We start from the raw sequence: 144,179 nt of genomic DNA on the forward strand, positions 1-144,179 counted from the left end.
GAATGTAGATATGGGAACGGACCGCTGGGTAAAAATTGAGTGAGGTAATCTGTATTTGTTATAAGTTGAAAAATACAATGATGCTAACAATCAACAATTAGGTTAAAGACTTTGTTTTACATATTGATTAGTCTAGCTGTAGGAGACTCGCTCAGTATCCTGTACTGAGTCCAGTGCAACCCTTAGTGATACTGTAAGAGGTTCTAGATAATCAGAGCTCTCAAAGGGTAGATGTGGAGAGCAGCTAAGGCTTATACATGAGGGTGCAAAGCAGTTGCAGATATCACACAGGTCAGTTAGGTATGTACATACAGGAAAGAAGCACACCAGGGTTAGAGAAAAATGCATTATTTATTATAAGACACACACTAAACTAACTTTGGTATATCTCCTGACCAGAGATATGAACATTCAAAAATATACTCAGAAACAGGTAAGTAAAAGCATAAAATAAAAAGTACCCCTATGGGGGGCCAAACCATATACTTAAAAAATGAAATGTACAAGTCACTACTAACCAAGACTACCACCCAATGATCCTTAGGACAGGGGAAGCACTAAAACCCCAAAGGTAATTAACCCCACAAGTGCCCGTGTGTAGAGTAGTAACCCTGGGTCAGTGTCCATCGGCTAACATGGGGAGGTTGCGGTTACAATTTTTGTGTTCTATGACCCTTCCCAGAGGTCTCTGAGAAAAGCTGTTGGGACAAGGCGGTGAAGGCCGGGGCCCTTTCCCCTGTGACATGTGCCATCTGAGGGACCAGAGTCAGGACGCAGCAGCACACGCAGTGGAATTCTTCCATTGTCATAGTGTAGGAGTCAAGTGTCAAGGGCCTGTCAAAATGGCTGTAGATACTGTGGCGGTGTGCACCGTCACCGCCGGCGGGGATCATGATTGGCCCAGGTTCCCCATAGACAATCATGTTATCCAATGATCAGGTGCACAGTGGTGAACGCCGCCTACCGCCATGACGAGTTACGCCAGCGGAATGAAGTCACTTCCACACTACACTACCAAATGGCAGGAGGTTGCCATTTTGCATCCACCACGCCTCCATAGCCTGGCCGGGGGACTCATCCATGGCCCCATTCCCTCTCCCCTTAGTTGAGTACTGGTCCCCCACATGTAATCATGGTGGGAAGTGTTTCTAAACTGTGATGCCATTATGACTGAGACACCTCACCACACATTAGCCTGACAGGATTTCCTCATTCTTTGTGTTTGTGTGCGTTACATATGTGTTGCATTGAAAACTTGAATTGTGTCACCATGTGATGCAAGTGTATGTCCAAACTCAAGATGTGTTCCTTACTCACCCATAGGTACAGACCCATGTGGCGAGGGAGAGACCCATCTGTTTACAGACCCCTGGTAGATCTGATGGAGGAATGTCACATCATCATAACTTACCAACTCAATCGAGCTACAATCCTTGACCTTTGTGCAGAAATGGATCCTGTTCTGAAGCCGGCTAATAGTAATCACCATGCCATACCTACAACTGTGCAGGTACTGTCTGTGCTCCATGTTTTGGCCACAGGCTCATTCCAAGTGACAGTGGGCATGGTTGCAGGGGTATCTCAACCAATGTTCAGCCACATCCTGTTCAATTTCCTGAATGCATTTGTTCAACTCTTGCAAAGCTATGTCCAGTTTCCCCAAAGGGCTGATCTCACTGCCATCAAATCAGGATTCTATGCCTTTGCAAATATCCCCCATGTGATGGTTGCCATTGATGGTATAACCCTCATACCCCTAAGAGTATGTCTATTTTATCACGTAGCTATTTTTCACTGGATTTTAATGCCTGAATCGCCATGTGGTTGAGGTCAATCTCTTCATTCAGACTCTCAATGTAATTGAAGTCTTTTACCCAGTGCACTACCCAATTACCCCTTCACTTGTCAAGTACATACTCGTTAGCTGTCATTAAAAGAACCAAATATAGTGAGCTCTCATATTTCTTGCTATTATGATCCTGTGACACTTCAAAATTAAGAGCCATTGTATGTATATTTAGTGTTTATATAGTACCTTTAATTGCTTCCTTCTGCAACTGTGATATACTCTAAAGAATGCCTTATATACTATCTGCACATCTAACAATTGGAACATTTTTCTTTTTTGGCGCTATGTCATATTATAATTATTTTTTATGTTCACATTCTATTATATACAAACTCTACTGTTCAATTACAGCATTTATGTTTTCCTGTATATTTTATGTTTTTCTTTTGTATTTTTTTTATTTTCTCTGTGTATTTGTACATTTTATAAAATAACCCATTCAAAATCCATCTCCTCCATATTACCTTGTTACATTCTTTCTTTGAATTATGGTTGTTTCATGCAAAATTCCAATAAAACACATTGAAATCAAAAAAGTATTAATACATAAAAGAGTACAGTTACCTGGATTTAAACGCTTATGTACAGTGCACAATTTATTTATTCAAAAGGCTTCTCTTGCTCTCACTCGTCATTCTGTGTCCTTCCCTCTTCAACATTGTGCAATGTGTTCTGTTTCAAATTTGTATTGAAACTGCATTTATACAGCACTTAGGGCAGAGGTCTTCAAACTGGGGGGCGGGCCCCCCTAGGGGGGCCTCAAGTGATCCCAGGGGGGGTGCCAGACTCTGGCCAAAAGCAGCATTATAAAGATAACAGGCCTTTGCTTTAAGCAGAAGCATGTTATTGCATTTTTAAAAAGGTAACATTACTTACCTGCAATGTTTAAATAGGTCTAGACATATTTAAACATTGCCATCTTTATAAAGTAATTGTGAAAAATTCTGAGGTGGGGCCCAATGATTTTTATTTTTCAACAGGGGGGGCGCGGCATTAAAAAGTTTGGAGACCTCTGACTTAGGGCCTTATTTATACTTTTTGGTGCAAAACTGCACTAACGCAGTTTTGCACCAATAGGTTTTGCACTGGCTTGCACCATGTTTTAGCACCAGCTGGGCAACATATTTATGGAATGGTGCAAGCCGGTGCAAAGGGTAGACTAGCAAAAGAAAATGACGTTAGGCAGGTTAGAGTTAAAATAAATGACTCCAACCAGATTAGCGTCATTTTTTGACGCTAAGGGGCATATTTATACTCTGCACTGAATTAGCATCCTTTTTTTACTCTAATTCGGTGCAAAACACATCCATATTTATACTTTGGTTAAAGTCATTTTTTGGAAGTGGAAACCTACCTTGCCTTAATGAGATGCAAGGTAGGCGTTCCCGTGCAAAAAATGACTCTATTGCCTTAACGCAATATTTATACTCCCATGCAAAAATGGTGCAAGGGAGTGAAGAGGGGTCAAAAAATTGTGCAAATCTTGCTTTGCCCAACTTTTTAAAGCCTGGGCCATGGCAGGTGTTAGGGGACCTGTGGGCCTATTTCCATGGTGGACCACCATGGATTAAGGCCAGAGGTGCCCTCCCCAGGCCCCAGGGGCACCCCACCCACACCAGAGGGAGTGCGGAGGATAGGGGACCCCATCCCAGGTAAGTACAGGTAAGATTGCATTTTATTTTTGAAAGTGCCGTAGGGGGCCCTGAAATGGGCCCCCATACATGGCACAGGGTGCAATAGCCATGCCCAGGGGACCCTTGTCCTCTGTGCTGGCCATTGGGGTGTTGGGCATGACTCCTGCCTTAGAAAAGCATGGTGGCATGGTAGGTTTAGCACCATAAAATGACGCTAATCTGGCTAATCTTAGAGATTTCTTTGTGTCATTTTAATTGCCTTTTTTAACACCTGGGAGGCTCCCATTGTTTTCAATAGGCGTCTGGATGCTTTGCAGGATTAGCGCCAACATTTTTTACTCTAATTCTGCAAAGCGCGGGACTAGCATAAAAAATTATGACGCTAGTACCCCTGACTACCACCATGGTGCGCCATATTTTAAATACAGCGCACACATGGTGGGGTCAGGGGGGCACTAAGGAGCGCAAGAAAAGTGATGCTGCACTAGATGCAGCGCCACTTTTAATAAAGCTGCCCCCATGTGCTTTAATACAGCTAGGCCTCGATGCTGAGATGGAGGTAGGATGTCAGAGACTTGAGACTTATGCCTAGAAATTCCCAGTCAATATGACATATTTGTTAGTGTAACTAGTCCCAAAGCACTTAGGGCCATATTTATACTTTTCGACGCACAACTGCGCCAACGCAGTTGTGCGTCAAAAATTTTTACGCCGGCTAACGCCATTCTGAAGCGCCATTCGGGCGCCGTATTTATTCAATGACGTTAGCCGGCGTTAGCCGGCGGAGCTGCCTGGTGTGCGTAAAAAAAAATGACTTACACCAGGCAGCGCCGGCGTAGGGGAAAATGGAGCTTGGGCGTCAAAAAATGGGGCGTCAGGCTGAGGCAAATTTTTCGCCTCAACCCGATTTGCGCCATTTATTTTTACTCCCAACCCCCATTGAAATGACTCCTGTCTTAGCAAAGACAGGAGTCATGCCCCCTTGCCCAATGGCCATGCCCAGGGGACTTTGGTCCCCTGGGCATGGTCATTGGGCATAGTGGCATGTAGGGGGGCACAAATCAGGCCCCCCTATGCCAATTTTTTTTTTTTTTAAATACTTACCTGAACTTACCTTAATGTCCCAGGGGTGGGTTCCTCCATCCTTGGGCGTCCTCCTGGGGTGGGCAAGGGTGGCAGGGGGTGTCCCTGGGGGCATGGGAGGGCACCTCTGGGCTCCTTCCGAGCCCACAGGTCCCTTAACGCCTGCCCTGACCAGGCGTTAAAAAATGACACAAAAGCGGCTGGACGTCATTTTTTGTGACCCGCCCACTCCCGGGCGTCATTTTTGCCCGGGAGTATAAATACGGCGCACATGCCTCGGAGTCATTTTTTAGACGGGAACGCCTACCTTGCATATCATTAACGCAAGGAAGGTGTCCACGCTAAAAAATGACGCAAACTCCATGAACTTTGGCGCTAGATGCGTCTAACGCCAAAGTATAAAGATGGAGTTCGTTTTGCGTCGAATTTGCGTAAAAAAAACCGACGCAAATCCGGCGCAAACAGAGTATAAATATGGCCCTTAGAGCTTGAGATTGTACAGTCGGCAAACATACCCATTGCTGTTTAACTCACATCCCCTCGTGGAGCACGACTACCCTGCAATGGAAGGCTGCTAGAGGCTATTAGTGCCTCATCTACCCTCCTCGTCCCCTTACTTCCTTATGCATTTAAACTCTGCCTTAAGTATAGTGTACCCCTTTCAAAGCAATAATTCTTCTGTTTTAGTTAACAGGAGTCAACCACCCTTACTAGAAAATTTATCTTTTTGTGTTTTTTCTTTGTGCGCATCCGTGATTCTTTTTCTAAGGATAACATCCTTCCTTACATTGTTATTTTATTTAAAGATACAAAAAAGCAGCAGTCGCTTTGGCCCACTTACAATACTGTGCTTGGGCCCATGTTAGTATTTGGTTGAGTACGGTGCTTGGGTAATGGTTATAGTGTTTTTTTTTTTTTTTTATATAGCGCTTCAGTCAATAGTTTTCTTTTTGTTGGAAAACATTTAAGAGATCACAGTATCCCCCCCCCATTGGTTTGGGCAGGATTGTAACGCAGGCCCATTCAGCCCCTGTGGTGCGGGGTAGGCGGCAACCCTTGGGGGGCCCATAAGAGTGCCCAGACCAATGAATATCTGTGAGATATGGGAGACTCAGGGGCCCCTTATCACCTTCTGACGAGGGTGAGGGGAGGCATCATTGTGCATCATGCCACTGGGATTGGGCTAAGTACAATTGGTGGTGCCTGGGCCTCCTTTAGAGGATCTTCTTAGGGGTATTTAGAGCTTTGGCAATGTGCTGCTACATGGATGATGCATGGTCTGCGTTGGGTAGGACACCGCAATTCCGGTCACAGTGTTGAACCCATGAGGAGTTCACTGGTTACAGTGTTGAACAAATGAGGAGTTCACTGTGAAGCATGTTCCCTGGGGAGCAATGTCAGCAACATGTACAGTTCTAACTGAGTATTAAGCATATGTATGTGATATAGGATTAACTCTGAAATTCTTACCTTACAAGCAACATTTATCTGGCAAGGAGAGGCAATGAAGAAAATATAAATTCTTTATTAAACAAAGGGAATGAATCATGGGCAATTACTTTTAAAATATCTTTATTATGTCAGTATGTGTTTGATAACCATTCATAATCCTTAAATGAGTTTATATTAATTGGATATATGGTGTGTAGGTAAGAGACCAAAGTAATATTTCGGGAACACTTTGATTCCTGATGGCAGCTACATAACAGAGTGGCTTCTGATGCTTATCATTGTGTTGGAGCGAAGCCATGGGGAAACATTCAAAAACGTATACTGCTTTCCACCCCTTGCCACCTCAGGAGAAGGTACATAGGAGTAAAAGGCCAGTAGGGTTGATAACAGACCTAAAGTACTTTCATTGTTTTAGGAAACCATCTATTTCAAGATGGACACATCACATCCAATTCATCCAGTTAGCCCTGGAGGGGAGTTTTGTCAAATCCATAGATCTGCAGGATGCTTACCTGCATATCCCCCATAGCGGAGAACATTGGAAGTAGCTCACATTCACAGTGGGATGAATATATTGCCAATTCCATGTGTTACTGTGTGAACTAAAAATGTCTCACAGAGTGTTCACAAACGTCATGGCTCTAGTGATGGTCAGCCTTCATGAGAAGAAAATTCTGATTCATACACATTTTCATGACTTTCTGATAATAGCATAATCAAGTTGCCAGGAGGTGACACAAACAGCCTTTAAAAAAACACAGGCATATGGTTTCCTGGGAACTTCTCATACATCCCACCTTCGGCCATACCACATTTTTGAATACATGGTAAAATGGTTGCAGATGGACAAGACTTTAGTGTTTCTTCTACAACAAAGAATAACCCAGGTGTTTTGAAAGGATTTTGCATCAGCGAGATGGTGATTGCAGATAATTGGGGCATATGGTGAGTAATCTTGCAAATTTTCTTGGGATATACTATGCATTTCAACAAAATATATCCCTCATGTGATATTTGTATTTTTAGGTGGCTTGCCTCTTTGTGGTTGATGGACATACCTTCACTTGGGTGCACTAGTCCATCTCATTCTACACCACTGGCTTCCATGTTTGCAGATGCCCGAGTCTCTCATTCAAGTGACTGTGGGAATAAGCCAGCAGATGACATTGTGGCTTCACTCATCTAATCTAGTGGTGGAAGTTTCTCTGATAGTCCCAATAAGGAAAACTCTGATAACAGATGCCAGCGAGAAGGGTTGAGGAGATGCTTTGGATTCCCAGACAACCCAAGGTCAGTGGTCCCTAGAAGGGAAGAGGTGATCCTCGAACTAGAGGGAGCTGATGGTGGTGTAGTGTAGTCATTTTTAATGTGGCTTTCTGCGCGTTTGCTTAACGTATTTGGCCTCTGTGCACTTTGCCCTCGATGCATTTTATTTAGCCTCGCACTGTTATTTTGCAATAACCAGTTTCACGGTCTTGTTTTTATTTTACTCTATCACACTGTTTAGCTTACTTTAGCACTGTGTTCTCAAATACATTCTTGCTCGCTCTGTGCTTCAGTCAAGGATACAGTCTGGGACATTGCCGATAGACGTGGTAGAAGTTTAGTCTTTATGATTCATAGAAAGTACACATCCTTACGTAGGGACGTTTCTTAGAACACTGGCGTGTTAGTTATAAAAACACTTTCTAGTCCTGGTACACGTAAGAGGGAGATTCCGACCAGGAACCCACAACTAGATGCTGACTGCCCTGTTGCAGATGCTGATCCAGATCACAGGCTTTTGCTCAGGTATGAGGATTGATGTGCTCCCGGGGGAACCTGAAAGGCAGGCTTAGAGCTTCACATGCTGTACTCGAAATATAACTTAGAGAGAACAGAATTCCGTTGCAATATGATAGCCTTATTCTTATGTTTCACTCTCCTCGTTACTATTTCAATCCTACTGTGTTGTATAGTTCTGATATTGCAGCTCACGCTTTGTTATCTAAAATGCAGTCGTTTTATTAAATCAATCTTTAAAACTCAAACTGCCTTTGTCATTTATATATGAGACCGCACTGTGTACGAGAGAACTGGTTATGACCTGAGTGACCATGACTTCCCTGGGAAGCACTAAGATTCATGCGCTCGGCTGCCCAATTGTCTCTTCCCTTTTGGAGAGATGAGGCACTGCAAGTTAGCCGGAGCAAAAACCGGATTTGGGGCAACAAGGGTCCTTCACCGTGGGTCAGACTTAGTCCCCCACACCGTGAGCGATCTTGCTGCCCAAAAATCCAGTAGTCTCATTAGGATAATGAGAGTCTACGCGACAGTGGCATGGGGAGTTCTACAAGTATTCAAGAAAGACAATGTCAATAGATGAGTTTTAACCAAACCAGACAATATAGTAATAATGTTGTTGACAAAAGATCAGTTTCACTTAATGCCATTTTAGGAAAAGGAAAAATTAGAAAACAAATTGTTACAAGCAGTCATTACAATCAGCCAACACAGTTCATAATCAGGGGAAGACAATGTAATGGCAGATACACTCTGCAGAATATTTCCTTCCTAAGGGTTTTGGGGCAGGTTTTTCAGAATATTTGCACCAGGTTTGAGTGTCCACCAGTGGACTTGTTGGGAGAATGTAATACATCTACAGTTTTCCAGGTTGAAAGATCCAAAGCCAATGGAGATGAATGCTCTAGTGTGCTATGGCCCAAGTCACTACTACATGCTTTTCTCTAAGTAAAAAATCTGAGGCAGAGGGCTGACGTAATTTTGGTATGTCCCTTTTGTCCACAAAGACACTGGTTTGAGATTCAAAGCGACACGTTGTCTTGGAGGTATGAATAGTGCCTCAGAGTCCTTGCCCCGTTCTTCCAATTCGTCCATGTCTCTTCCTTCAAAGTCTAAGACTCTAGGGCCCATATTTATACTTTTTGATGCACAACTGCGCCAACGCAGTTGTGCGTCAAAAATGTTACTGCCAGCTAACGCCATTCCAACGCGCCATGCGGGCGCCTTATTAATGGAATGACGTTAGCCAGCGCTGCGGACTGATGTGCGTTAAAAAAAATGACTCACACCAGGCAGCGCAGGCGTATGGGAAAATGGGGGTTGTGCGTCAAAATATGGTGCAAGTCAGGTCTGAGGCAAAATTCAGGCCTCAAACCGGATTTGCGCCATTTCTTTTTACGCCCAACCTCCATTGACATGACTCCTGTCTTAGCAAAGACAGGAGTCATGCCCCCTTGCCCAATGGCCATGCCCAGGGGACTTATGTCCCCTGGGCATGGTAATTGGGCATAGTGGCATGTAGGAGGGCCCAAATCAGGCCCCCCAATGCCACAAAAAAAATCAGAAAAAAATACTTACCCGAACTTACCTTTACTTCCCTGGGATGGGTCCCTCCATCCTTGGGTGTCCTCCTGGGGTGGGCAAGGGTGGCAGGGGGTGTCCCTGGGGGGAGGGGAGGGCACCTCTAGGCTCCTTCTGAGCCCACAGGTCCCTTAACGCCTGCCCTGACCCAGGCGTTAAAAAACGGCGCACCTCAGGCTATGCGACGTTTTTTAAGGCCCACCCCCTCCTGTGCGTCAAAATGACGCCAGAGTATAAATAAGGGGCACAGACCTTAAAGTCATTTTTTGGAAGGGAACGCCTACCTTGCATATAATTAACGCAAGGCTGGTTCCCCCTTCCAAAAAATGACGCACATGGTGGAATTTTGACGCCCGCGGGGTCGGGCGTCAAAGTATAAATATGGGGCAGGGTTTGCGCCGATTGTGCGTCAAAATTTTTGACGCACATTCGGCGCAAACAGAGTATAAATATGCCCCTAGGTTTGAAAGTTGAGAGGAAAGACCTGACATGCTTAGGGCTATCAGGCCCTGTTTCAACATCTATTCAGGATTCTATAAGGGAACCAGAAGAGCGTATTATCAGCACTGGTTGTCATTTCATATTTGGGGGCATATTTATACTCTGTTTGCGCCGGATTTGCGTCGTTTTTTTTTACGCAAATCCGACGCAAAACTAACTCCATATTTATACTTTGGCATTAGACCCGTCTAGCGCCAAAGATCTTGGAGTTTGCGTCATTTTTTAGCGTGGACACCTTCCTTGCGTTAATGATATGCAAGGTAGGCGTTCCCTTCTAAAAAATGACTCCGAGGCATGTGCGCCATATTTATACTCCCGGGCAAAAATGACGCCCGGGAGTGGGCGGGTCAAAAAAAATTACGTCCAGCCGATTTTGCGTCATTTCTTAACGCCTGGTCAGGGCAGGCGTTAAGGGACCTGTGGGCTCGGATGGAGTCCAGAGGTGCCCTCCCATGCCCCCAGGGACACCCCCTGCCATCATTGCCCACCCCAGGAGGACGCCCAAGGATGGAGGGACCCATCCCAGGGAACTTAAGGTAAGTTCAGGTAAGTATTTTTTTTTTTTTTGTGGCATAGGGGGGCCTGATTTGTGCCCCCCTACATGCCACTATGCCCAATGACCATGCCTAGGGGACAGAAGTCCCCTGGGCATGGCCATTGGGCAAGGGGGCATGACTCCTGTCTTTGCTAAGACAGGAGTCATGTCAATGGAGGGTGGGAGTCAAAAAAAATGGCGCTAATCGGCTTGAGGCAGATTTTTTGCCTCAGACTGACTTGCCCCATTCTTTGATGCCCAAGCTCCATTTTCCCCTACGCCGGCGCTGCCTGGTGTGGGTCATTTTTTTTGACGCACACCAGTCAGCTCCGCCGGCTAACGTCATTCCATAAATAAGGCGCCCGCATGGCGCTTTGGAATGGCGTTAGCCGGCGTTAAATATTTTGACGCACAACTGCGTTGCCGCAGTTGTGCGCCTAAAAGTATAAATACGGCCCTTGGTGTCTTGTGCACAATTGTTACTCCACTGAAGGTCATCCAGGTAAGATATTGCAGTTTTACAAGAAGGTTTTGAATTGGGTCTATCTAGAGCAACACAGGTTGCAGTGGGCATCCATTAACCTTTGGGCCTCCTTGTGAAGCATGAACTGAGGAGAAAGCTGGGTCGCTAATTGTTTAATTGTTTCCTTCATGGGGCTTATATTTAGTTCAAACAGCCTTCTAGTGTGCCTCATTTGAACCGTTGCAGGCAGTTTTGGAAATGGTTTTGTCCATGAATGTTTTGTATTGGTGTCCATTACAACAGCTAAACGTTTTGAGGGATTGAGTGAATTGATGTGCGTTCTACCAAATCTGAACATTTTGAAGATAGGATAGTACTCAGATTAAATCCTAACTTTATTCTCAGGAATAAACACAGCAGTTCATATCAACCAGGGAATTGTTTTGCCTGTATTGCATTCTGATTCGGGATCAGAAAACAATGAATTACCAAAACTGGATGTTGTCAGAGTAGTGAAAATATATCTTCAAAGAGCACAGTTAGGAAGTATGATTTCCTGTTTGTGAACTTTGAGGTTGCTAACAAAGGTTACACACCCTCTTCGTCAACCCTTACCAGACGGATTAAAGATGTGATCATTTCAGCCCATTCTTTGGCAGGCATAACATTGCCTGAAGGCATTTATGGCTTCTTATTCTGCAGCAACTTGAGCTAATGCGTTAAAATGTATTAAGCGTTACAGCCCGAATTTGGCAAAGGGTAGTGAATTAGTATGTGGAAAAAACGGACTGAAAGACAGTTGGTGAAAAGTAAGGTTCTGTGATTATCAACAGGAATATGCCTTCTTTTGCAATACATTTTGTGTAACATGCTATCCTGTAGAATCTGTGTTTTTTTTATTTAAAGGCAGAAGAGTTATCAAAGCTTTGGAGTATCTGCAAATGTAAGTAATGAGGTGGGCAGATAAGGCGTTAATGTCTATATACTTATCAGAAATGGGAAATGGGAGCTTACAACTCACCGGAAGATGGCAGAGCTAGTCCCTTTTCATAGTGAAGGGGTGGCTCCTATTATTTCAAACAGGCGAAAGATTGCTTGGAAATGCGTGCACTGTAATTAAGGCAAAACCAAAATGCAAATGTAAGTAATGGAAGGAAGACTGCAGAATTGGAGTAATGGAGATTAACCGTAAGTAAGCTAGACATTACAGCCAGAGGCTGACATTAACCCCACTCCTAACCCTTATTTGAACAAGTCTTGCATCATCCCCAAATATCCTGGGCATGCATGCCAGGATATTTTCCCAGTGTGCTCCCCGCGAGGCACCTTTTGATAGGCAGTAGCAGCAAATCATCAGAAAAGAGAAAGGATGCTGCATCATGGCGGCTCATAGGCCAGAGCGTCCCTGGTGACATTTCTGCCCTGTTTTAGGTCAGTCACCACCGAAGTTGCCTGCAGCCCTCTCCAGAAGAGTTTGGTGCTAAGGAATAGAAACACCGTATATAATTACATACCTGCAATTGGCTGGTAGTGTTTTGTGAACGGAAGTGGCCTGTTTCTGGATGGAGAAGGCGAAAAACAGAATAGTATGGGCCATGGGTCCGTTTGAATGATGCGAAGCATAAAAGAGAAGTAGGAAAATTAGTTTAATAAAGTTCGAATTGAAGAATATTTATTTTCTTTTGGGGAACAGGGTTGCTTGTCTCGAACAGCCACCCTCATTAAGCATGGAGTGTGACAGGGAAAACCCATGTGGAAGTAATGAAAGATTAGCGAAGATGCTAGGGTTGGCTTTCAGAGTTTTTCGGAAACTAGGCCCCATTCCAGTTCATTTTCCAGAGACTGACCTATGTCCCTGAGGGTGTCCTTGATTACGAAACAACGTGTCAGGCTTTTACACTCCTATCATTTGACACGGTGGATGCCCTGCATTTCTGCAGAGGCATGTACGCGGTTTACCATTTGCAGGTGACCTGAGACTAGGATCAGGCTGGGAAAGGTCACTGCACTGTTTTAAAGCAACTTGGTCGTCCTTCCTTAGCACCACAAGCATATACAAAAAAGCTTGCTTTGCGAATTAGGAACAGGATTGCAGCAGTAACTACATTAAAAACACACGCCAAGACATTGCATTTCTACAAAATGTGAAACAAAAATGAAATTCTACTCCCACCGTTAACTCTTCTTAATTGAGGTTACACTGTTGGCAAAATCTTCTGAAATTGCACTATTTTAATATAACCACTCTTTAGAGGGCAGAGTCCGTAGGAAACCTACGATTCGTCAGTGTAACTAGGTGTCCCAGAGCTACCTGACAAAAATAAGGCATAGGTATTAACTACCTCCACATAGGAAAAATTATAGAATAGCGCCTGCCCAGCAAATTTATTTCACAGACTACAACAATTCCAAGCAAAAACGTAGCATCATTTCATATCCGTACCTTCTTCGCATTTTAAGGTTACAGTGAGCATTTTGTAAATTTGCCTCGCCTGTGACATTGTACGTGATCACAGCACAGACCTACCCTCCCTGAGAGCTTTACGGACACCAACCAGTTTGTAAAAAAAAAAAAAATTAACCAATAGAGCCACCTACTGGGCATGTTTCATAATCGTATGTGTTCATTAAGAAAAGTTAAAAAGACCCTGAAGCAGAGCAGACTGTTAAGTTAATCACAAATGGCTAAGGTATGCAGCGACGTGAGTCAACCAACATAACCGTTATGTTAAAAAATACGACAGAACAATGATTCTTGATTCACGACTGTAAAGTTACCTGTATAAGACTCAGTGCTGGAAATGGAAGAAGTTTAATTTGGGTTTTGGGGATTAAGGTGCAGCAGCAAAAAGAGGTGTAGTCATGAGGAACTGAGGGCCTGATTTATACTTTTTTAGCGACGCATTAGCGTAATTTTTTGACGCAAAAGCGGCGCTAACTTACAAAATATAATTGAATTTTGTAAGTTTGCACAATTTTTGCATCGAAAAATCACGCAAATGTGGCACTACAAAAGTATAAATCAGGCCCTGAGTCTGATAGTCAATATATACATTTAGGGACATAGGGCCTGGCTTAGGTCTCGGCGGAGGGGAATACTCAGCCACAAACGTAACTGATTTCCCGTACACCTTATTACGATTCCATGATATCATATGAAGATCGTAATAAGGCAGACGGGATATCCGTCACATTTGTAACAGCCTATTCCCTCCACCAAGATCTAAATCAGGCCTATCCTTACGAGAGCGTTGTGTCACAAATGCAAAACGCAGTGTGGTACATGCGTGACAAAAGGCTGTATGTCAGATTTATAAAGCCACTCAAAGCCAATTTGTGTGGCTTTAAGTAGCCTCATAAATCTGGAGTAGCGCAATGCAGCGCACTTCTCTGTGTTGTGCTATTTTGCCCTGGGCAGGCATTCCATGGACACTACAGTTTGCAGATGTTCCCACGCAACACCCATGGATTTTGACGCATCCCCAGATTTACAAGACCATGGGACCCTGGGGATGCGCCAAAATCTTACACCTCCCCAGAGTTGGCACAACAAGGAGAAATATCTTTATTTTTCTTCATTTTTTTCTCTTTCAATCTGTGCAGCATTTTGGAGCGCACATAGAAACTGGAACATGCCTCCCAGGATTGTTTTTTTTTGCAGGAAGGTACCCAGTAATGTGCAATATTGCTTAAACACAGTGCATTCCTGCCCTTTCCTTTTGTTACAGGGCAGTGCAGCAAGATGAGTTGCTGCGCTGCTCTGTGCCAAACTCTACTAAATATGGGCCTTATTACTTTTTTTTTTAAACTAGCAACAAGGAAAAATATGATAGAAAATCGTTCTGGCTTATTTAATTGGTCACAAATAGACTGCATTTTAATATTTATATAGGGTTAAGGCACTTGCTGCAGGAATCTTCGTGTACCCAGCAATTCCCAGTGCATAATGATAGTAATGTAACTCGGGAGGGTACTGTGTTCACTTTAGTCATAGGTTTTATTCCTCATGAAATAGTAAAGGAACAAAAAAATGTAAAATTCCTACAATGTGTCTTTTTGTAAAGAAATACCGTAATCGATGAGAAAGGTAGATTATAATTATGCACGTAGTGCTTGTGAATGATTGAAAGAATGGATAGACTGTTGGTTTGATCCAAGTGCATAGAACATTCTCAGCAAATAGTTTCTAAGGTTACAAACCCCATGCTGATGGTACAGCTCAAATTGTCACAAATGTCCTTGATGTCATATCAATGTAATTTTCCAGAAGGTAGGTTCTACCTAAGAAAACATGGATGAAAACTGTCAAACTGTGATAGGTTATTGCAATCAGTCGGTCTATAATGCATTTCTGATTTCAGGGTATCCTTCTGTTAAACCTCTTTCTGATGTACAATTATGCATGTCAAAATATGTGTGTGAATCTCTACTTTTGAGGTTATAAATAGTTGTAACTGGTGATATTGCACTTTAACATACAAAGAAAAATTAATTCAGAAGTCACATTGTCACATTTTCAAGTGAGACACAATTTTTTATGAGAAATGGAAGCTGTTTTCTGGTGTCTTGTTTACCCTGTTCCTGCTCATTCTCAATCATATTCAGAGGTCTGCTGAAAAGTTTCTCTTCTCGCAGGTTGTGCAAACCTCAGTAGGTGTGACGTCAGTGGTGTTACTATTTAGAAAGCATGTATTGTGAATGAAACTTTATTCGTATTCCCTTTGAATATTTTTGAAGGACTTTCTCTGGAAGTTCCGATATGGACTGGCAAAAGACTTTACATTCTAATAGAACCTGTCAAGAAAATATTTCACATTGTATTTCCACATCTCTGGACTACTCTTGCTGAGGGAACGAGGGGAAGATTTACCTTACCTTAAGAAATGGGTTAGTTTTAAAGTTATTTTATGACTGTTAGACCTGTTAGCCTTGGGTGGTCTGCTCCCAAACTTTTTTCCTGGTTGCCTCACATTTTTGCTATATCATTTTATTGGCTTTAGGACTCTGAGCACTTTACCACTACCAGTGCTAAAGTGCATGTGCTTCTCCCCTAAACATGGAGCATCCGTTTATCCACCACTGTCATATTTAAATTACTTGTAAGTCTTATATAAAGTGATGTACCATATACCCAGGGCCTGTAAATTAAATGCTACTAGTGGGCCTGCAGCACTGATTGTGCCACCCCCATAAGTAGCCCTTTAAACACTTCTCGGGCCTGCCACTGCAGAGCCTGTGTGTGCAGTTTCACTGCCACTTTGACTTGGCATTTAAAACCCTTTGCCAAGTGATAGGCTTCCCTTTTATTATATATAAGACACCCCTAAGGTAGGCCCAAGGTAGCCATTGGGCAGGGTGCTATATAACTAAAAGGCAGGATATGTACTTTTAGGTTTTACATGCCCTGTTAGCAAAATACTTCCAAAGCCATTTTACACTACTGTGAGGCCTATTCTTCTTACAGGCCAGCATTGGGAATTCCTTTATATACTTTTAATTCCTGATCAGAAAGGATTAGCTGCATGATAAATCCTCTTTATTGGTAACATTGGATTTAACATTACTATTTTAGAAAGGCCACTTTTAGGAAGTGGGAATTTCTCTGTTCTTACAGCTCTCTGTGCCTGCAGCCTGTCTCCAGTACACACCTGGGGCGGGTGACAGCTACACTTTATGCATTCCGCTAAACAGCCACAAACACAGGAAGGATAGGAGTGTCTGAGCATTCATTTGAATTCATCTGCAATCTGATAGTTCTTCCTCAGCAGGAAGGGTAGAGGACAGCTGACATTTACATCTGAATAGGGAGTGCCTGTTCCCACACAAAAGGTAGATTACCCCCACTGATAGTCTGGAGCCAGGGCTCAGGAAGAAAGTATCTATGTGCATTTTAAAGTCCCTTCTTTGAAGTCAACCCCCCACTTCAAAGGCACATTTAGGTATAAGAACTGGGTCCCTGACCCAACCAAATCAGTACACTACTGGACCTGTCAAGAGCTCTGTCAGGAGTAAGGGCTGCTGTGCTACAAGCAGTGCTACTCTGCTGGCCAGCTTTCCAAGTAGGACTGCTCTCTGCTTTGATGAGCCACCCTACTGCCCGCTGATCTCTGCCCTGCTGAGGAAGAACTGAGCCCCTCTAATCTGAACCCAGAGTGAGTCCATGGGCTTGTTGGCTTGCCCCCTGTTTTCCTGCCTTCTCAGGGACATCAAAAAGTGCCTTCAACCTGCAACCAGTACCTGGACTCTGTCTGCCATGAGTCCTTCTCTGCCAAGAGAGTATCTGTGCTGCAACCTAAGAAAATCCATGCATTGGTGATGTTGTGCCAATCAGAACTGGTGTATTTCCTCTCAATGCTGTTGCATTGCTGCTCCTGCCCGATTTGTGGAGACGGCATTGCTGCCTGAGTGATGCATAGTCCCCAGATTCTGATGCATCTACGACCCTGCGTGGCTTGGCATCAACGCATCACTTCAACCTAGCGGTTGGATGATGATGCACCACCTCAATGCCTAACTACCTGCTCTTCAATGCAGCCTTGACACTGGGTAGCTCGGAGCCAATGCCTCGCTTACATTTTCTTGATCAACAGCAACACATTTCTTCCTCTGCTCCATGCATCGAATCCTCAACGTCGACACTTCTCTTCCTTCCAAGGTACTTTTTCAGCAGACCCTGCATGGGTTCTGTAGCTGGCCTGCCCTCCATCGTGGTTGGTCTGAACTTTAGATTTACCCCAGTTTAGCTTAACCCCAAGTAATCTTTTAGCACTCTTGACTTCTAAGCACTATTTTTGGCTTATTCTTTAAAAATTCATATCTCGACTTCTACTGACTGGATTTTTGTTGTTTTGGTCTTGTTATATTAACAAATGTACAATCTATTTTTCTAAAACTATGTGGGGTAATTTTTATGGTGTTTTCATTGTGTTACTGTGTGTGTGTTGCACAAATACTTTACACATTGCCTCTTTAGATAAACCTGACTGCTCTATGCCAATGCTACCAGGGCTAAGCACAGGTTATCTTTAAGTGTGTATTAGGGATGGGCGGAGCTCTACCTCGCAGAATTCTGCAGAGTTGGTAAACAACTCAGTGGAATTCTGCGCAGTTCCGCGTGCAGGACAGTGCCGCCTGCCCTGGCCTGAATGTGCCAGATCTCAATAGCTCTAAGCAGGGTTGGCCCTGCTTAGCGTTTCGAGATCGGGCGCATTCAGGCCAGGGCATGCAGCACTGTCCTTAATGCAGAACAGTGCCGTCAGTGCCCATGGGGCAGGCCAGTGCACAAGAGGCCTGAAACAGCAGCTTTTGCTGCCTACGGCCCTTGCCTTAGTTCAGGCCAGGGCCGTAGGCAGCAAAAGCTGCCAAATCAGGCCTCATGTGCACCAGTGTGCACGTTAACAATGAAAAAAAAAACAAGGACTTACCTGGGTTTTTCCAGGGGTTCCTTGTTGTCAGTGGCCTGGCTATCTGCTTTGGCGGTCACCGTAGGAGAGAGGCCTGGAAGCAGCTCTGCCGACATCGGGTGAGCGAGTGCGTACAGCAGCCCAGTTATGAGCCACACAATGGAAGCGCAGACTGTCTGCACTTGTGCTGTGTGGCCCAGTGTGAAAACGGTGAGCTCAGCTCCACTCCGCTGTTGGGGCTAGTGGAGTTTTTGGTCAGACTCTGCACTCCAAGCAGATCGCGGAGTGCCAAAAACTCCATTAGCTCTGCCAGCAAAGCAGAGCTCGCCGCCCACCCCTAGTATGTATCAGACAGCGCGTTTTGACTGGGGAGACAGCGGCAGCCAGAATCTCAAGGGCAGGAGCCCTTTAAATTGAACTATCGCGCTCCCGCCCAGCGGGAAGCGCGTTTTGACCGGGGAGACAGCGGCAGCCAGAATCTCAAGGGCAGGAGCCCTTTAAATCGAACTATCGCGCTCCCGCCCAGCGGGATGCGCGTTTTGACCGGGGAGACAGCGGCAGCCAGAATCTCAAGGGCAGAAGCCCTTTAAATTGAACTATCGCGCTCCCGCTCGCGGGACGCGCCCGGGCCAAGGGCGGGCCCGTCCTACGCCCGTCTTCGTCCGGATGAGGCTGGGCTGGGCCTACTCTCTTTCACCTGCTGTCTAAATACACCAAGTAAGCCTTAATTTATATAATTTACTGGTATTCCATAACTTTACAGACTCCATGGGGAAAAGGAAAGCTGCCGATTCTCTAGACCCCCTGTCAGACCGTAAAAAGCAGAGGAAGCGCACTGCTAAATTGGTCACTAAGCCCAAAAAACCCTTCGAGGAGATAGACCTGTTGTTTGAAGAGGTTGAGGCGATATTAAACTGTTCACCCAATCACAATGGTGCCTCCCTCGGAAAAAATGCCCTAGTCCAACCTTGGAAGATACAAGACTACTTTAAGAAAAGGACAAAGGACCAAGGTCTGGATCCAGTTTCGACCAACAATGGTGCAATTTTATTAACAACGCACATGCTACCTACCCCCCCCTCAAATGATCTAATAAACATGACAAACGTATTGGTGCACAGGTGCGGATCTCCCCATGCGGAAACAGAGGGTAATATTTGTAATCCTGTCATACCACGAGTCCTGCGATCAAACTGATCTCGAACATACCATGTAGAAACCGGTTTGAGGCCCTAGCTTTGGATGATGAAACTCCCAGAGTCCTTGATACAGCTACAGATGATATCAACAAAGAGGCTATCCCTTGCACCCCCAAACCAGTTCCCGTCTCCCTCTCAATGCACCCCGCCACTGAGCCTAGCAATGCCCTTATACTTCAGAGAATAGAAGAAGTTAGGTCCATGGTCTTACAACTGGCCAAATGCTTCCGGGAGAGTTTAGAATGCGGATGCAAGTGCAATTTTAGGGATGAAGGGGCGAAAGTAGGTCATACAATGCCTGACCCAACACTATCAATCCGGCTTGTACAGGGGGGCCAGGCTACTGATCACCAAAAGGGGAAGATACATCGGGCTGGCTCAGATGGGAACGCAATACGTCCTGAAACCAACACTACACAGGCGAGCCAACATAGTAAAAGATCATTAGATGAGGCGGATACTATGGAAAACCATAGTGCTAGTAACAAATTTCCCCCAGGGTCTTCAAACTACCTGTCATCAAAGAGCCGTAAACAGATTTACAATCTCCCACTCAGGAGGTCCTATGCCATATCTAATGCCAGCGACCTATTCGCTCCCAAACTCTCCCTCGGTTGCTTTAGTGCCCCTTCTTATCAGAGGACTCCTCACGATCCAGTCCTATTGTCAAACCCCCAATGCCCCAAGCTTGGAACAAATATTCTCTTTTTAAAACAAGTCCCGAAATTGCTACCAGGACTCAGCGAGGATCATGAGTCTAGGGTCAACAAAGTAATCCACTGGCTACAACACCAAAGACATTGTCTATCGGTCATACGTTCAGATATCCGTAACACTAAGCGGTGGTGTCCTTTAGGGTCAACCCATGACGTAATTTCAATCGAGTTTCATAATAGATCCCTGATAGAAAACCTTATTCTGTTCAATGACCAAACTTTCCACCTTATGGAACAAAGAAGGGGACACATCACCTTAGAGACAGCACTGGAGATGGAAGGCCAACCACAAATTTCTGGTTACTCATGTAACAATGTAACTAGTAACCAGTCCAGGTATGCCGACTCTATCCGGCCTAACCCAGTATGACTGGCAACAGCTCTGGGAACAACTCTTGGGACTAGTTTAGCGAAACCCAGTCCGATGATTTCTGATGGACCTACCGACACAGAGTTGATTCCTGAGAGGCCCAACCCACAGCCACTAAGCTCGGTCTTTGAGGAAAAAGGCATATCAATTATGACATGGAATTTAGCTGGCCTTGGGAGGAAATTAGACGATACTGACTGGTGTTCGTACATCAACACCCAAGACATATGTCTTTTTCAAGAAACATGGGCTGAAGAGCTGATTACCCTAGATGGGTTTCTTTCTTTTAATGTGGCTGCTCAACCCTCCACAAAACTGACGGGTCGAGCCAAATGAGGACTTCTGATGTTAATAAACAAAACTGTTCAGTGCACATACAAGACTCTAAAGTTTGATAGCCCAGACCTGATGGGGCTACAAATCACGTTCCAACAGGATTTTACCATAATTTTTGTCAATGTTTATGCCCGTTCGGTTTCACGAGGGGTTGAGTCCCAAGTTATAAAACAGCTTCTTGATTTTCTAGACACCTTACAATCAACCTCCTACGTAATAATAGCCGGGGATGTAAATTGCACCTTTGAACCCTCTGTGATACTAACTGGCCTCACAGAGGATGAAGATCAAACATGGGGAATTGCACAGCTGATTAGTGATAAAAACTGCTCTAATTCCTGTGTAGCTATCCAATTGGCATCCCTTTGTTTGAAACATGGTCTCAGGGCATGTAATGACCGCATGCCCTCTGACCTGGATACTGCACCCACTTTCAAACGTGGTTCAATTACAAGCGTAATCGATTATTTTCTAGTGGATGTGAGATTGTGGCCCTTTTTGAATGATATGAAGGTGGATGTTAGAACCGAAAGCGACCATTATCCTTTGCTACTCTCTATGTCAGGCGATGTTTTTGGTAGGACCTTGAACAAACAAACTACTTTGGTCCCTATTCCTACCATGAACATCACATCTACGAAGGTCAAGTGGCCAAAGGTCCAGTCAAACCCTTATCTGCTACGCGAGATTTATCAGGCTTTCATAGACATCTTTGCTCCATACAGTGACTATGATTCCAATGATACCCCCTTCTTATCCATACATGAAAATATGATCATAAGATTACATCGTATATTCTATAGGAAGGTTGGGGCAAGACACCAAGGAGCTACTTCTAGCTCATGGTTTGACGAGTCCTGCCATACGGCCAAGAAAGGATTAAAAGGTGCCCTCATGGAAGGAACCCATGGGGAAATACTACTAGCTAGACATACTTACAAAGAATCCATCACCCGAGCAAAAAAAACTTGGGAAGACACAACCTGGCAGGAGTTGTTGGATGCTACTCAATCCAACAACAATAAATTGTTTTGGGAATTGTTAGGTAAGCGAGAGAAAGAGGGCAGGATTGGTGTGAGAAGCCATATACAGCCAGAAAGATGGGTCGAGCATTTTTCGGGCCTATATGGAAAAATTGAGACCCCCTCAATCTCAGTTACAGGGGAAGCAAGCCAAGATTTTCTCTCTACTCCTGATGAGCATCACAGGCCAGCTCCCCTTGTAGGGGGCCCACAGGATTCTAAGAGCCATATCTGCTTTACTACCAAAGAAACAGCCAATGCTATTAGTTCTTTAAAACTTGGGAAAGCTCCGGGTCCAGACAAAATTCCAGGGGATCTTTATTCGTCAGAACCAATAGTCTGGACCTGGTACATCAACACACTCTCCAATAAAATTGCCGAAGGGGGGCAGATTCCCACGACATGGAAGGGTACAGAAATTATCCCCATCCATAAAAAGGGTAACGTAAACCTCCCGACAAACTATAGACCAATCAGTTTAATTGATAACATTCAAAAAATATTTGCCAAGCAACTCCTAGGTAGATTAACCCATTGGGCCAAAGATCAGCACATTCTTTCCCCTCTTCAAGCTGGATTTCGACTAAGGATCAGTACAGTAGACCAGGCCTTTCGACTGGCCATTCTGTACTGGAAATATACAGCCCTGGCAAATCAACCATTATACATCGCTTTTGTTGATTTGAGATCAGCATTTGATCTAGTCCCGAGGGAAAAGTTGTGGGAGGTGCTACAAAAAATAGGGACTCCGGCCAACTTAATCCAACTTTTGAAGCAGTTGCATGAGGATACATATGCGCAGGTGAGATGGGGAAACCTAGGCGAACTAACGGACAAAATCCCCATAAATAGGGGTGTTCACCAGGGTTGTGTGCTGGCACCATTTTTATTCTCTATTTTTATCAATGAGGTTGTACACGTTTTAATGACGTGCCAGAATGATGCCCCCACCTTATGCGCCCAAAAAATTCCAATCCTTCTTTTCGCTGACGAATCTCTTCTTATTTCTAAATCTCCCATGGGCCTCCAAACTCTTATCAATAGATTTAACTCCTTTTGTCAAGATTACGGCCTAGAGCTGAACCATAAAAAAACCAAGTTAATGGAGTTCCGTTCAGGAGTGCGAAAGAAATGTACTATCCATTTAGAAGGGAACCTCCTGGATAAGGTTTCTTCCATCAATTATTTGGGTGTAAGGTTCACTGATAATCTGAACTGGGCAGAACAGATCAATAAAAGTGTGGGTCGCCTGCAGCACGGTGCGGCATCAATCCTGCGTTTTTATAGGGGTACAACAGCAAAAACTGTCTCCCCGGCAATTAAGATCTACATTGCCAGAGCACAGGGTGCCGCCGCATACGGAGCAGAGGTCTGGGGTTTTTCTGACTGTAACAGGCTCACTATCAGTGAGAATAGTTTTGCGAGGTCCTTGTGTGCCTGTCCTCCTAGTACTCCATTGATACCACTGTTCTTAGATCTGGGCCTGAGACGCATAGCCGATCTAATTACTTTAAGACCATTATTATACTGGATAAGACTATGGACTGTCCCTGAATTAGATGTTTATAAGACCTCACTCCACGACCTGCTAATGTGTTCCAACTCAACCTCTATTCCTTGGGTTAAACATGTATCCAGTTGGTTTAATAAACTTGGCCTCAGCCACTTTTGGGAGGAACCCCATAAACTAGAAAAGGCTCACTCCATTGTACTGAAACGCATACATTGGTCATATGTATGCAACGATTATATCACCCACAGAACCTATGGCACCTTAACAAATCACTTTACAGATTTTAAGTGGTATCTGCAATTTGAACCATATTTAGACAATATTCCTGACATTCTCGGTAAAAGCTTATATGCCAGATTCCGTTTTGGGTCGTTGCCGTTGAAGTCATTGATGTGTAAATGGGGTACAAAAACAGATATAAGTACATGCCCAGTTTGTGGTGCAAAATCGGAAACGGTTGAACATTTTATGTTTTTTTGCCCTGCTTACTACCTTCCTAGGTCTAAGTGGATCCGTCACATTTGTCGCGAAATGGGGATAAGAGACTGTGCCTCTGCTTTGAGGATCTTAAAAAGTCACCACTCTACGGTTTTAATACTTGCTGTCAGTAAATACTTATTAGTAGCATGGCGAATACGCAATTCCATTGCTAGGACTGTGTTTTAATTCAGAGCCCTACTTTTTACTCTTATAAGAACTGCAGGAGGTGGGTTGAAACTGTATTATGTGTATTATGTGTACTGAGAATTTTAATTGAATCATGCTCTTAGGCACCCATGTTTTATGTTTTTATCTATGTATTATTATTATTGGTTTTATCCTTATTCTTATTATTATTGTATATTCGCTTTGATGATCGACTGATCGAATAAAGCATGTGTTAAACAAGGATCAGACTTACCCTCGCTAGAGTGGTGGTTCCTGCTTGTACCTGGTGCATACTCTGACACCCAGAAACACCAGTTCTAACATTGATGATCAGCGGTTAGGATAGGAATTGTGCTTGTGCAATACTATATGGTAGCTCAGTGTTCACTACAACACTACACTAAGACTATTTCAATTGTTTTCAATTCTTCATGATTGGCTTTTTGATTTTTCTGCTAAATTATGTTTCACTCCGGGGAAGCAGCAATGGCACCTGCAGGAACTGAGTTTGAGCTAGCCAGGTTTGAGTCTTACACTGTGCCTCAGCTGTAAGATTTCTGTAAGGGTTTTCAAGTTTCTACAAAAGCCTTTACTAGGAAGGTGTAGCTTCAGAAAGCCTTGAGAGCCTGGGTAGAGACCCAGGTTACAGAGGATGACATCAAAGAGGAGGAGCAGGAAATTCCTGAGGAGGAGGATGACCTGATTCTGGATTCAAATGTGGATTTGGAAATACCTGTGGAGAGGGCCAACAGCTTGCCAGGAGCAGTGGTGGATCCCAGACCAGGGAGCAGTGTTTCCTCCAAGAACCTGCCCACAGGAGAGCTGGCAGACAACAGGTAGGGAAGGAAGCTTAAATCAGAGCTTACAAAGTTGAAACTGGCCCTTGAGGAGAATAAATTAGCCCATGAGCTCAGTTTAAAGGAGCTAGACATAAGAGACCTGGAAGTAGAGTCCAGCAGTGGTAATGGTGGCAGCATATCTGAAGTGTCAGTGGTGAGTCCAGAGTCCGGATACCAAAAGATTTGGTGCCCAGTTATGTGGTGGAGGATGACGTAGACAATTGATTTGCAGTCCATGAAATGGCTCTAAGAGTGCACAAGGTCCCAAAGGAGTTCTGTGGTAGTTGCTTATGAAAGTATATGCCCATGGTGGGGGTAAAGAAAGGACACATTCCTTACACTAGAGGTAGAAGACCAGACATGCTTCACTGCAATGAAGGAGATCATAGTCAGCAAGTTTGGACTGACCCCTGAGAGGTATAGGCTCAGATTCAGGGGCAGTCACAAGATCTCATCACAAACATGGGTGGGTTTCCTGGATAATGCCAGCAAGGCACTGAAGAGGTGAGTGAGGAGCAGCAATGTTGATGATTATTCAGGGCTGTACAACTTGATTGTAAAGGAGAGCATGCTTGATATTTGTTTTCCAGAGCTGCACCAACACCTGGTTGATAGCAAGCTTACTGACCCCAGGAAGCTTACTGAGGAGGTGGACATCTGGGCCAGCCCCAAGTGTCCAAGAAGGCATCTGGGGGGGACTCCCAAAAGGGTAGTCAGGGTTCCCAGCAGAAGAAGGAGGGGGAAATAAAAATACAGAGTTTTTTAAAGGCCCCAAAAACATCTCAAAGGGGAAAGGGTCTGGATCTCATTCCCAATCTGGCCACCAGAAGAAAAACTATCCTGACAAAAGTCAGCAGCCCAAAACTCACAAGAACTATGAGTGCTCCAAGTATGAACACTATAAGGGGGATTCCAAGTGCCCAAAAAGAGCACCACCTCCCACTGGAGAGTAAAACCCAGTGGTGGCTTGTGTAGCGATGGGGGAGGGGTTTGTCCCAGTTACTGGGGAGGGGGGTAGTGGGGTTACCCTAGTGTCCCTGGGTGACAGTGAGATTATTCCTAAGATCCATCTGCCATCAAATACTACAAATTATATGCAATAGATCACCATCAATGGGCATAGTATTGAGGCTCTGAGGGATACGGGTGCCAGTATGACTATGGTAGGGAGTCAGCTGGTGTCACAAGAGCAGGTCTTTCCCTGTGCTTTCTACCAAGTTGTGGTGCCTGACAACAGAGAGGGTCAACATTCCATGGCCCCTGTTCCATTTGCGTGTGGGGTGGGGGAGTTAGGACTTCTCAAGGTTGCTGTGAGCCCTTCCAATGTCTTTGGACTGTTTACTTGGTAATGACCTGGATCACACTACCTGGAAGGAAGTGGAGCTCAAGGCGCATGTGGAGATGTTGCGGTTACCTGTTTGGATCTGTGTTACGATAAGGTCCATGGCTGCCCGGAAAAGGAGACAGAAAGGGATGACCCCTGGAGCAATGACCTATCCAGCAACTAATAAAAGGGAAGTGCAGAGAGCGTGCTAAACCAGCCCCTGCGTGTACCCATAGTAACATGGATGGGGCACCTGTGGTGGCCTCCTCAGAGTTCACTGAGGAGGACATTGCTTCCCTTGGTGACCTGCCTACACTTGCATGCAGAAGGAGGCCCCACCGAGGAGGAGTTCTGTAAGGCACAAATGGAGTGTCCAACCCCTGAAGGCATGAGTTGCCAGGTTGTAGACCAAGCAGCAGGTGATGTCTCTGGGAGCAATCACATTTATTTGGAGGACAAACTCCTTTACAGTGAGCCCAAGGCTCCTGTGCATGCAACAATAAGAGCCTTGGTGATTCCCAAGTGCTTTAGGGCCTTCCAGCTGGAGCTAGCTCATGCTGGGGAATCACTGGGGAATTCTCCTGGCATGGCATTTGGACTAACACAAGACCTTTGCTAGGCTTGCCCTCAACTTTATTGGCCCAAAATCATAACTTCCTGAGATACATTCTATAGGTCGTGTGTTACCTGACAGGCCAGTGGAAAGACAGGGCAGAGGCTGAAAGCCCCCCTGTCATTGGCATACCCTTTCAGTGGGTGGGTGTCATGAACTCACCTGGTTCCTACCAGGGAGATGACACTGAAGCTGATGGTTAGCCTCCTATCCCTCTCAGGACTGTGCCAGATCCAGGGACCAAACTCCTAGATCACACACTCCCAATGTTACACTTGGAACATAGGTTGGAGTTTCTGGCACTCCCAAGGTTGCACTTGGAACATAGGCTGGAGTTACGGACACTCCCAAGGTTACACTCTGTCAACATCAGGGCAGTGCGCGCTCTACGGGCGACTAGAATGCACAAACCTAACAATTTCAAGCTAACATAATTTATGCATTGTGCTGATATGATGTTGTTTAACATTTTGCATTGCAGAGTTTAATCTTGAAGACTTATGTTCAACATGCATATAAATACTGTTCACATGTAATGTACTGCTGCAGGCTTTCAGACTGTGTCAGGGTGTGGTCCCCTTCCAGGGCCTTCTAGAAGCTTTCCCTGCAGCATGCCTGGGTGTGGTTTGTGGTCTGGGCCAAGACTCTATATAAAGGAGCCAGCCCAGCTCCACGTGCTCACTATTCAGAGGTCCCGGTGCAGAGCAGCAGCAACTTCCTGAGCTCCTGTTCCGGTGGCCACCTTTGATCCTCCAGGCCTTGCCCTTTTCACTTAGTTGGTGATCCTTGATCAGGGAGGTAAGACGGAGGTCGGGATGGGCCCCCGATCCCGTTATCGAAGACTTTCGAGTTCTTGGGCCTAATTTTGCATGATAAACAACTTTACTCTTGTGCGTGTGAATGTGCGCTTAATGCCATTTACATGCTGATACTCGAATCGGCAAGACGCGCGATTCTTTGCTTGTGTGTAACTCTTGATATTCATTGTGTGCTACAATTTTCTGTCATTTACAAGGTAGCATTCAAATCGGCAAGACGTGTGATTCTTTTTCTCGTGCTTAATTCATGTTATTCATTGTGCGCTACCATTTCTTGGCAGTTACATGGTGGCATTCGAATCGGCAAGACGTGCAATTCGTTTTCTTGTGCTTTAACCCTTGATATTCATTGTGCGCTACCATTTCTTGGCATTTACATGGTGGCATTCGAATCAGCAAGACGTGCGATTCGTTTCTCGTGCTTTAACCCTTGATATTCATTGTGTGCTACCATTCCTTGGCAGTTACATGGTGGCATTCGAATCGGCAAGACGCGCGATTCTTTTCTCGTGCTTTAACCCTTGATATTCATTGTGCGCTACCATTTCTTGGCAGTTACATGGTGGCATTCGAATCGGCAAGACGCGCTATTCATTTCCTGTGTGTAATTCATGTTATTCATTGTACGCTACCATTTCTTGACATTCATATGGTGACATTCGAATCGGCAAGCCGCGCGATTCATTTTCTGTGTTTAAAATCACGGTGTTCATTATGCGCTACCATTTTAAGGCATTTACTTGGTGGCTTTCGAGTTGGCAAGACGCGTGATTTTTTTCTCAAGTCTAATTTGTGTTATTCATGGTGCACAATCATTTTATGATATTTACAACCCATGTAAAGATCTACAATGTGCGCAATTCATGTTCCGGCAATTTGAGAGAACAATATAGCTAGAGTTCTAGATGTAATGTTGTGTTGTACATAATATGTTTCTCAAACACGATTCATGTGATGGTTTACAGATCATTTGGATTGTTTCCTATTTCTCATGCAAAGGATAATACTTGAATTTGAAAGTTGCATTTAACCTTTCTTGATTCCCTCACAGGTATCCAGTCATCTTGAAGCCTAGTCATTTTAAGTCTATGCTTGAGTTGTCCATGTTTTCAGAATGACAATGCTTAGAGTCATAGCCTAGTATTGATTCATATGATATATTCTTGATATTGTGTGTTTTAACCTTTTTGCTTCCTACAGGTCTCCTTCCCAGCTGTTCCCTTCCTAATCCCCTTTTCCCCGCTTGGACTCTCTTACACTCTGTGACAATTCTAATCAGAGTATTGGAGCTGTCTTGTGGTGGAAGTGTTGGGAACGTGCACAGACCCCGAGGATCTGGTGACTCTGACACACTCAGAATATAGGATAGAGTTCCTGACACTCCCAAGGTTACACTTGCAACATAGATTGGGGTTTCTGGCACTCCCAAGGTTATACTCGGAACATATGTTGGAGTTACTGATACTCCTAAGGTTACACTTGGATCACCTGTTGGAGTTAGTGAAACTCCCAAGGTATACTGGGAACTCAGCTTTCATTACAAGGTTCATACAAATATCTATTGCTCTAAAGAGCATACTTCTTGGTGCTACTGTTCATCAAAGAAAGACAGAGCTAAGCCTCTAGCCTTTGTGTAATAACAGTTCAAGAGCCAAGGTTGTAGAGGGGGGGAGTCCAGAGACCGAACAGGCACAGAGAGCTGGAGTAAAGTCATGAAGAAGGAACTGGATACAAGTCTATAGTCTTGAAGATGCTGATACTCCGGCTGGCTTACTACTATAAGAGGATTAGTGCGCATTAACCTGATATCAAGTACTTATCCTAGTTCTTGAACTTGTCCAAACTGCGAAGAAGGTCTCAAGGATTTGACTCAGGGAGTCACAGGTGAACAAGAGTAGCTGTGCAGGAGATGGAGACGAAGGATGAGTTGAGGGAGCTGGAGCCAAGGGAATCATTATCGGAGGACCTTGAACTGTAAAAGACTAGAGCACTGGAAGTTCCCAGCAGCTCAGGAGGTGAGTGCAGGGACGATGCTTCCACAGGACTGGAACAAGGCCAAGCACCGATGCAGGTTCTGAGGAGGTATGCTGGAAGAAAAGATTGTTTCGAAAGGCACTTGTCCCACTTGCAAGTGCAGAATATTCTAATGAACCAGGGTAAAATCATGTGTTACATACAACTGATATAAGGCCTTGCAGGTGCAAACAGTAATTGGAAACAATTAACAAGTATGACGTAACCCCAAGTGCATGATGGTACAGTTCAGTGGGTCACAGTGGATAGCATAACTTGTCCTAAAGACACGTGATAATCTGCGGGTGCAAATCAGACTAAGCTTGCTTAGCAACAGAACAGGAGGTTTAATGGTTCAAGCTTCCTGGAAGGGGGGGTCATTAAGTACTCAAGATAGGAAGGCGCCACAATGGAAGGATGACATGGAGTGCTCTGGACAGAGAGGTGCCACAAGGGAAGGATGACATAAGCCCGGCGAGTAAAACCCACAGCACATAGGGCACAAAATTAAGTAATGGCAGTCGGCATTGACATTGTTGGGCCTATAGATCCCCAGACTGCATCAGGCTACAGGTTTATCCTGGTTCTGGTGGATCATGCCACTGGGTACCAGAAGCCATCCCTCTAAGGACCACGACTGCACATGCAGTGACAAAGGCCCTGATAGGGATTTTTACCCGAGTGGGTTTCCTGACGGAAGTTGTATCTGACAGGGGAACAAGCTTCACATCTGTATACATTCAGTCAATAGGGAAGGAGTGTGAGGTGACATACAAATTCTCCACTCCTTACCACACACAAACAAATGGGCTTGTTGGGAGGTTCAAGAAGACCTTCAATGACATAATCAGAGGATTCCCTAAGGCCTTGAGGAAAAAGTGGGATATCCCCTTGCCATGCCTGGTGTTTGCCTACAGGGAGGTACCCCAGGAGGGAGTGGGCTTTAGCCCCTTCGAGCTTCTATATAGGCACCCTGTCAGATGACCTCTGAGGTTGATCAAGGAAAGATGGAAGCAACCTCCCAGGAAGTTTTCCCAGGATGTAGAAAGCTATATGCTTGCCTTCAGGAGCCAAATGGCTACGTTGGGCAAGCAAGCTTCCAACAACTTAGAAGCCAGACAAGCTGTGAAGAAAGAGTGGTATGACCAGAATTCGACCACTGTGGAATTCTAGAGTGAGCAGAAAGTATGGGTTATAGAACCTGTGGATCCTGGAGCCCTCCAGGACTGTTGTCATGGGCCCTATGAGGTGATTAAGAGGAAGGGTAAGAACACCTACCTGGTGGACCTTAAGACCCCGAGGCAACCCCACCATGTGCTCCAGATCAATCCCCTCAAACCTCATTTTGAGAGGTCTGAGCTCACAATACTGATGGTGACAAATGGAGAAGAGGAAGAAGAGAGTGACCCTCTCCCTGACCGTTTTGACTCGAAGGAGAAGGATTGGTCTGTGGATGGAGTAATCCTTTCAGCAAGTCTAACTCCTGAAAAAACAGCAAGACTGCTACCAAATGTTGGGACAGTTTGCCTCTCTGTTCTCCCTTAATCCTGGGATTACCCACCTGTATACCCATGAAGTAGACACAGGGGACAACCTCCCTGTCAAGATTAAGGCCCTCATTACAACCCTGGCGGTCGGTGTTAAAGCGGCGGTACTACCGTAAACATGCCGGCAAAAAAAAAAATGGGATTACGACCGTGGAGGAAACCGCCAACATAGACAGCCACTTTAACACTCTGACCTCCACGGCAGTAGAAACAAACAGCGCGGCGGACACCGCCAACAGACAGGCGGAAGACAAAGTACCGCCCACTGTATTGCAAGAGGCCTATCCGCCACCTTTTCCGGGGCAGAACCAACGCTATCAAAAGCATGGCGGAAACAGTACACAGAAGGGAAAACACTCACCTCTCGACACCCAATGAGGAACCAGGATGCCATGGAGCCCGAACTTCAGGTGTTACCCATGTTGGTTTACCTCCTCTTCTACCAGGAGTACAAACGGCGGCGGCGACCACGGTGAGTATTGCACCTACAACACAGGTGAGGGGGAGGAAAGAGAGTGACACACACACGCAACGCCCTCACCCACAATAACATACACACAAATACATGCAGCAACATTACATATACACCCCTCACCCGCTGGAAGAACGCAAGGACAAAAGGAAATGATTGTAACGATTGTAATCATGAAAAATCCATTAATCAAAACTCAAAATTCGGTATATACAAATATGTACACCAACTACACAGGTCCGGATAGTGTACTAATCATTGTCCGTGGACCACTGGGCCCAAAATGTATGGGCGAAGCCCACACATGATACCTGACTCGAAACGGAGGGAATCAGATCGAAAATACACAGGCACCTCAGGGGGAGGGGGAGGGGTGCACCTCAGCCTGATGAGCGCACATCTCCACTGCTGCACGAGGGGGGTCCATGCCCATTGCTGTATCCTGGGGAGTGCAAAGCCACAGTCTCTCAATTCTCTCCAGTGGGTGGTTTGCCCACTGCTTTATCCTGGGGAGTGCAAAGCCACAGTCTCTCAAGTCTCTCCAGTGGGTGGTCTGCCCACTGCTGTATCCTGGGGAGTGCAAAGCCACAGTCTCTCAAGTCTCTCCAGTGGGTGGTCTGCCCACTGCTTTATCCTGGGGAGTGCAAAGCCACAGTCTCTCAAGTCTCTCCAGTGGGTGGGTTGCCCACTGCTTTATCCTGGAGAGTGCAAAGCCACAGTCTCTCAAGTGGATAACAGTCTCCACTGGTTCTGGAGAGGGCCTGGTGCCCTGAGTGCTTCATCCTGCCAAGGACTGAGGTAGTGGATGTATCTCTCCACTGGTTCTGGAGGGGGCATGGTGCCCAGAGTGTTCCACGTGCAGTGTGGCCGGTATGATTCCCTCATCTGGGTGTGCGTGCCACGAGATTGGCGAGGTTCAGGTAGCATGATACGCCATGGAGGCAGCAACATACCCTACACTGCTGCAGCTGCGCCTTTCACTTGCAGGTGCAAACAGTGATGGATGTCATGCCTCATGGAAGCTGCCCAGGGTCCAGACACTCTCCTCCAGCCTCAGATGACTGACCACTGGGGATGGTAGCCATGTCAGCGGTGGTGCCTGTGTCCGAGGACGCCGTGGGGCCGGTGGCGTTGCTTGCAGCGGTGTCTGTGGCGGCGATGCTTGCGGCTGTGCTGGCGGCGGTGCATGGGTCAGTGCCTGCTGAGGGACACAGAAGGACGTCTCCTGCAGCCTTGGACGGCTGCCCACTGGGGAAGAGGCTGGGGACTGTCGCTGAGGCTGTAGACGTGCCAGGGGCGGTGCAGGTGGCGGTTGTGGTGGCGGGGAAGCTAGCGGTGTTCGCTGCCGTACAGGTTGGCGTGGTTGTGGACAGAAAGTGTGACACTGGTCCCTCAGTCGGTGCCACCATGCCCTCTCCTGACCTGCTCTTCTGCTTTTGGGCCTTCCCCAGCCTTGATGGTGCCGCAGTTGTCTTGCCACTATCCCCTTTGGTTTTTGCTGAGCCCTTGGTGGCTGGTAGTTTCGGCTTCTCCCTCTGGGATGTGGGCACCTTTTTCACCTTGGCAGGTGGCGGAATGTCCTTGCCCTCGCTACGTGGCACACTGGCAGCCCTGATGGGTGGCGCACTCGATGACCCCGCAGTTTCTGGCACCACTGTGCTTGGGGATGTGGTGGCTGAGGTGCTTGGCTGGGACCTGGAAAGCCTGGCCCCAGGGGAAGGACGGGGGGGGGAGGTGTAGGGAAGAGGTCAATGTTAGCCAGGAAGAGTTTTTTAGATCCACTGGGACAGGAAGATGGAGGGGGTTTGGGAGTGGAGGTAGAGGTAGTGGTTGTAGGAGGTGTACGTCTGCTGAATTTGGGTGAAGGTGCATGGCCCGGAGGCTGTTGTGAGGTGGATGGCTGTTGGGTGGGTGTGTTCCTGCGTTTGTGTACTTTGGGAGGAGGGCTCACTGACACACTGGAAGAGGACATAGGAGAAGTGTGAATGGTAGTGACGGTGGTGAGTGCACGTGAGCGGTGTGTGGTGTTGGGCGTGCTGGTGATGGAGCTAGTGGCTGAGGATGTAGTGCAGTGCAACCTCGTGAGTGGAGACGAGGGGGACACAGTGGAGGAAGTGGATGTTGGTGTGTCTGCATGGGTCTGGTGCTTGTGTGAGTGCCTGTGGGATGTGTGGTGCTTATGTTTGCCATATCCACTCTTGTGTGTTGATGAGTGTGCATGCTGGTCTGATGGTGTGCTTGGGATAAGCTGAGGTACAGGGGGTTGGGTGTGGGTGGAGGAAGTTGGAGGGGGGAGGCTGGGTACAGGGACAATGGCTGCCATCAGTGCTGAGGCCAGAGCCTGAAATGCTCTCTGTTGGGCCGCCTGCCCAGAATGAATGCCCTCCAGGTATGCATATGTTTGTTGCAAATGCCTCTCAACACCCTGGATGGCATTCACAATGGTAGATTGCCCAACAGTGAGGGATCTCAGGAGGTCAATAGCCTCATCAGTGAGGGCAGCAGGGCTGACTGGGGCAGGGCCTGAGGTGCCTGGGGTGAAGGAGATGCCCACCTTCCTGGGTGAGCGGGCATGGGACACACGCTGAGGGGCTGCTGGGAGGGCAGTGCTGGTAGGGGGGGGTGGCGGCTGTACCTGTTGATGCGGTGGGCACAGAGGTCCCCGCCATCGCAAGGCAGCTCCCGTCAGAGGAGGAGTTGCTGTCACCGCTGCCTGCTCCTGTCCCTGCCGTGGAGCTCCCATCGCCCTCTGTCCCACTGGTGGCTTCAGACTCCATTGCTTTGCCCTCCAGGGCCAAATGGGTTGCAGCTCCCTCCTGCTCCGGTGCCAATGTTCCTCCGCCTGATGATGCTATTGCACACAAGGACAGGGAGACCACAAAAAGGGGGGGGGGGAAGAAAGAAGAAAGACATGTTCAGTGCATGCAACATCACTACCATTGGCAGACATAACACACAGGGAGCAGCCCTCTGCATACGCCATGCACTGATAGTTCCTAGAAATTTCATCTGACCATGGGGTACGAGGCCTAAGACAAATTGCTGCACACCTGGAAGTCACAGGAGCCTGAGTAGGTGTAGATGGCTCTTACCACTGGTGGGTTTGGGGTGCCACATGGCCTGCCTCACAAGGGACCTTGCCTACCAAGTTCGTCCTGGCCTAGGGGAACCCACTGCCCACCTCCCCCACCCAGACACCTCGTAATGCGCGCTGAGTCTTCTGAATGAGAGTGTACTCACCCCCTTGTGGCTGCTGTGATGCCCTCAAGCACCCATCCAACTCCGGATAGGCCACCACCAGGACCTGGAACATCAGGGGGGGTCATGGTGTGACGGGCACCCCTCCCACGTTGGGAGTCCATCCCCAGCTGGGCCTCCGCCGTCTTCTTGCTCCAGCGGTGCAGGTCCTCCCATATTTTACGGCAGTGGGTGCTCCGTCTGTGGTAGACCCACAGGGTCCGGACGTCCTTGGCGATGGCACTCCAAATACCCTTCTTCTGGTGGGCGCTGACCTAGAGGAATGATACAGGGGGGAAGGAAATTCATTACCCGTCCGGACCGTCATACTCATTGCCCCCCAGTTCTCACCGATGCCCTGACACACATACACTCCCCATCCGCACATGCAGGCCTCAGCCCCCCCCATGTATCTTCCATCCACACCACTCAAAACAGGCATTGCCCATGCAGCATGCTCACAGTGTACTCACCTGTTTGTCTGGAGGACCGTACAGTTGCGTGAACTGGGGGAGGACCCCCTCCACTAGTTTCACCAACTCCTCTGAAGTGAAGGCAGGGGCCCTTTCCCCAGACACATGAGCCATTGTAGCTTCCAGACACAGGTCACAGCAGCACTTGCAGTGTAGGTCCTCTCCTGTTGAAGGTCAGGTATCAAGTGAGTGAACAGACAGAAAATGGCGGTCACGTCCGCGGCGGTGCATACCGTCATCGCCAGCGTACATCATCATTGGCTCCTGGGACCCATAGGGCCCAATGTTAACCAATGCAGAATTGCGCTGCGGTCTTCGACCGTGACGGTGTACAACGCCAGCGCAGTTACCTCATATCCCCTTGTCCCACCTTACAGGTCAGGCAGCCGCCATTTCAGGAGGCCACATAGGATGGATGTTAACTGCGTCACACCTATCTAGGCCATGAATATAGTCAGATACCGGCAAATTGCGGATTGATAATGTTTCTGAAAATAACACATTGTGATACCTCAGTGTTGGCTTGACTCTCTGCTTGCTCTTCTCCTCCATAGGTCCGCTGGGGCAGGTGATGAGATGGCGGCATCCTACGGTGTACAGACCCCTGGTGGACCTGTCGACAATGGAAGAGAGACACATCCTAGTCACATACAGACTTGATCGTGCAACAATCCAGGAACTGTGTGCCCAGTTGGAGCCAGACCTGATGTCAGCTATCCGCCATCCCACAGGAATCCCCCCTCTAGTGCAGGTCCTGTCTGTAGTCCATTTCCTGGCCATTGGGTCTTTTCAAACAACAGTGGCCATGGCATCAAGGATGTCCCAGCCAATGTTCTCTAACGTGTTGTCCAGAGTGTTGTCTGCCCTGCTGAAACACATGCGCAGCTACCTCGTGTTCCCTCAGGTGGAGGATTTGCCCACAGTGAAAGGCGACTTCTGTGCCGTGGGACATATCCCCAGCATCATTGGTGCAATTGATGGTACACATGTGGCATTTGTACCCCCCGCAGGAATGAACAGGTCTATAGTAACTGGAAGAGCTACCATTCGATGAATGTGCAGGTGGTGTGTTTGGCAGACCAGTGTATCTCCCATGTGAATGCCAAGTATCCTGGCTCTGTGCATGACGCTTACATTTTGAGGAATAGCAGCATCCCTTATGCGATGGGGCAACTCCAGAGGCACCGTGTGTGGCTAATAGGTGAGGCCAAGGTCCCAATACAGTTGATATAGGTGTCTGGGTATGGGGCTGTCCCTAAGGGTTAGTGTGTGTCTAACAGTTGGCCCTTGACATTTGCAGGTGACTCTGGTTATCCCAACCTATCATGGCTACTGACCCCAGTGAGGAATCCCCGGACAAGGGCAGAGGAACGCTACAATGATGCACATGGGCGAACTAGGAGGGTGATCGAACACACCTTCGGCCTCCTGAAGGCCAGATTCCGGTGCCTCCATCTGACAGGCGTCTCCCTATACTACTCACCGAAGAAGGTGTGCCAGATAATCGTGGCCTGCTGTATGCTGCACAACCTGGCTTTGCGATGGCAGGTGCCTTTTCTGCAGGAGGATGGGCCAGATGGTGGTCTTGTGGCAGCTGTGGAGCCTGTGGATAGTGAAGAAGAGGAGGCAGAAGAGGAGGATATCGACAACCGAAACAACATCATCATGCAGTACTTCCAGTGAGACACAGGTAAGAAGACATCACTGCTTCCCACATCTCATACTATTGTTTGAGCTAGCTTAAGTCTGTCATTTTCATTTAGTGTATGGAACCTGACTTGTCACTTTGACTTTCCATTTCACAGATCTGGGTCCCACTTGGTGTACTCTGCTATGTTTACTGCTGGCCTACAACTGTGTTACATTGGTATGGTACATTGACATTGCTATATTCCATAGTTATTGCAATTACACATTTGTGAAAGCACAGACTGACTCCAGATTGTTTTGTGATTGAAGTGTGTTTATTCCTGTGCTAATAAATGGAGGGGGTTGTAAAATGGTCTGGGGTGATGATGGAGGAATGTCCATGGCAGAGTCCAGTCTATTTGTTTCACAGCTGCATTGTCCAAAGGGGCATAGGAAGTGGAGCAATGGCAGTTTAAGGATGGACAGGGTGACATAGTGGGACAGAAGGGTGACATTCAGAGGGATCTCATTTTCCTGGCGGGGGTCTTGGCAGTGTTCTCTGTCTTGTTCCTGGATCTCAGGGACTGTTTGCGGGGTGGTTCTCCATCTGAAGGGGGTGGGGTGCTGGTGTCCTGTTGTTCCTGTGGCAGTGGCTCCTGTCCACTAGCGCCGGCAGAGGTGGAGGGCTGTTCATCGTCCAGGCTAGTGTCAGGGACCCCTTGTTGTGCCACTGTGTCCCTCCTGGGGTTGAGAAGGTCTGCCAGCACCCTGCAATGGTGACCAGGGTGGTGTTAATGGACTTCAAGTCCTCCCTGATCCCAAGGTACTGTTCCTCCTGCAGCCGCTGGGTCTCCTGAAACTTGGCAGTACCATTGCCATCGTCTCCTGGGAATGATGGTAAGCTCCCATGATGTTGGAGAGTGCCTCGTGGAGAGTGGGTTCCCTGGGCCTGTCCTCCCCCTGTCGCACAGCAGTCCTCCCAGTTTCCCTGTTATCCTGTGCCTCTGTCCCCTGAACCATGTGCCCACTGCCACTGCCCCCAGGTCCCTGATCGTCCTGTGTTAGTGGGGTTGCCTGGGTTCCCTGTAGTGGTGGACACACTGCTGATTGACGTGTCCTGGGGACAGAGGGATGGGCCCACTGGGTGGGTGCTGTGGTGGTGTTTCCTGAGGGGGGAGGCTTTGTGGTGGCTTGTGCCAGTGGCAGGGGAACCGACTGTCCGGAGGTCCCAGAGGGGCTGGGCTGGTCATCTTGATCCAGGCGTACATCACTGTGGGCCTCTTCTGTGGGGGGGACTGGATATGTCTGGCACCTCCTGTCCGGTGACGTTGGGTAGGGGTCCTGTTTGGGTGTAAGTGCATAATTTTTCTATCTGCGTGTGCCATTGTGTGCAATGGGTGAGTGACCCTCTACTCCAGTGCTTGCATTATTGGCTTGGTCCTTGTGTGATTGGTGATTATGGGGCATGGGTGAGTCTCTGTACTGTCCATGCATTGGTGTTACATGAAGGGCTTGGTTTTGGGATGTGTGGGTTGTGTTGGTGGGGTATCTGTGGGTTGTTGGGGTGATGGGTGTGAGGGTAAGGGTGGGAGTATGTGATGGTATGCAGGTGGGGTGGAGGGGATAAGGTAGTAAAGATTTGCCTTACCAGAGTCCAGTCCTCCTGCTACTCCTGCGAGGCCCTCAGGATGCAGTATTGCCAAGACTTGCTCCTCCCATGTTGTTAGTTGTGGCAGAGGAGGTGGGGGTCCACCGCCAGTCCTCTGTACAGCAATCTGGTGTCTAGAGACCACGGAACGCACCTTCCCCCGTAGGTCGTTCCACCTCTTCCTGATGTCATCCCCAGTTCTTAGGCGCTGTACCACTGCGTTGACCATGTCGACGATTCTGCGCCATAGCTCCATCTTCCTTGCAATGGATGTCTGCTGCACCTGTGATCCGAATAGCTGTGGCTCTACCCGGACGATTTCCTCCACCATGACCCTGAGCTCTTCCTCAGAGAACCTGGGGTGTCGTTGAGGTGCCATGATGTGGTGTGGGTGATGTGTGAGGTGGTGTCTGTTGTGATGTGTGAGGGGATGTGTTGGTGTGTGTTGTTTGAAGTGCGTGGATGTTGTGTAAGTGATGGTGTTGTTTGTCTGTGGATGCTGGTGTTGCTTTAGGTAGTGTCTCTCTCTGGCCTGCTTTCAAATTTCTGGTAGTAAGGGTTTGTGGGTAATGTGGGTGTGTGTTTTATACTGGATTGGGTGTGTGGGTGTGTGTATGTGTATCAGGTGTGTGTATTTCGAATTGTCCAATGTGGTTGTGTTTTGTATATGTGTGTGTATTTTGAGCGCAGCGGTGTGTACTGCCAATGGATTACCGCGGTTGAAAGACCGCCGCGTTGATTCGTGGGTCGTGATAGTGTGGGCGTATTCTTGTTGGCGTGACGGTGTTGGTTTGGGTATCGCCAGTTTATCGCTGACCTTTTGTGTGGCTGACTTGTGTGGGTGTCTGTATTGTGGTGGATTCCGGGCTGTGGGTCGTAATACCTGTAGCGGAATTCCGCGGCCTCAGCGGTATGTTGGCGGTCTTCTGCACGGCGGTAAGCAGGATTTACCAACAGGGTTGTAATGAGGGCCTAAGTCTTACACAATGTCGGATAAGGTGAGGGCCAACATTAAGAGTGAAGTCTCTAAAATGCTAGAGTTGGGGGTGATAGAATCCTCCAGTAGACCCTGGACTAGTCCTTTGGTTCCGGTACCAAAAACTGCCCCACCAGGCACTGCACCTGAACTGAAGTTCTGTGTGGATTACAGAGGGCTATATTCAGTACCTGAGACCAATCCCCATCCCGTGCCCCAGGCGGATGAGCTGAATGACCTGTTAGGGGCTGCCCAGTACTTGAGTAGCTTTGACCTCAAGTCAGGATCGCTCTAAAATAGGGTGCCAAAAAGAGGTCAGCCTTCTGAACTTCAGAGGGCCATTACCAATTTTGTGTAATGCCCTTTGGACTCAAGAATACTCCTGCTACCTTCGAGAGGTTGGTGAACCAGGTCCTGGCTGGTATGAGGACTTCCGAACTGTCAATCTGGATGACATAGCCATCTTCAGTAGCAGCTAGAAGAACCATCTCTCTTTTACCTCTAGGAAGTGCTTTAGGCTCTGTGATAGGAAGAACTGTCTATCAAGGGTAGTAAGTTCCAGATAGGGCAGGGGTCTGTGGTGTACTTGGGACAACTGGGGGGTATGGGTAAGGTGCAGTCACTCCAGGCCAGGATAGAGACTATCATGGCCAGGGAGAACCACAAAACCCAGACTGAGGTCAGAACGTTCTTGGGCCTCACTTGTTACTACAGGAGGTTTGTCAAGGGATATGGCATTTTTGTTGCACCCTTGATAGAGCTGACATCTGAGAAGCAGCCCAGAAATGGAATTTGAACAGAGGCATGCCAAAAAACATTTGACTCCCTGAAGCAAGCCATATGCACAGCCCCTGTGCTCACGCCCTTGACTTTTCCAAGGAATTTATTATTCAAACAGATGCCTCCACATGGCATAGGGGCAGTTTTATCACAGCTAAATAAAAAGGCCCTGAACCAACCTGTAGCTTTCAACTCTAGGAGGTTACTCCCCAAGGAACCAAGGTGGAGTGCCATAGAAAAAGAAGCTTTCACTGTGGTTTTGTCATGGTGTCATTTCCTTGGGATCTGTAGCAGAGAACAGCAGGGAGAGAGATCTGAAAAGGAAAGGTTTAAATAATTTACGTTTTTCTATGAATGAGTAAATGCATATTGTTCTTAGACTCTTGACTGAATGTGTCTCCGAGATATCAGGTGGAGACCTCTTCTAAAATGGGGGTGAAGCCCCTTGTGAAAACACGACCTCCGATTCAAGAGATGGCAAGAACGCTGAACTATGATTTTAAACAGAATATCAATCCTGTAACATTTATGTATTCACATCATAAACCTTTGATCATGACTTAGAAAATCTAAAAGACTTAAATGTTTTTTCTTATCTTAAGTTATTCAAAGATCAATCAAAACTTTGATTAGTTTTATCTCCAAAATACTTTCACATAATAATAACTGACAAAAGGTTTTACTAATCAAAACCTAAAGTGCCTTCCTTAATAACACCAGGAAGCGCTTTATATCTAGGAACTGAAACACGTTGAATTACTTGTGCACATAACACGTTTTCTCTGTGAACTGAAACGCTTTGAATTACTAAGCCAAAAGAGCGTTGTACATCTGTGAACAGAAAACACCATGAATTACATGTGCACTAAGCGTGTTATCTCTGTGAACTGAAACGCTTTGAATCACGGAGACAAAAAAGCGCTTTACACCTGTGAACGGGAGCACCATGAATTACATGTGCACTAAGCGCGTTATCTCTGTGAACTGAATCGCTTTGAATCACTGAGCCAAAAGAGCGCTTTACATCTGTGAACGGAAACACCATGAATTACATGTGCACTAAGCACGTTATCTCTGTGAACTGAATCGCTTTGAATCACTGAGCCAAAAGAGCACTTTACATCTGTGAACGGAAACACCATGAATTACATGTGCACTAAGCATGTTATCTCTGTGAACTGAATCACTTTGAATCACTGAGTCAAAAGAGCACTTTACATCTGTGAACGACAACACCATGAATCATATGTTCACTATGCGCGTTATCTCTGTGAACTGAAACGCTTTGAATTCACTGAGCCAAAAGAGCGCTTTACATCTATGAACGGAAACACCATGAATTACATGTTCACTATGCGCGTTATCTCTGTGAACTGTAACGCTTTGAATTCACTGAGACAAAAGAGCGCTTTACATCTATGAACGGAAACACTATGAATTACATGTTCACTATGCGCGTTATCTCTGTGAACTGAAACGCTTTGAATTCACTGAGACAAAAGAGCGCTTTACATCTATGAATGGAAAAATCATGAATCACGTGCACACAAAGCGCATTACCTCTTGGAATTATTAACTTCCTCCAAACTTGGATTCAGCAAGGCCTTACCGCTACGAGTATGACCTACTCGTTTTGGATGCACCATGGACTCTGGTTAGATGATACTCTGCCATTCAGAAACTCTGCCCTTTTTTCAGAGAAACCTCCACGAGGTCTGGCTGCATCGAAGTTTTTAAAATAGTGCGCAACGTGCTTGGATGTGGCTGGGCTTTATAGGCCTGCCACACCCCAAGATGGCCGCTGCCTCTAAAAACATGGGAAATGTAGTCCTTTCATAGGATAACACTGATAAGTGCATCTTGACCACCAATGCCCAGAACCTGCAGCTACGTGAGGTTTACAACAGGGCAGACGACGCTGATGGCCATTCTTGGAACAAGCGGGGAAGACCAGTGGTGCGCATAAAGTGCAGCAGAGTTGCGCAGCGGAATTCTGGGTGAGACCTGGAACGCGCCTTTCCTTATTCCTGCCAGGTTTGGACACTGAAGAAGCTGGGGGCTTTACCTCTTTGGCAATCATTTACTGATTTAGACTGACCACAGGCCCCTCAGGTGGCTCATGCAAAGGAAGGGTGGGAATCCAAAATTTGTTGAGGTAGTCCATTTCCCTACAGGTTATGGATTTTAGGGTGGAAGACAGATCAGAGGTAGACCATGCCAGTGCTGATGATCTATCCAAGTTTTTCCACCATAGTGCAGAGAACTCCCATGAGTTTGGGTGGGTCACCGCATGTTCAGCTGGAGGGGACATGTATTAGTCCTGTCAGTCCTAGGGTTGGCCTCCCTCAAATGTTTTGCCTGGTTGCCTCATATTTTTGCTGAATCTTTTTGTTGGCTTTAGGAGTCTGAGCACCCTACCACTGCCTAACAGTGCTAAAGTGCATGTGCTTCTCCCCTAAACATGGTAATGTTGGTGTATCCACAAATGGGCATATTTAATTTACTTGTGTGTCTGTCAATTAAATGCTGTTAGTGGGCCTGCAGCACTGATTGTGCCACCCACTTAACTAGCCATCTAAACTTGTCTCAGGCCTGCCTCTGCAAAGCCTTTTTGTGCAGTACCATTGCCACTTTGACTTGGCATTTAAAACCCTTTGCCAAGTCTTAAACCCCCCTTTTAGTAGATACTTCTCACCTAAAATAGGCCCTAGGTAGTCCATCAAACACTATGTAACTAAAAGGCAGGACATGTACTTTTAAGGTTTACATGACCTCGAAGTGAAAAAACCCCAAAGTCATTTTTTCTTACTGCGAGGCCTACTCCTCTCATAGGCTAGCATTGAGAATTGCTTAAAATAACTTGAAGCTGTAATTCCTGATTAGAAAGGATGAGCTGCATCATGTTTTGTTTCATTGGAATGGTAATGATAAATCCTCTTTACTGGTAAAGTGGGATTTAACATTACTTGTTTAGAAATGTCACTTTTAGAAAGTGGGAATTTCTCTGCTATTACAGATCTGTGTGCCTGCAGCCTGTCTCCAGTGCGCATCTGGGGTGGGTGGCAGCTACACTTTGTGCATTCCCTTCAGACAGCCACAAGGGTTAGGTGTGTCTCAGTATTCATCTGCATTTATCTCGATTCTGATGGCACTTCCTGGGCAGGAAGGGTGGAGGGAAGCTGACACTTACACCTCAATAGGAAGTGCCTGTCCCCACACAAAGTGGGTAGTGGATAGTGTAGGAAGGTACCCTCTTTTTGGCATGTTATACCCAATTTCCCTAGTATATGGTACCTAGGTACTCTGGGCACTGGGGTTCCAGGGGATCCTTATGGGCTACAGCATTTCTTTTGCCACCGATAAGGAGCTCATACAAAGGCTTCTACAGGACTGCCATTGCAGCCTGTGTGAAATAGTGCATGCACTATTTTACAGCCATTTTCACTGCACCAGGTTACTTATAAGTCACCTATATATCAGGTCTTCCAACCCGGAAGGCTGGCTGCAACGCACCTGTGTGTGAGGGCATCCCTGCACCAGCAGAGATGTCCCCATGTCATTCAGGCCCATTTTTCTGGACTTTGTGAGTGCGTGGACCCCATTTTAAGTGCGCACTGCACATAGGTCAATATCTATGTACAGCTTCACAATGGTAACTCAGAATATGGCCAAGTAAGATGTCTAACAACTGGGAATTGTACCCCAATACTGATTCCAGGATTGGTTGAACAATCCCATGCACTCTGGGAGCCCCACAGTGGACCCCAAGTACTGCCATACCAGCCTTCTGAGGTTTTCAGTGCAGCACCAGCTGCTACCACCTCATAGATAGGTTTCTGCCCTCCTGGGGCTTGAGCAGCTCAACCCAAGAAGGACAGAACAATGCACTTCCTTTAGTAGAGGAGTGTTACACACTCTCCCTTTGGAAATAGGTGTTACAGGCATGAAGGGGTATCCACCCAGAGAATGCTTCGAAGGGCACATATGGTGCCCCCTTTGCATAATCCCGTCTATACCAGTTCAGGGACCCCCAGTCCCTGCTTTGGCACAAAACTGGACAAAGGAAAGGGGAGTGACCACTCCCCTGACCATCACCACCCCAGGGGTGGTGCCCAGCTCTCCTCCAGAGTGTCCCTGGTTTTTGCCATCTTGGATTCCAAGGTGATAGGGCACTCTGGGAGCATTTGAGTGGCCAGTGCCAGCAGGTGGTGTCAGAGACCCACCCTGATAGGTGCCTACCTGGTTAGGTGACCAATTCCCCTCTCAGGGCTTTTTAGGGTCTCTCCTCTGGGTGTTTCTTCAGATTCGGATTTCAAGACTCCAGCAGGATTCCTCTGCATCCTTTACTTCATTTTCTACCGACAGATCAACCTCTGACGGCTCCAGGAGCTCTAGAAAATTGCAACAAAGAAGCTAAGATGACTTCTGCAGCATTGTATCTTCAGCTCCTGCCAGCAACTGCAACAGTTTCCAGGTTGTGCATCCGCCGAGGACTGCTGTCTTCAGCCTGCACCAGAAGAACCAAAGGAATCTCCAGTGGAGTGACAGAGTCACTTCCCTGCTTCAGTAGGCACCTCTCTGCAGCGCTAACCGGTGGCTTGGGTCCCCTTTCCAGATGACAGGCGTGTATCCAGCAACATGGGTGGTGGACTAAAGTGACTCTGACAGTCCCCACGTCCAGCTGTCCAAATTTTGAGTAGGTAAGAGCGTGCCTCCCCACGCAAGGCAGTACCCCCTTGTAATGCGTGACTTGCAGTTGCTAAGACTTGTGTGAGTCACAGCTTAGGCCCCCAGCACTCCATCCGGTGATGCACAGCTTCCTGAGTGGTTCTCTGGCAGCATGGGAGTCCTTTGTGTCATGCTGTGTGGGCCTCCATTTGCACCTCCTTTGTTCCCATGCTGTGGGACTCCTGTGCAGGTTGCCTGGTCTTCTGAGGGCTATCTGAGTTGCTGAGAGCACCATCTGTCTCCCCCTCTTGGGTATAGGCAACCAGGTCCCTCCTGGTCCAGGGCAGCACCATTCTTTGCCCACCGCGTGTTTTGCGTTAGCCACGGCTTGTTGGCAGAATCCAGTGATGCAAACTAGACTGCATTCATCCATCTGGCGTGGGACATCTTCTGCACCAACCAGAAACCCACATCTGTATTCTTTGGTGCAATACTGACTTTGTCTTCTAACCGGTGGTTCTTCTCTTTCACCATTATCCGGGTTAGCAGGGGTTCCTGTTCTCCCTGGACTCTTCAGTGCTTCTTGGACTTGGTCCCCTTCTTCCACAGGTCTTCAGGTCCAGGAATCCATTGTTGGTGTCTTGCAATCTCTTCTGGTTCTTGCATTAGCTTCTATCACAACTTCTAGTGTGTTTTAGGAAACTTGTTGTGTTTTACTCCTGCTTTCCTGGGCCCTGGGATGGGGTATTTTACTTACCTTTGATGTTTTCTTACACTCCCAGTGCCCCTCTACACACTACACTTGCCTAGGTGGGAAACCGACTTTCGCATTCCACTATTTTAGTATATGGTTTGTGTTCCCCTTAGTCCCATTGCAACCTATTGTGATTTTCACTATTTGCACTGCTTTCCTACTGTGTACGTACGTGTTTTTGGTTACTAGTGTATATATTGTGTAATTTACTTACCTCCTAAGGGAGTATAGTCTCCAAAGTATTTTTGGCATTGTGTCACTAAAATAAAGTACCTTTTCTTTTGTCACACTGAGTATTGTCTTTCATGTGTGTGAGTACTGTGTGACTACAGTGGTATTGCAAGAGCTTTGCATTTTGCCTAGACCAGCCTTGGCTGCTCTGCCTACAGATACTTCTAGACAGCCTGGCTTCTAGACACTGACTACATTTCACTAATAAGGGATAACTGGACCTGGTATAAGGTGTAAGTACCTTTGGTACCCACTACAAACCAGGCCAGGCTCCTACATATAGTCTAGAGTCAGGGCTGAGTAAGAAAGGATCTCTGTGCACTTCAAAGACCCTTCTTTGAAGTCACCCCCACTTCAAAGGCAGATTTGGGTATAACAACAGTGCCTGAGCCTACCAAATCAGTACACTACTGGACCTGTGAAGAACTCTGCCAGGAGTAAGAACTGCTGTGCTATAAGGAGTGCCAGTCTGCTGGGACTGCTCTTCGAGAAGGACTGCTCTCTGCTTTGATGAGTTACCTCGCTGCCTGCTGATCTCTGCCCTGCTGAAGAAGAACTGGACCTCTCTAATCTGAACCCAGAGGGACTCCCAGGTCTTATTGGGTTTTCCCCATTCTTCATTCTCCAAGTCTCTGGGACATCAAAGAGTGTCTGCAACCAGCACCTGGACTCTGACTACTGTGCATACTTCTCTGACAACTGGTGCCAATCTAGGGCCAGATGTAGCAAATGTTTGCGAGTCACAAACAGCTCGCAGCGCTATTTGCGACCCCACAAAATGCAAAATGGGATGTTCAAATCCCATTTTGGAGTACCAAATAGCGATGCAACCCATTACCGACTAGCAAAAATTGAGACCTGATTTTGCGACCCGCAATTAGGAAGTCACAAATTGCGAGTTGCAAACCGTATGCAAAAGCCAGTCGCAAATTGCGACTAGTCGCAAAAATCCCATTTTGCACACCCAGATTACCACTGATTCAGAGCAGGTGGTAACCAGAACCAAAGTATAAAACGAGACCCAGAAGGCATCTGGGCTACTCAAAATGGCTGCACTATACGTGATTGCACGGAGGAGGAGAGTCCAGGCTGCCCAGCAGAGGAGGAGGAGGCAGAGACAGGAGAGGATATACCAAACCAGGCAGACACTGTTTCAACAAACTGAGGAGGAGATATATGATAAATACAGACTGAGCAGCACTGTTATCTTAGAGATAATTGAACTGCTGAAACCTCAGCTTGAACGCTAGACAGTGCGCGGCAGCGCCACCCCCACACATGTGCAAGTGCTATGCTCACTGCACCTCTTGGCCTCGGGTAGCTATCAGGGGGTAATTGCTGTGGCAGGTGGGGTATCCCAAAGTGCACTCTCATGATTCTTCAGACGTTTCCTAGATGCCATACTCGCACACATGTCCAGATATATATACCTTCCCAGAAATGAGGCAGAAATGAACAGCACCAAGTTGGACTTCTACAGAATTGCCAACTTTCCACATGTAATAGGGTGTGTGGACGGGACACATACACCTTTGCCCACCAGCAAATCTGGAATATGTGTTCCGCAATAGGAAATGTACGCACTCACTAAACATCCAGGTGGTATATGACGCCCATAATGTCATTAATGACATCCTGGCTAAATATCCAGGGAGTACACATGATGCATACATAATCAGGCACAGAGGGATACACCAACGCCTAGAACGTGGGAAGTTTGGAGAAGGATATTTATTAGGTACTGGTGAGTACACTCTGAAGCCTTACATACAGGTCACTGTATAACCCTGTAATGCCCAGCTAAATTTGCCTCTTTTGTAAAACAGGTGACAGTGCATATGCCCTGAGACCATGGATACTCACCCCGTACCTAACACCTGGCAATCAGAATGAGAGACGATACAACATTGCACATCGGTGGACCAGAACTGTAGTCGAGAGGACGTTTGGCTTGTTGAAGTCAAGATTCCGATGCCTCCACAAAAGTGGAGAAGCACTTCAGTATGCCCCAGAAACAGCATGCAAGATAGTTGCCACCCTACACAACATTGCCACCAGACGTGGGCTATATCTCAGCCCTGAAGACACAGATACGGAGGATGAGGAGCAAGAGCTACCACACTGACAGCCTGGGGATAGAAGCATCGCAATGGAAGGCAGATAGAGACGAAACCACATTGCAACCCACTACTTTGGCAGGTACGTAGCAACCGTGACAACACTCACAAATGGAAGACACACATAGCCCAGTTGTGTAGTCAAACACACTAACCCTTTTATTGCAGGACCATAATGTTGAAATCATTGTGAACTATGCTACAGTATGGAAAAAAACAGTCAAATCGGACACATTATGTCCATGTGCCTCTGTGTCAGTAGCTCACAGCCTCCTACGACTGCGGCCACCATGGCTCACTCCAGCTTGGTCCCCTGAGCCCTGCCGTGCACTGCTACTCTGCAACACACGTGCATCAGTGGCAGGCACACTACTCACAGTGGAGCCCTCTTCACTGTCCTGCGGGGTATCCCCAATGCCCCTTGCAGCCTGTCTGGTCTCCAGCAGATCCACCACATGGCTGATGCGGCCAAGTCCATGTGCCACATCTCCTGCAAAATGCCCCAGTTCCACTTGCAAGCTGACAGTGCGCCTTGACAGGAAGGTTGTATTTGTTGCCAGGCGCCCTATGGACACACCAAGCCTGCCTAAACGGGCAGCATTGTTGCGCTCCCTGCGCCATGCTTGTGCCCTGTCAGCCACCAGTTCCCTGACCAAATTGTCTATGGAGGTAGTCAGGTTACCCAAGTGAGTGTTCATTGTTGTGAACTGGTTGTCCACATTTGCCAGCCCATGCGGGATAGTTGTCTGCAGTCTTGAGAGGTTACGGTTCATTAACCTCATTTGTCTATTTTGCAGGCGCTGACTCTGCAGTAAGGATGCCTCAATTTCCACAAAATCTACATCGGACACTTCCTCCCTATGCAAAGACTGCATTGTGCATCGTCGTCTACGTACCACGCCTGATGATCCATGTGTTTGCCTTTCCATAGGCATTGGCCCTGGTGTCTCACTGGCTGCCTCCAAACCCAGAGCAGGATCGTCCATGGTCTCCTGTGCCAATTCCACGTGTGGTGTTGTCCTGCACTCCCCTGCGGTGTCTGTGGCAGCCTCCTCCTGTGTGTCTGTGCCATGTTCCTCTCCTTGCACAGTGGCGCTGACGGGGGGCCTCGTGGGAGACCTGTGGGACATAGGGGATACACTGTCAGTCTCGCACATATGTTTGATGCCACAAAATAAACATTTGCCTATATTTTGACTACTGTACTACATTGCCCGTAATGCACTATTCTATAGGTTGCAAAACTGTGAATGGAGCTACTCTGGAGGTGCCTGCTGATATGTACTGGGATTGTGTGCATAGTGCATATGCGGGTGTGAATGCATATATTTTGGTACTTACTTTTTGATGTTCCTGGTGCAAAACTGTCTACATCTCCGATGCCCAGTACAGCCTCTGGCTCCAGAGTTGTCTCCAGCATGCTTTCAATTGCTGTAGGGGGTGGAACAGTAGATGGCCCTCCTCCAGTGCCATGCATCTCCCTCATGCGCTCCGCCACCCTCTCCTTGGTCCTGGAGCGAAGGTCATGCCACCTTTTGCGGATTTCATCCAGGGTGCAGTGGCTTACACCAATGGCATTGATCTTGTTCTGGATGCCCTGCCAGATCTTCTCTTTTTTGGGTGTCAGGGACACTCATTGCTGCCTTGCCATATAATTCTTCATGGTGCAGGCAGCACTCCTCTGTCAGCACCTCCAACTCCTTGTCAGAAAACTTGATTTTGCGTTTTCTGCCTCCACTGGGTGTCTCCTTGTCCTGAGTAACCATTGTTGCTGAAGCTCCTCTCACCTGGGTGTGGCTCTGCAGTTTGGGCTGGGTGGGCTCCTCCCTCCTCCCTGTTCCATGTGGTTACTTCCTGGTTCTGATGTCATCACTCAGAACCAGGAAGTGGGTATTTCAAAAATGTAATTGCACCTGCATGCAATTTGCGAGTCAGTCGCAATTTGCGACACCGTACCACACCCTTCATGCAATTTGCGACCTCGCTTTTTGCGAGGTCGCAAAATGCGGTGCGACTCCGCTGCGACTCGCTATTTGGAATAGCGATTTTTACTAGAATATCGTTTTGCAAGTCAGAGATAGCGAGTCGCATTGAATCGTAATTTCCGACTCGCAATTATTTTCGTTCCTACATCTGGCCCCAAGTCCTGGGCCTATGGAAGTGTCTGTGCTGCTAGCCAAGGAAATCCACGCATTGACGGCATTGTGCCAATCGAAACTGGTGCATTTCCTCTTGATGCCCATGCTGACGCATTGCCACTGCTGCCCAAATCACAGACACAGCATTGGTGCCTGAGCGAGGCAACCTCCGCAGATTCTGATGCATCTTTGACCATGCACTGTTCAGTGGCAACGCATTGCTCCAACCCATTGGTTCAACGACGACACATCTCCTCGATGACTAGTGCTACCTGATCTTTGATGCGGCCAAAGCGTTGTGCAGCTTGGAATCAACACATCGCCTACATTTCCTCGATCAACAGCAGCGCATCTTCTCCTCTGCTCCATGCATTGAGTCCTCGACGTCGACGCTTTTTCCATCTAAGGTACTTTCTTAGCAGACCCTGCGTGGGTCTGTGGCTGACCTGCCCTCCATCTCAGTAGGCCTAAACTTTGGATTTACTCTGGTATAGCGTGCCTTCAAGTGGCCTTTTAGTGCTACTGACTTCTAAGCACTATTTTTGGTTTATTCTTTAAAAATATCTCGACAAAATCGATTGGGATTTTGTCATTTTGGTCTTGTTTTACTCATAAAAATATGATCTATTTCCAACCCTGTGTAGAGTAGTTTTTGTGGTGTTTTCATTGTGTTACTGTGTGTGTGTTGCCATATACTTTACACATTGCCTCTTTAGATAGGCCTGACTGCTCTATTCCAAGCTAAGAGCGGGTGAGCACAGGTTATCTCTAGGTATGTATCTGACTTACCCTGACTAGGGTGGTGGTTCTTGCTTCTACAGAGTGCATACTCTGACAACCCAGTTCTAACAGTGACCCTGTTTCTTCTGATTTACCCAGAATGAGCTAACCATAATCGTGCTATGCTGAATTTGCAGTTTTTCTAATAATTTAGGCTTCAAAGGTGTATAAAAAAACTGCAGTTTTGAAACATATGGGGAGGCTTCTCATTTTTCTTCTGAGACATTTTGTCCAATTTTATTGAGATTTTCCTTACTTAGTAAGCTGTCAGTACTCTTTATGAGTTTGACATTTAACTTGGGGTTTTAACTACTTAACTAGGAATAATATTCTGTCTCTGATTCTATACTCTGTATCTCTGCCTTCATGACATTTTACTACGTTCTCTATAATGCAATAAGTTTTCCTGCAAAAATCCTTTAAGCTTACTTCTTGATCTAGAGCTCAATTATTCAGTCGCCCCAGCCACTATAACAATTATATAATTTGGTACTTTTTTAATTTGATAAGTTTGATGGAAAAGGGTGGTGTCTGTAGCAGTTAGAGCAACTGGAAACATGGTGCTGAATCCCCAAGTTAAAACCTGAGGTGTCTGAAAATATTGGGGTTCAATTGATTATTGGGGTTCAGTGCTGTTAGACCGGATAGACATAGGGTGGTTTTCCCTTAAACTTTTTGTCTTACTTCTCCATATTTTTCTGAACTCATTTATGTTGTCCTTAGGACTCTGCACACTTTACCAATGTTAACCAGTGCTAAAAAATATGTACTCACTCCTTAAAACATGGCAATATTGGCTTATCTCCAAATGGCATATTCAATTTACTTATAAATCCCTAGTACAGTGTCATTGCATGTACCTGGGGATAAAAATTAAATGCTAGTGGGTCTGCAGCACTTTTTGTGCCACCTGTAGGAGGCTGGCTTGGTGTGTGGTGGGTACCTATGGTACTTACACCTTGTACCAGGTCCAGTTATCCCTTATTAGTGTAGTGTAGTCAGTGTCTAGAAGCCAGGCTCTCTAGAGGTAGCTGTGGATCAGCAGCCAAGGCTTATCTAGGAGACATGCAAAGCTCATACAATACACTGTAGTCACATTTAGGCCAATATTTATACCCTGTTTGCGCTGAATTAGCGTCATTTATTTTGACGCTAATTCAGCGCAAACTTAACTCCACATTTATGTTCTGACACTACACCCATAAAGCGTCAACATTTTGGAGTTAACGTCAGTTTTTGGATGCGTGAGACCTCCTTGCGTCAATGAGATGCAAGGTAGGTGTTCCCTTCCAAAAAATGACTCTGAACCCCTAGCGCCATATTTACCCACCCAGGCAAAAAAGACCCACGGATGGGAGGCAGAGGCAAAAAATGGTGTTAACTCCGATTTGTGTCAAATTTTAACACCTGGGTCAGACCAGGTGTTAAAATGAGGCAAACAAATCACTACTTAAGGAAAACACACAGAAGCAACATCACAAACCCAAAGGACAAGGTGGAAGTGCTACTGCTCCAGCTTGCGAGACGATGCAGAGGACAGCAACAACCACAGCAACCACCACCACCACAACGTGGCACCCGAAGGCATTGCAGGAGAGGGTATTCAGAAACAGGACAACCCTCCATGGCCTCAGGGAACAAGACATCATAAGGACATACAGACTCAACTGGCAAGACATATTTCACCTGCTGCACCACATTGAGCCACCAGTCACAGCCAGCCTGCAGCCCCACATAACATACCACCTGTGACACAGCTGCTAGCTGTCCTGCACATGCTGGCAAGTGGCTCATTTCAATCAACAGGTGCCCTGGTTGTTGGTGAGTCTCAGCCGTCATTCTCTGCATTCCTGCCAAAGGTGTTAGACACAATAATCTCCCTGATGCCACATCAGCTTCCACAGCATCCAGCAAAAGCAGCAGGAGATTAAACATGGGTTCTACCAATTTTATGGCTTCCCGCATGTGCTTGGTGCAATTGACTGCACCCATGTCCGACTTGTGCCACCTATAGCAACTGAGCACATATACCATAATCACAAGCACATGTATTCCATCAATGTGCAGCCCATAGTGGACCACCGGGGTTTATTCACAAACATTTTGGCCAAGTATCCTGGAAGTGTGCATGACACAGACGTATTCCGGCACAGCAGGATCAACGAACACTTCCAGGATGGACAATATGGAAATGGCCTATTTGTGGGTAAGTCAACAAATCTAGCAATATACACACACAACACACCAACCCTGGAGGACACACAAGACACACATCACTACAAAAATACACGGCCAGGGTAACACAGATGTGCAGCTAACATCACATATGCACCATGCTGCAGTAAAGCACAATCAGTGCACACCAAAAACACATACACCCACATATACGTAACACCCCCACAACTTGTCAGACACACGACATGAAGGAAAGGTGCAGATGTACCCTTTGCCAACAGTAGAAACACACAAACCACTACAAGTGCCCACGGGTTGCCTACTATGTACTCTTCACACACAGTACACCAAACAAAGAATAGCACAGCAATGTCAATGGCATACACCATGCTCATGTTACGTAAGTCTCACGTAGGCACAGATCCCTCAGGTCATGCCGTGCAAGTCACTGCCAGAACAAACATCAAATGCCAGACAACTGCTGCCAATACCAACTACATCTCATCAACACATACCTGGCTTACCTGTAATGTGCATATACATCTGCCTGAAGTATTGGCGCACACACATAGGAATACAAAGTTAATGCCCATCACACACCATGTGCCAGATTTGTGAGAAGTGGCACCACACCTAGGGGCATATTTATACTCTGTTTGCGCCGGAATTGCGTAGTTTTTTTTACGCAAATCCGACGCAAAGCTAACTCCATATTTATACTTTGGCATTAAACCCGTCTAGCGCCAAAGATCTTGGAGTTAGCGTCATTTTTTAGCGTGGACACCTACCTTGCGTTAATGATATGCAAGGTAGGCGTTCCCGTCTAAAAAATGACTCCAAGGCATGTGCGCCTTATTTAAACTCCCGTGCAAAAATGGCGCACGGGAGTGGGCGGGTAAAAAAAAATGACGTCCAGCCGCTTTTGCGTCATTTCTTAACGCCTGGTCAGGGCAGGCGTTAAGGGACCTGTGGGCTCGGAAGGAGCCCAGAGGTGCCCTCCCATGCCCCCAGGGACACCCCCTGCCACCCTTGCCCACCCCAGGAGGACGCCCAAGGATGGAGGGACCCATCCCAGGGAATTTAAGGTAAGTTCAGGTAAGTATTGTTTTAAAAAATTTATTGTGGCATAGGGGGGCCTGATTTGTGCCCCCCTACATGCCACTATGCCCAATGACCATGCCCAGGGGACAGAAGTCTCCTGGGCATGTCCATTGGGCAAGGGGGCATGACTCCTGTCTTTGCTAAGGTAGGAGTCATGTCAATGGAGGGTGGGAGTCAAATAAAATGGCGCTAATCGGGTTGAGGCAGATTTTTTGCCTCAGACCGACTTGCCCCATTTTTTGACGCCCAAGCTCCATTTTCCCCTACGCCGGCGCTGCCTGGTGTTGGTCATTTTTTTTTACGCACATCAGTCAGCTCCGCCGGCTAACGTAATTCCATAAATAAGGCGCCCGCATGGCGCTTTGGAATGGCGTTAGCCGGCGTTAACATTTTTGACGCACAACTGCGTTGGCGCAGTTGTGCGTCAAAAAGTATAAATATGGCCCCTACTGTGGTGCCTCCTCACATGCACCACTTACTGATCCATAACACCACCATGTCTGTACCATAAAAAATAAATGACCCACCATGCAGCAGAGTCATTGTTAGACAGTGCAGATCATGGATGCCATAGTGGAACCCTGTAGGTGTATAGAGGACATCACTCTCCTTACATGCACTGTGCCAAGGGACACATTAGCTAAGTAGCTGAGCACCATCCCATAGCCTGCATTGTGCATGTGTTGACAGTACAAATGCTGAATCATGTTTTGGAAGCTAGGAGAGACACTGGTAGTAACGTTGATCATCCTGAAACAATGGGTGTTAGAAATGGGGTCTTTGGTTGAAAGTCAGGTTACCCCCTGTTCAAGCAAGGACCCTCACTCTAGTCAGGGTAAAAGAGAATCACCCTCAGCTAACCCCTGCTTACCCCCTTGGTAGCTTGGCAGAGCAGTAGGCTTAACTTCAGAGTGCTAGGTGTAAAGTAGTTGTACCAACACACACAGTAACTCAATGAAAACACTACAAAATGACGCAACACAGGTTTAGAAAAATAGGAAATATTTATCTAAACAAAACAAGACCAAAACGACAAAAATCCGACATACACAAGTCAAGTTATGAATTTTTATAGCTTAAACTCAAAAATAGCGCTTAGAAACACAAAATGCTTTGATGAGGTGTTAACACAGCGTTGTGACGGGGTCGTTCCCAACAATGCAACACCAGCGGCGCTGGACACAGAGTCGCGTAGACACCCAGGTACAGTGCCTTGGTGAAGAAATGAAAAGGAGCCGATGCGCGAAGTCGGGGATCGGGGTGCCTGTGCGAAACATTGAATCCACGCACTTTGAGCGGCGTCGGTCACGATGTGGTGCGGCGACTTCCACGGAGTCGCAGACTTCGGCGGGGCTCCAGCGATGTCGGGCATGCGAAGGTCGTCGCGTTCCAGCGAAGATCACGGAGTCGGGTGCAGGCAGCGTCACCGGATTCAGCAGCGGCGTCAGTCCAAAGTCGATTTCCTTGAATTTCCACCAGCTTTCCTTCCAAGGGCCCAGGGACTGGATAGGGCACCACATGTCAGAGCAGGAGTCTCTCCAGAGACTCCAGGTGCTGGCAGAGAGAAGTCTTTGCTGTCCCTGAGACTTCAAACAACAGGAGGCAAGCTCTAAATCAAGCCCTTGGAGATTTCTTCACAAGATGGAAGGCACACAAAGGCCCTCATTCTGACCCTGGCGGTCGGCGGAGAGACGGCGGTCGGACCGCGAACAGACCGGCGGTATTAAAAATGGCATTCTGACCGCGGCGGTCCCCGCCGCGACCGACCGCTACTTCTCCACTCCGACCGCCGCGGCGGTCATGACCGCGGGGCTGGAGTTTGCGCACTCCGGCCCGGCGGTCGTCCCAAGACCGCCAAGGGTATTATGACCCTGCCTACCGCCGCGGTTTCTTGCGGGCGGGAACCGCCGTGCGAACCATGGCGGTAAGCACTATCGGGGCCAGGGAATTCCTTCCCTGGCACTGATAGGGGTCTCCCCCACCCCCCACTACCCACCCGAGTCCTCCCCCCACACCCTCCACCCCCCTGCCACCCCCCAGAGGTGGTACGAACCCCCTCCCCACCCCCACCCCGACATGCACATACATGTACCCCGACATGCACACACCCCCAACATGCACATATACACGCCCCCTACACACACATACACAACGGGGACACATACCCGCACACATACATGCCGACATGCGCACCTGCCGAACAGCACACATTACCCATAGACACAGCAGCACCCCCCGCCCGCATACACGCACTCACACACCCACTCTACACACTCACACGCACACCCCCATGCACGCCCACATCACACAACACCCCCCCACCCCCTCCCCTCACGGACGATCAACTTACCTTGTGCGTTGGTCCTCCGGGAGGCGACGGGAGCCATAGGGACGTGACCGCCAACAGAAGACCGCCAACAGAAGACCGCCACACAGAAATGTGGGTCGTAATTCTGTGGGCGGTGTTCTGCTGGCGTGGCGGTGGAGGTTGACCAGTCTCCACTTTCCCGCCGACCGCCAGTGTGGCTGCTGGCGGTTTTCCGGCGGAACGCTCCCAGCGGTCAGAATGCGCACAGCGGCACACCGCCGCGGTCGGCGGTCTTCACCGCGGCGGTAACTCAGCGGTCTTGCGAAAAGACCGCCAAGGTCAGAATGAGGGCCAAAGTCTAGTCTTTGCCCTCTAACTCTGGCAGAAGCAGCAACTGCAGGATAGCTCCACAAAGCACAGTCACAGGCAGCGCAGCTCTTCTTCCTCAGATCTTCAGCTCTTCTCCAGGCAGAGGTTCCTCTTGTTTCCAGAAGTGTTCTAAAGTCTGTGGTTTTGGGTGCCCTTCTAATACCCAATATCTCATTTGAAGTAGGCCTTCTTCAAAGTAAAGTCTCTTTTGAATGTGAAATCCTGCCTTGCCCAGGCCAGGCCCCAGACACTCACCAAGGGGTCAGAGACTGCATAGTGTGAGGTGAGGCACAGCCCTTTCAGGTGTAAGTGACCACTCCTCCCCTCCCTCCTAGCACAGATGGCTCATCAGGAAATGCAGACTACACCCCAGCTCCTTTTGTGTCACTGTCTAGTGTGAGGTGCAACCAGCTCAACTGTCAAACTGACCCAGACAGGGAATCCACAAACAGGCAGAGTCACAGAAATGGTATAAGCAAGAAAATGCTCACTTTCTAAAAGTGGCATTTTCAAACACACAATCTTAAAATCAACTTTACTAAAAGATGTATTTTTAAATTTTGAGCTCAGAGACCCCAAACTCCACATGTCCATCCGCTCCCAAAGGGAATCTACACTTTAATCAGATTTAAAGGTAGCCCCCGTGTTAACCTATGAGAGGGACAGGCCTTGCAACAGTGAAAAACGAATTTAGCAATATTTCACTGTCTGGACATATAAAACACATTACTATATGTCCCACCTTAACCATACACTGCACCCTGCCCTTGGGGCTACCTAGGGCCTACCTTAGAGGTGGCTTACATGTAAGAAAAGGGAAGGTTTAGGCCTGGCGAGTGGGTACACTTGCCAAGTCGAATTTACAGTTAAAACTGCACACACAGGCACTGCAATGGCAGGTCTGAGACATGATTACAGAGCTACTATGTGGGTGGCACAACCAGTGCTGCAGGCCCACTAGTAGCATTTGATTTACAGGCCCTGGCACCTCTAGTGCACTTTACTAGTGACTTACTAGTAAATCAAATCTGCCAATCATGGATAAACCAATCACATACAATTTTACACAGAGAGCATATGCACTTTAGCACTGGTTAGCAGTGGTAAAGTGATCAGAGTTCAAAAGCCAACAGCAACAGGTCAGAAAAAATAGGAGGCAGGAGGCAAAAAGATTGGGGATGACCCTGCATACAAAAAAAAAGTCCAACACAACCCCCTACCAGCCTAAAGCCAGGGGAGAACAATCAATACCTTGATGTACTTTCCTGATTGGGGCGATAGAACAGGGACCCAGGCCCACAACAGCAGGGGCATGTTCCAGTTCTACGCCTTCCTGACTCCAGTTGAATCCCTCTGTCCATACTCTCAGGGCCCACTAAGCTAACCCATGGGGAATCCTTCTCCACATCTTCAGATACCATCTGTGCAGCACCTAACTTTACTTTGCTCACAGATGTATCCCAATGGGCAGGTAGTACTACCAGGGTCAACACAGTGGTGTTGCCCACTCCACCCCCGGGGTGTGACTCTCATCCCCCACCCAGGGGCAACTCGGTCCACCAGGACAGCAAGCCACAGGGACCCCTGACAACAGTCAGGGATGAGAGCCTGACCGCAGGCCTCTCCAACCACTGTGACTGTGGAGAGTGGGGGGCGGTAGCCCCAGGTGCCTGGCACCCTTTGACCACTCTCTCTTCCACCAGGACAGGGATGACAACCTGACCCTGGTCCTCCCCTCTGGGGCTCTGTACCCTCCCTCCATGAGTGGCACCCCCAGAATAAGAAATTGTCAGGGTGTTTGTAGAAGCAGTCCTGCACAATTCTCCTACCAGTGCAGGGCTGTTAACCTGAAACTGGTCCTCCAACCTGGGGTCTGTACCTTCAGGTTGGGCCAGGGGTGAGGCTTCCCTCCCCCCTGCCCTCCCTTCTGGGGTCCTGCACTCCCTAACTAGGAGTGGCCCCCCCAGAAGACAACATGATAGGGGCATGGTAGTAGTAGCCCCTCCCTCCAGACCACCGCCTGGAAACCCAGAACTTCCTGGGGGGCATACCTACCCCCCACCAGGTCAGAGTTTACCCTCTGAACCTGGTCATCCAACCCAGAGTCACCACCCTGCGGTTGAACCACTGCCTGGCGCACCAGGACTTCCTTGAGAGCACACCTACCCCCCAGCAGGTCAGAGTTTACCCCCTGAACCTGATCATTCAACCCAGAGTCACCACCCTGCGGTTGAACCATTGCCTGGCACACCAGGACTTCCAGGGGGGGACACTTACCCCCCTCAGGGGACACACCGTCCCCAAGGGCCACACAAGAGTCTGGCTGGCACAGGTCTCCTGACCCCTGCCCATCTGGCAGAGTCTAGATTCCCCCCAACCCAGAAATGGTCTCACCAAGGTCATTCCTGGGGGACTATGCTCTCAGAGCTGACCCCTGACCCTCCAGTTTCTCCACTGGGGTCCGCAACTCCCTCTCAACCCTCTGTCTGGACTTCTACACCCCCTCACTAGGAGTGGTACTGCCAGATACCAGAACTGGTGGGACGCTGGCTACAGCCGCTCCCCCAAGTTCTCCTGACACTGTGGGGTCTCCCTCAACAGATGGCCCTATGGTACAGACTAGACTCCCCTCCTGGTGTTCCCTCATGGAACCCTCCAGGATCTGGGACCAGATCTCGGGCACCTTGGGCCTCAACCAATCCCCATTCCCTCTACTCTGAGACTGGACATGGGGTCCCTCACCCATCCCACTACACTGGGACCTACCTGGGACACTACAATCCTTCCCTACCTCACCTGGTTGGGAAATACCTAGACCACTCCTTTCAGGATCACCCCCAAATGCCTCTTTAGACTCTCTGGTACTCACCCAGATGTCTGCCTCCAGCGTAAGTTCCCTGGGGTCAGAGAACTCACACTCCACCTGGTGTTGGTGTAGCTCTAGAAAATAAGGACTAGACATATGCTCTCCAGCAATTACATTACTCAGCCCCTCACATGAATTAACCAAAGTACCCTTCACCCAACCGTCCAGTGACTCTGCTTTGAAAAAGCATCCCACATCACCCTCCTGAGACTGGTGAGACAGTACCTGACTGTCCCTGACACTCAACCCACACTCTTCTGGGATGTCTTCACATTCCATAACCAGGACTTCTACCTGGGGGGAACCCCTCTCCTTGTCACTCTCACCTAGAGTCAGTAGAGTGTCCCTCCCACCAGTAGGAATATGACTCCCCATGCCAGTTCCCCATGCCAGTTCCCCAATCCACCTCAGGGACCCTGTGCATCACTGGAGCTATCTCATACCTCTGAACCTCCTGGCATGTGTTAACTTCCTCCTTCAAGTAGGGCACCACATCTCTGGGCATGTGTACTTCTTCAGCAGCACTGGATATAAAATTGTTACTGACACCATTCCAGCTGGACTCAGCCCTCCTGACTTCCAGCTCTTCCAGTTTTAGCTCATAAGCCAAAATCATAGTTTCTATCTCTAAGTCCCTTTTCCACTCGTCAAACTCCCTTTGCATCCTCAACTTTTCTGCCTCCAACCGGCGAGCCCTTTCTGCCTGTCTGTCCTGCACATCTCTAGGAGTCAGACCCTTAGAGGACCTACTGCTACCACTCCTGGAGACCCTCCCCCAGTTGTAACAGGTACCTCTACCACACCACGGTGTAGACTATGCTCTTTCCCGTCCATATATTCTGTGTGCCTCCCAGCTTCCTTGGCTGTCACCCAGGCCCTCAATGCTTCTTGCAGCTCCCCCTTCCTGGCAGAGCTCTTAACGGGACAGGCAAGATCTTCACAGAACTGTATCAATTGAGTAACTGAGTACCTCTTCAGTTTCCCTAATTCAAACATAGCTCCAGCTGTTGCATCTCTAGATTGAGACATGATGGCAACAAGTGCAAAGTTCCAACGGCAGAAAACAAGTTCCCAATGAAGTAAAAAGAATCAGTCAAGGGATCACCAAAATCATGGAAGTAGAACAAAAAGGAGTCCCAAAGAGAAAAAGCAAAATCACAAGACAAGTAGTATGTGGTCACGTAGTGGTCTGAGATCAAAACAGTAGTGTACACTTAATCACTGTATGTCAAGTACAAATACAAGTCCAAATCCCAACCACTGATCACCAATGTTAGAAATGGGGTATTTGGTTGACAGTCAGGTTACCCCCTGTTCAAGCAAGGACCCTCACTCTAGTCAGGGTGAAAATGAATCACCCTCAGCTAACCCCTCCTTACCCCCTTGGTAGCTTGGCAGAGCAGTAGGCTTACCTTCAGAGTGCTAGGTGTAAAGTATTTGTACCAACACAAAAAAGTAACTCAATGAAAACACTACAAAATGACACAACACAGGTTTAGAAAAATAGGAAATATTTATCTTAACAAAACAAGACCAAAATGACAAAAATACGACAATACACAAGTCAAGTTATGAATTTTTAAAGCTTAAACTCCAAAATAGCACTTAGAAACACAAAATGCTTCGATGAGGTGTTAACACGGCGGCGTGACGGAGTCGTTCCCAACAATGCGATACCAGCGGTGCCGGACACAGAGTCGCGTAGACCCCCAGGTACAGTACCTTGGTGAAGAAATGAAAAGGAGCTGATGCGTGAAGTCGGGGATCGCGATGTCTGTGCGAAACGTTAAATCTGCGCACTTCAAGCGGCGTCGGTCACGATGTGGTGCGGCGAATTCCACAGAGTCGCGGACTTTGGTGGGTCTGCAGCGATGTCGGGCATGCGAAGGTCATCGCGTTCCAGCGAAGATCACCGAGTCGGGTGCAGGCAGCGTCACTGGATTTGGCAGCGCTGTTGGTCTGAAGTCATCCGAAGTCGATTTCCTTGAATTTCCACCAGCTTTCCTTTCAAGGGCCCCGGGACTGTAAAGGGCACCACTTGTCAGAGCAGGAGTCTCTCCAGAGACTCCAGGTGCTGGCAGAGAGAAGTCTTTGCTGTCCCTGAGACTTCAAACAACAGGAGGCAAGCTCTAAATCAAGCCCTTGGAGAGTTCTTCACAAGATGGAAGGCACACAAAGTCCAGTCTTTGCCCTCTTACTCTGGCAGAAGCAGCAACTGCAGGATAGCTCAACAAAGCACAGTCACAGGCAGGGCAGCTCTTCCTCCTCAGCTCTTCAGCTCTTCTCCAGGCAGAGGTTCCTCTTGTTTCCAGAAGTGTTCTAAAGTCTGTGGTTTTGGGTGCCCTTCTTATACCCAATTTCTCCTTTGAAGAAGGCCGACTTCAAAGTAAAGTCTCTTTTGAGTGTGAAATCCTGCCTTGCCCAGGCCAGGCCCCAGACACTCACCAGGGGGTCAGAGACTGCATAGTGTGAGGTGAGGCACAGCCCTTTCAGGTGTAAGTGACCACTCCTCCCCTCCCTCCCAGCACAGATGGCTCATCAGGAAATGCAGACTACACCCCAGCTCCTTTTGTGTCACTGTCTAGTGTGAGGTGCAACCAGCCCAACTGTCAAACTGACCCAGACAGCGAATCCACAAACAGGCAGAGTCACAGAAATGGTATAAGCAAGAAAATGCTCACTTTCTAAAAGTGGCATTTTCAAACACACAACAGGCCCTCATTCTGACCCTGGCGGTCGGTGATAATGCGGCGGCCAAGCCGCCAACAGGCCGGCGGTCCAAAATATGCAATTCTGACCCTGGCGGGAACCGCCAACACAGCCCGCCGCATTAACACTCCGCCCGCCATGGCGGAACAAACAAACAGCGCGGCGGTCCCCGCCAACAGCCAGGCGGCAGACAATGTACCGCCCACCCTATCACGACCCACCAATCCGCCACCTTTTCCGGGGCGGGAGCACCGCCGATAAAAACACGGCGGAAACAGACTACGAACGGGAAAACGCTCACCTCTACGCACTCCACGCGAGATTCCGGCAGTATGGAACCCGAGTTGCAGGTCATCCCCGCACTCCTATACCTGCTCCTGTACCAGGAGCACGCCCGGCGGCGCGGAAGACATCGGTGAGTACTGCACCTACGACACAGGGGAGGGAAAAGAGTACCGGCACACACCCACCCACCCACACCCACTACAACACACACATCAATGCATTCCCACAGATCACTGTCACAACCCACAACCCCCCCTCCGAAATAATGCAAAGACCAAAAGAAGAGATCATAAACGGGCAGATATATTGAAATATGGACACCAGTAATCCCAATAAATAAATAAACTATGTACAAAATATATACAGCTACTAAATGTAGTCCAACCACTGTCCGTGGACCACAGGGGTCCTGTGCAAAGGGGCAAGGCCCAGTCCCACGACAAGAACTCCACGGAGAGAACACTGCAGGGGCATCAGAAAGAAAATAGGACAGGCACCTCAGGGGGAAGGGAAGGGGGGGCACCTCAGCCACTTGAGTACACGACGCCAGATCCACGAGGGGACTCCATGACCACTGGCCCATCCTGGGGAGAGCAAAGCCACAGTCCATACAGTCCATACAGTGGGTGGCCTGCCCACTGGGCCATCCTGGGGAGTGCAAAGCCACAGTCCATACAGTCCAAACAGTGGGTGGCCTGCCAACTGGGCCATCCTGGGGAGAGCAAAGCCACAGTCCATACAGTCCATACAGTGGGTGGCCTGCCCACTGGGCCATCCTGGGGAGAGCAAAGCCACAGTCCATACAGTCCATACAGTGGGTGGCCTGCCCACTGGGCCATCCTGGGGAGTGCAAAGCCACAGTCCATACAGTCCATACAGTGGGTGGCCTGCCCACTGGGCCATCCTGGGGAGAGCAAAGCCACAGTCCATACAGTCCATACAGTGGGTGGCCTGCCCACTGGGCCATCCTGGGGAGAGCAAAGCCACAGTCCATACAGTCCATACAGTGGGTGGCCTGCCCACTGGGCCATCCTGGGGAGAGCAAAGCCACAGTCCATACAGTCCATACAGTGGGTGGCCTGCCCACTGGGCCATCCTGGGGAGTGCAAAGCCACAGTCCATACAGTCCATACAGTGGGTGGCCTGCCCACTGGGCCATCCTGGGGAGAGCAAAGCCACAGTCCAAACAGTCCATAACAGACTCCACTGCCACTGGAGGAGGCATGTTGGCCAGAGGACATCCTGCAGCCCTGCCCGAGACAGATCCTGCCCTGCCACGTCTGCCAAAGGGCCAGCGGTTCTTGCCTTGAAGGGCCCAGTTCAGCGCTTCTTGCCTTGAAGGGCCCAGTTCAGCGGGTCTTGCCTTGAAGGGCCCAGTTCAGCGGTTCTTGAGACGGCGGGGCCCAGTTCAGCGGTTCTTGAGACGGCGGGGCCCAGTTCAGCGGTGCTTGAGACGGCGGTCCCCAGCGGAGCGGTGCTGGAGACGGCGGGGCCCAGTTCAGCGGTTCTTGAGACGGCGGGGCCCAGTTCAGCGGTTCTTGAGACGGCGGGGCCCAGTTCAGCGGTGCTTGAGACGGCGGTCCCCAGCGGAGCGGTGCTGGAGACGGCGGGGCCCAGTTCAGCGGTTCTTGAGACGGCGGGGCCCAGTTCAGCGGTTCTTGAGACGGCGGGCCCAGTTCAGCGGTTCTTGAGACGGCGGTCCCCAGCGGAGCGGTGCTGGAGACGGCGGGGCCCAGTTCAGCGGTTCTTGAGACGGCGGGGCCCAGTTCAGCGGTTCTTGAGACGGCGGGGCCCAGTTCAGCGGTGCTTGAGACGGCGGTCCCCAGCGGAGCGGTGCTGGAGACGGCGGGGCCCAGTTCAGCAGTTCTTGAGACGGCGGGCCCAGTTCAGCGGTTCTTGAGACGGCGGGGCCCAGTTCAGCGGTTCTTGAGACGGCGGGGCCCAGTTCAGCGGTTCTTGAGACGGCGGGGCCCAGTTCAGCGGTTCTTGAGACGGCGGGGCCCAGTTCAGCGGTTCTTGAGACGGCGGGGCCCAGTTCAGCGGTGCTTGAGACGGCGGGGCCCAGTTCAGCGGTTCTTGAGACGGCGGGGCCCAGTTCAGCGGTGCTTGAGACGGCGGTCCCCAGCGGAGCGGTGCTGGAGACGGCGGGGCCCAGTTCAGCGGTTCTTGAGACGGCGGCCGGTCTATGGCCAACTGCTCATTGCCTGGTGGTGCCCTCCTGGGCAGCGGGGATGGTGCTCCTTCAATGCCCACCTGGGCTGTGGGTGGTGGGGCCCTCCTGCCCAGCTGGGCTGGGTCCTCCCTGGCCAGCGGCTATGGGGGTGGTGGGCTCCTCCTGGGCAGCAGGCCTGCAGCCTGACCTCTCCGACTTGCTGCCCTTGCCCTCCTTAGTCGGGAGTCTGTGGCCCTTTCCTCCCTTTGGAGCTGTGGCTGGTGACTGTGTCTGGGTGGTGTCCGGGGGGGATGTAGAAGCCGGGCTCCTGCGGCGCCCCTTCCGCCTTCTGCTCCTCTTCCCAGGGGGTGGGCTGGCTGTCCCCTTGCTGCTGGGCGAAGATCCAGACATGCGGGCTGGTGGGCTCCAATACCCCTGCACCCTTGTCAAGGGGGCTGCAGGGCTGGTGGTGGCTGAGGTGCTCTTCTTACCCCGACGAGAAGGAGGGTGGGGCTCAGGGTCAGGAAAGAAGTTAGCAGTGGCGAGGAAGAGTTTCTTGGGACAATGGAGAGTGGTAGGTACAGTGGGAATGGGAGTGGAGGGAGAGGATGTGGTTGTAGGTGAGTCACGTTTGCTGTCTTTGGGTGCAGGTGCAGGAGGGATAGGCTGTCGTGAGGTGGATGGCTGTCTTGCGTTTGTGTGGTGTGGAAGAGGGGGTGACAGACACAGTGGGAGAGGACACAGGGGACGTGTAAATGGCAGTGGGGGTGGTGACTGCACGTGTGCGGACTGGAGTGGAGGGTGTGCTGGTGATGGAAACACTGGCTGATGGTGAGGTGAATGGAGGTGTGAGTGTAGACGTCACAGGGAGGGAGGAGGGAGACGAGGAGGTGGGGGTCACAGAGGTGGTAGTGACTGTTGGCATGTCTGCATCGGAATGTTGCGTGTGTGAATGTCTGCGTGATCTGTGGTGCTTATGTTTGGATGAGCTTCTCTTGGGTGTTGAGGTGTGTGCAGGCTGGTCTGATGGTGTGGGTGGGACAGGCAGAGGAACAGGAGACTGGGAGGAGGGAGTTAGTAGAGGGAGGCAGGAGACAGGGACAATGGCTGCCGTCAGTGCTGAGGCCAGAGCCTGGAACGATCGCTGATGGGCAGCCTGACCCGAATGAATGCCCTCCAGGTACGCATTGCTGCGATGAACCTCCCTCTCCACCCCCTGGATGGCATTCAAAAGGGTAGTCTGCCCAACAATGAGTGTTCGGAGGAGGTCAATGACCTCCTCACTGAGGGCAGCGGGGGTAACAGGGGCAGGGCCTGAGGTGCCTGGGGCGAAGGAGATGCCCGGCTTCCTGGCAGAGCGGGCACGGGGCGAACGCTGAGGGGTTGCTGGGAGGGCGGAGATGGTGCGCTGGGTGGCGGCTGTACCTGTAATTGCGGGGGGCACGGATGGTGCCACCCCCGCAAGGGAGCTCCCTTCCGAGGACGTGTCCGTGTCGCTGCAGGGTCCAGTCGTCCCCGTTGTGGAGCTCCCCTCGCCCTCCGTCTCACTGGTCCAGTCAGACTCTGTGGCATGGCCCTCCTGGGCCATGTGAGATGCAGCTCCCTCCTGCCCCGATGCCACTTCTCCTCCGCCTGATGATGCTGATGCACACAAGCACAGAAAGACAAACAAAAAGGGGGGGGGAGAGAGAAATAAAGGGATATTGAGTACATGGATCTCCGGTACAGTTAGCGGACATGACAGACACAGATGCCCCCTGCACTAAGTTGCGCACTTGGGGTCCGCTACGCATTCCGTGGAACATGCCCTACACGCCTAGAGTTGACAACTGCACCCATGGATGACACGGCCCAGGGATGGCTGTACTGACAAACTACTGAGGGTGGTGGCTGGGGACACAGGGGCTTACGGGGGTGCCCAGCCTACAGATATCGCCCTGGCCTAGGGGGACCCACAGCCCTCCTCCCCCACCCAGACACCTCCACTGCGCGACAACAGAGTAGATAATGCTTGTACTCACCCCCTTGTGTCTGCTGTGCTGCCCTCACGCGCCCATCCAAATCAGGGTAGGCCACCGCCAGGATCCGGAACATCAGGGGGGTCAGTTGACGGCAGGCACCCCGCCTACGTTGGGAGGCCATCCCCAGCAGAGACTCGGCGGTCTTCTTGGTCCCGCGGCGGATGTCCTCCCACCTCTTGCGGCAGTGGGTGCCCCGTCGATGGTGGACCCCCAGGGTCCGGACTTCCTTGGCGATGGCACGCCAAATCCCGATCTTCTCATGGGCGCGGACCTATGTGACACGTACAGGGAGGGAGAAATACCACGTTCAAGTTTGTCTGCATTTTCATTGCCAGTGGCCCAACGCCCCCCGCCAGGCCCCCCGCCATGCCCCCCACCAGGCCCAACATGCCCCCCCATCCCCGCCAGGCCCCCCGCCATGCCCCCGCCAGCCCCAACATGCCCCCCATCCCCGCCAGGCCCCCCGCCAGCCCCAACATGCCCCCCCATCCCCGCCAGGCCCCCCGCCATGCCCCCCGCCAGGCCCAACATGCCCCCCATCCCCGCCAGGCCCCCCGCCAGCCCCAACATGCCCCCCCATCCCCGCCAGGCCCCCAAGCCAGCCAGTGGCCCCAAATCCATATTGAATTAAACTCACTTGTTGGTCTGGAGGACCGTAGAGTAGCGCATACTGGGGGAGGACCCCATCCACAAGTTTCTCCAACTCCTCTCCAGTGAAGGCAGGGGCCCTTTCCCCAGTCGCAGCAGCCATTGTCCCTTCCAGACCGAGGTCACAGCAACACTTGCAGTATAGGTCCTCTCCTGTGAAAGTTCAAGTCGCAAGTGGATAAGTAGATAGAAAATGGCGGTCACGTCCGCGGCGGTGCGTACCGCGGCGGTGCGTACCGCCGCCGCCGGCGCCCTTCGCCATTGGCTCCTGAAACCCATAGGCTTCAATGTTAACCAATGCGGCTTCGCGCCGCGGTCTTCGACCGCTGACCGCCGCGGTGTGCCACGCCAGCGCATTGACCTCACATCCCATTGTCACACTTCACAGGTCAGGCAGCCGCCATTTCGAGGGTCCACATGGCTCAATTTCAACTGCGTCACACAGGCCTAGGCCTTGCATAGCCACTCAGACACGCCATTCACTGCATAGAGAATCGTTTACTGTGCTAGCTGTGAGTACGTACCTGTGGGTTGCTTGACTGTGTGCTCCATGTTGTCCTTCCTAGGCACCGTCCGCTGGGTTTGGCGAGGAGACGGATGAATCCTCCCGTGTACCAACCGCTTGTGGACCTGTCGACAATGGAAGAACCCCACATTATCCTGACCTACCGTCTTGACCGTCCCACTATACATGAACTGTGTGCCCAGCTGGAGCCCGACCTGATGTCCCCCATCCGCCAACCCACAGGGATTCCCCCTCTGGTGCAGGTCCTGTCAGTACTCCATTTCTTGGCAAGTGGCTCATTTCAGACAACAGTGGGAATTGCATCTGGGATGTCTCAGCCCATGTTTTCGAAGGTGTTATCCAGAGTGTTGTCTGCCCTGATGAAATACGTGAGGAGCTACATCATTTTCCCTGAGGTGGGCGAATTGGCTACAGTGAAGGGTGATTTCTACGCCCTTGGACATATTCCCAACGTCATTGGTGCCATTGATGGGACCCATGTGGCTTTGGTTCCCCCAAGAGACAGGGAGCAGGTGTACAGGAACAGAAAAAGTTACCATTCCATGAACATCCAGGTGGTGTGTTTGGCTGACCAGTACATCTCGCATGTATATGCCAAATTCCCAGGGTCAGTGCATGACGCCTACATCCTGAGGAATAGCAGCATCCCTTACGTGATGGAACAGCTAGAGAGACACCGTGTATGGCTATTGGGGGACTCTGGGTACCCCAACCTGTCGTGGCTACTGACCCCAGTAAGGAATCCCCGGACCAGGGCAGAGGAACGGTACAATGAGGCCCATGGGCGTACTAGGAGGGTGATCGAACGCACCTTTGGCCTCCTAAAGGCCAGGTTTAGGTGCCTGCATATGACAGGTGGATCCCTAATGTACTCACCTAAGAAGGTGTGTCACATCATCGTGGCCTGCTGCATGCTTCACAACCTGGCTTTGCGCCGCCAGGTGCCTTTCCTGCAGGAGGATGGTCGAGACGGTGGTGTTGTGGCAGCGGTGGAACCTGTGGAGAGTGACGAGGAGGAAGACGACGGGGCTGAAACAGACAACAGGGACAGAATCATTGAACAGTACTTCCAATAGGACACAGGTAACAATTCAAAGATAATTTAGTAAATCTGAACTACTCTCCTGCATCTCTGCTGCCTGTTTATTTGCCCCAGTGTATGATGACTGAGTTGTGGCTTTTCCCTCCCTATTTCAGATCTGGGGTCCCCACTACGAGTCCTGTGCTTCGTTTCCCCATGGACTACAGCTTTGTGGCAGCTGTTTGTTGACTTCACTATGTACAAGGACATATTTGCACTGTCATGTCAATTACAATATTTTGAAATCACAGCCAGACTCCAGATAGTTTTGTGCAAAATAGGTGTTTATTTCAGTGCTCAAAATGGGATGGGTGGTTTCAAGTGGGTGGGGGCTATGGTGAAGGAATGTCCATGGCAGAGTCCAGAGTAACAGTCACACAGGTGCATTGTCCAGAGGCCTGTGGAGAGATGGAGCATGGGCAGTTCAAGGACGGACAGGGTGACAATGTGGGACAGTGGGATGACATCAGGTGGTATCCTTTGCTGGCGGGGGTCTTGACATCCTACTCTGTCTTCTTGCGAGATCTCAGGGCCCTCTTGCGGGGTGGTTCTTCTCCTGCAGGAGGTGGGGGTCTGGTGGGCTGCTGTTGTGCGGGGGCCTCCTGTCCACTAGCGCCGGCGGAGGTGGTTGGCTGTTCTTGGTCCAGGCTAGTGGCAGGGGCCCTTTGTTGGTGTTGAGTGTCCGTCCTGGTGTTGATGAGGTCCTGCAGCAGCCCGACCATGGTAACCAGGGTGGAGGTGAGGGCTCTGATGTCCTCCCTGTACCCCCGATAGTGTTCCTCCTGCAGTACCTGGATCTCCTGGAACCGGGCCAGTACCGTCGCCATCGTCTCCTGGGAGCGGTTGTATGCTCCCATGATGGTGGTGAGGGCCTCGTGGAGAGTGGGTTCCCTGGGCCCGTCCCCCCCCGTCGCACAGCTGCCCTCCGAGTTGCCCTGTTTCCCTGGGCCTCTGCCCCCTGGCCGGTGTGCCCACTACCACTGCCCCCAGGTCCCTGTTGTTGTTGGGGTGGTGGGTTATCCTGGGTGCCCTGTAGTGGTAGACACACCGCAGATTGACGCGCCCTGGAGACAGAGGCATGGGCCCGCTGGGTGGGAGCTGTGCTGGTGTTCCCAGAGGGGTTTGGGTCTGTAGTGGCCTGTGCCTGTGTGAGGGGAACCGACTGTCCAGAGGTCCCCGATGGTCCGGGCTGGTCATCGGTGTCCAGGTCGACAGAGCTGCTGTCATCGCTGACGGCCTCTTGGGTGGGGGGTGTGGAGAATTCTGGGCCCTCCGCGGCGGTGTGTTGACGGTCGGGTCCTGCAGGGGTATAGAGGTATGGTTATAGTTTCAATGTGTGGCATATGGGTGTATCTGTGGGTTCCCGTGTCCCCAAGTGCTGGCATTCGTGTGTGGGGGCTTTGGTGAGGGTGGCTTGTGGGGGGGATGTGTATATGCATTGGGCATGCTTTGGTGAGGGGTGTCCATGCTTAGTGGACGCATGCAGGCCTAGGTTTTGGGATGTGTGGGTTGTGATGGTGAGACATTGGCAGGGAATAGGTGTGCTGGGGGTGGGGGTGAGGATGGTGGTGGGGGTGAGGATGGTGGTGGGGGTGAGGGTGGGGGTGGGGGTGAGGGTGGGGGTGAGGATGGGGGTGGGGGTGAGGGTGGGGTTCGAGGATGGGGTTGAGGGTTGCGGTATGATTTGGCATGCAGGTGGGGGGGAAGCAGTAGTGAAGCTTCAACTTACCAGTATCCATTCCTCCGCCGACTCCTGCGAGGCCGTCAGGATGCAGGATGTTCAAGACTTCCTCCTCCCATGTTGTAAATTGTGGGGGTTGAGGTGGGGGTCCTCCGCCAGTCTTCTGCACGGCGATGTTGTGCCTGGATACCATGGAACGCACCTTCCCCCGTAGGTCGTTCCATCGCTTCCTGATGTCTTCCCGATTTCTGGGGTGCTGTCCCACAGCGTTGACCCTGTCGACAATCCTCTGCCATAGCTCCGTCCTCCGGGCAATGCTGGTGTATTGGATCTGTGTGCCGAACAGCTGGGGCTCTACCCGAACGATTTCCTCCACCATGACCCTGAGTTCTTCGTCTGAGAAGCGGGGGTGTCTTTGGGGTGCCATGGGGTGGTGTGTATGATGTGTGGGGTGGAGTATGTGTAAAGTGTGTTGAGTGTGGTGGTGTGTGTTGTTTTGTGTGTGGATATTGTGTGGGTGATGGTGTTGAGTGGCTGTGGCTGCTAGTTTGTGGATGGTGGTGTCTCGCTCTGGCCTTCTTTCTGAATTTTTGGTCGTAGGGGTTTGTGGGTGATGTGGGTGTGTGTTTTATATTGTATTGTGTGTGTGGGAGTGGTGTGTGTATGTGTATCAGGTGTGTGGAATTCAATTCGGCCAATGTGGCTGAGTTTTGTTCGTTTGTGTGTATTCTGACCGCGGCGGTGTGTCCCGCCAATGGAAAACCGCGTTTGAAAGACCGCCGCGTGGATTCGTGGGTCGTAATGGCATGGGCGTATTTCTGTTGGCGTGACGGTGGAGGTTTTGTCACCTCCACTTTTCCGCCGACCGCTGGTCTGGCGGTCTGTTGTGGCTGTCGGATTTTCAGAGGTTTGGCTGCTGCGGGTCAGAATGACCGTGGCGGGTTTCCGCGACCGCGGCGGGATTATGGAGGATTTCTGACCGGCAGTAGGCGCCTTTTACCGCCGAGGTCAGAATGACCACCACAATCTTAAAATCAATTTTACTAAAAGATGTATTTTTAAATTGTGAGCTCAGAGACCCCAAACTCCACATGTTAATCCGCTTCCAAAGGGAATCTACACTTGAAAGGTAGCCCCCATGTTGACCTATGAGAGGGACAGGCCTTGCAACAGTGAAAAACGAATTTAGCAATATTTCACTGTCAGGACATATAAAACACATTACAATATGTCCCACCTTAACCATACACTGCACCCTGCCCTTGGGGCTACCTAGGGCCTACCTTAGGGGTGCCTTACATGTAAGAAAAGGGAAAGTTTAGGCCTGCAATTGGGTACACTTGCCAAGTCGAATTTACAGTTAAAACTGCACACACAGACACTGCAATGGCAGGTCTGAGACATGATTACAGAGCTACTATGTGGGTGGCACAAACAGTGCTGCAGGCCCACTAGTAGCATTTGATTTACAGGCCTTGGCACCTCTAGTGCACTTTACTAGGGACTTACTAGTAAATCAAATCTGCCAATCATTAAAAGCCAACAGCAACAGGTCAGAAAAAATAGGATGCAGGATGCAGGAGGCAAAAAGATTGGGGATGACCCTGCAGAAGAAAAAAAGTCCAACAATGGGATACCCACCCTTGGACACATGATGGCTCGCACACACATCAGCTGTCACTCAGGATCACTAAGGGACTTATGCAAGAGCCCCCAATGCTATTGTTATGGCCTGGACAGTATGTACGAGTTTGCGGATGACCACTCTTATGTGACATGAAGTCAAATTGGAAATCGGCCACCCTCCTACGCAGCACTTCACGTGGAAGGGGCGTGCATTGTGAGTTGCTGCAGGTCTGTCACCACAAGATACATAGCATGATGATGCTGACTCAGATGTAGGTGTCACCTAAAACCTGAGGCAGTGCCAACATCAAACCCCACCCCAGGAAGGCCGTTTGTAGGTTGCATTAAGGAAATAGACTTTGATTTGAACCTATATGAATGTGGTAAACAATGCATGTTGCATACTGTCGCACACACAGATAGAGACAATTGTCCATCAAAACAGCATAGGTTATAGGAGGTGTCCCTTCCTGCACAGACACATCCACCTCCACAGGGCAGCTAGCCAAGCACCCTAGTGCAAGGTTGGTAGTGTCGGTGCACGGCTGCATGTAAGCCACTGGCACAGGGGACAACAAAGGTTTGCCTAGTAACATGTCACACATGGTGCATTCCTAAACAGTGCTGCCTATGTTGGAGCTGCGTTGTGCATTGTCACTTACTCATTGAAATGGGCCTAAGTGTTGCACTTCATCTTTAATGACATATGTCAAAAAGGGTGGGATGTCCAGAATCTGTAGTGCTACCATGTTGCCACTACATCTGACCACATTGTATTGTGAGGATGTGTCATGTCCCCTCTAGTGGTTGCACACTGATACAAAGGTGCACAACACAAAGCATGGTACATACATACTGACCATCAGTTAGAATACCAAGTCATATGTCCCAAGTCCTTGAACAAATACTCAAGATGGTCATGTCCAACAACACAGTGCTAAGAAAACTTTGCCTAAGGCCAGGACCTCACACCATACCACAAACACATATGAGTCACAACCACCTCAAAATTATAACTGCCATGCTACATGAAGAACCTGTTGCAAGCCTTACCAACAACTTACCCCTATTATCTTTTGCAGCAGATCAGGGTTATGGCATGCAGCCATGGATTATGACCCCATTTGCAAACCCAAGCACAGCAGCAGAGCGTGCATACAATGAGGGACATCGTAGGACATGGAGTATTGTGGAGAGGACATTTGTCAAGATTCAGGTGCCTGGACATCACAGGAGGCAGCCTCCTATATGCCTCATGGATTGTCTGCAAAATCATCATGACGTGCTATCCTGCACAACATATGTGTGCGGATGAACATCCCCATGTATGACCAGGTTGATGACCTGCCTGAGGAGGAGGATGGTGGTGTAGAAATGGAGGGGGAACAGCACAACACAGCTGCTGGGATTTGCCGCAGACAGCACATAGTTGAAAACCTTTTCACTTAAGCACCACTTAAATCACCTTGTCAATTTTGTAAATAAACACTGCACTTATACAGTCAATCCTACTTTGGTCTCTCAATCTCCACTACATATACCATAGGATTATGATTCACACCTCAGGGAGCGTGTTACAAATATGAATCTGACAAGTACTGTGCATCATGATATGTGATGTGTAAGATTGTTCTGCCACCATCACAAACATCACTAATAGCCTTATCACTGGTATGTGACAACTGAAGGACACAATCCATGTACCACAATATATCTTGTACAACCATGTTGCCAACTTGTTCATCAATAGCTCATCACACACAACTACATCATGTCCAAATAGAAAGTATGCAAGGGGTCCACACATGAGGTAGTGGATGACCAAAATTAGAAAGTTAGTCATGTTGGAACAAACACTGTCACAACTCAGTGTGTGAGTTGCAATGGCTGCATGGAACATGTGTGACAATGGGGGGAAATAATTGGTAACAATGGTTATTATGATTTGTCCAGGTATAACAAGAAATGGAAGAAGTTGGGCCTGTGCAGTACATCCATGGTAATCAGTCCTGCCACTCCCATGGGGCCCAATCCTGACACAGGGTACACATGACCTCACACATTGCACGGACACGTCTGTGGAATGCACTTTAGTATGGATGAGAACATATGCAGAAAGGGTTGCAGGTCCACCACACAAAACCAACAAACATTGCTAAATGCAATGAGTTTAATCAAACATTTGTGGTCAAAACATAATCTGGGTGGAATGTAGGCAGAGTGTGTCATACACAGTATGTACTAAAGATGTACACGTCAGACATATGTGTAGGCCACACACAAGTCACCATAAACTCCAATTCTACATATGGAGACAGTTGTCGGGTAACATTTCCTCGGTAGCATTGGTTCAGTCATCATCAACAATGTCTGAGCTGTGTATGTCGTCTTAATTTTTATGCTCTGTATGACAAAATCACACAACACATACAAAAACAAAATCCACAATCACAAACCAGAACTATTGCATTGTACTGACTGCCATACATATGTGGAAACACTATTGTCACACATGCATACATATGCACAACGTGCAACTATTTGTATGCTGTTGACTCTGTAACACACACATCGGTGTAACAGACCAATCACACCTACATCACATTGTTGCATGGACTACCACATGTGGCAATACACAATATGCCACACTGCAGCACAGCCCATGTCATTTGTATGTTGATACAGGGTGCATCTAAAGATAATGGAACAAAAACACGCAATCAGTAATTGAGTCTAAACAATTGACACGAATGCGTCTAAAGCACCCGCAAACGCAAAGTATATGACACATGGGCCTTTGCATGAATTCCTCCTTTGCACTCCTCTCAATGCTGATTTTCAGTGAATTTGACGCATAACGGTAATGCGTCAATAAAAATGACACACATGCATCATGTGTCTAAAATACCCATGCAAATGTCGAATGCGTCAGAAAAATACACACATAACAGAAAACGTGACTCACGGTGACAATAAGTGATGTAATAGGAAATCCTGTTTACAAGCATGGTGGGTGTATTTTCACTTTCTCTTTACAGTCTGTGCCTCGTTTGACTGTGTGGTTGTGTTCTGGAGTTGGTGGTTGTGGTTTCCTTGTGTATCGTATCTTGTGGTGTCCCTTCTGTTGTGTTTTAATAATTATTGTATGTATTTTGTCCCAGTGTTTGTAAATTTGTGTGTTTTTTGTGTATATTTGTATTTGTACTGTGGGGTGTCTGTCCGGGATGACTGTTAAATTGGGATAGTTAGGATTAGTTATTGGGCTTAAGTTTCCGTTATTTTCATTTTTTTTCCAAAGTAGTTGTGGTCAAACTTTCCAGTTATAAGATGTCTGGTAGGGGGAGGTTGACCAGGATGGGAGAGGAAGAGTTGAGTGGCTTTGTGTGGCTTGTAGCCCACTACCTGCCCATGATGTTGGAGATGGGGGACTGGGTCATACAGGGTTACCAGGTCGAGGCAAGGCAGCTGCGGTGGGACATGGTGCTCCACCACCTGAAGAGGGTCTTTAGGAGCACCAGAAATGAGCATCAGTTCAAGCATCGCTGGGCAGATCTGGTGGCCAGGGAGCAGGATCTGCTCGATCATCTTGGTGACGAGATCGGTGGCCCTGTTGGTAAGTCTCCCATTGGAATACTATTTACTGTTCACCGCTCTTGAATGACAGTAGCAGATGTGTTGGAGTGCTGCATGCAATGTTTGTGGACAGGTTGCATGCAACCAGAATGAAGTGTAACTGCGCCAGTCTAGACATGGATTTCACATGTCCTACCATTATACCAATGCAGGTCAGATGTCTGGGGAGTCATGCACAACCATCACTAAGTCACACATTTCAGGGGCCATGGCAACACCTGTGCCCTAGCACCGCCAGCCTCCCATATTTACCTGGATTGTGTCAACAAAGTAGGGCAATGCATGAATAGGGCTTCTTTGTCATCATTTCACACATATGATCCCTGCCATTATGTCAGCAAAGGGGGCTTACCCGACTTAGGGGGCAATGTAAATGGGGCATTTGATACCATCAGACAACTTTGCCTCATCAGTCATGGATTACTCAATGCATGATCATTGCAGACTTATAATTGAGCTGCATGTCCATCACAATTTGCCTGTAGGTGCCTTGCCGGACAAGCTTGAGTATCTGAATCAATTGTCTTGCAAACCACCAGGGTAGTGCCATGTATTTGTTATACAACTCACCCTTATACCATGGAGTTCCATCTTCTATAGATTGCCCACATATGGTTGTTGCAGGGTGTAGCACTACACGAGTCTCAGGCCCAGTGTATGTGTGCAGATGTGTGGTTCTCACTCACCTGAATGTCTATGTCATTGTGTGTTTGTAGTGATGTGTTTCTTGCACTGTTTTACACTAGGATAACTAGCTCACTGCTCTAAAATAGTACACACTGAAATTTGTTGTCCACTAGTAGTGACACTAAGCATGGTTTTCCATTCAAATCTTACAGGTGGACCTGCTCCCTACATAATCGGCGAAGTTGCGTGATTTGAGGACCCGGCTGTATCCAGTAAGTGCGATAATGTGTATCCTGTGAAGTAATCCAGAGTTTGCTGTGGGTGAGTCATGCTAGATGTGATAAGCTGTCAAATGATCAGATATCAAAGTAGGCTGGATGGTGACATTGTGTCCCATTGAAAGGTTCCCCAGGCACCACCAGAGGGTCATATCTTGTGAGTCTTGTGGTGCTCAATAGGCAACATTGTGTAAACAAGGTGATGACAAGCCACATGTAGGGCCATTTGTAACTAAGAAGTGCAACGCTGTGAGAATATTGGCAGTAGGGCACTCCGTCATTCTTACAAGACAGGGATGCACCATTTTGAACCCATTTTGGTGCATCTCTGTATTGTCATGAATATGGAGGACTGGGCTTGCAATTGTCCCCCAGCTTGGCGCTTCTTATTTTGCATTCCATGTATGTAACACTTATGTGGAATGTAATAGGCGTGCATGCAGGTCAAGGCCAAATGTGTGCTGGCATGGAAATGGGTGGATAAGGTATACTATTGGCAGATCAGGTATTGATGGGTGTCTACACCTGGGCACATTAATGTAGATGTGATAGACCTATGGATACCAGCTTCCTAGTTGGCAGCCTTCCTAAAATACGGTAAACTCCCTGACTCCATGTATGAGTGGGCATGCCTTGGTGGATGACCAGGACAGATGAGATGATGGATTGCATGGCCATCCCCCCAGTGGGAGAGGAATACCAAATTTGTAGGTATATGTGATGCTCACAGTGTAGGTGACAGTCATATTGATCAGGCTTGCATGTGTACCTATCAGCACTGTCACCTTATGGTCACCAACTGCATCCCATCCTCCCAATAACATGTTCAAGTTACTGGTGATGTATGGTTGAAAATTGACACAGATGATGAGGAAATTTGGGCCTGATCTATGAGAAGTTTACGCTGCCTTTGCATCATTACATTTTTCACAAAAGCAATGCACACCTCATTTTATTTGGTTCCTAATCCTTTTGTGCGTCGCTTTGGTGTCAATGAAATGATGCTAAAGCAGAATTGTCATTGCATTTATCAGGGCCATTGTCTTTTCCGGAGTGTGAGTTGGAGTGCATGTGTAATTAGATGTAGAGTGTAAGCCAATAATCTGTACATACTCCACACAATGCTGAACCTGATGTTTGTCTGTCTCAATTTAACAGCTGCCAATATGAGCAATGAAGAACTGCGAGCATTCCAAAAGAGGGCAGTCCGCTACCGACATATCCTGGCAGTGAAATCTGGATTCCGGAAGATGGCTCGCCGCTATCACACTGAGAGATCAACCGGGGAATGGCGGGCATTCACCCAAGGGGGCCCCACACTGGCAGTGGCCACACAGAGGAGACCCAGCTCCACAGCAGTGCAGGGGGCACAGCTGCCACCACGGCTTCAGCCACAGCTGCAACACCTTTGACATCCGTGCTTCAGCCCACACCACCTGCTGCCATGGACCAGAAAGTGCTGCAGGATCTGCAGAGGGACGTAACACTTGTATTGAAAAGGTTGGACAGTTTGGAGAAGGAGGTGGCAGCCAATACGAAGAGAATCAAGTACATCATGAAAAACCTCAAGAAGGCAAAGCTGTGATTGTCTTTGGTACTCTCTCCTCCCAGTTCTGTCCCCTCCCTCCTCATTTGTATTCATGTTTTATAGTGGGTTTTACGGGGTTAGTGTTAGGTTAGAGTAGGTATGTAGTTTAGTTAGGATAAGTGGATTTGGGGGGTGGGTTTTCTACTTTTTACATGTTACTTTGTGGGTGGATGGGGGTAATGTTGGGGTATATATGTGTTTTAAAAAGAAAAAATAATAATAATTTAAAATATATATATATATTTGTTTATAGTTAGTATACGCGTAGTTTAGTATATGTTGTCCTCATGTGTCTCGTAACAGAAGGGGTGTGGGGGGCCAATGTTTAGAGTTTGTTGTTAAATGTGTTAGGTAAGTTTAGCATAGGGCAGTTAGGTTTAGTTGTTGGTTAAGTATAGTTAGAATAGGTTAGGTTAGGATAGGTTTTCTTGATTTTTTTAGCTTAGTTTCATTGTTAATAAAAGAAACTGGGTACTCCCTTACTTTATGTGTCATATGCTTGTGTCTCAGGGTCTTCCCATGAGTGCACATTGAAAATTGTGTGTTGGCTAGGGATTCCGTCCTGCCTCCAAATCTCTCTCTTGACATGTTTATCAATTGTTTACAACTGAGCTGTCACATTGGCAGCAACAACACATCTACGTGTCTATGCATCCGCCATCCAGTGTACCCACCACTCAAGGTGACTATGTTTACTTTGTATTGGACAGGTAGGTGTGGTAATTCAGCTGTCAGTGTTAGGGTCCTGTGTAGGAATATTGGGCATTGTGGCACATCTGACAACAGCCTACATTTAATATCTATCCTGCAAAACTGACCAGTGGCAATTACAGATCAGGTTAAGTACCTCCGTTTCACACCAATGTGTTCTACTCGTACTCCCAGCTGACAATATTGCCTGAGAACTGTTTCACAGCCATTCCTGCCGTATGTAGTGGGTGAAGCATGCATGTGTTCTACATTTTTTACATACTCAGTGAATTGCTTGTGGGGGATGAGACCAGCATTGTCGTTCATCATGTATGAACCTTGTGCGTAGATATGTGGCCCATATTCCTGCACTCTTGTACTGACACTCTGTGACTAAGGACATAGTTAGACACATCACAATTCCTAAGCATAGTAGATGTGTCACAATACACAAAGACATGCTGGTTGTGTAGGAGGTGTTTATTTACAAGTGTCGTAGTGCAATATTTACAATGTCCAGTCTGTGACCCCATTAGTGAAATCCATACAATCGTGACACAACACAGGTCCAGGGTTGAGGGACATGTTATGGGACATGCTTGGGTGAAGTGTCGTTAAGTGCGGAGGAACATTATTTGTAAATTTGTAGGTGAGAGACAATGACATTCCATAGCAGACAGGTCAACAGTGTGTCCTTGAAAAGTGCACATATCCAACTGTGCTAACACTGGCATGAGCACAGGACAAAGGAAAACACCTCCCATGCGGCATGCGCTGGTGCTACCTGGAACTCTTATGGGTGAAGACGATCTGTTCCACATCTTCATCCTCTGATGTGTGTGGTGTCGCCTCTGCCCTTGATGGTGGTGGTGGGGAGATAGAGGGGGCCACACACACTTCAGTGGTTGGAGATTTGGACTTCCAATTCCTGGCAGCTGCCATTTGTGGAACAATATGGCAAGGAGGAACTGCTGATTTTTTAGAATTGCAGCAACATCCCTGTGGTAGGCAGCCATGTTTGCCCTGAGGGAGGCCAATTCCCAGTGCATGGAATCCATCTTGTTCTCAAGCACACTGCTGCCAGTTTGGAAGGGCAGTTGTTGTGGCCTCTTCCTCGTGGCAGCAGCTATGTCCCTCAGACACTGCTTGACTCCATGCATTGGGAAGTGTGTGCCTCGTTTGGCTGTAGTCTGTTTATTGGCCGAAACAAGCCACATGCATATACCCTGTAGGCTGGCTTCCATAGTCTGCATCCCCACCGGCACCTCCTTGGCCAGCTCCCGCTGGACTCCTACCACTATCCTCTCAAAGCTGGCCTCTGGGTCCTCTGAGTCCTCAGCTGTGTTGGTGCTGGCAGGTTGTACTATTCGGGTGTTGGGTGGGGCATCTGGGATGGGTGCTACATTATTACTCCCCCTTGCGACTGGAAGTGGTGTCTGGAGGGATACGAGGACTTCTTGGAGGGTCTCTTGGCTGATGGTTGTCAGCTGGTCATCGAGGCCATCGGGGTACTCCAGGACAGGCAGATCAGCAGGTGAGCCATCATCCTCTGCAATGAGATTGTGTAAAATCAATCTTTCGTTGTTGTGGCAGTTGATGTCACGTCCCCGACTTACTATTTGAGGCTCATTGTTATCTTAGTTTCCAAACCTTGTTCCTGAACATCATGCAGTCTATCAGCCCTTTGTCCCATCTGAGTGTCACATGAGGGAAAGCTTGGGTGGGGCAATTTGCTGCGTCATATCAACTAGGTGTGATGTATATCCTTTCTGTGGCTTGACACCATCTTATCATTGTCAGACCTCCCTATGCATTCATTTGCATGGTGAGGCCTTGCAATGGGTGTTGCAGTGCTCAAGCCACAGCACCACACATGTCAATATGTTGCTGTCCCAGTCTTACATGTTTCACTTACACCCATGAGGTACTGTAACCTTGCACCACGCCAGGGTTGGCACTGCCAGGACACTATGCTCTTGCTACCATTGATAGCTCCTCATGTTGATGTATGTGTGCTACATTGCACAGCACACATGTTCCTCGCAGAGTTCAATTTAATCTTCTGTCTGTGCAGGTAGGTGCGCCTTCCTACACACCTATTATCTCCCCCTCAATGCAGCCATCCTTGCACCATGATACATGAGATGCAGCATGGTGACAGTGCAGCTAATTTGACACAGGCACAGGGGTAGACCCAGGGATGGCCAGCATGGGTATACTATTTTTGCTGTGTACATCATTATGTATGTGACAGTACCTGATGGTAAATCAGTTTATGTACATGGCCAGTTAACTGGAGTTAAACTTAGGTCAGGACCTCAAGCTAGTTTGATGGTGATTCTGCAGGTATCATACTGGTCCCTCATTTCAAGTGCGGCAGTCCTATGACCCCCTGACTGCCATTGTCTATATGACCCTCCCCAACAGCGCAGGTGGTAGTGGCAACTGTTGTCAATCGGGAATGCCTCATGGGCCAATGAGCAATCACTGGCAGGTTTCCAGCATCTTACAGACTGGCAATGGCACCTATGTTGTGACACCAGACCAGTATTACGTTCAACGCTACACTCCAGGTCTGTTCCCGCGTTTTCAACAGCCTTTGCATGGCAGTGACACCCCCATGCAAAGGTTGTTGATGATGTGGTGTGCCCCTGGGTGCCCCTGCACAGCCCATGTACCTGGCATGGGCAGTGCAGGGGGTTCCATGCCCTGCCCCTTTGCCCCTTCCACTGCCTGATTTGCAGAGCTGAGTGCAGCGTGTCCTGTCACACCCAATGCACCTCAAAAATGGCACTGACTCTATTTGATCCATCAACAATGTTGTGCTAAGTGCCCCAGAGAACTACCATGAGCAGACAGATTTCCACCCGCCATCCCAACGTGTGACTAATCATGCCAACCGCAAAGGATACACTGCACTGGCAGTCTTACCAAAACCAGACTTAGCCATGCACCATCCCCCGCCAGTCAATGTGGAAATATACACCATTATGTTCACAGTCCTACCCCATGTGTTGCATGTGTGTGTTTATTTCCCCATTAGTATGTGCCTCACATAGTTGTGTCAGAGTAGTTGTGGGCTCAGCCTGTAACTGTTGTGACCTACAGTCTGCTATCTGTGGCACATATTTTCTGTAGTGGCACATTTCTGTTCAGCATCAAGATGTGTGGGTCCACACTAAACCGGTTTAATTGGTCTGGGTGGTGGCATGTTTTCAGTGATACAGGACCACCCTGCTATTCCCCCAGCGATTGCTCAGATTATTGTACCTGCACCCAGGGGGCATCCTCACTGCATGATGGAGTGGTGGCTGCCTTATGTGTTGTCAATGTGCTGGGTGATGGTGCTACTGTCGGGGACAGTTGCAATGAATTGTGTGCTGTAAGATGCAGCACACATGTGTTTGGGCAGGAAGGCAAGGCAGTTGCAAGGTGTTATTGCAAGGGACACCACCATGACGTGACCCCAGGTATGGCATTGACTGACTACCTAGTCTCTGAAGTCTTGGTCATGTTGGAAGGGTTAATAAGTCTATATGCAAGGGATGTTGTGATGACACAACCAGAGGCACAGTCATTATACATGCCATCCATCCCATGTGCTGCATTTTTACATGTAGGTATTTAGGCCTGGTGATTGACATATGTCCAGGTTGTGTTATGATGCATGGCACTGCCAAGGCGTAGGTACATGTGTAGCTTATGTCAGCATGGTGCAACTTGCTTAATGTGCAATGTGTCCTTCTGCGCTCCTTTGGCATGCATTGTGTGAGTCCTGTGTGCCTCCCCCATCTAGCACTTGACAATTTTAAATCCATTTCCCCGTGCAACTTACCCTGCATTTGTGGTGTTTCCTGGAAGTCTACGCTGTCCTGTCCTACGATTCCAGTGACCAGTTCCTCGGGGATGACTGCTGCAACCATCTCCTCCATCTCGTCCAAGTCCTCTTATGGTGCTGGACTACCACCTCCAGTTTGCAGTGCTGCCTTCCTGTTCCTTGCCATTTTTTCCTTTGTCCTTCACTTAGACTCATGCCATAGTTTCTTGCACTCTGTTACGGTTCTCCTCACCTCTGCCACACTGTTGATCTTGTCTACTATCTGCTGCCACATTGCCTCTCTCCTGCCAATTGGCAGTTTTGAGGTGATGAAGAGTTGATGTTGATACTTCGTCACCTCTCTCACCAGTATTTCATGCTCCTCCGCACTGAAATGACACTTCCTCTTTTTCTTCTCCCTCTCTTGGGTCTTGTCTGTGTCCTCCTGGTCGGTTTCTGGTTGATTGGGGTCCCCCTGGGGTCTCTCCTGGCTTTCTGGGTCCATTTTGCCTCTCCTTTGCACTGTTTTCTCAGTTAGTGTCTGTTTTTGATGCTAATGTGGGTAAAAATAATGCATTTCCGTTTTGCGACATGTTTACGAGTCGTAAAACAGGTTAAAGTAATTTTTAAAGCTTTAACATCACTTTGCCTTACGACAAGGCGCAATGGTTAATGTAATTTGTTTTTACTGTAACCTATTTTTAGTGCCACCCAGAGTCATAGTATAAGTATGACGCCCGGTGATGTTAAAAAATGGCGCTAGTCAGTGCTAAACTTTTTGACACAAAACTGCGTTAGTGCAGGTTTGCATTAAAAAGTACAAATCTGGGCCTTATTACTTACACACATGAAAGAAAACACTCAGTGTTACAAAAATAAAGGTACTTTCTTTTGGTGACACAAATACCAAAAGTATCATAGAGACTATACTTCCTTAGGAGGTAAGTAATACACACATTACATACAAATTATATTATATTTTACATAAAAACAGTTAGAAAACAATGCAATTAGTGAAAATCACACTAGTTAGAAATGGACCTGGGGGAGCACGGCCATATACTAAGAGGAATGCGAAAGTCGGTCCCCCACCTAGGCAAGTGTAGTGTGAGGAGGGGAGCTGGGAGTACTAGGAAAGCCCAAAGTTAAGTACCACAACCCACCACAGCGACCAGGAAAACAGGAGTAAATCACAATAAGTTTCCCAGAACATACACAGAGAAGAAAAGAATTTTGCAAAACCCAGAAGAGACTGCAAGACACCAACAGTGGATTTCTGGACAAGAAGACCTGTGGAAAAAGGGAACAAAGTCCAAGAAGTACAGCAGAGTCCAGGAAGGGCAGGAGCCCCTACCCACTAGGATGAGGGTCTAAGAAGAGAACCACCGGTGAGGAAGAGGTGTTAGCCCTGCACTTAAGAAAACAAAGAAAATTCTAAGTCTGGCGGGCGGAGGCCGCCCGCCAGACTTCCCCCCTACAAAATACCGCTGCGCGGTCGCAAGACCGCTGAGGGTATTTTGGCTTTTGCACTGGGCTGGCGAGCGACCGCCAAAAGGCCGCCCGCCAACCCAGTGCAAAAACCCTTCCCACGAGGACGCCGGCTCAGAATTGAGCCGGCGTAGTGGGAAGGTGCGACGGGTGCAGTTGCACCCGTCGCGAATTTCACTGTCTGCAATGCAGACAGTGAAATTCAAAGTGGGGCCCGCTTACGGGGGCCCCTGCAGTGCCCATGCCATTGGCATGGGCACTGCAGGGGCCCCCAGGGGCCCCACGACACCCCATACCGCCATCCTGTTCACCGCCAGGAACAGGATGGCGGTATGGGGTGTCTGAATCCCCATGGCAGCGCAGCGAGCTGCGCCGCCATGGAGGATTCAGAAGGGCAGCGGAAAACCGGCGGGAGACCGCCGGTTTTCCTCTTCTGACCGCGGCTGAACCGCCGCGGTCAGAATGCCCTGCGGGGCACCGCCAGCCTGTTGGCGGTGCTCCCGCCGACCGGGGTCAGAATCACCCCCAAAGTCAGGTTCCTGGAGGGTGCAGGTGATGTCCCAAACTGGATGGAGGATTGCAGTCGGGTTTGCATTGTTGGAGTCCACTAACAAGCCTTGACACACGCAAAGCTTGCTGTCAGCAGAAACTGGTGTTGCCGAGGACCAGGAAGGACCCTGTGGGCTCTACCCAGGAGGGAGAGTAAGAGGGGGACCTCAGCAACACAGAAAGCCCACAGAAGACCAGGCAGGAGGCCCACAGGACAACGACATGAGAACTGGAGAAGAGGCCCATGCAGCACTACGAGAAAGGCTCCCACAATGCCAGAGAACCACTCAGGGAGCTGTGTTCATGGGGACACCACTGCTAGTGCAGGGTGTGCCTTCACACACAGGTACTTTGCACCCTGCCCTCTGGGCTAGAACACCTGCTATTGGGTGACTTATAAGTGAACTGGTGTTGTGAAAAATGGCAGTGAAGGGGGGCTTGCACCTTTACGACACAGGCTGCAATAGCAGTCCTGCAGAAACCTTTGCTTGTGCTCCCTATGGGTTGCAAAATATATGCAGTAACCCATGGGGATCCCCTGGAACCCCAGTGCCCTGGGCACCTAGGTACCATGTACTAAGGACTTACAATGGGGCACCAGTGTGCCAATTTTGGGTGAAAATAACAGTTACCAACAACTAAATTTAAGGGAGAGTGCATAACTACTGGGGTCCTGGGTAGCAAGATCCCAGTAGACACAGTCAAACACACTGACAAACAGGCCCAAAGTGGGGGTAACCAAGCTAGAAAGAGGCTACTTTCCTACACAACCCCCCAACGAAGGACAATAAGGCTAATGTTGGCCAGTTGAGACTTTATTGTCTAAGTGGTGATAAGTGGAGAGTAGCTCTTCAGTAGAGTGGTTAGTCCTTTTATCATCCACTACGTGGTCCCTTCCCTGAGGGGAAGTGAACCACCATGTTTGGTTACTTTTATCTGAAGTACAGTTAAACTGTGGACCCTGTGAAAAAGGTTTTAGACTCGGGCAGGATGACTGTCCCTGGGTCTCTATGTTTCGAAAGGCTTGCTATCCTAAGGGTTGTAATGCTAGACAGGGGTGCTGTCTGAGCAGGGCTATAGCAGGGCAAAAAGTTTGTCCCAAAGTCTCTAAAGGAGAACAGGGCTGCTGTCCTTCTTGGGGTAGATCAGGACAGGGTTGCTGTCCCAAGGACTCTACATAAGGACAAGTTTGCTGTCCTATGGCGTTAGAGGTAATGCAAGAGGGCTGCACTAAAATTTCTCTGGGAGGGCTGGGGGGTTGCTCCAAGTTTACTAAGACATGGCAGGGTTGCTGTTTTGTCTTAGGTTTCTTACAGAGAGGTACTTTTACCTCTGGGAGTCCAGCTCTGGTAGCTTTTGACTCCTTTGATACAGGATCCACCCCAGGGGTGGTATCACCCCCTCAGAGGAATTGTATCCTTAGTGGGAGGGTGGGTAGGGGTTACTTTGATATTCTGCATGCATGTGTTTTTAGGACTGTCTTGGGCCATTATTTCAGGCTCCCGGGCATCTTCCCTATTTTGCTTTTTAATCTCTCTTGAGATTAAAGGAAACACTTGTTTTGGAATACCCAGCATGGATGCATGGGTAAGAAATTCTACATCAGCCCAACCTAAGGTCTCCAGGCCATTCCCTAAGAGACAGTTTACAGGTAAGCTGGGTGAGATTACCACCTGCTTAAGGCCAGTAACTCCACCCCAACTAAGTTGTACTACAGCTAAGGGGAGGGACTGAGTGGAGTTGTTAAAATCAGTGACTTGGTACTTCTGACCAAGTAGGTGTTGTGCAGGTGACACTAAGGTTTCAGTGACTATGGTGATACTGGCACCTGTGTCCCTATAGGACTGGGCCTCAACACCATGTATTTGTATTTGCTGCTTCTAGTTATCCATACTATGGGGACAAGCAGCTAGGGTGGCAAGGCCAGTGCCACCTTATGAGACAGAAACTGTTTTGGGGGTTTCTACACCTACTCCAGTTTCTATTAGGGACCCAAAGGTGAATCCAACTACACCTTTGTTTTGACTATTGCCAGCAGTCCCGCCAATTTTACTACTACTACTACTACTACTAGGGGCACTAGGAGTGGATGTGGAGTTAGTAGTGGTGGAAGGATCAGGGGTTTTACCAAGACAGGATTTGTCCCCTGGCCTATGGCCTTTATTTCTGCACACATAGCACCAGGGCTTTTTAATGTGTGTAGAAGATTACATTTTATTCCCACCCCCAGAGGAGTTTTGTGGACCTGATGAGGAGTCTTTACTTTTATCTTTCTCCCCACCCTTGTCCTAAGGCGTACCATCCTTCTTCTTGTCCTTGTCACTCCCTGTATAAGCTTTTCTGCTCACCCTTGTTCTGACCCCTTTGTCTGCCTTCTTTCCCAATCCTTGGGGAGAGGTCAGATCTGAGTCTTGCAAGTACTGGTGCAACAAGTCAGACACACAATTATTCAAAATATGCTTTCTCAGAAATAGATTGTACAAGCCCTCATAGTCAGAATTTGCTGCCATCTAAAGCTTTCACAGAACAGTCCACAAAGTCAACCCAATCCTGTGAGGCCTCTTTTCTGGTCTCTCTGAACTTAATTCTATATTGCTCAGTTGCGAGATCAAAAACATCTAAGAGTGCTGTTTTGAGTATGTTGTAATTGTCTGCATCCTCCGCTCTGACAGTGAGAAGTTCATCCCTAACCTTGTCAGAGCAGGACAACCAGAAAATAGCAGCCCACTGCCTTTGAGGGACCTTCTGAACTTTACCGGCCCTCTTAAGTGCAGCAAACCACTTGTAAATATCATCCCCCACCTTGTATGGGGGAACAATTTTGTGCAAGTTTCTGGAATCCAATGAGTCCTCCCCGAATCTATAATCCCTGAAACATGAGCTGTTGCTGCTGCCACCATGGGGTACTAACCCCAACCCCTGCCTCTCTCTCTCCACTGCCCAGGCCTCCCTATCTAGAGCTAGCTGTTGCTGCTGCAGCCTCCACCTGGCCTCCTCAGTCTCAGTTTCCTGAGCTGTATATCTATAGAGTCATCCCTGGAGTTGTGCAGTATGACCCCTCAGACACTGAAGTAACATGATAGTGGGCAGAAGTGGATCTTTCCCTAGTCTCAGTGACCCTTTCTACCTGTCCTGTGGGTGTAAAGGGAGCCCTACCTGTGTGACATGCCATCCCACTACCAGCAATACTAGTTGGTCTGCTTGGGACTGTAAGATCCTTTGAGGAACCCTCCCCTGAGCCTAGAATGTCATTCTCTACCTCAGTGGGGTCAGGGTCTTCTTTCTCCTCCTCCTCCTCCTGGTCACCAGCTTGATCCTGGTCATCCTGGAGGAGGTGGCCCAAAAGCAGACTCTTGTTAGGATTCCTCCCCATGTCCAACTTCCTCTCTGCACTCAGCCCCTTCAATTCCTTGAAGGTCAGGTTCTCATAAGGAGGCTCCATGACCTCAGAGCTATGTCCAGCTGCAGACATGGTGTTTGTTAGGATAGTGTGAGAAAGTAGCCTCCTTCTAGCATGGTTACCCCCATTTTTCGCCTGTTTGTCAGTGTCTGTCAGTGTGTTTTTACTGCCTCACTGGGATCCTTCTAGTCAGGTCCCCAGTGCTCATAGTTTGTGTTGTGGCCTACATGTCAGTATGATTTACTGTTTTGTCAGTATGCTTGACTGTCACTGGAGTCCTGCTAATCGGAACTCAAGTGCTTATGCTCTCTCTGATTGAAAATGTGTACTTACATACTGGGAACCCAGTATTCCACTCCAAATTGGCATACTGGACCCCCTTATAAGTCACTAGGTACCCAGGGCATTGGGAGGAGATCCTTATGGGCTGCAGCATTTCTTTTGCCACCCATAAGGAGCTCATACAAACACTTCTTCAGGACTGCTATTGCAGCTTGAGTGAAATGGTGTAAGCAGTATTTCACAGCCATTTTTACTGCACCAGGTTACTTATAAGTCACCTATAAGTCTAACCTTCAGCCCCTGAAGGCTAGGTGCATAGTACCTGTGTGTGAGGGTACCCCTGCACTAGCAGAGGTACCCCCACCTCGCCCAGGACCATTTTCCCAGACTTCGTGAGTTCGTACACATTATAAGTGTGCACTACATATACTGTAGGTCAATACATATATGTAGCTTCACAATGGTAACCCCGAATAAGGCCATGCAAGGTGTCTAAGAACTAGATTCTGGTAGTGGGGAGCTAATTCCATGCACCCTGGGGGCTCCACCATGGACCCCCAGAACTACCAAATCAGCTCTCTGTGGTTTCCACTGCAGCCCCAGCTGCTGCCACCTTACAGACAGGGTTCTGCCCTCCTAGGGCTTGAGCAGCTCAATCCCAGGAAGGCAGAACATTGCATTCCCTTTAGGGACTGGGGGCCCCTGAACTGGTGCAGACTGGTTTATGCAAGGACGGCACCAAATGTGCCCTTCAAAGCATTTCTAGTGGCTTGCGGAGGCTACCCCTCCCATGGCTGTAACACCTATTTCCAAAGGGAGAGGGTGTAACACCCCTCCCCCAAAGGAAATCCTTTGTTCTGCCTCTCAAGCAATAGGAGGGCAGAAACCTGTCTGGGAGGTAGCAGCAGCTTGGGCTGCCTGGAAACCCTCAGAAGGCTGTAATGGCAATACTTGGGGGTCCTCTAAGGAGCCCCCAGAGTGCATGGAATCATACAACCAATGCTTGCAAAAGCCTTCGGGTATGATTCAAACATGTTTGATACCAAACATGCCTATGTTCGGAGTTACCATTATGTAGCTAGACATAGGTAGTGACCCATGTCCAGTACACGCATATATGGCATCTCCACACTCACGAAGTCCAGGAAAATGGGCCTAGAGTTCATGGGGGCACCTCTACTAGTGCAGGGGTGCCCTCACATACAGGTACTTTGCACCCTGCCCTCTGGACTAAAAGGCCTGTGATAGGGGTGACTTACAAGTGACCTGGTGTAGTGAAAAATGGCAGTGAAAGGGTGCTTGCACCTTTTCACGCAGGCTGCAATGGCAGTCCTGCAGAAGACTTTGCTTGGGCTCCCTATGAGTGGCAAAATATATGCTGCAGCCCATAGGGATTTGTTGGAACCCAATGACCTGGGTACCTAGGTACCATATACTAGGGCCTTATAATGGGGCACCAGTGTGCCAATTGTGGGTGAAATACAGTGATAACAGTTACCAACAACTAAATTTAAGGGAGAGAGCATACCTACTGAGGTCTGGTTAGCAAGATTCCAGTAGACACAATCAAACAAACTTGTAAAAAGGCCTAAAGTGGGGATAACCAAGCTAGAAAGAGGCTACTTTCCTTCACCACTACTTAAGTAGCCCTTTAAACATATCTCAGGTCTGTCATTGCAGCCTGTGTGTTCAGTTTTAAACTGCCTATTCACATGACTGGGTGTCAAATGACTGGGTGTAGTTGGAGGTTGGTCTTTGTGTATTCTCCCTAGACAGCCCATGCCCCATTGCAGTCAGCCGGAACTTGTGATTTTGTCAAGTCTAGCGCAACCAAATATCCACATTTTGGCGCTTTGTGCCTTTTGGTGCTATTTTCATTGAAACATTTAAATCTTCATATATCTGACTTAACTGATTGAATTTGTGTCGTTTTGGTCTTGTTTTATGTACCCTGTTTGAAGTTCTGCACAAATACTTCGCCATTGCCTCTGAGTTAAGCCTGACTGCCTTGTGCCATGCTTCCTAAGGGTTGAGCATAGGTTTATTTAGGGTTTGCTTGTGGCTTTACCCTGGCAAGGATTATTGTTCCTGCTTGCGTAGGGTTTCACCCCTCCCAGCCAGCAACCCAATTTCTTACAGGCATCCAGAACGTTTGAGTAGCAGAGGATGGTTGAAGCTAGAGCACCTCCTCTTTAATGGATCCCCAAAAGATTTCCTTGGATTTTGACCCTTCTCCGTAGTCTGAGAAGAAAGGAATTTTGAAGTTTTGCCAGAATTTCTGATGCTTAATTCTCCTGCTGAGTGCCTAGTTGGATTGGCTGTACTTTCCTGAGTGAGATTGGAGTTCAGGTATGAACAGCAAGAGGAACTGAGTTGAGAGAGTGTCTGTCAATTAGGAAGAAAATGTGGATTTTTGCTTTTGTGTTGAGTTTTTTGGATATTTGAAGATGATTGTGGGATTGATTGGTGGATTGATTACCATTGTGCTGATACAATATTCATTTTCTAAACTGTATTTGAACCATTGATTAATGTTTATTAAATGTTCAGAATAATGAAATTAGGTGCTTTTTGGATTAGTCGAAATCTGAGATCTTGAGACAATTTGATTACTTGTCTGTCACAGTGGTGTGTAGAGCACAGCACTACTAACAAACAAATCAAAAAGGTTTCTGCTCTAACAACTCTTCTTTTCTAGGTTGTGTGTATTAATTCAGGTAGGTGTAACTTGCTCTTTAGTTCAAGGGAGCAGGAGCATTGACCGGGTAGATGACTGCAGGTCAGGAGTCTACATGTGAGGAAGTTGTTGTTGCATTAATCACAAGCTATTGATCTCAATAGCTTTATTTTGACTATCCTTATCTTTCTGGGATAAACAGACAAGGGGTTTATTTATTTTCATTTATTTGAAGAGGTTTTCTAACTGTTTTCCTGTTTACCGAAAAGTTGCGTGATTAGTGAAATGTCACCACAAAGTTGTATTCTGATTGATTGGTAACTAACAAAGCTTTCCTGTGATCGGTTGACCTTTGACAGAACTGCACTGCAATTGTTTGTTGTTTACTAATTATTTTGTTGTGTTTTTGAGGAGATTTTGAGCTTAGGAGAGTCTATTTTACAAAAAGTAACAATGGGAAGTTTGCTGACAAAGTCTAAAACTATAGATATTCCTAGAGAGGGTCACAAATTGACAACTACTGAAGGAGCACCATCCTATAAAATTATGAAGAGATTGGGTATTACACTTGCACACTGATCTCTGAATGAAATAAGTACACAACACATGATGAAGCTTTACAGTTTCCACTGGAGGGCACCTTTAATGTCAGTGAATTGGATTTCTTTAGACAAACCATGTACAATATGGAGCCGACTTCCAGACCTATGCAGTTTGAGGCACTAAATAAATGGGATAAAAGCACAGCAAATAAAAAGAAAATTAGAGGGGCTGAGGGAGAACAGAGGAACTTTGCATGTGATTCTGAGGAGGCAACAAGTTTCGTACTGGAGTTTCTTTGAGAGAGGTTCATGGTGGAAATTTGGTGCATGTGCCGTGGGCCAGGAGTTGTGTGTATGTGTTTATGCATACTTTTCCAAAGCTTAGAGAGGCCCAACAAAGTGGTATGATGAAATTCATAAGTTGAGGAGCATTTTGAGGGGCATTTTGCCATCTTCCTGAACCACAGTTTCAAATAACAAGTTAATCTCTGACCAATTTGAACTTGTTATATGAAACTGTGGTTCCGGGAGACGTGTAATTAGAGTGCAGAGTGGCTGACACAAGAGCCAGCAAGGGTAGGCCTAAATAATACACTTCCTGTGGTGGTGACAGATAAATATAAGGCTGTCACTGAGTATTTGGAAAAACAAATTCTTAAAAGAGATGTAAATTGGAATACAATTTTGAGAACCACACAGGAGCCAAAGGAGTCAGTGCATTCATGTTATGAAAAATTGATGCACATTTATAAGAAGTACAACTGAGTCAAAAACCCTGAGAAAGATGGTGTTAGTGGTTTTGTGAGTGAATGTAGATCAGATATCACTAACTACATTCAGCAAAGTGAATCATTAGTAGACAAAGAACATAGATGAGATCTTGATGTTGGCGAAAAATAGTAGTGATTATTTAGAGGCAAAGTAGAAGAAGCTTAAGGAGAAGCTGAGACTACTCAGATGAAGTAATTTAGAGAGATGGAACTGGAATGACATGGGTTCAAATATGACTTATGCACAGACTGGAATGAATAGAGTAAGTTAAGGAGTGCAAGGTGGTAAGACTGATGGAACGAACATGAATTTTGAGATATTGGAAAATAATACAGTGTGCTATTGTTGCAGGAGAATCGGGCTTTGGAAACAAGAGTGTAGGCAGAAGCTGAACAGGTGTCAGGTAAATACAGAGCAAGCCACACAGGTGCAGAGAAATGGTGGGAAATTGAATATGCAAAATTCAGAGCAGAATATACAAAATCAGAAATCACTCAGAATGCCCATGAGGCACCTCCAGTTATTAAGCAGAATATGAGAAATAACATGCCATATGTTAGAAATGGGGTTGTTGGTTGGCAGTCAGGTTACCCCCTGTATAAGCAAAGACCCTCACTCTAGTCAGGGTAAATCACACACAATCCAAATTATCCTGTTCCCACCCTCTGGTAGCTTGGCACTGAGCAGTCAGGCTTAACTTAGAAGGCAATGTGTAAAGTATTTGTGCAATAAATCATACAATACCACAGTACAGCACCACAAAATTACACCACATAGTAATTAGTATAATATGTATCTGGTTAAATGCAGGCCAAAATGATTAAAGATGAAACAAGCAAATGTAGGGATATCACTGGAAGTGATATCAAATGTCTTAGAGTTGAAATATTACTGTAAAAGCAATAAAATTCTCCTAGAAACAACAAGTGCCTCTTGCCCGGCAAAGTACCTAGTTTGCGTTGAAAAATCCTCGCAAGGGACCGCAGAGGAGGAGGTGTGTGGAAAACGGTGAGTGTGCGTTGGTTTCACCCCTTCGCACAGGGACTTGCGCTGTTATTTTCCACGTGGGGAAGATGTTGCGTTGAATTCTGGCGTGCAGACTTGGATCCTCTTCGGGTTGTCAATCAATCAATCAATCAAAGGCATTTGTATAGCGCACTGCTCACCCAGAGGGTCTCAAGGCGCTGGGGGGGGGGGGGGAAACGCTACTGCTCGAACAGCCAGGTCTTGAGTTGCTTCCTGAAGGCGAGATGGTCTTGCGTTGTCCGGAGGTGGATGGGGAGGGAGTTCCATGTCTTGGCTGCCAGGTAGGAGAAGGATCTTCCTCCGGCGGTGGCTCTGCGGATGCGGGGGACGGTGGCGAGAGCGAGGCTGGCGGAGCGGAGCTGGCGGGTGGGCTTGTGGAAGGTCAGGCGGCTGTTGAGGAACTTGGGGCCCAGGTCGTGGAGGGCCTTGTGTGCGTGGGTGAGGAGTCGGAACGTGATTCTTTTGTTGACGGGGAGCCAGTGCAGGTCTCTCAGGTGTTCGGAGATGTGGCTGTGTCGGGGGATGTCCAGGATGAGTCGTGCTGAGGCGTTCTGGATCCGTTGGAGTTTCTTCTGGAGTTTGGCGGCGGTGCCGGCGTAGAGGGCGTTCCCGTAGTCCAGCCGACTGGTGACGAGGGCCTGGGTGACCGTCTTCCTGGTCTCGGTGGGGATCCACCAGAAGATCTTTCGAAGCATGCGCAGGGTGTTGAAGCATGAAGATGAGACGGCGTTGACTTGTCTGGTCATCGAGAGGGAGGAGTCCAGGATGAAGCCTAGGTTGCGAGCGTGGTCCGTTGGCTTGGGGGTGGCTCCCAGGGCGGGGGGCCACCAGGAGTCGTCCCAGGCGGATGGTGATGATCCCAGGATGAGGACCTCCGTCTTGTCTGAGTTCAGTTTCAGGCGGCTGTTCTTCATCCATTCGGCGACGTCTTTCATCCCTTCGTGTAGGCTGGCTCTGGCGGCGTCCGGGTCGCTGGTGAGGGAGAGGATCAGCTGGGTGTCGTCGGCGTAGGTGATGATCTTGAGGTTGTGTTGACGTGCGATGGTTGCGAGGGGGCTCATATAGACGTTGAAGAGGGTGGGGCTGAGCGATGACCCTTGTGGAACTCCGCAGATGACTTCGGTGGCCGCTGACCGGAACGGGGGGAGGCGGACTCTCTGGGTTCTTCCGGCGAGGAATGAGGCGATCCACTCCAGGGCCTTCCCCTGGATGCCGGTGTTGTTCAGGCGCTGTACCAGGGTGCGGTGGCAGACAGTGTCGAACGCTGCGGAGAGGTCCAGGAGGATGAGGGCCGCAGTTTCCCCATTGTCCATTAGGGATCTGATGTCGTCTGTGGCTGCGATGAGGGCGGTCTCCGTGCTGTGGTTGGCTCGGAAGCCGGATTGCGAGTGGTCGAGGGATCCGTTGGTCTCGAGGAAGGCAGCTAGCTGTCTGTTGACGGTCTTCTCGATGACTTTGGCAGGAAACGGGAGGAGCGAGATGGGGCGGTAGTTCTTGAGGTCGGAGGGGTCTGCAGTTGGTTTCTTCAGCAGGGCACTGATCTCGGCGTGTTTCCAGCACTCCGGGAAGGTGGCGGTGTGGAAGGAGGCGTTGATGATGTCACGGAGGTGGGGTGCGATGATGTGGTCAGCCGTGTTGAAGATGTGGTGTGGGCAGGGGTCCGTAGGGGATCCGGAGTGGATGGTGTTCATTGTGCGTGTTGTGTCTTCGGTGCTGACTGGGGTCCAGGTGCGGAGGGTGGCGGTGGGGGGCATCGGTTCGGTGGTGGGGTTTGTGGTTGGTGGGCCGAAGCTGTTGTGAATGTTGGCGATCTTGTCGTGGAAGAAGGCTGCGAGGGAGTCGCAGAGGTCTTGCGAGGGAGTGATGTCATTGTTTCCGGCGTCGGGGTTGGAGAGCTCTTTGACGATGCTGAAGAGTTCCTTGCTGTTGTGGGTGTTGTTGTCCAGTCGTTCCTTGAAGGCTGTCTTCTTTGTGGCGCGGATCAGTTGGTGGTGTTTGCGGGTGGCGTGTTTGAGGGCCGTCATGTTGTCTGTGGTCTGGTTGGTGCGCCAGGTGTTCTCCAGGGAGCGGCAGTTCTTCTTGGAGGTGATGAGCTCGTCGGTGAACCAGGAGGCTTTCTTGCTGCTGCGTCTGCTGGGGGGGTTCTTCTTCAGTGGTGCGAGGGCGTCTGCGCAGTTGGTGATCCACTGTGTGAGGTTGTTGGCGGCTTCGTTGGGGTCCGTTGAGCTGGTGGGGGGGTTCTGGCTGAGGAAGGTGGTGAGCTGGTCGCCGGTGATCTTGTTCCAGCTCCTGCGGGGGGTTTGTTGGGGGTGGTGGTGGGTCGTCGTTTTACTGAAGCTGAAGTGGACGCAGCTGTGGTCAGTCCACTGGAGATTGGTGGAGTGGCTGAAGGTGACATATTTGCTGGATGAGAAGACTGGGTCGAGCGTGTGGCCGGCGTGGTGTGTAGGGGTGGTTACCAGTTGCTTGAGTCCGAGGTTGGCCAGGTTGTCCAGTAGAGCAGTGGTGTTGCGGTCCTTGTCGTCCTCCAGGTGGAAGTTGAGGTCCCCCAGGAGGATGTAGTCGGTGGAATTGATGGCGTGGGGGCTGACGAAGTCTGTGATGTCTTCGCTGAACTGTGTGCGTGGTCCCGGTGGTCTGTAGATGAGGGTGCCTCTGAGCGTGGTCTTGGGGTTGGTGTGTATCTGGAAGTGGAGGTGTTCGGCGGAGGTGAAGGTGTCATCAGAGTTGGTCGTGATGCGGATGGTGTTCTTGTGGATGATGGCGATGCCTCCTCCTGTCTGGTTGACGCGGTCCCTCCTGGTGATTTTGTAGCCTTCTGGGACGGCGATGGCGACGTCGGGTGCTGAGGAGGCGTTCATCCAGGTTTCTGTCAGGAAGGCGATGTCTGGTGCTGTCGAGTCGAGGAGGTTCCAGAGTTCAACGGCATGCCTGTGAACGGAGCGGGTGTTGAGCAGGATGCACATCAGGTGTTTGTTGCTGGGGCTCGGTTTAGTAGGTGCAGTGTTGGGTCGTAGGCTGGTGAAGCGGCAGGTCAGGCAGGTGAAGGGTCCGTGGGTGCGTCTCGGGGTGGCTCGGTAGCAGGCGGTGTTTCGGCCGGCGTTGAGTGCGTGGAGGGTTCTGGCATCGTAGCTGTGCAGGGTGTGCTGGCGAGGGCGAGGACCAGGGGGTCTGGCGCTGGGCGCGGTCCAGGCGCGGACGGGCGCAGACGGGCTTACCTTTGGCGCACCTTCGGCGCTCAGTCGGAGCTCCCGCTGCGCGCGTCCGCTGCGCGGTCGCTCTGGGGGCGTCATAAGTAAGGAGCCGGGAGGGAGGAGCAGCTGGGTGGCGGGAGCGGTCCGGCGAATGGAATCACAGGGGGGCGGGGCCGCAGGGAGGCAGCGGCGGGAAATCCCAGGAGCAGCGAGCGAGCGAAGGAATCTGCAGGCAGGAGGCGGCAAAGGCAGGCAGGAGCGGCAGCAGTGAGTGGGGCGACCAAGCCCTGTGGAGGGCTGAGCGGTCACACTCTGTGGTCCCCTACGGTCCCCTTAAGTAAGGAGCCGGGAGGGAGGAGCAGCTGGGTGGCGGGAGCGGTCCGGCGAATGGAATCACAGGGGGGCGGGGCCGCAGGGAGGCAGCGGCGGGAAATCCCAGGAGCAGCGAGCGAGCGAAGGAATCTGCAGGCAGGAGGCGGCAAAGGCAGGCAGGAGCGGCAGCAGTGAGTGGGGCGACCAAGCCCTGTGGAGGGCTGAGCGGGTTGTGGGGTTGTCAGACGCCCCAGGGACGATGCGTGGAATCCTGGGCTTGCGGAGTGAAGTCATAGTGATTGCGTCGATTCCGGTAGGCGATGCGTGGAATTTTCTTCTGCCCGGCAGGTGCTACGTCTATTCCTCTCTGGAAGTCGGGCATCGTCGTTCTGAGTCAGCTTGTGTTGATCCAGTAGGGCCGTGCGTCGAAGTTCCGGTTGCGTCGCTGGCGCTGCTTCGATCTTCTGTCGCGAAGTCGGGCTGCGTCATTCCGGTCTCGGTGTGCGGTGAATGTTTCACTGTGAGCAGGCTGTGCGTCGTTCTTGGCAGGCGGTGTGTCTGAGGTGGTAGGGGCAGAGGCCCTGTTTTTATACCCTAATGTGCCTTTGAAGTGGGGGAGACTTCAAAAAGTGGCTTAGAAGTACACCAGGTCCCCTTTCAGTTCAGTCCTGTCTGCCAGGGTCCCAGTAGGGGGTGTGGCAGTCATTTGTGTGAGAGCAGGCCCTCCACCCTCCCAGCCCAGGAAGACCCATTCAAAATGCAGATGTATGCAAGTGAGGCTGAGTATCCTGTGTTTGGGGTGTGTCTGAGTGAATGCACAAGGAGCTGTCAACTAAACCCAGCCAGACGTGGATTGTAAGGCACAGAAAGATTTAAGTGCAGAGAAATGCTCAATGCAGAGAAATGCTCACTTTCTAAAAGTGTCATTTCTAAAATAGTAATATTAAATCCAACTTCACCAGTCAGCAGGATTTTGTATCACCATTCTGGCCATACTAAATATGACCTTCCTACTCCTTTCAGATCAGCAGCTACCACTCAGACAATGTATGAGGGCAGAGCCAATGTTAGCCTATGAAGGGAGCAGGCCTCATAGCAGTGTAGAAACAAATTACTGCACAGGTACATGTCCTTCCTTTTACCTACACAGCACCCTGCCCTAGGGGTTACCTAGGGAACACCTTAGGGGTGACTTATATGTAGAAAAAGAGGAGTTTTAGGCTTGGCAAGTACTTTTAAATGCCAAATCGAATTTGGCAGTGAAACTGCACACACAGGCCTTGCAATGGCAGGCCTGCGATAAGGTTAAGGGGCTACTTAAGTGGGTGGCACAATCAGTGCTGCATGTCCATTAGTAGCTTTTAATCTACATGCCCTCAGCACATATAGTGAACTCTACTAGGGACCTATAAGTAAATTAGATAGCCCAATTGTGTATGATCCAAGGTTAGCATGTTTAAAGGAGAGAGCCTGTGCACTCTAGCTCTGATTAGCAGTGGGAAAGTGCACAGAGTCCTAAAGCCAGCAAAAATGAGTTCAGAAAAAGAGAAGGAGGAAGGCAAAAAGTCTGGGCATGACCCTGCTGAAAGGCCATTTCCAACACCATACAATGAAGATATAGGCAAAATACAATGGTCTTCAATGATGAGTTGGCAGGGTCTAGTTCTCAATGATGCCTGAGAGGGGAGGAGGATTGCCTACTTGTAGCAGTCCCAGAGGTAGTACATTGAAGGGAAATCAATGGCAATGCTGTTTTTTTTTCAATTGATGCACAAGTTTCCAGTTCCACTGTTCAGTCTGTGGATATCCTAAACCTACCTCTCTTGGGAAGAGCAGTAATAGTTTTAGGGCTCAGTAATAAACAGATTGTTAATCAGGTCACAGCAGATATCCCAGTTAAAATTGGTCAAACGGAAAATGAACACAAGTTTATTTTATGTGATTCAAGTCCAGTAAATCTCCTTTGAAGGGACCTTCTTTGTAAGATGAACTGTGTGATCTATTGCACACCAGATGGTGTTGCAGTTCAAACACAGGATGAGGATTCAGTTGCATATTTACAAGCCCTCTTGCACCAACGGAGCATCACTTTTGTGATGCTCCTGTGGCGCACACCGCAAGGCCACATAAAACCACCCTGCATGGCTTTTCATGGCCTTGTGGATATGGAGCGAAGCAACACAGCTCGTCACTGCATTTCCTTTCACTACGATAGAGAGGCGTTCCATGAGTGTAACGGTGGGTGTTCCCACTGAACACCTATGGCATTTGACACATTCCCAGATTTACAATATTTCGTAAGCCTGGGAATGCTCCAAAAGCCTACGCCTCCTCAGGGGAGGCTTGAGGAAGGTAAAATGATGAGAAATAACTTTATTTCTCCACCTTTGTTCTTCTTTCTATGTGTGCTGCATAAATAATTTTTTATTAGTTTAAATATAATGAGTATAGTAAGATGATCAGGAACTATGTAGAGATTATGAGGATGAGTGGATGTTAAGTGTGTGCTTATCTTCCAAAGTCAGCTTGGGAGAGCCGACTCACACTCAACTGTTGATTTCTAATGTATTATCTACCAATATTTTAATTGCTATGATCAACCATGAAGAATTTCTTTCCTCTTTTCTGACTGATTTCAATGTGCCTCTAAAGAATTTGAGTAGTAGAGAAGATAGTAGAGAAATTTAATATGGTGAGTATTTGAAAGTAATTACAAAAAACAGGTATGATACTAACATGATTAAGGAGTATTTGAGCTTCTTGAGTAATGAGGAGCATGATTTTATTAGGGAATATAACAAGTGAGAAACTAAGTGTGGTAAATAGTTTAAAGGAGCATAAGGTTGCTTTGGAAGAAGTGAAATAAAGAAGAGAATGAATTTAGGTTATTGGGTTTATATTCTAGATTAAGAATTGAGCAGGAAAGAACAGGTGAACTGTGTATCATAAAATGGATTTCAACCGAAAGAGACAAGATTTGTAGGAGAGAGTGCCTTATGTAGTTAGTGTAAATGTTTTAACTGGAGGAGAACCTATTATCAGAGGGATTTATTATGCCCGTGGGAAGCCTGCTTATCTGGAACTGCATGGAACTTGGGTAGGATCATTTTATCTGGCTTTAACTTTTCTTAGAGTTCATCATGTAGACTATTTGGAAAATGAGTCTAGCCTGAAGAGAGTGAGACAAAGCTTTGGACAAATATTTTAGATAATTTAGGAGCTATTGTTCCTTCTGTAGAAGTAGTAATGAATGATATGTAGAATAAACAGTTGTTCTCAATTGTTGATAGACATGCCATAGCTACAGCAGGATCCTTGAAGTTGGCGATTGAGGTAATGTTGGCAATAACATTGATGACTATTCAAAATCACCTTGCTTTAGATATTCTCCTGGTGAAGGAAGCAGGAGTTTGCAGTGATTAAGGCTAGGAGGGGCTGTACATACATACCTGATCATAGAGCTATTGATTCTTTCATTCCTAATATGACTAACTTGGCTTCGGAGATTAAGGACCTGATTTAGATCTTGGCAGTAACGTTCCCGCCATTGATTTTCCATCTGCCGCCATGACGGTCTGCCCGCTCTATTTAGATGTTAGCTGAATCATAGATGAAAGACTAAAGATGGTCCACCGTCACTGCCATAAAATCTCAAACCGCATCAATGGTGCCATATGCAAAAGTAGCTGGTGGTAGGACTCCAGCCCCTAGCCAATCAGGATGTGCATTACTGCTGACGCAACTGTGGTGGCTAAACCTCCATACCTGAGTTGGCAGACTGGGAAGATTAAACGCACAAAATTCACCTTATGTCCACTTTTCCTGTTTCCTGGGACTATGAAACATATCCTATTAGTACTACCTTTGTACCAGTTGGTGCTGCTGGACCCAGACGAAATTTACCCCATTGTTGGAGGGGCAGAAGGTTAGTCACAGTTTTATCTGTAATCCTCGGATTTGTCACTGTACAGTAGCAATGGGCTCAAGCTTGTTTAACAAAGGTTTGCAAATAACAGTACAGTGACATGCAATGCATATGTCTGTAATGTCGTACTTAGAAATTTTTTTAAAACACACCTCAAGATATCAGTTGTACCCACAAATCTGGCGCTAACTGCCTTCATGGCAACAGACACCTATACCAACAGTCAGAGCACTCTCAATAATGTTTCCATACAGGTGTGTGCAATAATGTCCCATAAATTAACATATTCAATAGGAACTACTGAAATCCATGATACGGTAGCAATTGCACTACGAAATGCTACAACAGGGGTGTACACAGAATGTACAATAATCCTAACTCTAAACTGCAAACATGTCAGAGATTCATGAAGGTCACATGTCCCCTTGGTGTGTGCAATGTTTGACAAACAGTAGATGACATTTAACCCCAAAGTGTCAAGTTCCCTGTGTAATGCAGATGTGCATATTATTGACACATCATGTCAAAATAAACACATATGCATTCTCCAGTCACAATAACAAAAACACATGTAGATTTTTGTAGAAGTGTCCAGTAACATGGTGAATGCTTGCACCAAAATTAACATGTCCATCAAAAATGTACAGCACTAATGTATGGATTTAAAAAGTACCTAAAATATACAAATTGTGCTTGTCACTGCCACAAAGGAGAATAAGTGCATTGCACACACATTAGCAGAAATAAAATCATCAGAAAACCTTTTGTAAAAATAAAAAAATAAGGCTAGGATAAAGATATTCTCAAAATAAAATGTTTTATTTATGTGCATGAGATAAGTCTCTCAAACATTCTTAGAAAAGTTCTTATAAACAAAAGAACAAAGGCTTTCACCCATTTGGGTCACACTCGGTTTCAGTCCATCACTTGCCTCCTAAATTCACTGCCAGAATAAACCTCCTCTGGAAAGGGCATCTATGGCGCAGAGGGCAGGCATCTCACTGATGTTACTGGGAGGGGGGTCCTTGGATTTGGGAAGGGTGGGTTTGGAATAGGTGGTTTTGGATTTGGGAGGGGTGGATTTTGATTTGGGAAGGGTAGGTTTGGCTTCAGAAGAGGTGGGTTGGGGTGTGGAAGAGGGGCAAAGACATCTGGGTGGGGTGGACTTAGGTTTGGGAAGGGTGGTCTGGGATGAGGAAGGGGTCATGGCCAGGGCAAACAACTGGTCCTCCTTGGGGGGGAAGGGGAGGGTGTCTGGCAGGGAGTTGGGTTTGGGAGGTAGAGGGAGTGGTTGTTGCTGTTGTGCATGCATCTGATGAAGGTGTGGGTGCCTGGGGGTCTGGTGTATGTGCTGTATGTTTTGCCTTGTGTTTTTACTGGGTGTCTGTTGTGTGGGTGAGTGTGGGCGTTTGTGTTCAGTATGTGTGTGTGGATGCGTCTGTTGTGGAGGTGGTGTGTGTTGTGGTGTCTGTGAGGATACTCGTGCATGTGTGTTTCATGGTGGGTATGCTGACTGAGGGTGTGGTGTGAATGGCTGTTTGTGTGTTGGTGGGTGTGCTAACCGCAGGTGTGGTGGTGGTGTGTGTGGGTGTTTGTATTGTGATGGGTGTGCTGACTTCAGGTGTGTTGGTGATGTTGTGGTGGGTGTGGTGTTTGCAGGTGTGCTGGTGGTGAGCACGGATGTCTGTGCTTTGGTTGGTGTGGTGTCTCTGGGTACACTTATGGTTGTGGTGGGATGTTTGGTGTTTGCATGTGTGTGTGTCTGTTTTTTGCCGTGCTTGTGTTTGTGTGATGATGTGCTGCTTCTGTGTGTTGGTGTGGGTGCATCTAAAGGTGTGCGTGAATTCTGGATAGCGCTGGGTAAAGGAATTCTGGATGGGGAAGGGGTGGGAGTTGGGGCACAAGGTTGGGGTGGGCGGGAGGCTGTGGTTAATGAGGAGGCCAGACCTTGGAGTGACCACTGTAAGACAGACAGGGAACTGTGAATGCCATCTACATGAGCCAGCATCTGAGTCTTCTGACTACTCAGCCCCTGAATGGCATATAAGACAGATATGACAGTTTGAGTGTATCTGTCCAAATACAATTGAACTTGAACTTTGACCACACAACATTTGCTCAAAATCTAGAAATTCTCTATACTGGCTCTTATATCATGTATGCCTTTGTCTCTTATCCACATGTAGATCTGTCCATGACAAAGAACTTCAACAGCTTGAGTAAACACATAGGCCTTGAGACATTTTAGACCCACTGCAGTACAGAGCTAAAATGTATGCACATTTCCAAAAGAGTCATGTGCTTGGCCAGATATTGACTTCTCAAGATGGGATACTACAAAATTTATGTGATGTAACCTTCTATCTGCAAATGTCCCTTTAGGTATCACATTTCTATCTATCACTGATTTCTTATCTGAACAGAACGAAGGACACCAAAATGTTGTTTGGGGTATGTGTAACTCTCTCACCAATGTGAACACATTCCTGTCTGTTGCAATCAATACGATTTGGCATACAAATTCATGTTGTTTGACACGGACTGGCTTACATGCATATTTGTGAAGGACATGCCAATCTGCTACTGTCCACATGAACTGACAAGTATTTTGATGTGAAAAAAGATTTCCAACATGTTTCAGATTTGGGATGATGCCATTGTACACGTTTCCAGTCCTTTTGGAGCATATGCTCATTATCATGTTATAGCACCAACTTACAAATGTCAAGTCTGACACATCACCTTTATCATAAGTGCCATGTCACCAGTAATAGGGCCTATATTACCTACTCACATTTGTTATGGAGCATCATACCTGATCAAATCCACAAATGGGGCATGTTTGGTCCAACTGTCCCTCATGAGATAGAGAAAATGCAGATACCCCTGCTTTGTGTCTGCTCAAAACAGTACTTGGCTTCTGATGAGGAATCTATTGCCACCCTTTAGTACAAAACAAGGCACCAAGCACAGAATCATACGCCGTGTGATTAACCTACACCTCTATAAATCCTCATGTGCGTTGGATTTGTGTCAACTGTCATGTTGATGCCATTCAACATTGCTGAATATAAAAAAAAGGTTAAACAGCAAAAATAGCTACAGACAAAAACATACCCCCTAAACGCTGCTGGTGGCCCCTCAACTGCTCATCAAGCTCTGGGTAGGCCACCGCAAGAATGCCGGCCATTAGGGGGGTGAGGGTGCGGCATACCCGCTTGGATTGACTGGCCGAGTTGTCCTTGCCCTGATTTATTGGTCCAGCATCAGAGGTTCTCCCACCTCCTCTGGCAATGCAGGATGCACCCCTTCTGTACTTCCTTGATCCGCACCTTCTTAGTGATGACCTTCTAGATTTTGCACTTTTGTTGGACATTGACCTGTATGGATGACAGAACATAACAAGAAAATAAGTTTTGAGTGATTTTGTTTGTAATGTTGTGACACAATTTTGTTGCATCACTTACATGCATTCAGCAAACAGTAATCATTTTTTAAAAAACATTTAGAGGTCTCTAGGAAATACTGATTTGCAATGATCTGTTGAGTACCCTCTACACTTTCTATCTCCTCATGTTACCAATCCAGGCCATAAACATCATTGAGGCCAGGACTGTGAAACCTTTCCTGTTGTGAGACCCACTCCTGATTAGTTACAATCATTGTGAGCTACTAAAGGCTAAACAATCTGTACATTCTTTGCACATAACCCCATGCACATCTACATTGGCTTCACGGCTAAACATCTAAGAGTCAGAACCCATGGTTTACATCACATACAGTGACTAAGGGCAGAATGGAAGGGCTGCTATGTGTCAGCGAGAGCATGGATTTGGGGGATGTATGAACAAGTGTGCGTAGGAATGGGACATATTTGTATGGATGATTAACAGCCTGTGTCATTTGAATTGCAGCACAGGGAATAACTTTCCCCATATTTGGCACCCTGGCACGTTTAAAACATACAGTTAATACTATTCCACAATATGGGCTGTAGACCCACTTGACAGGACAACATTAGACAACTCCATAACTATGGAATATCATCTTGCACTTAACATTTTTCTCATATTGACATGGACTGCATGTTTTCACTTTTACTACTGGTATACTGTCTACAGGTCACTGATAGTAAGGGGCCTCCAATTTGTTTGATAAAATCTGGAATTGTGAGTTAAGTGAACAGATATTTCTGCTTCTCCCTTCAGGTGACCTTTCACTTCCATAAACAGACATTTCTAACACTGTCAAACAACATTCTGTCCCCTGCTAAATCATTCAGTTCACTGCACTCCAATCACAACACGTTATCCATGAACTAAAAAGGGACAAATTAGCCTGTGGCCATAAAAGGAACCAGTTACTTAGTCAAACATTTCCCAATCAGACATGTACCTGTTACTCTGGGTTCCCATGTAGCTGGCTGTACAAGGGCAGGGCCTCCCTGGCAAGGAGCCCCTGCTCCTCCATGCTGAAGGGAGGGGCCCAGTCACCTGCTTTGCCCATCATCCTGGCTCACAGAGGTCAGTTACAGCAGCAAAATAATGAGGAGGGCTTTTTGGCTGCAGTGTTAAGAGGCCAGTGAGCTTTTTTTCAATACACTGTGTACAAGTACATGGCCTACGCGATCCATGATGGAATTGGACACAATCATTGGCTTGGGCAGATAGCCGTCACACATGTTAGCCTATGGCAGGGTCCATTGTGGGGGTTTCCACCTCCTACGTAGTCAACTTTCACGACGCCCATTGGCTAGCCAACGTCCTAATGGCAGGGTCAGGCATCCGCCATTGTAGGGTGTGCAGCTGTGTGTTTTTCAATTGCTAGTGGTCATCAGCACTCAAAATGGAGGCTAGTGTATATACAAATGTCAGATATGAACAACACTGTTTTTTGAAAGATATGACACATTAAAAACTGAACCGTGACTGGGTTTGACATTGATAGTGCCGGCGGGGAAAGTTATACCTCAGTTGATGGTATTTTAAAAAAAAGTTTAAAAACAATTATGTGCAACAGTTCGCGCTTAGGCCCTCATACCTTTTTGTCCACATAAGCTATCCAAGCCAAATTTGCGTCCTTTTTTTCCAACATCCTAGGGATTCTAGAGGTACCCAGACTTTGTGGGTTCCCCTGAAGGAGGCCAAGAAATTAGCCAAAATACAGTGAAAATTTCATTTTTTTAAAAAAAAATTGAAAAAGTGGCTGCAGAAGAAGGCTTGTGGTTTTTCCCCTGAAAATGGCATCAACAAAGGGTTTGCGTTGCTAAACTCAGCAGCTTCCCAGCTTTCAGGAACAGGCAGACTTGAATCAGAAAACCGAAGTTTTCAACACAATTTTGGCATTTTACTGGGTCATACCCCATTTTTGCTATTGTTTGTGCTTTCAGCCTTCTTCCAGTCAGTGACAGAAATGGGCATGAAACCAATGCTGGATCCCATAAACCTAAACATTTCCGATAAGTAGACAAAATGCTGAATTCAGCAAGGGGTCATTTGTGTAGATCCTACAAGGGTTTCCTACAGAAATCAACAACTGAAAAAGAAAAATATTGAAATTGAGGTGAAAAAAACATAAATTTTTCTCTACGTTTTACTCTGTAACTTTTCCCTGCAATGTCAGATTATCGAAAGCAATATACCGTTACGTCTGCTGGACTCCTCTGGTTGCGGGATATATAGGGCTTGTAGGTTCATCAAGAACCCGAGGAACCCAGAGCCAATAAATGAGCTGCACCCTGCAGTGCGTTTTCATTCTATGCCAGGTATACAGCAATTCATTTGCTGAAATATAAAGAGTAAAATATTGCTATCAAGAAAACCTTTGTATTTCCAAAAAGAGCACAAGATAAGGTGTTGAGGAGCAGTGGTTATTTGCACATCTCTGAATTCCGGGGTGACCATACTAGCATGTGAATTACAGAGCATTTCTCAAATAGATGGCTTTTTTACACACTCTCCTATATTTGGAAGGAAAAAATGTAGAGAAAGACAAGGGGCAATAACACTTGTTTTGCTAATCTATGTTCCCCCAAGTCTCCCGATAAAAATGATACCTCACTTGTGTGGGTAGGCCTAGCGCCCGCGACAGGAAACGCCCCAAAGCGCAACGTGGACACATCAAAATTTTTGAAAGAAAACAGAGGTGTTTTTTGCGAAGTGCCTACCTGTAGATTTTGGCCTCTAGCTCAGCCGGCACCTAGAGAAACCTACCAAACCTGTGCATTTCTGAAAACTAGAGACCTAGGGGAATCCAAGGAGTGGTGACTTGCGGGGCTCGGACCAGGTTCTGTTACCCAGAATCCTTTGCAAACCTCAAAATTTGGCTAAAAAAACACATGTTCCTCACATTTCTTTGGTAGAAAGTTCTGGAATCTGAGAGGAGCCACAAATTTCCTTCCACCCAGCCTTCCCCCAAGTCTCCCGATAAAAATGATACCTCACTTGTGTGGGTAGGCCTAGCGCCCGTGACAGGAAACGCCCCAAAGCGCAACGTGGACACATCCAAATATTTGGAAGAAAACAGAGGTGTTTTTTGCGAAGTGCCTACCTGTAGATTTTGGCCTCTAGCTCAGCCGGCACCTAGGGAAACCTACCAAACCTGTGCATTTCTGAAAACTAGAGAGCTAGGGGAATCTAAGATGGGGTGACTTGAGGGGCTCGGACCAGGTTCTGTTACCCAGAATCCTTTGCAAACCTCAAAATTTGGCTAAAAAAACACATGTTCCTCACATTTCTGTGGCAGAAAGTTCTGGAATCTGAGAGGAGCCAATTGTATTTAGGCAATTTCTGCCCCCCTTGGGCAGAAACGACTAGGCACCTGGGATTTGTTTTTTGGCGCCAATGTCACGCAGGGGGAGCGACCCCGTAGCGACCCCGTAGGCAAGGGTCGCTCCCGGGGAAGGGGGTGGGTGTTAGGGGGCAAATTTATTTCAGGCCATTTCTGCCCCCCCTGGGGGCAGATCGGCCTATTATTAGGGGGGCAGAAATGGCCTAAATACAATTTGCCCCCCAGGGCAGCGACCCTTGCCTGATGGGTCGCTCCCCATCTCTAAAAAAACAAACAAACCAAAAAAACAAAAAACACCCAAAAAGAATTTCCCCTGGCGCCTAGAGGTTTTTGCCCACCCCCCGGGGCAGATCGGCCTAATAATAGGCCGATCTGCCCCCAGGGGGGGCAGAAATGGCCTAAAATAAATTTGCCCCCCCCAGGGAGCGACCCTTGCCTAAGGGGTCGCTGCCCTTGCGTGAAATTCACGCAAAGAAAAAACTCCCTGGTGTCTAGTGGTTTCTGCCCCCCTTGGGGGGGCAGATTGGCCTCATCAAAATTGGCCAATCTGCCCCCAAGGGGGGCAGAAATGGCCTAAATATAATTTTCCCCCAAGGGGAGCGACCCTTGCCTAAGGGGTCGCTCCCCACCTAAAAAAATAAAATGAAACATAAAAAAATAAAAAATGGTCCCTGGTGCCTAGAGGTTTCTGCCCCCCCCTGCTTAATAATAGGCCGATCTGCCCCCAGGGGGGGCAGAAAAGGCCTTCCCGAAAAAATGCCCCCCATGGGAGCGACCCTTGTCCAAGGGGTCGCTTCCTTATGTGAATTTCAGTAAAAAAAAAAATCCCTGGTGTCTAGTGGGGTTTCAAAAGCCGGATTGCAAGCAATCCGGCTTTTGAAACCCTCGGAGAGACTTCAAAGGGAAGGAAATACTTTTCCTTCCCTGTGAAGCCCCTCCGGGCCTCCCCCAGTGATTGAAAGAGAAATGCTTTTGCATTTCTCTTTCAATCAGCGCGCGCTCGCGCGCTGACGTCACAGGGGGGAGCCGGGGGCGGGGGTGGAAGGGGAAGGTGTTCCCCTTCCATCCCCGCCTTGGGGGGGAGGGGGGTGCACGGGGGGCGCGCTAGCGCCCCCCCAAGTTCCCCTGTGCCTTGGACGAGGTGACCTCGTCCAAGGCACAGGGGAACTGTAGCCTTGGACGAGGTGACCTCGTCCAAGGCACAGAACAGGTTAAAAGTGATTTTTTAAACATTGTCTGAATATATATGACACAATGAGATGGCTAATGTTCCCACGACATAAGATGTGTGTTGATCATCAAAGTATGGTGTGACTATTTAAGCTGATATTTTCTTTTCCATACATGCAGACATTTGAACTCAGGCATGGACAGGAGACAATTGCCTCAGGTCTTCAGGCCATTTCCAGACCTTGCCACCATGTAGGAAAGGAATGTTATTAAGACATTTTGATTAAATAGGCAAACTATTCTGGGTTTGTGTCACCAGCTGGGGCCTGATCTCCTCACTCACAATATGACAACAACAGCAATAACACCAATAGTGAAACTCATAGCAGTACTTCATTTTGTGGCTACTACCTTTTTTCAATACACTGTGTCAGCATCTAAAGGCATGTCCAAACCAACTTTCAGTGGTGTGCTACAAGAGGTGCTTTCTTCAATCCTCAATCATATCAACAACTACATCCAGTTCCTACGACAACAGGATTTGGCCACTGTGAAGGGAGAATTTGATGCCTTGTGTGGCGTACCACATGTGGTTGGACGAATAGATGGCATGCATATTGCCTTGGTGCTACCTCATGAAAGGGAACAGGTCTACCACAATCAGAAAAACTTCCATTCCATCAACTCACAAGTTGTCTGGATTTATATATCTCCAGTGTGTGTCCCTGCTTTCCTGGGTCAACACATGATTTATTTGTACTACGGAGCAGCATCATAGCCTGGAAATGTCACAACTTGGACCTGAAAGGGCTTGCCTTGTTGGTAAGTACAATATGACTTGAGAATAATTTGCTTCAATCCTAGTTTAGGAAGGTCCAATGTCTTGCTATGATATTATTCTATTGATATATTGCTTCCATGTAGGAGGCTCAGCTTATCCAAACAGACCATGATTGTTAGCACCGCTGAGAAATCCAACATCGCCAGAGGAAGTATGCTTCAATGAGGCCCATGGAAGAACACAGAGGCCAGTGAAGTGGGCTTTTGGGCTCTTGAAGGCCAGGTTTAGGTGCCTGGACAAGGCTGGTGGAGTCTTCCTGTACTCACCCGATAAGGTGTGCCAAATGATGATTGCCTGCTGCATGATCCACAACATCACCCTGAGACAGAACATCCCAATAGTCGCAGAGGATGGAGACCATGAAGAGCCACCGGGTGAGGATGTTGAAATGCCCAATGAAGATGACAGTGGTGAAGAAGAAGGAATTGACCGTCAAGATGTCATTGACCACTTCTTCATCTGAGTTTAAGTGCACCTTTACATATTGTAATCTCCAGTGTCTGAACAACTTGTGGCATAGTGAACATATCAGTCTGCAATGGTAATTTTGTAGGAATGGCCAGTTCAGGAAAGTCCGAGGCAAAGATGCTTGTTGATCAGAGTTTCCCTACATTGGCTACTGTGGATGATGGCATAGATTAACTTTACTTGTGCTAAGTCTATGTGTCCTCCTAAATCATCATTTGAGTCAAATTGTATATGTGAACTCATTAATTTTCCCTTGTTGTTTGGTTTCAGGGTCCTTCACCATGTCATCTTCATTTGGACATTTTAAAGATGTGACATTTGCAGTGAGATGTTGATGTTGGAAAGTACAAAGTGAACATGTGTTGATCCTGGGGTAGACAGCCACTTGGGATGGACAGATCTTCTACAGAGACTGAGTTAGACCTGTTTTCTGTAGGATGTTGCCATCCATGCAATATGGGCTTCTTAACTTGCTCAAACCACATGTGTATGTCAAACCAGAGCATACTGTTCTTCCTTCACATTGGCTAATCTTCAACTTGTATTCAGTGTAGGTAGCTGTTGATGTGACTCCTCATAGTTGATATAAGTTTTCTTTAGCACACCACTGAATGATTGTTGTGACATTGCACCAGGAAATGCCATAGTGTACTGTAATGGTTGTGTGGCCTCAAACTGTGTTACTGCCATGATGTAGACTATAGGTGTTATTGATGTAGGATTCCTATTGTGAGGGAAGGATGTCTGGCTCCAGCTCAGTCCTGCATCAATGACAGTTTGCCTATTTAATTTGATCACATCTAATATTCCATTTCTTCCATGTGTCAAGTTCATGGAGTGTACACCTCTAAATGGCACAGACTACTCAGGCTATACATGGTTTGTAAAACTCAGCCCTGACTTTGTTTAAGGATTGTTACCTACATATGTGTAACACAGATACATTGGGATTTTGATTTATTTTGTTTGACTGAAATGGGTAACACGCTACCTCTTTGTTATTTCCAAATGTCCTTTGCAACTAATTGCTCAATAAATTTGACAAAAGAATGGTGGAAGACAGACATGAAAAACGAAATGCCACAATAAATGCAACAATAGTCTAGTAGTTTGTGTCCATATTATTTATTTGCATGACACAAAGGAACTGAAAAGTGTTTAAAACAATGAAAACATGAACTAAAAATGTCTGTCATGGTGGATAAAAGCATAGTAGTAGAGGCAAAAAAGTTTGAAGTCCAATGTACAAAATGCATCTAACCTCAAAAGGTAAATGTGTCCCTGAAATAGTCCACAGAGTGAATGCTAGACCCACACTAGAGGAAATTAGGATCTGCGTCTCTTGGAGGGGGTTACCATCCTCTTCTGGTGGTCCAGATGACTATTCCCTCCAGGGAGGGGGGGCACGGGTGCAGGGACTGCGGTGGAAGCTGCAAGCTCCTCATGAGGCAGACCCTCTCTGTCTGTGGCTGGCAGTGGTGTACTTGGTCCAGATGTAGAAGGACCACAGACAGGGGCAGATGGTATGGGAAAAGCCCTGCACATGTGGTGATAGATGTTGAAAAGCACCCCAGTCAGGGAGATCGTCTTGTCATTATGGTTGCGAATTTCCAACATGAGCTCCCTCTGCACCTCCTTGATCTCCCGGAGCTCACTTGCAACCTGTCCCATCACATCTTGGGACTCCTGTACTACTCCCAAGACTCGGTCAATGGTGGTCTGGCTAACAAAGGCACCAGTGGCCTCACTTTGCTGGCCCAAAGATTCCCTTCCACGACCCCTACCCCTACTACCCTATGCCCTGGAGGCAGTGTGCCTCATCCCACTGGGTCCTGGCACAACTGGAGGAGGTGTTAGTGTTATCTCAACAGCAGCCCAGACTACAGGGCACAAGACTGGTGTGACGTTCCTCAGAACGCAGGTAGTGGAGGTATCCTGATGCAGAGATGTAGTTGCAGATGAGATGGGAGGTGTAGGTGTGGGCCGAGTGGGACTCACTGAAGCTGTCTGTCCAGACAGACCAGATGGACCAGGCTGCTCGCGATCACCCGGACTTGCTGGAGTGGAGTCCTCACTGAAGGCTCTTGATCCTGGTTTGGAGTAGAAGTGTCTTGACTGGCAGACAGTGGTCCATTGGTCTGGGGTGTTGGACCTGAGAAAAATGCAGACAATATGATATTAAAATCTGGCTTGTACCTCATATGTTTCTTAAGCTACAAATGGGGCTAGCTAAAAAGTTAAATCAGACTGATAAAATAATTAAGCTGTTGTGTGATTTTCATAGTTTTACACATGCAGGCTGATTTACACAAGTGCCAACTCCATTGATGACGTGGTAGAGATGTCCTGAAATTCACACTGTTATTTCTGAAGTGTACATTACATGCACCAGACATTCGACCCAATACAGTAGTGAGCCGATTAGAGTACTAGACCATTCCAAGGCCTAGCAGGCTAGAAACATTAGACAAACTGTGGTTCAATTTAGTTGAAGAATTGGCACTGGTCATCATATGGACAGTACGAAGTAAATTGTGTGTAGATATAACTTCTATTCAGAATGCCACATCACATGGTAGGAAATCTTGGATTCAACAGACTAGGAATTTTGAGAGCATTTACATCAATTCAGTGTATCTATGAGAAGGTGTCAACATGCTTGAGGAACACAGCAACTGACATTTTCATCCATAACATGACCTGGTGACTGTCAAATGCACACGTTTTGAGATATGTGCACCTATGGAAGTAAATGAAGGTAGAGCAACATTACATTGCACTATTGTTGTGCAGATACAAAAGGAGGGCATCAAGGTAGTTATATTCATCTGTTGACAGCATAGACAATAGTTGTTGAAAAGTGAATTGCACATATCTATGGCAATAACAATAGTGGAGATGAACACACATTTACAACATGTACACCACACATATGGGTATGATGTGGATCAGTGAAAATTCCTCATACAAGCAGTATACCTTCATGTGCAAACGGATGGAGTTTTGGACCTGTTTTTGGGAGGACAACAGCATACATTGATAGAAAGCACGGGACTAAGCAAATGCAAGGGACGACCGATGGGGAACAACACACAATATGACTAAACATATTGCACATTGTTAAAAAGAGAGCTACAACCATGTAAGTAATTGGGATGAAACAAGCTAATTTGTGAAGTCAAGTTTAGGTATATCTGTTTTGATAAGGGTGTTGAAACATTCTAAACAGCTAGTTTAAAGGCAAACCTCTGTTTGTGATTGTTGAGATATTGATAAGAGTAACGTACCACTCTCCACTCCACCAAGGATTCAAGTCAAACTTTAAGGATATAGGATCTGCACGACCTTCTCCTCCCAGGGAAAGAGTTGTAATGGGGGGACTGGGAGAACCAGTACCAGTCCCCTGGGCCTCCAGGTGATGCTTGGAGGGCAGGGAGCGCACTCTCCCCCACAGGTTATTCCACATCTTCCTAATCTCCTCCTGTGTGCACAGGTTGTTTGCTACAACATTCACTCTGACAGCTATTATGTCACACATTTGCCTTTTCTTAGATATGAATGTATTTTCTACTTGGACTCCAAACAATTGTGGCACTACACTAATGATTTCATCCACCATGACAGACAATTCTCCTTCTGTGAAACATGCATTTCTCCTCTCTGCCATTGTGATCATTTGTGAAAAACAATTGTGCCCAAAAATGAAGGATAATCACAGAAAGTAAAAACCTGTATCTCCTGTGTGGCAATTTCTGCTTGGAAAATGGTCTGCTGCAGTGTGCTGGCAAAGGATCATGGTCTGAAATGGATTGTGTTTTTATAATGTGTTTTGCAGGTGTTCTCAATTGTCCAACATACAGCAGGTGTGGGCTGCTAGCATCCACCCAATAGCAACAGCCATAGCACTATACTGAATGGGTCCCGTAATGGACCCCCTCTGTCATGGGACCGCCACTGATTCACCGCCAGCACAACTGTGTTATCTATATTGGCTGTGAGGGATCCCACCATCAAGATGACAATGGTGGGCTAATTGTCAGCATAGGAGTCCGCCACAATGGCTGAGGGATGCAGCTGGCACAATGGAGTATACTCTGTTGTGGCAGTCTGGGACTCAGTCACAGTACATTTAAATACAGTGGGTGGAATACTGTTGACTTGATGATCTTTTCGGGTCCACCGTAACAGTGGATTGTCTGTAAGGCCCCAAAGATCTAAACCAGGCCCTACGTTATTGGAAGAACCAGGATTATGGGGGTGAGCTAGGGAAGTGATTTGGTAGGATTGATGAATGGTTAGGTTATATTGGTTGAGGCATTTTTAAATCATTTCTAACACCTTTGATAATCATACTGAATTGTGCAATTATCCTATTTCTTCTGTTCAGATTGCTGGAGTTTATTGATTAGTAACAGAACTAAAAGAAGCTATAAGTTCAACTGGAAAAAGAAAAAAAGATCTATGGATTTGGAAATGAAAGATTACAATAGAGTTTATCAACATTTAGAGATGATGGAGGAGAGTGACCAAATACCTAAGACGATGAAGACATCTATTGATTAACTATTGACTGATTAATACAGTTTATCAATGAGATGTTTGGTGAATATTTACAAATAATGATAAAGGTGACATCATTAAAGCTTTTTCTGATGCACAATTATGTGTGGCACATTATATGTGCGCATCTCTAATTTTTATATAGTAAATAGTTGTAACTGGTGATATTGCACTTTAGATGACAAAGAAATATAGTTCAGAAGTGTGTTTAAAACATAACTTAGTCATGTCACATTTTTGAGTGAGACACCATTTTTCATTAGAAATGGAATCTGTTTGCTGGTGTATTGTTTGCCCTGCTCCTGCTCATTCTCCTTGTGTAGGAAAGTACCATCTTTATTGGCATGTTATGCCCAATTTCTGCCTGTTTGTCAGCATGTTTTGCCTGTCTCCCTGGGATCCTGTTGGCCAGGAACCCAGTGCTCATATTTTGTGGCCTAATGTGTGTGTTGTTATTAGTGCTTAACTGTGTCACTGAAGTTCTGCGAACCAGAACTCCAGTGCTTATGCTCTCTCTGCTTCCAAATTAGTCACTATAGTTTAGTTACTTCAATTCCAATTGACACACTAGACCCCCCTTATAAATCCCTAGCATATGTTACCTAGGTTCCCAGGGCATAGGGGTTCCAGGAGATCCTTTTGGGCTGCAGCATTTCTTTTGCCACCCATAAGGAGCTCAGACAAACCTTTCTTCAGGACTGCCACTGCAGCCTGAGTGAAATAGTGCCCACACTATTTCAGAGCCATTTTCACTGCACTTAAGTAACTTATACGTCAACTATATGTCTAACCTTCATTTACTAAAGGGTAGGTACAAAGTTACTAACTGTGAGGGCACCCTTGCACTAGAAAAGGTGCCCGATGCTGTCCAGGGCCAATTCCCCGGACTTTGTGAGTGCGGGGATACCAGTACACGCGTGCACTACATATAGGTCAATACCTATATGTAGCTTCTCAAGGTTAACTCCAAATATGGCCATGTGAGGTGTCTAAGATCGTGGAATTGTCCCCCATTCGAAATATGGTATTGGGGGACCAATCCCATGCATCCTTGGGGCTCCACTGTGGACCCCCAGTACTGCCAAACCAGCTCTCTGAGGCTTGCACTGCAGCTACAGCTGCTTCCACCTCACAGACAGGGTTCTGCCCTCCGGGGGTCTGAGCAGCTCAGTCCCAGGAAGGTAGAACAATGCATTTCCTTTGGGAGGTGGGTGTTACACCTTCTCCCTTTGGAAATAGGTGTTACAGGCTTGGGAGGGGTAGTCTCCCGGAGCCTCTGGAAATGTTTTGAAGGGCACAGATGATGCCCTCCTTGCATAAACCAGTCTACACTGGTTCAGGGACCCACAGTCCCTGCTCTGGCGCAAAACTGGACAAAGGGAAGGGGAGTGACCACTCCCCTGTCCATCACCACCCCAGGGGTGGTGCCCAGAGCTCCTTCAGTGTGTCCCTGGCATTAGCCATCTTGTTTTCCAAGGTGTGGGGACACTCTGGAGATCTCAGAGTGGCCCGTGCCAGTAGGTGACGTCAGAGACCCCTCCTGATAGGTGCATACCCGGGTAGGTAGTCAATCTCCCTCTCAGGGTTATTGAGGGTCTCTCCTGTGGGTTCCTCTTCAGATTCAGCCTTCAAGACTCCTCCAGGAATCCTCTGCATCCTCTGCTTCAGCTTCTGACCGTTGGATCAACCGCAGACTGCTTGAGGAACCGCTGTAACTGCGACAAAGTATCCAGAACGACTCCTGTGACCTGCAACTTCAGCTCCAGCCAACATTTGCAACAGTTTCCAAGGTGTACATGCTCTGAGAACTCCCTGTCTTCACCCTGCACCAGAAGAACCGGAGGAGTCTCCCGTGGAGTGACAGAGTCACTTCCCTGCAGGCACCTTCCAAGACGACGACCGGTTCTCTGGGACTCCTCTCCTGACAACGAGCGTGCTCGCTGGAACACATGTGGTAATCCCACCTGACTCAGACTGTCCTAAGATCCAGCTGTCCAAATTTGGAGGAGATAAGAGCTTGCCTTCCCGGTTTGCGACAGTATCCCTGTGCACTGCGTCATCTCTAGCTCCTTGGGCTTCTGTGCACTTCTTCCAAGAATCCTTTGTGCACACTGTAGTCCAGGTCCCCAGTAGTCCATCCTGTGACGCACAACTCGCTGAGTTGTTCTCCGGCGGTGTGGGACCTTCTTTTGTTGTGCTATACCAACCGCAATTTGCACCTTCTTTGTCCCCATGTCCTCGGACTCCCGTGGGTGCTGCCTGGTCATCTGTGGGCTCTCTCCAGTGTTGGGAGCCCCCTCTGCCTCCTCAGTCTGAGTTGAGGTCCCCAAATCCCTCCTGGGTCCAGGCAGTGCCATTTTGACGCAAACCGTGACCTTGCTTGAACCAAGGCTTGTTGGATGAATCCAGCGACGCCAACAGCCTGCATCCAACTTCTCGACGTGGGACATCTCCTGCACCATGCAGGAAGACACAGCCATCTTCTTTGGTGCTCTTCTGCAGACTTCTTCTAACCGGGGAATCCTCTTTTGCACCATCTTCTAGGTTGGCAGGGGCTCCTGTCCTTCCTGGAATCTTCTGTGACTTCTGGACTTGGTCTCCTCTTTTCACAGCTCCTCAGGTCCAGGAATCCACCATTAGTTGTTTGCAGTATTGCTTGGTTCTTGCAATAACTGAGGAAACTTGCAGTACTTTACTCCTACTTTCCTGGGCTCTGGGATGGGGTATTTTACTTACCTTTGGTGTTCTCTCACACTCCCAGCGCCCCTCTACACACTACACTTGCCTTGGGGGGAATTTGTGATTCGTATTTCACTTTCTTAGTATATGGTTTGTGTTGCTCCTAGGCCTATTGCATTCTATTGTATTTTCTACTGTTTGCACTATTCTATGACTATTTACTTACCTGGTTTTTGTCTCTAGTTTATATATTGTGTATAATACTTACCTCCAGAAGGAGTATTACCTCTAAGATATTTTTGGCCTTGTGTCACTAAAATAAAGTACCTTTATTTTTGGTAACACTGAGTATTGTCTTTTATTGTGTATAAGTACTGTGTAACTATAGTGGTATTGCAGGAGCGTTGAATGCTTCCTAGTTCAGCCTAAGCTGCTCTGCTACAGCTACCACTAGACAGCTTAAGCTGCTAGAACACTGCCTACATTTCACTAATAAGGGATAACTGGACCTGGTATAAGGTGTAAGTACCTTAGGTACCCACTGCAAACCAGGCCAGCCTCCTACACCTCCTAATCACAGATCTGCTGAGAATCATCTCGCCTCACAGTTTCTGCAAACCACAGCAGGTTTGACATCTGTGGTGCTACTGTTTAGAAAGCGTGCATTATGAATGAATCTTTTCTATGTATCATTTTGAAGGAATTCTCCTGTAAATTCTGATGTGGACCTGCAGAAGACATTATTTTGTAAAGGCGCTTGTCGAGAAAATGTTAAACATTGTATTTCTAAATCCCTGAACTACCATTGCTGAGGGAGCTAGGGAAAGAGTTACCTTACCTTAAGAAATGGGTTGGTGTTAAAATTATATTTTGGGACACTTTCTCTTCTGATTTGCTCGAAGTGAGCTAACCATGATCATGCTATGCTGAATTTGCAATTTTGCTACTTGTTTCTGCATAGGATATGTATACAAACCCCTTGTTTTGAAAGATTGGGGCATTCTCCTAATTTCCTCCAGAGACTCTGGCCCTCATTATGAACATGGCAGTCCGTTCTGCACTGCCACCGGTGGTGGTAAAAACCGCCAACAGAGAAGCAGGCCGGACTGCCAAATAATGAACCAAACGAAAGACAGGCATCCCGAAAACCACCCACCGCCAGCAGAGGAGTGCCGCCGACGACAGCAGAGTCTGCCCACAGGCCGACGGAAAGGCCCAACCCGCCCACCAAATAATGAACCACCAGTCCGCCGCCAATTCCGGGGCAGGAACCACTGCCACGCAAAGCCAGGAGGAAATGAACCAAATATAAGGAAACACTCACCGAAGGCCTACACAACGTGCCGAAGCAGACATGGATAGAGAGCTGCAGATTATGCCAGTCCTGCTCCTTGCCATATACCTCCACGACCGAGACCGCCAACGAAGACAACGACATAAGTACCGCAACCTACGAAACAAGGGAGGAAAGGGCACAGTCACATACCCACCCACTACACCCACCCTGCAACGCCCCCCCAACCCTTCACAGCAGCACAAGTCATACACCCCACAGCAAGAGGTACTTACCCGACACAAGGCAAATCCAACTTGACCATAGTACCTACAAATGCCGCACACCCATAAACAATGAAACTAAAGACCAGGGTTCAACAGTGTGCCGCCAAAACACAGGCCACACAGAAATCTTTAATGAAAGCTCACAGAGCTAAATAGTCCAAACAGGGCCAATGGCCAGTCCGTACAGCTACAATTGCTATGGGCCACAACGGACCCAACCTGACTCCCAAAAGTGCACAGTACTCCACCTAATGGGGAAACAAAAGGGCATCCAGGCACCTCACGGAATGGGGGCTGGGAGTGGTGGGGATGGGGATTTGCGACGGGGTGGGCCTTGGACTTTCGTTTGGAAGGTGGAGGTGAGGTGGGCTTGTCCTTTGAAGGGGGGGTTGTTTTGAGCGGGTGGAGCCAGGTGGACTAGGCTCAGCCCGGGCCTTTTTCTTCTCTGGGGAAGGGGCATGGGAATGTGAAGGGCGGACAGGGGTGGGCTGTGAAGTGGAAGGAGTGGAAAGGTCAAGGAGGTGAGCACGCTTGGGGACAAGACAGGGTGGGCCAGTGGGTTGGAAGAGGTCAGCACGGGAGAGGAAAAGTTTCTTCGGAGCAATTGGGGTGGTCCTGGATGAGGGTGTGGGAGTGGAGGCAGAGGCAGGGGATGTATGTGGTGTAGGTGTGCGTGTAGTGGGTGCAGGTGACTGGACAGTATGCTGTAGTGTGGTGGATGTGTGATGGGTGGGTGTATTGGTGCGTTTGTGTGTTTTTGGAGGAGGGGGGTGGACACAGTGGGAGAAGAGAGGCAGCTAATGTGGATGTATGTTGTGTGGGTGTCTGCAAGTCTGGTGAGTGTGCTGCATGTGTCAACTACAGTAGTTGTGGTGAGTGCAGGCGTGGTGCATGGGATGCCTGTATGGATGTCTGCTATTGTGGTGAGTGCAGTAAGAGGAGCAGAAACAGTGACTGAAGGTGCAGTGCATGAGGGTGTGGATGTAGAGGGTACAGACAGGGAGGCAGAAGAGGTGGGCACACTGGGGGAAGTGGATGTTGTTGCGTGTGCATGTGTCTCTTGGCTGTGTGAATGCTTGTGGTGAGAGGTGTGGTGCTTGTGTTTAGAAGTGTGCTTCTTGTGTGTTGATGTGCTTGACTGCATGTCTGAATATGTGCCTTGGATGGGTGAATGGAGTGGGGTGCTGGAATGGGTAGAGGAGGTTGGAGGGGGGACGGAATGGCCAGGGAAACTGGCTGCCGTCCAAGAGGAGGCCAGAGCCTGAAAAGATCTCTGTAGGGCAGACACAGCACTGTGAATGCCATCCAGATAGGCATTTGTCTGCTGCACCTCTGATGCTAGACCCTGGATGGCATTGACAATGGTTGTCTGCCCTACAGAGATGGTTCTCAGGAGGTCAATAGCCTCCTCTGTGAGGGCAGCAGGGCTGAGTGGGTGTAGGAGGCTGGCCTGGCTTATAGTGGGTACCTGATGGTACTTACACCTTGTGCCAGGTCCAGTTATCCCTTATTAGTAGATTAGTAGTGTTCTAGCAGCTTAGGCTGATAAAGGTAGCTATAGCAGAGCAGCTTAGGCTGAACTAGGAGACATGCAAAGGTCCTACTATACCATTTATATTATATAGCGCTATATCATAAGAAACACAATACTCAGATTTACTAAAAATAAAGGTACTTTATTTTAGTGACAATATGCTAATAGTATCACAGAGTATATACTCCTTTAGGAGGTAAGTAAAATACCCAAAATATACACACAAACCAAATTCGGGTAAGTAAACAGTTAGAAAAATAGTGCAAACACTATAGAACACAATAGGATGCAATAGGCCTAGGGGCAACACAAACCATATACTCCAAAAGTGGAATGCGAACCACGAATGGACCCCAGGCCTAGTGTGGTGTGTAGAGGGTCGCTGAGAATATAAGAAAACAGTAAGGGTGTCCAAGATACCCCACCCCAAGACCCTGAAAAGTAGGAGCAAAGTTACCCTACTACCCCAGAAAGACAGTAAAGTCGAGATAGGGGACTCTGCAAAGGCAACAACTGACTGCAAAGCACTGAAGACGGATTCCTGGACCTGAGGATCTGTAAAGGAAGGGGACCAAGTCCAAGAGTCACGCAAGTGTCCGGAGCCCACTAAACCCCGGATGAATGTGCAAAAGGGATGCCTCTGGGTGGAAGAAGCCAAAGATTCTGCAACAACGGAAGGTGCCAGGAACTTCTCCTTTGGTCAGAAGATGTCCCACGGCGTGCTAGAGGATGTAGAGTTATTTCCACGCAGAAAGACTGCAAATAAGCCTTGCTAGCTGCAAGAGTCACAGTTGAAGATAATGGGTGCTGCCCGGGCCCATGGAGGACCAGGAGGTCGCCCCTTGGCGGACGAGACAGAGGGAGCTCACAGCAATAGAGAGAGCCCATGCAGAAGCAGGCAGCACCCGCAGAAGCACTTGACAAGGCATTCAAGAATTATGAGCACTGCGGTCATCTCAACACAACAAAAGAGGGTCCCAAGAAGCCTGTGGTCAACTCAGCGAGTTGAGCAATGCAGGACGGAGTGCTGGGGACCTGGGCTGTGCTGTGCATGAAGGAATCCTTGTAAAAGTGCACAGAAGCCCTAGCAGCTGCAGATCACGCAGTACACAGGATTATAGTCTGGCGTGGGGAGGCAAGGACTTACCTCCACCAAATTTGGGCAGAAGGACCACTGGACTGTCAGGGTCACTTGGATCCAGCTCCTGTGTTCCAGGGACCACGCTCGTCAAGATGAGAGGGGACCCAGAGGACCGGTGATGCAGAAGTTTGGTGCCTGCATTAGCAGGGGAAAGATTCCGTCGACCCACTGGAGATTTCTTCTTGGCTTCCAGTGCAGGGTGAAGGCAGACAGCCCTCAGAGCATGCACCACCAGGAAACAGTCGAGAAAGCCAGCAGGATTAGGCGCTACAGTGTTGCTGGTAGTGGTCTTGCTACTTTGTGGCAGTTTTGCAGGCGTCCTGGAGCAGTCAGCAGTCGATCCTTGGCAGAAGTCAAAGAGGGAGATGCAGAAGAACTCTGGTGAGCTCTTGCATTCGTTATCTGGTGAGATACCCACAGGAGAGACCCTAAATAGCCCTCAGAGGAGGATTGGCTACCTAACCAGGTAAGAACCTATCAGGAGGGGTCTCTGACGTCACCTGCTGGCACTGGTCCCTCAGAGGTCTCCATTGTGCCCTCACACCCCTTCATTCAAGATGGCAGAGGTCTGGGACACACTGGAGGAGCTCTGGGCACCACCCCTGGGGTGGTGATGGACAGGGTAGGGGGCATTCCCCTTTCCTTTGTCCAGTTGTGTGCCAGAGCAGGGGCTGGGGGATTCCTGAACTGGTGTAGACTGGTTTATGAAAGGAGGGCACCATCTGTGCCCTTCAAAGCATTCCCAGAGGCCAAGAGAGGCTACTCCTCTCTGGCCCTTAACACCTATTTCCAAAGGGAGAGGGTGTAACACCTCTCTCAGAGGAAATCCTTTGTTCTGCCTTCCTGGGATTGGGCTGCCCAGACCCCAGGAGGGCAGAAACCTGTCTGAGGGTTGGCAGCAGCGGTAGCTGCAGAGAAAACCCCAGAAAGCTAGTTTGGCAGGACCTGGGGTCCATGCTGCCCCCCCGGGGATGCATGGGATTGGCACCCCAATACCAGATTTGGCATGGGGGGACAATTCCATGATCTTAGACATGTTAAATGGCCATATTCCGAGTTACCATTGTGAAGCTACATATAGGTATTGACCTATATGTAGTGCACGCGTGTAATGGTGTCCCCGCACTCACAAAGTCTCGGGAAATTGCCCTGAACAATGTGGGGGCACCTTGGCTAGTGCCAGGGTGCCCTCACACTTAGTAACTTTGCACCTCACCTTCACCAAGTGAGGGCTAGACATATAGGTGACTTATAAGTTACTTAAGTGCTGTGTAAAATGGCTGTGAAATAAAGTGGACGTTATTTCACTCAGGCTGCAGTGGCAGTCCTGTGTAAGAATTGTCTGAGCTCCCTATGGGTGGCAAAAAAAATGCTGCAGCCCATAGGGATCTCCTGGAACCCCAATACCCTGGGTACTTATGTACTATACACTAGGGAATTATAAGGGTGTTCCAGTGTGCCAATCAGAATTGGTGAAAATGGTCACTAGCCTGCAGTGACAATTTTAAAAGCAGAGAGAGCATGAACACTGAAGTTCTGATTAGCAGAGCCTCAGGGATACCGTTAGGCACCACACAGGGAACACATATAGGCCACAAACTATGAGCACTGGGGTCCTGGCTAGCAGGATACCAGTGTCACAGGCAAAAACCAACTGACACACAAGTAAAAATGGGGGTAACATGCCAGGCAAGATGGTACTTTCCTACACTGGGGCAGGGGAGGAGGTGCCTGGGGCGAAGGGGACGCCCACCTTTCTGGATGAGTGGGTACGGGAAATCCGTGGGGAGCAGAAGGGAGGGCGGTGATGGAATGGGTGGTGGCGGAAGATATCACTGTAGTAGTGTGGCCACTAGGGTCCGCCACTGCCACCGCCGGGGAGCCTCCATCGGAGGAGGTCTCGGAGTCACTACCTCCTGTGGTAGTTGCCTCCCCCATGGAACTCCCCTTTCCCTCCCACCCAATGGTCCCCTGGGCGTTGGATGTCTCTGCCTCCGAGGGTCCATGGGCCGCTGCTTCCCCTCTTGCCGGTGCCTCAGCTCCCTTGCCAGACGTTGCTGCTGTACCAAACCAACACAAGAGAACAGGGATGGGGAGACAAAACAGGAGAGACAATTGTAAATAGCTGAATGGAGGTACATAATGGCCAGACATACACCCACCCAGAAGGCACACCCAACAGGCAGCACCCTTCACTATGCCCATGGCTATGCCCCTGACTACTGACCAGAATACTGCTCTACACCCATCCCCTGGACCACCTAAGGAGGCGACGTGTGGGAGACCTGACATAGACACCCCTACACCCTTTGGGGACCATAAAGTAGATGGACACCAGTCGGAGTCCCTGCTTCTAAGCAGCATGAACCCCAAAGCAGACACAGACTCCCTTCCAGACTGAAGTTTGTGAAATGAGTACTCACCCCCTTGTGACTGCTGTGCAGTCTTCAAGCACCTATCCAGGTCTGGGTACGCCACCGCCAGGATATGTCGCATGAGGGGGGTCAGTGCCCGACGGGCACCCCTTCCACGTTGGGAGGACTTCCCCAGCTGGGCTTCACAGATCTTACGCGCCCAGCACCGCAGGTCCTCCCACCTCTTTCTGCAGTGGGTGCTCCGCCTGTTGTAGATCCCCAGGGTCCGCACCTCCTTGGCGATGGCATGCCAAAGTGCCCTCTTCTGGTGGGTGCTGACCTAAAAGGGTGACACAGATATGGAACACAGAGGTTAGGCACTTGCAAGATAGGTACAGATGGCTAATTGTCCACTATGGGACGGACAGTACTTTCAGACTTACAGGACATACACATGCAGCATGCCATGCACCACGGCCCATGCAGGCTCAGAGGTGCACACATATGTCCATTCAACACCATCCATCACACCCAGACAGTGTCCCCCAAACCCAGACTCACCTGTACCTCTGGCCGTTTGCACAGTTTTGCATACAGGAGCAAGACCCCGTCCATTAGCCTCTCCAGTTCCGCCTGGGTGAGGACCAGTGCCCTTTCCCCTGCAACACGAGCCACATCCACTGCCAGAGGCAAGCCACAGCAGTACACACAGTGAAGTACCTGTCCGCACGAGATCAGGGAGTCAAGTGAATAATCGATGCCGAAATTGCGTACGTTCCGTGGCGGTGTGCACCGTCACAGCCGATCATGATACGCCAGGATTCCCCATTGGCATCCATGTTAACCAATGACAGTGCGAACGGTGGTAAATACCGCCTTACGCTGTGATGTCAACCGCTAGCGGTATGAGGTCACTTCCACAACGAAAGGCCTGGATTACAGTGGGCAGACATTTTGCCAGTAACTACGCATCTATAAATAAAACTTTGCACAATGCAGGCCCTACTAGCCACATGAAGCACCTAAGCATGTGTCCATACCGTAATATACCACACATGAAATACTCTGTTCCCTCATTGTGATGTAGATGTAGATCTGTCAGGAAGCAGTTAATGTTGAGTCACTACAATGAACTATGCAGTGCACAAATGATGAAATGTGTGCCTATGTATGTGTCTTCATCACACTTTTTTGAAACCCCTCATAGGTACTGACCTTTGTGGCAAGGAAGGGCACCATCGGTGTACAGACCACTTGTGGATATGAGGACCAAGGTGGAGCATCAGATCATAATCAATTACAGACTCACACGTGCAACAATTCAGGAACATTGTGCTTTACTGGATCCTGCACTAACTCCGGGAAATCGTAATCAGCATGCTATCCCTACTGAAGTGAAGATGCTCTCCGCACTCCATTTACTGGCCACGGGCTCATTTCAAGTGACAGTGGGCATAGGTGCTGGATTTTCACAGCCAGTGTTCGGCATGGTACTGACAAGATTTCTGAATGCATTTGTACGACACCTGCAGTCCTATGTGAGGTTTCCCCAAAGTACTGACCTCCCTGCCATCAAGTGGGAATTCTATGCCTTTGCCAACATACCCCATGTTATAGGTGCCATCGATGGCACCCACATACCGATCATCCCTCCAAGAGTGAGTGAACAGGTGTACAGAAACAGAAAGAACTTTCACTCCATGAACATCCAATTGGTATGTATTGCAGACCAGCACATCTCACATGTGAATGCCATGTTCCCAGGTTCAGTCCATGATTCCTTTGTGTTGAGGAACAGTAGTGTGCCACACAGGATGGAACAACTCCAAGAGGACAGAGGGTGGATCATAGGTAAGTGTGCCTATCACTAACTGACACGGAGCAGACAGCCAGGCTGTCTGACTAAGGGGCATAACAATGACGACTCTGTATTGCACCTTTTTCTAGGTGATTCTGGCTATCCAAACTTGCGTTGGCACCTGACACCAGTGAGGAATCCCAGTACGGATGCAGTGAGGAATTACAATGAGGCCCATGGACATACTAGGAGGGTGATAGAGCGAACTATAGGTCTCCTGAAGGCTAGATTTCGTTGTCTACATATCTCTGGAGGTTCCCTGGCCTATGGGCCTGAAAAGGTGTGTAGAATAGTGGTGGCCTGCTGCATGCTGCACAATGTGGCAGTGAGACATTCTATCCCCCCCTTGGAGGTGGAGGGTGCTGTATGTCCTGACCAGCTACCTCAGAGACGGGAGGAGAGTGATGGTGACGATGAGGAAGGGGAAGACGTCAATTCCAGGACCCAACTGATACAACTCTACTTCCAGTAACTGTGTGGGACTTGGGCCTGACATTGTGGTTTGTGACACATACTGGAAGTGTGCTCAGTCATATGGGGGGTGATAATGATAGGTTAAACATGGTCCACTTCTGCATGGTACAGATTGACATTTTCTGCATTTACTTATTGCCACCATTTAGGCACACAGGACTCCCTTCATGCACAGATTTCACAATAAAGTAGTTATCAGCCAGTTGCATCCATACTTCACTTTGTTCACAATTTAACACAGGGGACAGTGTTACAGGTGTGATATGTGTTTTATTGGTTGAAGTGAGTGAATAGTGCTATTTACAGTGATGGCAAGTCGTAAGGAGTGGGTGTCCTCAAGACCAACATGGTGGCAGCCTTGTTGGTACTAATGATGGGTCCATCTTTTCTTACATTAGTTCATATTGCCTCTTAGCAATGTGTGGTGGTTGATTGAGTGGGATGGCTGCTGTGCAGATTGTTGCTGAGTTTTTTCTTGAAGGGGGCCTTGTTCTTTGCTGGGGTTCCAGTGCCATATCTAGGCCTGAGGGTCCGTTTGGGCGCCTGCTGTTGATCTTCAGGGGATGACATGGTAGGCCCTTGGGTTTCCTGTGAGGGTAGTTCCTGGGATGTTTCTGCTGATGGTGTATTTTCATGGTGGGTATCCGGTGCTGTAGTGGGGGCCTCTTGTCCTGTGTGGGTGTCAGAATGGTTTTGGACCAGCTGCAGCAGTGCTCCTGCTACGGTGGCCATTGTGGCATTGTGCTGTTTCCACTGCTCCTTGGCCTGTTGGTGGTGTTCCTGCTGCATCCTCTGACTGTGCTCCAGGGTGGACACAATCAGTGCCAACCTGTCATAGGTATGCTGGTAGGCCCCCAATACCTCTGATATCATGTCCTGGGCTGCTGCATCCATCCTTTGGCCTTTCCCCTGGCCCACTGCCACCCTTGCACTTGCCCTATCCCCCTGTGCCTGGGTCCCCTGCACAGTTCTGGCAGTACCACTTGTACTGGGGCCCTCGCCTTCCTGCATATTGGAAGTGGGAGACTGTGGCCTCTGTACCTGTGTTCCACCAGTCTGTGACCTGGATACACTGGTGTGGGGACGCTTGCCCTGGGGTGCTGGTCTTGACTAGGTGGTTGGGGTGACAGTGGTTTCCTGGGTGGGGCTGCTGAATGGTGAGAGTCCAGGACTGTGTGAGGGGCCTGCCTGCTTATCAGTGTCCAGGGATCCTTCACCAGTGTCCTTTGAGGTGCCTGTCTCCCTGGGGGGCAGTGGCACTCCTTGTTCCGTCCGTTAGGGTTGCATGGGTGGTGATGCATGTTGGGGGACATAGACATGTCTGTTACAGCTGCATGAACGTTTGAGGTGAACAGGACTGGGATATTTTGTGCTGGGGTTACTTTCAGTGGCCTTACAGGGTGCCTTTGTGAGGTTGACAGTGCATTTAGCGTCGACTGTGGGGTTGGATTGTGGTGGGGGGTGTTGTTCCATTGTGGGTACTTGCAGGGGTGCACAGGGGGAGGGATGTGGGTCTGTTAGTGGGTTTGTGGTCATGCCGAGGGGGGGTTAAGTGGCTGATGCCTGGGTGGGGTGTTAGTCCTGGTGGGTGTGGGTGGGGTGGTGCATGCATTACAGGTATGGTGTATATGGGGTATATGTTGATGACTTACCCAAGTCCATTCCTCCAGTGAGTCCAGTGAGTTCCTCAGGGTGCAGGATGGCCAGTACCTTTTCCTCCCATTCTGTGTATTCTGGTGGTGTTGGTGGCAGTCCTCCCCCAGTCTTCTGCACTGTGATGTGGTGCATTGATGCAATGCCCGTGACCTTCCCCCGCAGGTCTTTCCATCTCTTCCAGATGTCGTCCCTTGTGCGTGGATGGTGTCCCACTGCATTGACCCTGTTCACAATGGTCTGCCATAGCTCCATCTTCCTTGCGATGGGTGTGTGCTGCACCTCGGCCCCGAATATTTGTGGCTCCACCTTCAGGATCTCATCCACCATGGTCCTTAACTCCCTTTCGGTGAAGCGTGGATGTTTGGGGGATGACATGGTGAGTGTGGTGAATGGTGTCGGGCTGGGAACGCGGTGAGGGTGCTCTTCTGTGGGTCGGTGTGCGTCTCCTGTATGCTGGCGTTCGATGTCTGCCTCTGGTGCTCGCCGTCTTCTTGGCCTGGTTTTGTTGCAAAGTATGTCTGGGGGTGTTTTATGGGGTTATGGGTGTGTGTCAGCTGTGGGGGTTACACGCTTATCCAATGTGTGCACTTCTTGCTGTTATGTCCACTTGCCGCCCGTGGCGGTCGGAGCCGCCAATGGTCGTTCGGCCTCCACTGTCCACCTAGGTGATTTGTGCATCATTATTTGGAGGGCGGGATGTGGGTGTGCTTGGCGGTGGCGGGGTGGGGAGGTCCGGGATTCCCGCCGACAGGGTCATGGCGGGGAGTGGTGGTCTGGTGATTTTTGACGGGTTTGGGATTTTCTTCATTATATGGCGGGTTTTCCATTCACCGCCAACGATGGGATTCTGTTCACTGCCGCCATGGCGGTCGGCGGTGTTTCCCGCTGTGTTCATAATGACCACCTCTGTCTGATTTTATTGAGCTTCTCCTTACTTAGAATGCTGTCAGTACTCTTAAAGAGTTTGCCATTTAACTTGAGATTTTAACTACTTAACTAGGAACAATATTCTATCTGAGACTGTACTTTCTATCTATGAGTTTGTGACATTTTACTACATTTTCTGTAATGCCTATGAGATTTTCCTGTAAACAAATCCTCTACACTGACTTCTTGATTTAGATCTCAATTATTGAGTGGTACAAGTCACTATAACGAATAACCATTAGATCAAATGGAAATGGGGTGCTGATTCTCCAAGGTAAAGCCTGGGATGTCTGAAAATATTAGAATTCACTTGATTATTGGGGTTTGGCACCAACACTTCCAGGGAAACATTTTCAAATCTGAAAAAGAGTTATTTGGAGTTATTAGTAAATGTGAATTTAAAAAATGTTCTGCTATTCAGCCAATAAGCAAAATCTTTGGCAAGAGATTCTCTCCTGTTTGAAAATACAAAGATCTCATCTATATAGTACCTCTAGATAGTTAAATGTCCAAAATTTGGGTAGGTGGTGTTAAAGATATTATTCATTTCAAAATCATGGACATATGGGCATGGTACACTAAGTGCAAATGTACTTCCCCTTCGAAGTTATGTGTGTGTGGAGGAAAAAAATCCCCTCAAATTCTAAGTAATTTCTTTTTAGTGTCAAGAGCAAATTCTTGTGGGGTCATGTGATAAATTAGGTTGTTGATTGAGAGGTGTAAAACTCTACTCAAGCGACAGCACAATCTTTGACAAGGAGAACCACAAAAACTCACTAAATTGATTAATCCTTTAGTAGCTTGGCACAAAAGCAGTCAGGCTTAAATTAGAGGTAATGTAAAGTATTTATGCAGGCCTTAACCAGCACGGTGCCTTGGACGAGGTGATCTCGTCCAAGGCACCGGTTCCCGGGTGCCTTGGACGAGATCACCTCATCCTGCACCTGGGAACTGGGGGGAGCGCTAGCGCTCCCCCCATGGGCCCCCCACCCACACCCCCGACCTCCCCCCCCTCGGCAACCGATGACGTCAGCGCGATGTCATCAAATATTGCCGAGGGATGCGCTGGAAGCCATTTGCTTCCAGCGCGTCGAGAAGAAAGGAGACAAAAGGTACGTTGTTTCTTTTTTGGGGGTTGGGGGGGGAAACAGACACGGGGAAAGTAAAGGGTTTTTCCTTTCCCCCTGTGCCTGTTTTCAGTGGATTCTGGAACAGGAATCCCCACTAGGCACCAGGGAGTTCTTTTAGCAGTTTAGATTTGGGAGCGACCCCTTGGGAAAGGGTCGCTCCCATGGGGGGCTAATTTTTTCTGAATTTTGGCCCCCCCTGGGGGCAGATCGGCCGATTTTTCAGCCGATCTGCCCCGGGGGGGGGGGTGGGGCGAAATCCACTAGACACTAGGGAATTTGTTTTTGGAATATATTTTAGGGAGCGACCCCTTGATCAAGGGTCGCTCCCATTGGGGTCTAATTCTTTCCATATTTCTGCCCCCGGGGGGGGGCGAAATCCACTAGACACCAGGGAAATTATGTTGGCCATGTATTTTAGGGAGCGACCCCTTGGGCAAGGGGAGCTCCCATTGGGGGCTAATTTTTTTTCTTGTTTCGGCCCCCCCTGGGGCTAGATAGGCCATGTTTTTGGCCGATCTGGCCCCCCGGGAGGGTCGAAACCCACTAGGCGCTAGGGATTGTGAGTTGTGTGTGTGTTTTCTGTGTTTCGGGGCACCCCTTGGGCAAGGGTCGCCCCTCCAAAGGGGGGAAATTTCGTATTGGCTATCTCTGCCCCCCTTGGAGGCAGACGGGCCTATTTTTGTAGGCCCATCTGCCCCCAAGGAGGGCAGAAACCACCAATACGGCAGGGATTTTTTTTTGGGGTTCCCCTTTATTTGTTTAGTGCTGGGGGTGCCCCCCGTTTGCCCCCTTTGGCAAGGGTCGCCCCCTAAAGGGGGCACAAAGCTGTTGGCCATTTCTGCCCTCCTTGGGGCAGATCGGCCAATTTTTTTACGCCCATATGCCCCCAAGGGGGGCAGAATCCACTTAGGCACCAGGGATCCTGTATATGTGTGTGTGTTTTGTGTGGGGGGGGGCGGCACCTTTGGCAAGGGTCGCCCACCCAAAGGGGGCACGTTAGTGATGGCCATTTCTGCCCACCTTGGAGGCAGATCAGCCTATTTTGTTTAGGACCATCTGCCTCCTAGTGGGGCATAAGCCAGTAAGGCACAAGGGAAAATTTCTAAGTTCTTGGTGGCGGGGTGTTTGTCAACTGGCGAAGTATTTGTATTTGTGATTATAACAGTTTATTTCTCCTTTTTGTTCTAGTTAAAAGTTTTTGCTTCCTTTGCTGTGGATCCATGCGGTTTTGGCAGTAGTTGTCCTGCGGTTTGAATACCTGCATGTTTTAGGTAAGTGAAAGCAATTTACTCCAAAGGAGTATTGTTGACATGCATGAATGACATGATTGTAGGTGGTGTACTAAATGCAGTATTGTGTGTGAAATTGTCCTTAGATTTCAGCACAATGATATTTGTGTTGTCATATGTCTAATTTGCTTTTTTCTTTTTTCTTTTTAGTGGGATATCATTGGTGATTGCTGTGTCTGTGCAGAGTAGTTGCTGGTGAGTAGCTTGTTCAGGCAAGTGAGTGGTATAGTTTTTTAGTACATAACTCTTTGTGATAAAGCTACACTTTGTTTATTAATTATTTTAGTGCTAGTTGTTGGCAATCCATTTGTTGTTAGTGAGGATCAAGGCTAACCGCAGAGTGACCGCTCAGCAGGTTGTTGGCATGCTCTTTGAGTCGTATTCAGACAATGATTGCGAGACTGACTCTGCATCTGAGGCAGAGGAGGAAGTGAGAGATTCTGGCAGTGAGTTTTCTGTCTGAGAGTATTCTTCTAATGAGGAAGCTACTCTCAGTGCAGATGAAGGGCCTGTTTTAGAGGAGGACATTGATGTGCCAAGAGTGCAGCAGCCTGGGGCTGAAGGGTTTCCCATTAGAAGACCTGACACCTGGATTGCCCCAAACATGGAGCAGCCACAGTTACCTGCATTTACTGGTCTCCCAGGGTGTAGAGTCAATACGTAAAACTTTTTGCCTGTCCATTTCTTTCACTTGTTTATGGACGAGGTATTTTTGGAAGAGATTGTGGAGCAGACTAATTTGTATGCAGAGCAATATTTGAGGGACAACGCTGCCATACTTAGGCCTCAGTCTAGAGCTACTCATTGGGTTCCCACATATCTGGAAGAGATGAAAAAGTTTTTAGGTTTGACTTTTTGATGGGGTTGATCAGGAAGCCGTCACTGGCTTCTTATTGGTCTACTAGTCCCTTGATGGCAACGGCTATATTTCCTGCAACTATGCCACGTAATCGCTATTTGCTTATTCTTCGTATGCTGCATTTTGTAGACAATGCTTTAGCCTTGCCACGAGATCACCCTGATTATGACCGTCTTTTTAAGATTAGGCCTGTCCTTGATCATTTTGTAGATCGGTTTTCAGAGGTCTATGTTCCAGGCAAAGAGATAAGTGTGGACGAGTCTTTGGTCCTTTTCAAGGCGCGTTTAGTTTTTAAGCAGTACATTCCTAGTAAGAGGGCACAGTATGGGATTAAATTGTATATGCTGTCAGAAAGCAGCACAGGATATGTGTATAATTTCTAGGTCTACACTGGTAGGGATTCCAGTATTGACCCTCCTGGTAGTCCGGCCACTTTTGGAGTTAGCGAAAAAATTGTGTGGGAACTTGGTAGACGACTGTTTAACAAAGGTCACCATTTGTACGTAGATAATTTCTACACTGGAGTGCAGTTGTTCAAGGAGTTGTTTAAAATGGACACTGTTGCTTGTGGCACAATCTGTTCTAACCGGAAAGGCCATCCAAGGGAGCTTGTCTGTAAAAAACCTGAGAGGGGACAGTGCAGTGCCTTGCGGAATAATGAGCTGGTAGCTCTGAAATTTTCAGACAGGGGGGATGTGTACATGCTATCTACCATCCATGATGAGAGTACTTCCCCTGTGACTGTTTGGGGTCAGGTTGCGGAAGTGCGCAAACCTGCGTGCATTTTGGACTACAATAGGCACATGGGTGGTGTTGATAGAGTAGATCAGAGGTTGGAACCTTACACTGCTCTTCGTAAGTCTTACGTGTGGTATAAAAAGTTAGCCCTACATTTATTTAATTTGGAAACTTTTAATGCTTTTCTTGTGTTCAAGGATTGTTCACCTGAGTCAAGGATGACATTTGTTAAATTTCAGGAGTCAGTGATAGAGAGCCTGTAAGCGTGAGGGCGTGGATAAAGTACTCTAGACCGCAGTAGTCTGGACAAATGTCTTTTATTGAGGATAGAAGATGTAGTAGAAAACAGGTGAGTATCTTTCACACTTTGTTTGTGGGTCTTTGAGGGTGGAGGGATGTTCTTGAGGTTTGGTCTTCACTCTTCTTGTCTGCCTCCCTGGTTCACAGGTCGTCCCCCGGGAAGTGCATGTGGAGAGAAGAGAATATAGCGGTAAGTGTACTTGCTACCGATCTCTATTTAGTCTCTATGGGGGTCATTCTGACCTCGGCGGTAAAAGGCGCTTACCGCCGGTCAGAAGGCCGCCATAACACCGCCGCGGTCGCGGTAAACCGCCACAGTCATTCTGACCCGCAACTGGCAAACCGCCAAAAACCCGACATCAACAAAAGTCCGCCACACCAAAGGTCAGCGGGAAACTGGCGATGACTAAACCTCCACCGTCACGCCAACAGAAATACGCCCATACCATTCCGACCCACAAATCCCCGCAGCGGTCTTTCAACCGCGGTATTCCATTGGCGGTACGCACCGCTGCGGTCAAAATACACACACCTTTACAAAACACTACCACATGGGATCATTCAAAATACACACACCTGAGACACATACACACACCACTCCCACACACCCAATACAATATAAAACACACACCCACATCACCCACAAACCCTTACGACCACAATTGCGACTGAAGGACAGAGAAAGAGAGCACAGCATAGAGTAGACCATCACACAGAGGCAAATCACATCACCCACACAATTTCTACGCACAAAACACCACACACCACCGCACTCACCACACTCTACAACACATACACCACCCCTCACCTCATCCACACCACCCCATGGCACCCCAAAGACACCCCAGGTTCTCTGACGCAAAACTCAGGGTCATGGTGGAGGAAATAGTTTGTGTAGAGCCCCAGCTCTTCGGGGCACAGGTGCAGCACACCACCATTGCCAGGAAGATGGAGCTATGGCAAAGAATAGTGGACAGGGTCAACGCTGTGGGACAGCATCCACGCAATCGGGACAACATCAGGAAGCGGTGGAACGACCTACGGGGGAAGGTGCGTTCCATGGTATCAAGGCACAACATCGCGGTGCAGAAGACTGGCGGTGGACCCCCACCTACTCCCCCAGAATTCACAGCATGGGAGGAGGAAGTCTTGCACATCCTGCATCCTGAGGGCTTCGCAGGAGTAGGCGGAGGAATGGACTCTGGTAAGTCTAATCTTCACTACTTCATTCCCCCCACCCCACCTGCATGCCAAATCAAACCCCCACCCTCACCCCCACCCCCATCACACCAACTCCTTGCAAATGGCTCACCATCACAACCCACCCATCCCAAAACCTAGCCCTGCGTGCGTCCCCAAAGCATGGACACCCATCCCCAAAGCATGCCCACTGCACACACCCATCACCCCCACAAGCCACCGTCACAAAAGCCCCCACAAGGGAATGCCAGCACTGGGGTACACGGCCACCCACCCATTACACGAAATGCCACACACAGAAGCAATAACCATACTCTTATACCCCTGCAGGACCCGAACGCAACCACACTGCCACGGAGGGTCCAGAGATGTCCATCCCACCCCCAGAAGAAGCCCCCAGTGATGACAGTAGCTCTGTCTCCCTGGACCCAGATGACCAGCCCGGCCCATCGGGGACCTCGGGACAGTCGGTTCCCCACAGACAGCCTCAGGCTACACCAGACCTAACCCCCTCTGGGAACACCAGCACAGCTCCCACCCAGCGGGCCCATGCCTCTGTCTCCAGGACACGTCAATCAGCGGTGTGTCCACCACTACAGGGCACCCAGGTTGACCCACCACCCCAACAACAACAGGGACCTGGGGGCAGTGGTAGTGGGCACACCGTCCAGGGGACAGAGGCCCAGGAACACAGGGGAGCTGGGAGGGCTGCTGTGCGACAGGGGGGGGACAGGCCCAGGGAACCGACTCTCCAAGAGGCCCTCTCCTCCATCATGGGAGCATACCACTGCTCCCAGGAGACGATGGCTACGGTACTGGCCAGGTTCCAGGAGATCCAGGTACTGCAGGAGGAACAGTACATGGGGTTCAGAGAGGAACTGAGGAACATTAGTTCCGCAATGGGGACCATCGTCGTGGCCCTCAACCAGATAGTCACCACATTGCGGGACCATGTGGCACCACAAAGGGCCCCTGTCACTAGCCTGGACCAGGAACAGCCTACCACCTCCGCCGGCGCTAGTGGACAGGAGGCCCCCACACAACGACAGGCCACCAGAACCCCACCTCCTGCAGAAGAAGAACCACCCCGCAAGCGGAACATGAGATCTCACAAGAAGACAGAGTAGGATGCCAAGACCCCCGCCAGCAAACGATACCCCCTGATGTCATCCCACTGTCCCACATTGTCACCCTGTCCAACCTTGAACTGCCCCTGCTCCATCCTTCCACAGGCATATGGACAATGCACCTGTGAGACTGAGAACTGGACTCTGCCATGGACATTACTCCACCATCACCCATCACCGTTTTACAATCATGTTCCTAAATTTAGCACTTTAATTAAATCACTTATTGCACTTAAAAAATCTGGAGTCTGCTTGTATTTTGAACAAATGTATTAGACATAACGGTGCCAAAATGTTCAGTTACATTGTGATGACAACATACCACTGTCACACAGCTGTAGTCCATGGGCAAACAAAGCAGAGGTCACGCAGTGGGGCGCACAGCTCTGAAAACGGAAGGGAAAGTCACAACTCAGTTAACAGGAACTGGGGGGGAACTCAGACAGTAGAGAGGCAGGAGACTTTAAGTAAATGTAATATGGCGTGGTTGATTCGTACCTGTGTGCTGCTGAAAATACTGTTGTATCACTGTGTCCCTTTTGTCTGTGTCGTCCCCGTCGTCCTCCTCCTCTTCACTCTCCACAGGCTCCACAGCTGCTACAACACCACCATCTGGACCATCCTCCTGCAGGAAAGGCACCTGGCGTCGCAAAGCCAGGTTGTGAAGCATACAGCAGGCCACGATGATATGGCACACCTTCTTTGGTGAGTACATTAGGGATCCACCTGTCATATGCAGGCACCTAAACCTGGCCTTCAGGAGGCCGAAGGTTCTTTCTATAATCCTCCTAGTTCGCCCATGGGCCTCATTGTAGCGTTCCTCTGCCCTTGTCGTGGGATTCCTCACTGGGGTAAGTAGCCACGACAGGTTGGGGTAACCAGAGTCACCTATTAGCCACACACGGTGTCTCTGTAGCTGTTCTATCACATAAGGGATGCTGCTATTTCGCATGATGTACGCGTCATGCACTGACCCAGGGAACTTGGCATTTACATGGGAGATGTACTAGTCAGCCAAACAGACCACCTGGACATTCATAGAATGATAACTTTTTCTGTTCCTGTACACCTGCTCACTTCCACTGGGGGGAACCAAGGCCACATGGGTCCCATCAATGGCACCAATGATGTTGGGAATATGTCCAAGGGCATAGAAATCACCCTTCACAGTAGCCAAATCGCCCACCTCAGGGAAAACAATGTAGCTCCGCATGTATTTCATCAGGGCAGACAACACTCTGGACAAAACCTTAGAAAACATAGGCTGAGACATCCCTGATGATATGGCCACTGTTGTTTGGAATGATCCACTTGCCAAAAAATGGAGTACTGACAGAACCTGCACCAGAGGGGGAATCCCTGTGGGTTGGCGAATGGGGGACATCAGGTCTGGCTCCAGCTGGGCACACAGTTCCTGTATAGTGGCTCGGTCAAGTCTGTATGTAAGTATGACATGTCTTTCTTCCATTGTCGACAGGTCCACCAGCGGTCTGTACACAGGAGGATTCCTCCATCTCCTCGCAAGTCCCAGCGGACAGTGCCTAGGAAAGACAACATGGAGCACAGAGTCAAGCAACCCACAGGTACGTAACCACAGCTTGCACAGTACACGATTCGCTATGCATTGAATGGCTTGTATGAGTGGCAATGCAAGGCCTAGGCCTGTATGACGCAGTAGAAATTAAGCCATGTGGGCCATTGAAATGGCGGCTGCCTGGCCTGTGAAGTGTGACAATGGGATGTGAGGTCAATGCGCTGGCGTGGCACACTGTGGCGGTAGACGGTCGAAGACCGCGGCGCAAAGCAGCATTGGTTAACATTGAACCCTATGGGTCTCAGGAGCCAATGACGATGTGCGCCGGCGGTCGCGGTACCCACCGCCGCGGGCGTGACCGCCATTTTCTAACTGCTTAATCACTCGAGACCTGATCATCCACAGGAGAGGACCGATACTGCAAGTGCTGCTGTGAACTCGGTCTGAAAGAGACAATGGCTGCTGCGACTGGGGAAAGGGCCCCTGCCTTCACATCTGAGGAATTGGATAAACTTGTTGATGGGGTACTCCCCCAGTATGCGCTACTCTACGGTCCTCCAGACCAACAGGTAAGTACACTGGGAGCACGTAGTATGGGCTATGCCTGTGTTGAGTGGGGTGGATGTAAGATGGTGGGGAGGGGAGCGAATGAGGAGTGCAACGCACGACAGATGAGAGCATGTGCCACATGGCAAGGTTGAGGAGGGGGGGCCACTCACATCGACCATGCAGAAAAGTGATGATATTTCTTTTTCCACCCTGTACATGTCACATAGGTCAGCGCCCATCAGAAGATCGTCATTTGGCGTGCCAACGCCAAGGACGTCCGGGCCCTGGGGGTCCACAACAGACGGGGCACCCACTGCCGCAAGAGGTGGGAGGACATCCGCCGCGGGAGCAGAAAGACCGCCGAGGCCCTGCTGGGGATGGCCTCCCAAAGTAGGAGGGGTGCCAGTCGTCAATTGACCCCCCTGATGTCCCGGATCCTGGCGGTGGCCTACCCCGATTTGGATGGGCGCGTGAGGACATCACAGCAGACACAAGGGGGTGAGTATCAGCACATTCTGCTATATTAGCGCACAGTGGAGGTGTCTGGGTGGGGGAGGAGGGCTGTGGCTATCTCTAGGCCAGGGCAGTTTCTGTAGGCTAGGCCCCTCCGTTAGGCATGGCCCTGTGCCCCCGCCCCCCACCTCTGTAGGGTGCTAAGTACAGCTATCCATGGCCCGGGCTCACCTATGTGTGCATTTGTCATCCATAGACTTGTAGGCCAAGTCACTATAATTGAGTAGTGTACCCCGAGTGCGCGGCGTAGTGCAGGGGGCTTCTGTGTCTGTCCTCTCCGCCAACGGTGCCGCCAATGCATGCACTCAACATGTCTTTCTTTCTTCTCCCCCCCCTTTTTTTTGGTTTTCCTGTTCATGTGTGCATTAGCATCATCAGGCGGAGGAGATGTGGCATCGGCACACGAGGGAGCTGCATCTCACATGGCCCCGGAGGGCCCTGCAACCGACTCGGAGTTAACCAGTGAGACGGAGGGCGAGGGGGGCTCCACAACGGGGACCCGTGGAGACGTCAGCGACACCGACACGTCCTCGGAAGGGAGCTCCCTTGTGGTGGTGGCAACATCCGTGCCCACCGCAACAACAGGTACAGCCGCCACCCAGCGCACCAGCTCCGCCCTCCCAGCAGCCCCTCAGCTTTCGACCCGTGCCCGCTTGGTACTGACAAGATTTCTGAATGCATTTGTACGACACCTGCAGTCCTATGTGAGGTTTCCCCAAAGTACTGACCTCCCTGCCATCAAGTGGGAATTCTATGCCTTTGCCAACATACCCCATGTTATAGGTGCCATCGATGGCACCCACATACCGATCATCCCTCCAAGAGTGAGTGAACAGGTGTACAGAAACAGAAAGAACTTTCACTCCATGAACATCCAATTGGTATGTATTGCAGACCAGCACATCTCACATGTGAATGCCATGTTCCCAGGTTCAGTCCATGATTCCTTTGTGTTGAGGAACAGTAGTGTGCCACACAGGATGGAACAACTCCAAGAGGACAGAGGGTGGATCATAGGTAAGTGTGCCTATCACTAACTGACACGGAGCAGACAGCCAGGCTGTCTGACTAAGGGGCATAACAATGACGACTCTGTATTGCACCTTTTTCTAGGTGATTCTGGCTATCCAAACTTGCGTTGGCACCTGACACCAGTGAGGAATCCCAGTACGGATGCAGTGAGGAATTACAATGAGGCCCATGGACATACTAGGAGGGTGATAGAGCGAACTATAGGTCTCCTGAAGGCTAGATTTCGTTGTCTACATATCTCTGGAGGTTCCCTGGCCTATGGGCCTGAAAAGGTGTGTAGAATAGTGGTGGCCTGCTGCATGCTGCACAATGTGGCAGTGAGACATTCTATCCCCCTCTTGGAGGTGGAGGGTGCTGTATGTCCTGACCAGCTACCTCAGAGACGGGAGGAGAGTGATGGTGACGATGAGGAAGGGGAAGACGTCAATTCCAGGACCCAACTGATACAACTCTACTTCCAGTAACTTTGTGGGACTTGGGCCTGACATTGTGGTTTGTGACACATACTGGAAGTGTGCTCAGTCATATGGGGGGTGATAATGATAGGTTAAACATGGTCCACTTCTGCATGGTACAGATTGACATATTCTGCATTTACTTATTGCCACCATTTAGGCACACAGGACTCCCTTCATGCACAGATTTCACAATAAAGTAGTTATCAGCCAGTTGCATCCATACTTCACTTTGTTCACAATTTAACACAGGGGACAGTGTTACAGGTGTGATATGTGTTTTATTGGTTGAAGTGAGTGAATAGTGCTATTTACAGTGATGGCAAGTCGTAAGGAGTGGGTGTCCTCAAGACCAACATGGTGGCAGCCTTGTTGGTACTAATGATGGGTCAATCTTTTCTTACATTAGTTCATATTGCCTCTTAGCAATGTGTGGTGGTTGATTGAGTGGGATGGCTGCTGTGCAGATTGTTGCTGAGTTTTTTCTTGAAGGGGGCCTTGTTCTTTGCTGGGGTTCCAGTGCCATATCTAGGCCTGAGGGTCCGTTTGGGCGCCTGCTGTTGATCTTCAGGGGATGACATGGTAGGCCCTTGGGTTTCCTGTGAGGGTAGTTCCTGGGATGTTTCTGCTGATGGTGTATTTTCATGGTGGGTATCCGGTGCTGTAGTGGGGGCCTCTTGTCCTGTGTGGGTGTCAGAATGGTTTTGGACCAGCTGCAGCAGTGCTCCTGCTACGGTGGCCATTGTGGCATTGTGCTGTTTCCACTGCTCCTTGGCCTGTTGGTGGTGTTCCTGCTGCATCCTCTGACTGTGCTCCAGGGTGGACACAATCAGTGCCAACCTGTCATAGGTATGCTGGTAGGCCCCCAATACCTCTGATATCATGTCCTGGGCTGCTGCATCCATCCTTTGGCCTTTCCCCTGGCCCACTGCCACCCTTGCACTTGCCCTATCCCCCTGTGCCTGGGTCCCCTGCACAGTTCTGGCAGTACCACTTGTACTGGGGCCCTCGCCTTCCTGCATATTGGAAGTGGGAGACTGTGGCCTCTGTACCTGTGTTCCACCAGTCTGTGACCTGGATACACTGGTGTGGGGACGCTTGCCCTGGGGTGCTGGTCTTGACTAGGTGGTTGGGGTGACAGTGGTTTCCTGGGTGGGGCTGCTGAATGGTGAGAGTCCAGGACTGTGTGAGGGGCCTGCCTGCTTATCAGTGTCCAGGGATCCTTCACCAGTGTCCTTTGAGGTGCCTGTCTCCCTGGGGGGCAGTGGCACTCCTTGTTCCGTCCGTTAGGGTTGCATGGGTGGTGATGCCTGTTGGGGGACATAGACATGTCTGTTACAGCTGCATGAACGTTTGAGGTGAACAGGACTGGGATATTTTGTGCTGGGGTTACTTTCAGTGGCCTTACAGGGTGCCTTTGTGAGGTTGACAGTGCATTTAGCGTCGACTGTGGGGTTGGATTGTGGTGGGGGGTGTTGTTCCATTGTGGGTACTTGCAGGGGTGCACAGGGGGAGGGATGTGGGTCTGTTAGTGGGTTTGTGGTCATGCCGAGGGGGGGTTAAGTGGCTGATGCCTGGGTGGGGTGTTAGTCCTGGTGGGTGTGGGTGGGGTGGTGCATGCATTACAGGTATGGTGTATATGGGGTATATGTTGATGACTTACCCAAGTCCATTCCTCCAGTGAGTCCAGTGAGTTCCTCAGGGTGCAGGATGGCCAGTACCTTTTCCTCCCATTCTGTGTATTCTGGTGGTGTTGGTGGCAGTCCTCCCCCAGTCTTCTGCACTGTGATGTGGTGCATTGATGCAATGCCCGTGACCTTCCCCCGCAGGTCTTTCCATCTCTTCCAGATGTCGTCCCTTGTGCGTGGATGGTGTCCCACTGCATTGACCCTGTTCACAATGGTCTGCCATAGCTCCATCTTCCTTGCGATGGGTGTGTGCTGCACCTCGGCCCCGAATATTTGTGGCTCCACCTTCAGGATCTCATCCACCATGGTCCTTAACTCCCTTTCGGTGAAGCGTGGATGTTTGGGGGATGACATGGTGAGTGTGGTGAATGGTGTCGGGCTGGGAACGCGGTGAGGGTGCTCTTCTGTGGGTCGGTGTGCGTCTCCTGTATGCTGCCGTTCGATGTCTGCCTCTGGTGCTCGCCGTCTTCTTGGCCTGGTTTTGTTGCAAAGTATGTCTGGGGGTGTTTTATGGGGTTATGGGTGTGTGTCAGCTGTGGGGGTTACACGCTTATCCAATGTGTGCACTTCTTGCTGTTATGTCCACTTGCCGCCCGTGGCGGTCGGAGCCGCCAATGGTCGTTCGGCCTCCACTGTCCACCTAGGTGATTTGTGCATCATTATTTGGAGGGCGGGATGTGGGTGTGCTTGGCGGTGGCGGGGTGGGGAGGTCCGGGATTCCCGCCGACAGGGTCATGGCGGGGAGTGGTGGTCTGGTGATTTTTGACGGGTTTGGGATTTTCTTCATTATATGGCGGGTTTTCCATTCACCGCCAACGATGGGATTCTGTTCACTGCCGCCATGGCGGTCGGCGGTGTTTCCCGCTGTGTTCATAATGACCACCTCTGTCTGATTTTATTGAGCTTCTCCTTACTTAGAATGCTGTCAGTACTCTTAAAGAGTTTGCCATTTAACTTGAGATTTTAACTACTTAACTAGGAACAATATTCTATCTGAGACTGTACTTTCTATCTATGAGTTTGTGACATTTTACTACATTTTCTGTAATGCCTATGAGATTTTCCTGTAAACAAATCCTCTACACTGACTTCTTGATTTAGATCTCAATTATTGAGTGGTACAAGTCACTATAACGAATAACCATTAGATCAAATGGAAATGGGGTGCTGATTCTCCAAGGTAAAGCCTGGGATGTCTGAAAATATTAGAATTCACTTGATTATTGGGGTTTGGCACCAACACTTCCAGGGAAACATTTTCAAATCTGAAAAAGAGTTATTTGGAGTTATTAGTAAATGTGAATTTAAAAAATGTTCTGCTATTCAGCCAATAAGCAAAATCTTTGGCAAGAGATTCTCTCCTGTTTGAAAATACAAAGATCTCATCTATATAGTACCTCTAGATAGTTAAATGTCCAAAATTTGGGTAGGTGGTGTTAAAGATATTATTCATTTCAAAATCATGGACATATGGGCATGGTACACTAAGTGCAAATGTACTTCCCCTTCGAAGTTATGTGTGTGTGGAGGAAAAAAATCCCCTCAAATTCTAAGTAATTTCTTTTTAGTGTCAAGAGCAAATTCTTGTGGGGTCATGTGATAAATTAGGTTGTTGATTGAGAGGTGTAAAACTCTACTCAAGCGACAGCACAATCTTTGACAAGGAGAACCACAAAAACTCACTAAATTGATTAATCCTTTAGTAGCTTGGCACAAAAGCAGTCAGGCTTAAATTAGAGGTAATGTAAAGTATTTATGCAGGCCTTAACCAGCACGGTGCCTTGGACGAGGTGATCTCGTCCAAGGCACCGGTTCCCGGGTGCCTTGGACGAGATCACCTCATCCTGCACCTGGGAACTGGGGGGAGCGCTAGCGCTCCCCCCATGGCCCCCCACCCACACCCCCGACCTCCCCCCCCTCGGCAACCGATGACGTCAGCGCGATGTCATCAAATATTGCCGAGGGATGCGCTGGAAGCCATTTGCTTCCAGCGCGTCGAGAAGAAAGGAGACAAAAGGTACGTTGTTTCTTTTTTGGGGGTTGGGGGGGGAAACAGACACGGGGAAAGTAAAGGGTTTTTCCTTTCCCCCTGTGCCTGTTTTCAGTGGATTCTGGAACAGGAATCCCCACTAGGCACCAGGGAGTTCTTTTAGCAGTTTAGATTTGGGAGCGACCCCTTGGGAAAGGGTCGCTCCCATGGGGGGCTAATTTTTTCTGAATTTTGGCCCCCCCTGGGGGCAGATCGGCCGATTTTTCAGCCGAT

Source organism: Pleurodeles waltl, chromosome 8 (assembly GCF_031143425.1).
Source record: "Pleurodeles waltl isolate 20211129_DDA chromosome 8, aPleWal1.hap1.20221129, whole genome shotgun sequence".
NCBI classification, from domain to species: domain Eukaryota; kingdom Metazoa; phylum Chordata; class Amphibia; order Caudata; family Salamandridae; genus Pleurodeles; species Pleurodeles waltl.